This window comes from Pongo pygmaeus, chromosome X (genome assembly GCF_028885625.2).
Source record: "Pongo pygmaeus isolate AG05252 chromosome X, NHGRI_mPonPyg2-v2.0_pri, whole genome shotgun sequence".
Taxonomy (NCBI): Eukaryota; Metazoa; Chordata; class Mammalia; order Primates; family Hominidae; genus Pongo; species Pongo pygmaeus.
In genome coordinates, this window is record NC_072396.2 from 134,151,158 (window position 1) to 134,294,774 (window position 143,617).

The following is a 143,617-nucleotide window of genomic DNA, read 5'->3' on the forward strand; positions in this document are numbered from 1 at the left end:
AAAAAGGAGGAGGAGGAGGAAATGGACAAGGAGGAAAAAAGAAAAGGAGGAGGATGAAGAGGGAAAAGGAGGAAGAAGAAGAGGAAGTGGAGGACCCCAGAAAAGGAGGGGAAGGAGGAAAAAGGAGGAGGAGAAGGAAAACGAGGAGGAAGAAGAGGTGGGGAGAAAGAGGAGCAGCAGCAGGAGGCAAATCTCCATCTCCACAGCAAAAGCAGTGCTGGAGCCAGAGCTCAGAGTGTGGGAGCTAATGGGAATCAGCTTGCTGGAGGGAAGGGGACCGAATCAAGGAATGGCTGGGGCTCTGCCGCTGAGAGGGGGCTGGGAAAAGCAGGCTGATTGAGACCAGCTGTTGTGCCTCTGTCTCTGAGATCTTTGGACTCTGCCCAGGATAGCCTCACACCCTATCCTAGACGACTAGGAACTTGCACAGTCCGCCTCGGGCAGCCCAGAGCTCCTCTGCCCACCCTGGCTCCCAGAGCCCTCCAAAACAAAAGACCAGAGAAGCACTCTCCACCCAGCAGCCAGACGCCTCCTTCTTGACGCCAGCCCCCACCCTCTGTCTGCTCGAGCCCAGGAAAGGCCTGAAGGAAGAGGCCAGGGAAAGAGCCCTCCCTCTCTCCCTTGTCCCTCCATCCACCCAGCGCCGGCATCTGGAGACCCTATGGCCCGGGCTCACTGGGGCTGCTGCCCCTGGCTCGTCCTCATCTGTGGTATGTGCATCCTAGCTTCCACTGGAAGGCATCTCTGACCTCTCCCCTCTGAGCTCAGAAAGGGTTAGAGTGAGGGTTGGGGCCCGAGTCTCTTTTTCTGTTGCTTCCTGTCTCTGACTTGAGGAAGAGACACCTCAGGGCCAGTGTTGGGGACCCTCATGACTTGGATCGAGTCTGGTTTGGCACCTTTCCATTCCCCCCGTTAAAGAAAAAAAAATATTCTGACACTCGTTAAAACAGTAAGGAAAACTTAATTTAAGACTACCACATTGCAATAGAGGAGAGAAATGGGGCTCAACTCTGATTACAGAAAAGACTTCCAGGGATCTGTAGCCAAGGAGCAGAGTGAGGGGGTCAGCGGATGGAAAAGTATTAAGAGGAGATAGCAAGGGTAGGGGGATTCTCGCTAAACCGACTGAACAGGATTCTTGCTGACAGCAGGCCAGAGTGATCAGATATCAAGGGTGTCTAAACTGACTTAGCAAGATTCTTGCCAAGACTGGGTGATGCAGGCCTGGCAAGGGCAGGACAGACACAGAAGGCCAAGGTCAAGGCCAAGTGGAGAAGAGGCTTTGGGGGAGCCTAACTAAACTTTGGTCAGGGAGAGAGTCTTTGTCATTCCTGCGGCACCCTCTCTGTCCTCCACTAGGTGCCCAGCCCAGCGCTCCCACCCTAACCTTCCTTTCTTTGTTGTCTGTCAGCAGGGCCTGATCAGTCACTCAGCGTCCAGTTCCTGAGCACCTACCCAGTGCCAGGCCTTGTGTCAGGGACCACAGAGTCATTCAGCTGCAGAACCTGCTCTTGGGAGCCACAGCCCTGGCCTCAGAGAACAGCATATTCTGGTGTCCAGAGAGACATAAGTTGGCTGTGTCCCGATTCTTATGTTAGCATATCAGTGCCAAAATTTTGCCAGGGATCTGTTTCTACAGAAATGGGTGTTCGTTTTCTTAAATGAACAGTATGGGTCGCATCTGATCCTTGAGCTTATGAGACCAAGACAAAATCACGCAGGATGTTCATGGTGTTGAACCCCAGCCACCCTCCTTGCATCTGTAGCTCAACCCACTCAAAAGTGTGGCTGGGCGTGGTGGCTCATGCCTGTAATCCCAGCTCTTTGGGAGGCCATGGCAGGTGGATCACTTGAGGTCAGGAGCTCGAGACCAGCCTGGCCAACATGGTGAAACACCGTCTCTACTAAAATTGCAAAAATTAGCCAGGCGTGGTGGCGCACGCTTGTAATCCCAGTTCCTCGGGGGGCTGAGGCAGGAGAATCGCTTGAACCCAGGAGGCAGAGATTGCAGTGAGCCAAGATCGTGCCACTGCACTCCAGCCTGGACAAAAGAAGGAGACTCTATCTCAAACAAAAAAAAAAAGAGGGGGGGGCGTTGGGCGCAGTGGCTCACGCCTGTAATCCCAACACTTGGGGAGGCCGAGGCGGGTGGATCACCTGAGGTCAGGAGTTCGAGACCACCCTGGCCAATATAGTGAAACCCCCGTCTCTACTAAAAATACAAAAATTAGCTGGGTGTGGTGGGTGCACGCCTGTAGTCCCAGCTACTTGGGAGGCTGAGGCAGGAGAATCGCTTGAACCCGGGAGGCGGAGGTTGCAGTGAGCTGAGATCACTCCACTGCACTCCAGCCTGGGTGACAGAGAGACTCTGTCTCAAAAAAAAAAAAAAAAAGGAGGAGGGGCGGGGAAGTGTAATGTCTCCCCACACTCAGGGCTCCATTACCATCTAGGGAAATCCCTCCCTAAAAGACAGGGAGGTTAGAGGCAAGGACTATCAGAGACCACTGGGCTTTCAGGGCAGGAAGGGGCTTTGTCTAATTCAAACCCCTCCTTTCCAGAGGTCCAGAGCCTGGAGAACTTAGTCCAGTGCCTGGCACACAGTAGGCGTTTAGGGGATGTTTGCTCAATGAATATTGGGGCGGGGGGTCACTCTCGAGTCACTCTAAATTGGGGGCAGAGCCCAAACTAGAAACTAGATCTCCATATACTCTGTCCTTTCTGTGGCATCACCCTTTCCAGGCCCACCTCTCATACTTGGCAGAGTGGGAGGACTGAAAGGGCACTCACCTCTTTTGTATTAAGATGGCCTGGGTTCAAATCCCTGTTCTACCACTGACTCCTGGTGGCACAAGTTAGACAAGTTACCAAATCTATCTGGGCCTTGACTTCCTCCTCTGCAGAAAGTGAACAATAATTTCCACCTCATAGTGATGTCACAAATATCAAATGAGATACTGTAGATGAATTGCTGCGTTCAGTATCTGGCACATAATAGGGTGTCTTTAAATACTAATTAATCCATCTTTCCCCACCATGGCAGACTAGGATTTCTGTCTAATATATTGAAAATGAGCCTGGAATGATAGGCAAAGATTTGGACTGTAAGAAACAGTGCAAGCAGGCCTTGAATTAAAGTCAACCCAATGTATCATACAATTAGATTTATAAAAGGCTAAAATGAAGGTGGGGTGATTATTTAGCGTGATCTTCTAGAGCATTTCAAAGAAAATTTGATAACAAAAATTTAATTTACACACAACTTTTCCACTTCACTAAACCCTGAAAAGACCCAATTAGATTAGAAGAAAAATTGATTTAATGAGCACTAAAACCCATCCAAAAGTGGCAATCACTTGTCTATGAAACAGATTTCTTTGATTGTGACCCAGGGTGCTATCCAATTCAGCCTGATTTCCTATGAAATGTGATTATTTTTATCCTCAAGTAGAGCTGGCCAGCTTCGTGCGTTTCAAAGGATGGAGGCCCTGCGGGGTGGGCTGAGGGAGGATACTCCTTCCCTCTCTAGGAACTAGCTGGTCCCCAAATGACCCTGGATTTTTCTCCCGGCTTCTAGCTTGTGCCTGGGGCCACCCAAAGCCAGTGGACCTCGGAGGGCAGGATGTGAGAAACTGTTCCACCAACCCCCCTGTGAGTGTCCCCTGCCCCCCCGCGCACAGCACCCCCCCCGCCCTGCGCACCCCCCCACCCCTGCCCCACGCACCTCTGCACCACAGCACCCCCGCCCTGCCCTATCATCTTCTCTATCCCCCATTAGGTCAGTTGGTAGCCCCTCCTCCTACCAGGGTTTCTCCTGATTTCCGGACTCTTTGGCCCCTCCCCCCTCCACTCCCTCCCCTCCACATCAGTGCCCTCCCCTCCCTCCCACTCATTCCCGCAGCAGGTTATCTGCTTCCATCCTGATCTGAACCTGGGAAACCCCGCTAGGAGGAGGGAGGAGGGCAGGAGGCCCCTAGCTGGCCTTTGGCTGAGGCCAGGCAGAGGAAAGAAAAGACAAATTCTACAGTGACAGCAAAAAGAGAAGCACAGAAGGGAAGAGGGAGGAAGACAGAGGTTAGAAGAGCCAACAGAGGCCGAGCACGGTGGCTGACGCCTGTAATCCCTGCACTTTGGGAGACCGAGTCGGGTGGATCACCTGAGGTCAGGAGTTCGATACCAGCCTGGGCAACATGGTGAAACCCCGTCTCTATTAAAAATAAAAAAATTAGCGAGGCATGGTGGCGGGTGCCTGTAATCCCCGCTACTCGGGAGGCTAAGGCAGAAGAATTGCTTGAACCCAGGAAGCAGAGGTTGCAGTGAGCCAAGACTGTGCCACTGCACTCCAGTCTGGGCGACAGAGCAAGACTCTGTCTCAAAAACAAAACGAAACAAAACCAAAACCAAAGAAGAGCCAATGGAAGGGCAAGAGAGGGAGGCCTAGGGTGTGAAGATGAGGAAAAGGCCCGGCAGAAGGGGCTTGGGTAGTCAGCTTCCTAGCTGGAGACCAGAGTGATTCTTTCTACAATCAGAGTAGGGCTAAGGGGTAGGCATGCCAGCAGCACTGTAAGCCATGGGAAAAACGCAGTACATCTGCCAGCAATATCAACTTTATGAGACCCCTGGGGCAGGCAGGTGGGTGGGCGAACCACATTACTTTTATATTAAAACGAACATGGATATATCGTGGAGTAGAAAGCAAAACAGCACAAACGAAAACATGCTTTTCGTTTTAAAGCTAAAACGACCTGTAAGGAAATAGAGAACTGGTCTGGAAAGGGTCTTTCTGGGCAATATCTCAAACTGCTGGGGGCATTCATTCACTCTCCTCTGCCATTTGGGACCAGTGGATAGCAACCTGAAAAAGCCCTGCCAAGGGAAGGTTGCCAGATAAAATATATGACACCCAGTTACATTTGAATTTTAGATAACAAATAAGAATTTAGTGCAAGTATGCCCCAAATTGTGCATGTTTTAATACAATACTTACATTAAAACATTACACATTGTTTATTTGAAATGCAAGCATAACTAGGTGAGTGTCCTGTATTTTTATTTGCTAATCTGGCAACCCTACCCCCAGTTAGCCAAAGAAGGACTGTCTGCACGGCCTGGCCCAATGCCAGAGCTCAGAACCCTGCAGTTCTCACCCACACCCGTATCCCAGACTCAGGTCCCATTACTGTCACAAGGGGTCCCTTTCCAAACTCTCCAACACCTCCATCTCCACCCAGCCCAGGCATCTTAATCTAGACTAAGAAGTAACATCAGTTGCCGCCCCATCCCTTCCCAAGCCAGGCCAGCCTAACTTCCCCAAACCCCTGCTTCAGGAGAGGCTGGGGGCTCTTCTGGAGGCCAGGGGCCCAGATGTCATTTTCTCTAAGCAACGTGTGTATCTGTTTGTTTGTGTCTCGATGTCTTCTTGTCATCTGTCAGTACCTTCCAGTTACTGTGGTCAATACCACAATGTCACTCACAGCCCTCCGCCAGCAGATGCAGACCCAGAATCTCTCAGCCTACATCATCCCAGAAACAGATGCTCACATGGTAAGAGATAGCTTCTCTCCCCCTTGCCCTCTCTGCTACCCTGGGTCAGAGACCACAAACAAGAGCTGTTAAAACTCAGAAGATGAAGACAGAGAAAGGATCTGATGGGCAAAGGGAGGGAAGTAGAGAGCATGGACACGGTAGTTTTAGGGCAACTGAAGGAATGTATCCCTCTACATAGGCGGGCAGACATTGCCATACCTCCTTAACCTCAAGAAATTAAACTATAAACAACTTCAGAATCGATTTTCATCAATTCCTAGAAGGCAGATCCAGAATGAATGTTTAGGGTATCCCTGCCCTAGGAGGTTAGAAGGTGGGCTGGAAATTGGGCTGGAAGAACTCTAAGGTCCTTTCTGGCCCAGGCCTTCCCATGCTCTGTGGAATGGAGTAGCAAAATGCTCCAAAATCCTGGGTTATGGGAGTGCGGGGTTGGTTGTGGAGGGGGGCACCTATCCCACCGTTTCCCCTCACTAGCTCCACCCTCCACACCATCCACTTTTCCAACACCAGCCCATTTGGAAGAGAGGGCATTTTCAGTGTCAATGAGCTTGTTTGATTTAGTTTTCCCACATGCTGGGAAGGGCTAAGAACATTGGGTAAGTATCTGAACTTCCCTGAGCCTCAGTTTCCTCTTCTGCAAAGAGAAATGGGTCTGTAATGAGATCTATCTCCAAGGATTATGAGGATCAAAATATGATAATGTGTAAAGCCCTTTGCAGAAGTTATGATGTTCCCAGTGTACTGTGCTTGACTCAGGAGGGAGAAGGATTAGCTGGAGGGGAAAACCCAAATGAGCCAAAAGACAGGACCCTAGACTGCATAGAATTTGCAGGGCAGGGCAACAAGGCTCCTTTGCAGAACAGTCCAGTGTTACACTGAGTCCAGTGTGGACGGTGGGGGGTGGGGAGTTGAACTGCAAAAGACACAGTTGCTCGAAGGAAGGGAAGATATTGAAGGCTGGGAGAGTTATAGAGTGCTTCCTGGAAGAGGCACTTGGTGTGCTTGGGCTTATAGCTGACAAGGGGTTGGAGCCGACAGATAGAAATAACTGGGATGTGGTGGGGAGCCTTTCATGTGGGATCTGACACCACGAAAAAGGCTAATGACGGTGTTGTTGATTTCCTAGAACGAGTACATCGGCCAACATGACGAGAGGCGTGCATGGATTACAGGCTTTACAGGGTCTGCAGGTGACAATCATTACCCAGCCCCATTGCTTTTGTTGGTAGATCCAGAGGTGGTCACAGAGGACCTAATGTGGCTAGTGTCTCAGCATCTGGGACCCCAGAACCTACTGTAGAGAAAACCCTTCTACTCTCTCTGTCTCCCTCCACCACCCCAAAACCATCAGATTCCCCAGGGCACATATCTCATAGCCCACCAGCCACTTTCTGTGTAGAAATGAGGCAGAGGCTGCCTTCCCGTGCTCAGTACCTCTGCTGCAACCAGGCCCAGTCCAGCACTCCCGGGCTCCGTTTCTAAATAGTTGCTACTTCTACCTCTAACCGCTAAGAACCCGCTGATTCCTTTCACATGAGGGCTCATTTGGGGACAAAGTTTTCCTTTGCCAGTTGTTTTACGGACAACATCACTTCACATGGCCGAATGAGACACAAACATAGAAGCCCTTGATGAGATCACAGTGTCTGAAGGGGCCTCACACCATGATCCTGGCCCATTGAATGAAATCTAAGCTTCCTTTCCTGATCCTCAAACATTCCTCCTTGGGTTTCAAACTACCCTGCCTCGTGCATCATAGGCTCTTTTTCCCTTTGCCAAAGTCTCTGGATTATTCTTCCCCAACAGTTCTCAGCTGAGCCTCTGGCTTAGCCTCCCTATCAGCCACCAAGTCTTTACGCTGAGCCCCATCTTTCCTGAGAGCACCTACATGCAGCCAAAAGTTGATCTCACTTCTGCTGAAAGTCCACAAGCAGCCCTCAACACAAAGCAGAGGTGCCTGATTCAGGACACCTTTCTGCCAGCTCCCCCTACAGCTCTTTTTAACATCTCCTTCCTCACTTCTTTCCAATGGAGGAGAGAATCTCTTTCCAGAGGCCCCTTGTGGTATTCTCAGAGCCAGCACTGCATTGCACATCCATCAGCTAATGCCATGTTCCTCCCCTTCACCCTCACCTGCAAGTTTCTCTGTTCTGCCCCAGGAACTGCAGTGGTGACTATGAAGAAAGCAGCTGTCTGGACCGACAGTCGCTACTGGACTCAGGCTGAGCGGCAGATGGACTGCAACTGGGAGCTCCATAAGGAAGGTAGAAGGGCTGCATGGATTTGTCCCCCAAGTCTTGGGACCTGGACTAGGTTCAGGAAGGTATAGGTGAGAGCATGCATGTAAGACCATGCTGAGCCTCTGTGGGGAGCTTAGGAAATTTGAGGCCATCACTGACTTTCAAGGCTGATCTCAAGGAAGACACACGTGGTAGGACCATCAGACAGGACCCCTGGCTGGAGGGCCTGGGGCTGGCCCTGGAAGTGACCTCTGCATTCCTTCCTATCTTTCTTTCAGTTGGCACCACTCCTATTGTCACCTGGCTCCTCACGGAGATTCCTGCTGGAGGGCGTGTGGGCTTTGACCCCTTCCTCTTGTCCATTGGTATGCTCTTCCCTCAGTCCCTGAATTTGTCCATGCCAACGAGGGTGACTCAGCTTCCCTAGGATATAAAGAAATGGACCTTGGTAGAAGAAGGGGTGGTGGGAGTAAAAAGATAGAGCATTTGAAATTGTAGTTGCAGAATGTTTTGCAATGAGGATGTATTCATGGATTGCGTAATTAAAATATATTTAAAAGAATCAGTACAAATATTTTAAAATTCATAAGCGCAGAGACCCAACCTAGAAGACTCAGTGAATCATTAAAGAGCTAGTGGATGAATAGGCCAGGATGTGCTTGAACCCAGAACCGTCCTCTGTGCCCTGGAACCCTGCCAATGATGATGCTGGAATCACATGGTAACCCTCTTCTGGAAGGTAGCTTAGAAGGGTCAAAAGAGTTGGGAGGGCTTCTGAGTTTTAAAAAAAAGGGCCCCTGAGAATACAACTCCCTGAGTTCTGGGGCCTCAGACAGCTGGCAAGCCCATTCCCCCAAAGGGGAGTCCTCATGAATATGTACTGAAAGGCTTGTGCTTTAGAACTGGCTTCTTTGCCAGCCTGTCCAACGGCCTGAACATCACCATTCATTTTGACTGTGACATTGAAGCTCTGATAAAATAATTAGTGCCCAAGAGAAGGACCACCCACAGCCACTGGCAATGAAAAAGACAAGCTTAGCCAATTTGTGGCGATCAGTGTTAGAGTAGGCTCAGGGCATTAGGCTTGGAAAGCAGAAAGAGGATGAGAAACATACCCCAGCGTGGGCACACATGCCAGGGGTGAGGGGTGGGCAGGCTGCTGGGGCAGGCTCCGGGCAGCTGGGCTGCAAAGGGAGGCAAAGGGAGGCAAAGGGAACCAGGAATAACTTTGCTTGAATCACAATTTTTCCTGAGGTTTAAATGGGCAAGGGACAAGTGACTCCTTCTTGTCTCTGCAGACACCTGGGAGAGTTATGATCTGGCCCTCCAAGGCTCTAACAGACAGCTGGTGTCCATCACAACCAATCTTGTGGACCTGGTATGGGGATCAGAGAGACCACCGGTTCCAAGTCAACCCATTTATGCCCTGCAGGAGGCATTCACAGGTGATTCAGTAAGCCCAGTTTCCTTCCCAACTTGTAGCAACGCAGGTCCCGGCTGCTATTCCGTAGGTGGCGAACTTCATCATCAGAGGTACCAAAGCAGTGGTTTGCAAACCTTAGCATGCACCTGAGTCACCTGGGATGCTTGTTTAAAATGCAGATTTCCGGGCCCCCTCCCCTTGAGGAGTCTGAATCAAAATGTCCTCCAGCCATATTTAGAAAATGTTGGGTTAAAGAATGCTAGGATTTGAAGCAAAATGGAGCAGGAAGGGAGGAAAGAAGGGAAACAGAGAAAGATGAGAGAAAATATCCAACCCCTTTCAAGAGAGAAAAAAACATGATATGATTTGCTTGCCTGGTGGCGGCGACTGATCCATAATGAATCATTCAGACCTTTACTTCTGACCCTCTTGTGATGAAGAATTTAGATTTGTGAGATGGCTGGGGTCAGGTGGGCCAGGAGTGGACAGAAGAAGTAAATAATTAAGTTCAGAGTCATTCTGTAGCACAAATTACAGTTCAGGTTTTGCTGGACCAATCAGGAAAGTTAGAAAAATGTAACATCAATAACCTTGACCCCGTTGACACTATCTAAATACATCACAAAAGAACAGTATGTTGTAAGATTCCTGTAAGTCGTAACTAAAGTCCTGACCAGGACCAGGCTACTGATCATGAATCAGTATCTTGGCCACCAACCACTCCTATCTCCCTGGGAATTCTGAATGAGCCAATGAACTTGGATTCCTAGTAACATTGATCAAGCCAAGAGATCCCTTTCTGCACACAAGTCCACATAATTTCTCATTTAGAAAGAAGCCAGTACAGCAGGAGGTAGATTTCAAAATAGCAGCCATGATGAAACAAGTGAAAATTGTGTCCATTTTTCTTTATCTGTTCTGATGTAACTTCTAGAATCATTCTTTCTGCATCTTGACACCATTTTTAAAGAAATTTGTTATCCAAGACTGTTAAATCATAAATAAAACTCATCTTATTCAGATCAAGAAAGTCAAAGTTATGTCGAGAAGGGGAGGGGAAAAAAGAAAAACCTTCCTGGGGCTGGAAGGGTTTTGTCACTTCCCAAAAGTGAGGGGATGCCGAGTCATCGCCCGCTGCCAGTCTTCAAGAAAAAGGCACCTGGAGCTTGAGTTTGGAAGCCGAAGAACAGAGTTCAGCTTCAATAAGCTTACAAAGACGAGAGAGACTTTCCAGCCACTTGCGGATTTTAAAGGAGAAAGGAGAGTGCAAAGGGCAGAACATGAAAAGTTCGCTACTCAAAGATACCTGTACGCACCAGACCATTGAAATTTGGGTTCATTTGGTTTCTCAGAAAGGTATCATATTCCTGAACCTTGAAAACATAATTGCAAGTGAAAGAAGCCAGTCAGAGAAGGCCACATATTGTACAATTCCATTTGTATGAAATATCCAGCATTGGCAAATCCATAGAGACAGAAAATAGATTAGGGATTTCCTGGGGCTCAGGGGAGGGGGGATAGGGAGTGACTCCTTAGTGAGTACAGGGTTTCCTTTGGGGATGATGAAAATGTTCTAGAATTAGATCGTGGCGATGGTTGCACAACATTGTGAGTGTGCTGAAAGCCACTGAATTGTGCACTTTAAAAAGATTAAAATGATACGTTTTATGTTATGTGTAAAATACACATAACATAAATTATGTGTAAAATATGTAGTAAAATAAACCTACAAAATGTATTGTACCCAAAGCTTTGGTCATTGTTGAATAGTTTTACCTGTTTACATGAAATATTTTTCATGACATTAAGTTATTTATGCTCATATCTGAACCCAACTAGGACCCTTAATGTTTATGGCCTTCGGCCAGCAAACTCCTAGTCCTGCCTAGGGGTAGACTCTTTGAATATCTTGCAGGGGGCAGGGATAGAAGATGAAAACTAAAGTCATAGAACCCAGATATAAGCATCCGAGAAAGGACGGTGCTGTGACACAGAGTTTAAGGACAGATTTGGAGACTGACAATGTTATCAAGACAGTACAGTGTTTGTACAGATTAAGAGTGTGGGCCATGCAGTCAGACAGACCAGAGTTCAAATCCCAGCTCCACCTCTTGCATCCGTGAAACCCTAGACAAGTCACTTTACCTCTCTGAAGCCTCAGTTTCCTTATCTGTAAAATGGGATGGGTAAGAATTAGAACAATGCACATGGAGTGCTTAGCCCAGTACCCGCGGCTTAGTAAATACTGGGGTTACTGCAGAGAAGGTTGAACACGGCCCCAGCCCTACCCCTTTGTCCTTCAACTAGGACTGCTCTCTTGATCTCAGTCTGCATGATTATTTATTAATCAGAAAGATACAAGAGTTACTACATCTCAAGATACCATTCTGTGTGCTTTACAAATATTAATTCATTCCATCCTCATAGCAGCCCTATTGAGGCAGATACTTATTATACTCCATCCCCATTTTACAAATGTGCAAAATGAGATACAGAGGGGTTAGGTAATTTGCCCAAGGTCACCCATCCAGTAATGGCAAAGCCAGGATTTGAGCCCCGTCTGGGTCCAGGGCCCATGTCATTAATGAGTACACAAGTAAGAGTTTGTTTGAGGAAAGGGTTCCGCTGCTTTTTAAGAGGATGCAAAACTGTTACCCTAAGGCTGACCTTCCAGGAACTGAGTGCCAAAGGCAAGGTCTGTCACTAACACTTTTTTTGGGCTCCTTTGCTTCTAGGGAGCACATGGCAGGAGAAAGTATCTGGCGTCCGAAGCCAGATGCAGAAGCATCAAAAGGCCCCGACTGCCGTCCTTCTGTCGGCGCTTGAGGAGACGGCCTGTGAGTGCGGATTTGCAGACATGGATGGGCGCCTGGGTCTCCCCAATGCCCCAAGCCTCCCGGGCCCTGCAGCACAGAGCTAGCTCTTCCCCGAATAACCATTGCCCACCAGTTCTTGAGAACTCCATGGCCACAGCCCGTGGGAACCAAGAAGGGTAAGGGGGCAGGAGCTCATGGCTGCAGAAAAAGGACAAAAGGTAGCCCTGAGCAAGCTGGGACCAGCCCACAGGCCACCAGAGGAACGAACTGACCATGGCAGCAAAGTGCTTCTGTCCCACTAAGGGGAGGAGAAGCAGGAAATGCCTCCCAACAACTTAGCCACTACCCCAGGGCACTCACTCTCCCACCTTTAGCACCCAGTGGGACTCTACTCTTTCCGACATGGCTCAGGACTTCTTGTCTGATCCCTATGGCTGGGCTTCAGATATTCCAGGGACCCACTGGAACTGTGTGCTGACTGCTAAGTATCTGCATTTTTCTGTGGGGAAAAGATCCATAACTCTCAACAGCATCTCGAAGACGCCCACTCCCCCACCCCCCCAAAAAAAGATTGAGTAACATGCAGAGGTAGATGATGCAAGCATGCTGTTGGTAATCTTTGGGGGCCAAAGGAAACAGTGGGGCAAAAGTGTCAGAAATGCTTGCCTCAGGCTGGGTGCGGTGACTCACTCCTATAATCCTAGCACTTTGGGAGGCCAAGGTGGGCGGATCACCTGAAGTCAGGAGTTCAAGACCAGCCTGACCAACATGTTGAAACACCGTCTCTACTAAAAATACAAAAATTAGCTGGGCGTGGTGGCGGGCACCTGCAATCCCAGCTACTTGGGAGGCTGAGGCAGGAGACTTGCTTGAACCTGGGAGGTGGAGACTGCAGTGAGATCTTGCCACTGCAGTTCAGCCTGGGCAACAGAGCAAGATACTGTCAAAAAAGAAAGAAAAGAAGAAAAAAGAAAAGAAAAGAAAGAAAGAAAGAAAGAAAGAAAAAGAAAGAAAGAAAGAAAGAAAGAAAGAAAAAGAAAGAAAGAAAGAAAGAAAGAAAAAGAAAGAAAGAAAAGAAAGAAAGGAAGGAAAGAAGGAAGGAAGGAAGGAAAGGAAAAGAAAGGAAAAGAAAGAGGAAAAGAAAAGCTTGCCTCAGGCAGATCAGCATTAAATAGTCCTTGTCAATTCTCTTCCCAGGGCTCTTCAACCTTCGAGCCAGTGACATCCCCTATAACCCCTTCTTCTATTCCTACACGCTGCTCACGGACTCTTCTATTAGGTATGGCTTTTCCTTAGCTTGCTGTTGTGGACTTTCTCCAACTTCCACCCTCTTGATGCCCCACCACTGATCCCGCCTTAAAATACAGCCCTCTGGCTGCCCATCAGCTCGGTGCCTGCCCCAGCACGACCCTTTAGAAAACCCCCTGTTGGCTTTTCCTGACTCTTTAAACCTCTGTCCCTGTTGAATCCCAAATCTGGCCTGCTTGACTCCCTGGGGCTGGCTTCCTTTGACCTCCAGGAACAAAGGGATTGTGACTGCCTCTGGTCCTTTGCATCCTTAGCAGATGCTCAGGACCCTCCTTGTCTTCCCACCCCACCCAGGTTGTTTGCAAACAAGAGTCGCTTTAGCTCCGAAACCTTGAGCTATCTGAACTCCAGTTGCACAGGCCCCATGTGTGTGCAAATCGAGGATTACAGCCAAGTTCGTGACAGCATCCAGGCCTACGCATTGGGAGATGTGAGGATCTGGATCGGGACCAGCTATACCATGTATGGGATCTATGAAGTGATACCCAAGGTGGGTTTTCCAGGCCCCAGCCCAAGCCAGGCACCAATCCCCACTCTAGGCCTGAGAAGTCTTAACCTAAAGTGGGGTGAAGCCCCTCAGCCATTCAGTCACCTGGTCAGCCAACAACTGTGCAGTGAGTTCCCTTTTTGGCCTAACTGGGAAGAGACAGAAGAGGAAACAGGAATGGCCGTCCAGAGAGCTCATAAAATTGTCAGGAGGCTGGAGAGTATATGGTCTGATCTAGCAGAGACTTTGGAGTCAGCCAAACTTGAAAATGAATTCCAGCTCTGTCCCTAACTAGCTGTGCAGTGACTTTGGACAAGCAACTTAGCCAATCTGGGTCTTTTTCTTCACCTATAAAATGGCAATAAGAGTCCCGACCTCGCAGGAGTCGCTCAGTGGAGATTTAAAGGAGATAGTGTATATGGCTGACACATGGTAGCATCCAATAAATGGTAGCTATCATGATATGTACAGGAAGCTTACACTGTCAGGACAGCCTGTCGATGGACTCAGGCCAGACTCTGATCCATCCCAGAGTGCTGGTGGGATCCGAAGACAGGGAGTTCACTGCCAAGCAAGGCAGTGTCAATCAAGGAAGCCTTCCTGGAAGGAGAGAGGGTTCAGCTGGACGTGGAAAACTAGGAAAGACAGAAAGCACACAGAGTAGAGAGCATTGCCACGAAACGGTGGCAAATCTCACCTCTGCTGGGTCCTCCTGCCAGTCCTGTGCCATGGAGACCTCCTTTACTGTGCCCCCAGACCTCCTTTTCTCCTCCCTGCCCCCAACAGGAGAAACTCGTGACAGACACCTACTCCCCAGTGATGATGACCAAGGCAGTGAAGAACAGCAAGGAGCAGGCCCTCCTCAAGGCCAGCCACGTAAGTCCACATTCAGGCAGACATGGCCTTTTGGGAGTATCCAGCCTAATGAGTTAGAAAGGAAAGGCCTCCAGAAGAGCCTGAAGAAGACCCTCAATGAAACAAAGAAGCAAGCTGGGCGTGATGGCTCACGCCTGTAATCCTAGCACTTTGGGAGGCCAAGGTGAGAGGATTGCTTGAGCTCAGGAGTCTGAGACCAGCCTGGCCAACATGGTGAAGCCCTGTCTCTACTAAAAATACAAAAATTAGCCAGGCGTGGTGGCGGTCACCTGTAGTCCCAGCTACTCAGGAGGCTGAGGCATGAGAATCGCTTGAACCTGGGAAGTAGAGGTTGCAATGAGCTGAGATCATGCCACTGCACTCCAGCCTGGGCGAGACTAGGTAAAAAAAAAAAAAAAAAAAAAAAAGAAAGAAAGAAAGAAAAAGAAGCAGACACCAAATTATTCCTGGGCGCCCACATTCACCACATATCCTTGCCCCCAATATAGTACAGTGGTTTAGAGCACAGGCCCTGGAGCTAGGGTGCCTTGAGTTCAAACCCCAGCTCCACCCAATTCCTAACTGGGTGACCTTGACCAAGTCATTTTACCTCTCTGGGCCTCAGTTACCCCATCTGTAAAATGAGGATCATAACAGTAATCTTACAGCATATGGTTGTTGTGAGAATTCAATGAATATGTATATTGCTCTGAGCACCGCCTAGCACATTCTAAGTGTTAAATAAGTGTTAGCTATAATGATTTCCTCACACTGGCAAGAGGATGGCTCAATTTTTAAAAAAGAATTCTTGTTAAAATTAAGATAAACCATCTCATTTAAAAAAGAAAACTTTGTCTTACAGGAAATTTTAAACACACACAAAGATAGAGAAAATAGCATCATAATCTCCAGTGTCCCTTCATCCAGCTTCAACAATCCTTGACTCATGGCCATTCTTGTTTTGTCTATAACCCCATGTTCATTACCACCACCACCACCCCCTCTGCTGCTGGATTCTTTTAAAAGTAAATCCTAGATAGCGTGTCATTTCTGCCGTCAACACAGAACTCTTTCAAAAACAGGAACACACTATGATCATACATAAACACTAACAAGAATTCTTTGACATCAAATAGCCAGTGTTTTTAAAGCTCCACATCCTGGAGCAGCTATCTGATCTCCATCATCTTGGAGCCTGTGGCTGCAACCAGACCTCACCCGGCTCCTCTGTTTCCCTGCTTCCCCAACTCCAGGTGCGGGACGCTGTGGCTGTGATCCGGTACTTGGTCTGGCTGGAGAAGAACGTGCCCAAAGGCACAGTGGATGAGTTCTCGGGGGCAGAGCTCGTGGACAAGTTCCGAGGGTGAAGAGCCACGGCCGTCCTTTTTGGCTGTCTTTTAGTGTGGCAGTGGGGACAGGGAGGGGGAATTTGTCCCCTTGCTTAGCAGAAAGGAAGATCCTCCTCATATGCGTGCTGGGTGGGGGAGGGCTCTGGAGAACAAGGAGTGACAGGTTCTTGGGTGGTCGGGGAGTTGAGCAGGGGGCGTTGGATGATATTTCCCGCCCCGCTGAAAGCAGGACAACTCAAAGGGCCACAACCCAATAGCGTCCCCTAGTGTCTGCTTCAGGCACAGTCTGAATCTCCCTGAGGGGTGCTGTGGCTCAGACCAGGTCAGCCCCTGGACCACTTGAGAATACCAGGTAGGGAGGAGGATTCCCGAAGGCATGCTTGGCCCAGGTCAGGGCTGGATTGTAGGTTTGAGGTACAGGATGCTCTTCCAGGACTGGGGGAGTTTTCAGATACAGAGAGCTGGGTTTCTTCACTCCTATCCGTAAAATGGAGGTGGAGAGGAAATAACTGGTGTCTACATTGTGTCCTCTGATATTCCTCTATAAATGACAGGTCAGGGCTTGGGGAGATGGAACCAGGAGGTGAGGGCTGGGAGAGCCAAATGGTGTCCAGTTGAGAGGTAGAGGCAGCCGTGAACTTCATTGGATTTGATTAGATATCCCAGGCCCAGCTTAGTCCAGGGGCCCATTCATTGACCATGCCTTGCCTTGTACTTTCCAGAGAAGAACAGTTCTCCTCCGGACCCAGTTTTGAAACCATCTCTGCTAGTGGTCTGAATGCTGCCCTGGCCCACTACAGGTACTTGAGGAAAAAGAATTTTCTAGGGCCCTGTTGGGGGATCCTGTTGTGTGTATACAGGAACAGAGTAGGGGAGGGGAACGTTCTGGGACCCGAGTCCACGTTGAAGGTCCGAGGCCCTTAGCCCTGTGGGGGCTGGGAGAGGAGCTCAGTGTGGAGTAGGGAGTTGCCTTGTAATGAAAAGGCCTGAGCGCTGGAGGCTGGGGGACCTGGAAGGAAGACACCGATGCCATTGGATGCTTTTCCCTGGCTTCCCGTGTGTTGCTTATGTTAGCTAATGCTTAAAGCTCATGAGCTCACATGGAGAGAGGTCTGTTCACTCAGCCTGAACCAACCAAGGTGGGCCTAAGATACAGGCTAGCCAGGTGTTTGGCCCTATGGAAAACAAACCCCTGCAGGCCTGCCTGATGAAAAGCTGACCAGCTGCCTCCGCGTGGCATGGGCACAGCAGGGAAAGGTCAGTGCCCTCCAAGGGAGTGCCTGACATGTCCCAGAATTCCATCCTCTGCTGTCCCCTGGTGTCTCCCACGCCTTTGGCTGCCTTGCCCCAGCCCCTCCTACCCACTTGGGCTAGAGTGGCAGGATGGGTGCTCCTCAGCTTTACCACCTCTTGCTCTGCAGCCCCACCCTGGAGGTATCCTCCCTTCCTGTGCTCTGCTTCTTCTCAGGGCCCTCTGCTCTCGGAGGCAGCAGGAAGTTAGAGACAAAGGGCCGGAGGGAGCATCTGGGTAGAGGCCCAGCTCTTTGTCGCTTTACCGTGCATCCTCGTGCAAGCCCCTTGGCCTCCACAGGCCTGCTTCTCCTTATGGAAAAGGAGACAGCTGATCTGGGGGGTCTCTAGGGCTCTCCCAGCTCTCACATTCTGGGCTTTACCCTCTCTCTCCTCCCTGGAGACCAGGGCCTGGCTCAGCCAGGTGCAGGATTAACAGACGTGTGCCGAGGACAGCAGCAACGGAAGCTGAGTTCTCTTCCAGGGCCCTTTGGGATAGAATGACTTCCTCCAGAGGGACTGGCCTGGAAGCCCAGGCCCCAGAGGTCCTCCCACCAAGGCCTCCCACGTGACCCAGTGCAGGGTTAGGCTGACCCTCTCAGCATTCTCTCCCCTTCTCAGCCCGACCAAGGAGATGAACCGCAAGCTGTCCTCAGATGAGATGTACCTGCTGGACTCTGGGGGGCAGTACTGGTATGTACCCCTCACCTCACCCTAGCCTGGATGTCTCTGCTCAGACCTCCTGAGCCTGCCAAGAGTCAGCCAAAGCTTTCCCTTCCTGGGCCACGGATTCTTTGTCTGAGAAAGGAGAGACCTGGAATGAGCCCCGAACATCCTTCCCATTTTCACACATGGGGGTCCCTGCACAGTGGGAAATACACAGAGGCTGGAATAGTGGCAGGACCCAGGCAGCACCTCTGTGGGAATTAGGAAAAGACTCCCTTTGCTCAAGTTACTGTTTTTTGTGGGTTGTTTGTTTGTTTGTTTGTTTGTTTTTTGACAGAGTCTCACTCTGTCGCCCAGGTTTGGAGTGCAGTGGCGCGATCTTGGCTCACTGCAACCTCTGCATCCCGGGTTCAAGTGATTCTCCTGCCTCAGCCTTCCAAGTAGCTGGGATTACAGGTGTCCACCACCATGCCCAGCTATATATATATGTAGTAGATATATATATAGTAGATATATATATACACATATATATATACATATCCATCTCTACTATATATACTCCATCTCTACTATATATATATATATGAGTAGAGATGGAGTTTCACCATGTTGGCCAGGCTGGTCTCAAACTCCTGACCTCAGGTGATCCACCTGCCCCAGCCTCCCAAAGTGCTGGGATTACAGACATGAGCCACCATGCCCAGCCTCAAGTAAAATGTTTTCTAAGTCCACGTATTATTACACAGTCTGAGCAACTATACTCAATGTCCCTGCCTGGCTACACAAACACATATACCCTACTCTCATCCACTTGTGCACACCCTGGACACCCCCGCACCACCAACGTCATGCAGACTCCTCAGCCTCCTCTTCCCCATGACACTGTTCAGGGTGGAGGTGGGGGCAGATGAGAGAAGCAACCCTTTCGATGGGCTACCTTTGTACAGTGTACAACCTGAATGCTCAGACATGACAGCCGTGCGGAATAGGCTAACCTGGCCAGGCGTAGTGGCTCACACCTGTAATCTCAGCACTTTGGGAGGCTGAGGCAGGCAGATCACCTGAGGTCAGGAGCTTGAGACCAGCCTGGGCAACATGGTGAAACCCCATCTCTACTAAAAATACAAAAATTTTCCGGGTGTGGTGGAGCATGCTTCCCAAGGGAAGCTGAGGCAGGAGAATCGCTTGAATCCGGGAGGCGGAGGTTGCAGTGAGCCGAGATCATGACACTGCACTCCAGTCTGAGCAACACAGCAAGACTGTAAAAAAAAAAAAGAAAGAAAGAAAGAAAGAAAGAAAGAAAGAAAGAAAAGAATAGGCTAACCCTATTCCTTCCAAACGTGTGGCCAATCATTCACACCAGAGTTGAGCTGAGCTGAGCTGACCTGAAAGATTTTCCCTTCTCATTGAGGAAGGAAGTGTGGGAAGCGTGGGGTGGGACAAAAGAAGGGCCATACTGAACCGATGGAGGAGCAACGAGTCCTGTGGAAATGGCGAATGTGCTAACGACAGAGGCTCTTTGCTTGTTCTTAGCACAGCTCTAGGGGATCCAGAGTAGCAGGCGCTCAGCTTAGCAGCCTTTGCTGGTCAGGAGTTCGATGCTGTGTGTACTTGAGATGGCCAATGAGCAAAGGGGAAGTGAATTTGTGGGGGCGTTGCTGGAATGGGGTGTGCTCAGAGTAGGGTGAGGCCGGGGAAATAGTCACCTCACTTCCTCTTCTTTCCTTCTGAAGAAGAAGGTCACCACACCCCATGACCCAAGGAAGAGCCCCAGGGCCCTGGGACCATTTCTCCCCTCTCCCTCACCAAGGCATGATCACAGGGGCCATCCTGTGCCAACTGCTGTAGCTGGGAGTTGGGAATCAGACCTTGGGACTGAGGCTTCACCTAACTGGAACTCAGCAAATCACTGGGTCAGATCCGTGTTTGCCATGAAGAGGACTGTGTGGAGAGGCAGTGCTTGCTCTAGGCCTGGCTTCACTGAGGTTCAAAGAGGGAAACAGCCACATGGCCTCAATGGCCTCATCTGTGAACTGGGGATAATGAAGCCTCCTCTGCCATTCTTCCCAGGGAGCAGCAAAAGTGTCCTATAAATGGTCGATAACTCTCTGAATATGAGAGTGTTATGATAACATAATCTCTCTGGACCTCAGTTTCCCCAGCTGTAAAAAGGGGACAATCCCCTTTCTGCCTCCCAGGAAGCCTGGAAGAAGCCTTGCTTTCATAACCAGCCGGACCCAAGGAAACCCAGACCTACAGAACAGCCAAAATGAGTGGGATGGGGGAGGAGTGTGTAGGGTGGGGAGTCACACTTGTCAGACAACTTAGTAACTTTTAACTTGATAGCTTTGCAGAGGCCTTTCACACATAGGTGCTGAAGAGGGGATTTTGATTATGGTAGCTGTCTTCTTCCTTTCGCTGTCCACCCATCCCATCCCAGCCCTGCCACTTGTGGAAAGCACACAGAAAGCACATGGCCCCAGTCCCTAGCCCCAGGCATTTGGCAGAGCAGGACATGTTGGTTTTCCTTCTCCATAGGGACGGGACCACAGACGTCACCAGAACAGTCCACTGGGGCACCCCCTCTGCCTTCCAGAAGGTAAGCATGGGCCCAGATTTCCCCTCACCACCCTCCCCCAAGGGGGCACCCAAGCAGTCAAGATCCCTTCCATTTCAGAGGCTAAAACTGAAGCTCAGAGAGGTTAAGTAGTTTTCCCAAGGTGACACCATTGGTGCCGGAAAACCCAGTGCTCCCTGCTGCTTCCCCAGGGATATTTCAGGCCATTGACAAGGCCTCAGCCCAAGCTGAGCCTCATCCTATTCTGGTAAATCAGTGCACAAGTATTTTTTTGTTGTTGCCTGTGTGCCTGGCCCTGTACTCAGCAGAAAGGAGAAAGAAAGGCATCCCAAGTGGAGGAAAACGGCACAAGTGAAGCCTCCGCGGTGGAAAGGAGCCAGAGGTGTTCAGGAAACAGGGAGGGCTGGCCAGCTGGGGCAGAGGCGAGGGCATTGTCTCTGTGCACCAGAGGGCCCTGGGGGTGGAGCAGCGAGCTGCCGTCATGCTGCATGCAGCAGGCCGACTATGGGGCAGACATTGTGCTGGAAACCCAGAGAGGGGAGCAAAATGCTGTCCAGGTCTCCAGGAGCTCACAGTTTAGCGGCGGAGTCTGCTGCCTCTGGCTGTCCTCCCCAAAGTGACAAGTCTGTGAGCGTGTGCGGTGACGGAGATTCACCACATCGCCTCTGGAAGTGACCAGAAGAGGCCACGGTCAGCCCACCTCCCTCCCCTGACAGAGGAAGGCTAAGCTGCCAAGTCAGCAAACCTCAACCCTCATGAAAGGCCTTAAGAAAACTCAGCAGCCGTCACAGCCACAGGAATGAGAGCGCTAAACTTCCGTGAAGCATGCGCGCTGTTGGCAGCACCTTGTGTACGTTAGTCTGCCCGTCTCTCCCAACAACCTTAGGAGCTAGGTCCTGTTATCTTCCCATCGCAGATAAGGAAACTGAGGCACACAGCAGTTAAAGTTGCCTGCCCAAGGTCTCAGAGTAAGTGGCTGAGTCAGGATTCAGCCCAGGGAGTCACAGCCTCGGTTCACCGCCACCAAGTGTCTCCTGCAGATATTGTAATGATCCTCATAGACCAGCCAGAGGGAAGCATGTGATGGAGCCCCAGCTTTGGGAAGGCCCTCCTCAGCCTCTGCTGGCCATCTTCCAGAACCCGGGCAGCCACATATGACGATGCAACTCCCCCCACCCTGCCCACACATACCCAGGCCTGGGCCCTGCACCATGTATCCATAGGCCAAGCAGCTGGAAACTCCCCTGGCTCCTCCTCCCGTCCTCCACATCACCTCTTCCTCTCCCCATCAGGAGGCGTATACCCGTGTGCTGATAGGAAATATTGACCTGTCCAGGCTTATCTTTCCCGCTGCTACATCAGGTGGGTTTCAGAAACCAGACTGGACACAGCCTCAGGCCCTGATTTCACAGGACTCAGAATATCACCCTGGGAGGCTGGTGGGGCAAGGATTTTGTCATCATCCCATCCCTTATGTAGATGAGAAAATCCAGCCTAGAGAGAGAAAGTGACTTGCCCAAGGTCACACAGAAGGTTAGCGGGAGACCCAGGCCTTGAACCCAAGTTTCCTGCCTCTTAATCTAACACTGTTGCTCAGAGGTGGGAGAGATCAGTGGGCCACAGCAGTTATGGGAGGATTCTTAGAGGAATTAGGTGTCAAAGTGCAAAGCCCTGACAGATGGGGAGAAATTACAGTAGAGGCATCAATCCAGGTAATGGATACAATGTATGGTAAGCTGGAGATAGTGATGGGCTGGTCTGGCGAGGGAACCACTAACTCCATCCATCAGCCCTTCTCCATCCCAACCCAACATCATTGCATCGGTGCATGCTTAGCGACCTCTCAGTGGCCCCTCTTCTTAGGCACCACTCTGATAGTGGAGCAGGAAGGGGCAAGGTGGACAGTCTTCGGTAAAGCCATCTGACTGGGGTCAATCTCTCTTCCCTTCCAGGGCGAATGGTGGAGGCCTTTGCCCGCAGAGCCTTGTGGGATGCTGGTCTCAATTATGGTCACGGGACAGGCCACGGCATTGGCAACTTCCTGTGTGTGCATGAGTGTAGGTGTCTCCTCAGCACTCCCCAGGCCCCCCCTTTTATTATACCCTCTATGAAGGTAGAGCATTTCACAGGTATGGAAATGACAAAGACCCACAAAGATGCCATGATCTACCCAAGGTTACCCAGCTCCACAGGGTAAGTGAGGAATGCCAGCAGCAGACCAGTCCTGCTGGCTGCTTGGCATTCAAGAGGGCACCAGAAAGAGGGTCAAGGCCTAGTGGGTAACTTGTATAGATCCCAGAGAAATAAAAGCCAGAGCCAGCTGCATGTGGTGACTCACGCCCGTAGTCCCACTGCTTTGGGAGGCCAAGGTGGGAGGATCACTTGAGGCCAGGAGTTTGAGATCAGCCTGGGAAACACAGCAAGACCCCGTCTCTACAAAAGAAATGTTTTAAGTATCCAGGTATGGTGGCATGTGCCTGTAGTCCCGGCTACTCGGGAGGCTGAGGTGGGAGGATCCCAGGAGGTCAAGGCTGCAATTAGCTATGATGGCGCCACTGCGCTCCAGCCTGGGCAACACAGCAAGACCCCTCTCAATACTTAAATAAATAATAAAAGCCAGAGCCAATCTGGTGTGTTCCAGGCCCAGGCAGACAATGATGTAATGGACCTGTGCTCATAGAGATGCTCTGGGATCCTGACTTATCTGCTCTTCCTCGGAAGCTGCTCACTTCCAAGCTGGTGAGTATAGGAGAACTGATACCATGTTTATGTCTTCCTTTCTAGGGCCAGTGGGATTCCAGTCCAACAACATCGCCATGGCCAAGGGCATGTTCACTTCCATTGGTATGGCCCTCAGGCCCCTCTACCTCACCACCCCATCCCAGAGCAGGGCTAGCCCAGGACTGCAGTCTAGAGTGTACCAGCCTTCAGAGGAGCACAGCAGGCACTAGTACAGCTCGGGACTCACCTCCCCATTCCCACCGCTACGCCCAGCCCCAAATGGCTTGTCCCACCCTAATTCCAGCTCCCCTCAGCCCAGACTCTCTTTTTGCTCTTGGGAGTTGGTTCCCAGCTGTATATTCAGATGAGATCAGGCGCGTTCAGGGTGGTATGGCCGTAGACCCAGCTGTATATCCAGACTCTGGAGTTGCCAAATGCTGGAGTAACAGGACAGTGGCATCCAGGGAGATGGGAGTACCTTCAGGACCCAAGTGGGTTTTTAGGGCTTCCCTGCTGGGCTACAGGGAAGAGAGGGTGAGTCAGAGATGCCCCTGTGGGGGATCTGAGGCCTGACAGGGATGAGTTGCCTCTGCTTAGCCAACAAGCATCTAACCAGTTGTGGGGCTGCCAGAGTCAACAGCCAGGGGACAGCCAGGCAGCCAGTCCCTCCAGCCACTCATCAGTAGGTACAGGAAGCCTGGGCTTGGGCCCTCTCCCAGCTTAATGCCACCAGCATCTCTGTGTCTCCCAGAACCTGGTTACTATAAGGATGGAGAATTTGGGATCCGTCTCGAAGACGTGGCTCTCGTGGTAGAAGCAAAGACCAAGGTAAGCTGCCACCAGGATGGGCTGGAGGTGTGGGCAGCATGTCAGAGACTTTGGGCTTCATGGGAGGAAAGGGGGGAGGAAGATCAAAGGAGAAGGGCATTTAGTGTGCAGGCATGAATTTATTTGGAGTCTTCCTTAGGAATTCCATAAGTCAGACTTTTCAAACTCGCTTGCACATTTGAATCACCCAGAGAGTTTTCTGGTGCTTTAAATGCCCATGCCCAGGCCCCATTCCAGACCAAGTGAATCAGTATCCCTGCCCTATATCATTGGTTCTCAATGCACATAATAATTGCCAGGGGAGCTTGTTAGAAATAAAGATTCTGTATAATAGCAGCCAACAAGATAAAATACCTAGATGTAAACTTTAAAAGGCTTACATGGAGAAACTCTCTACTAAGGGACATAAAAAAGATTTAAGTAAATGGTGCTCTCTGGAGAGAAGCCTCAATATTATGAAGATATCATTTCTCTCTAAATTAATCTATAAATTCAAGACAACCTCAATTCCAGTGCTAACTGGATACTTTTGTAACTTCACAAAATGACAGTCAAGTTTATTTGTAAAAATAAACATGCGAAGATAGCTAGGAAAATTCTGAAAAAGAAGAGCAGGGCCAGGTGCAGTGCCTCACGCCTGTAATCCCAGCACTCTGGGAGGCCAAGGCAGAAGGATGGCTTGAGCTCAGGAGTTTGAGACCAGCCTGGGCGACATGGCGAGACCCCATCTCTACAAAAAATACAAAAATAATTAGTTGGGCGTGGTGTCATGCACCTGCAGTCCCAGCTACTCGGGAGGCTGGGGTGGGAGGATGGTCTGAGCCTAGGGAGGTTGAGGCTGCAGTGAGCTGTGATCACGCCACTGCACTCTAGCCTCGGTGACAGAGCAAAACCCAATCTAAAAAAAAGCAATAAGAAAAGTCAGTCCTCTCAAATTTGAACACAAACTACTATAACTAAAACAGTATGACACTGGAGATGAAATAGACAACTGTAACAATGAAACAGAACAATTAGTCCAGAAATAAACCCTCTTATTCCCATAAACAACATGGGAATTTAGTTTACAAGAAAGCTGACTTTTAAAACAGTAAGAAAAAAATGATTATTCAGCAAATGGACAGGGGGAACAAATGGCTAATCATTTGGGGGGATTAAACTGAATAACCTCCAAAATAAAATTCCAAATGGACCAAAGTTGTAAGGTGAGCAATGAGACCACAAAGGATGTAGAGGAAAACCTATATCAATTCATTTATAATCTCAGGGTGGAAAAGAGTCTTTCTGTGCAAGACCAGAAGCCATGAAGGAAAAGATTAATGACTCTGACTAAATAGAAAATGGAAACAATGTTTATGGAAACAATGCCATAAACAAAGCCAAGAGATGTGTGACAAATATATCTTGGCTTTGTTTATGGCATTTTGAGAGGGTGAGCTTTCTTATTTTACCATGAACTTTTACAAATCCATAACACAAAAATAGACAAAACAGGAAAAAATAGGGCAAAGGACATGAAAAGGCAATTCACTAAAATTAACACCAAATGGTCCACATGCATGTGGAACGATGCTGAAGTTCATCCTTAAAGAAATACAAGGCCAGGCGTGGTGGCTTACGCCTGTAATCCCAGCACTTTGGAAGGCCAAGGCGGGTGGATCACCTGAGGTCAGGAGTTCGAGACCAGCCTGACCAACATGGAGAAACCCCATATCTACTAAAAATACAAAATTAGCCGGGTGCGGCGGTGCATGCCTGTAATCCCAGCTACTCAGGGGGCTGAATCAGGAGAGTCACTTCAACCTGGGAGGCGGAGGTTGCGGTGAGCCAAGATCATGCCATTGTACTCCAACCTGGGCAACAAGAGCAAAACTCTGTCTCAAAAAAAAAATACAAATCAGGGCCAGGCGTGGTGGTTCACACCTGTAATCCCAACACTTTGGGAGGCAGAGTTCAGCTGATCACTTGAGGTCAGGAGTTCAAGACCAGCCTGGCCAACATGGTGAAGCCCCATTTCTACTAAAAATACAAAAATTAGCCAGGCGTGGTAGTGTGTGCCTGTAATCTCAGCTACTCAGGAGGCTGAGGCAAGAGAATCGCTTGAACCTGGGAGATGGAGGTTGCAGTGAGCCGAGATCACACCACTGCACTCCAGCCTGGGCGACAGAGCAAGAATCTGTCTCTAAAAAAAGAAGAAGAAAAACAAAGAAAAGAGAAGGGAAAAAAAGTCTCTTTCTTGCTCAGTTTCCTTCCTGAGAACACTTCAGGCACATGTAGCGTATGTATCTATCTATGTATATATTTTGAAAATTCAAACAAAATGGATTCTACCGTACATACTTTTCTGCACCTTCCTTCCCTGCCCCGCTGCCCCTTACTTAATAGTAAACCTAGGAGAGCGCTCTACAATAGCACAGGGAGATCTACCTCATTCTTTTTAAGGGTTGTGGAAGAGCCTATAGTATGTGGATGTCCTATGATTTATTTAACCAACCGTGGATATTGAGGCTGTTTCCAAATTTTTACTATATTTGCCATCAATGCTACAAATCAACTTCACTGTATAAACATCTTGGTGAGCTTTTGGGACTATATCCAGAAGGTACATATCTGGCGTAGGGATTTCCAAGACAAAAAGTACAAGCATTTTTAATAGGTAATTTGATAGATATTGTCAAACTGCCCTCCAGAAAGGTTGCACCGATTGTACTTTCTCCAACAGTGTGTGTGTGAGAGTGCCCATTTCCTCACATACTCACTAGCACTGAGAATCATCAAAGTCACTAATTTTTCCAATCTGATAGGTGAAACATGGTATTCTATTGTTGTTTTGACTTGTATCTCTTTTTTTTTTTTTTTTTTTTTTTTTTGACGGAGTCTCCCTCTTTCTCCCAGGCTGGAGTGCAGTGCGAGATCTTGGCTCACCGCAACCTCCGCCTCCCGGGTTCAAGTGATTCTCTTGCCTCAGCCTCTTGAGTAGCTGGGATTACAGGCGCACACCACCACGACTGGCTAATTTTTGTATTTTTAGTAGAAACAGGGTTTCACCATGTTGGCCAGGCTGGTCTTGAACTCCTGACCTCAGGTGATCCACCTGCCTCGGCCACCCAAAGTTCTGGATTACAGGCGTGAGCCACCACACCCGGCCTTGTATTTCTTTAAGGATGAACTTCAGCATCGTTCCACATGCATGTGGACCATTTGGTGTTAATTTTAGTGAATTGCCTTTTCATGTCCTTTGCCTTATTTTTTCATGTTTTGCCTATTTTTGTCTTATGGATTTGTAAAAGCTCATGGCAAATATGAAAATTCACCCTCTCTCTGTGATATGTGCTATATTTGTCTCACATCTCTTGGCTTTGTTTATGGCACTGTTTCCATAAACATTGTTTCCATTTTCTATTTAGTTCAGTCGGAGTTATTAATCTTTTCCTTCATAGCTTGTGGTCTTACACAGAAAGACTCTTTTCCACCCTGAGATTATAAATGAATTGATATAGGTTTTCCTCTACATCTTTTGTGGTTTCAGCCTCTCGAGTAGCTGGGACTACAGGCGCCCACCACCATGCCCAACTAATTTTTGTATTTTTAGTAGAGAGTAGAGACGGGGTTTCACCATGTTGGTAATGCTGGTCTTGAACTCCTGACCTCAAATGATCCACCCACCTCAGCCTCCCAAAGTGCTGGGATTACAGGCGTGAGCCATCCATTGCACCTGGCCTCTTTTTTTTTTTAGAGACAGGGTCTCACTCTGTTGCCGAGGCTGGAGTGCAGTGGCACGATCACAGCCCACTGTAGCCTCGACCTCCTGGGCTCAGGTGATGCTCCCACCCTTCCACCTCAGCCTCCCAAATAACTAGGACCATAGATGGACACCACCATGCTCAGCTAATTTTTGTATTTTTTTGTAGAGACTGGTGTATTAGTCTGTTCTTACATTGCTGTAAAGATACTACCCAAGACTGGGTAATTTTTAAAGGAAAGAGGTTTAATTGGCTCACAGTTCCACATGCCTGGGGAGGCCTTGGGAAACTTACAATCATGGCAGAAGGCGAAGAGGAAGCAAGGATCTTGACATGGTGGCAGGAAAGAGAGAGCTAACAAGAGCAGGGAAAACTGTCTTATAAAACCATCAGATCAGCTGGGCGTGGTGGGTCATGCCTGTAACCCCAGCACTTTGGGAAGCTGAGGTGGGCGGTTCACCTGAGCTTAGGAGTTCGAGACCAGCCTGGCCAACATGGTGAAACCGCATCTCTACAAAAAATACAAAAATTATCTGGGTGTGGTGGTGCCCATCAATAACCCCAGCTACTTGGGAGGCTGAGGTAGAAGGATCACCTGAGCCCAGGAGGTAGAGGCTGCAGAGGGCCGTGATCGCGTCACTGCTCTCCAGACTGGGTAACAGAGGGAGATCCTATCTCAAAAAAAATAAAATAAAATAATTGAAATTTAGATTTCTGGGCCCTGCCCTGAGGATTCTGCCTCCAGTAGGTTTGGGAGGTGGGCCCTGGAATCTGCATATTTATCATGCTCCCTAAGTGCTGTTGGTGTGCATACTTTGAAAAACACAAACCTAAGTCTAAATTTTCAGAATCAGGAGGGAAGCACCAAAGGTGGAGCACTAAGTGGCAGACAAGGGGGCTGGCCAAGAGAAGGAACTCTGGAAGGCTCAGGCCCAGCCAGGGTGTCCAGGGTTGATGAGGCCCAGCTCCTTGTGTCCTCCAGGTGGAGTGCTCCCTCCTTCCCTTCAGCCCAGCTCCTCCTCCTCCCTCACTGTCCTGCTTACCCGCCTTCTCTTGTGGGCTCCCAGTACCCAGGGAGCTACCTGACCTTTGAAGTGGTATCATTTGTGCCCTATGACCGGAACCTCATCGATGTCAGCCTGCTGTCTCCCGAGCATGTGAGTGCCCCTCAGCATTGCCTTCTCCCTGACCCTGGGCCTTTCCTGCCTCTGCTACCTGCCACCACATCCTCTGTCCCTGCACCTCCTCCAGGAGGGTCCACACTGGTGGCACCTGCAGACACACACTGGGGCATTCCTCCCCAGCTCATCAGAGACCCCAGAGCTTCTAGAACTTTCCAGTCAGACCAGCCTGCCCAACCCCAGGTAGTGAATAACTGGAGGAATCTGAGATTGGGCCTCTGAGCTCGGCCACTACAAGGCCTGGAACTATAAGTGATCCCTTCCATTCTTTTGCCTCAGTCTCCTCTTTTGTAAGCTGAGGATAAGAATGCCTGCCCAGCTTACTCCCATTCCCGGGCCTGAAATCTACCCACCCCACCGCCCATGAACATCACCATGACATCAAACAGCCAGCGACGGGAACTGCCTCTCAAAAGCCCCAGAAAATTCCGGAAGCCTGATGATGGTGGGGGACCTGTGGCCATCTGGACTATGGTGACAGCTGGAGTACCACAGCAGGGGACTGGGCGTCACCAAGACTTCACCTCTTGGCAGCTTGGCTTGGAGAGGCTCTCACCCCTTCTATCCTTCGCAGCTCCAGTACCTGAATCGCTACTACCAGACCATCCGGGAGAAGGTGGGTCCAGAGCTGCAGAGGCGCCAGCTGCTAGAGGAGTTCGAGTGGCTTCAACAGCACACAGAGCCCCTGGCCGCCAGGGCCCCAGACACCGCCTCCTGGGCCTCTGTGTTAGTGGTCTCCACTCTTGCCATCCTCGGCTGGAGTGTCTAGAGGCTCCAGACTCTCCTGTTAACCCTCCATCTAGATGGGGGGCTCCCTTGCTTGGCTCCCTTGCTTAGCTCCCCTCACCCTGCACTGAACACACCCCAAGAGCCCCTGCTGGCCCATTGCCTGGAAACCTTTGCATTCATCCTCCTTCTCCAAGATCAGGCCCCAGGAACACAGAGCTTCTTGGTCCCAGACAGCACCTCCCTGCATCCCAGGGTTGTATACCACACCCTGGGCCCCTAACCTCAGGCCCCGAGATAGGAAAGCCAGCTAGTCTCTTCTCTCCTGTGATCTCAGTAGGCCTAACCTATAACCTAGCACAGACTGCTACAGCTGCTCCCCTCCCGCCAAACAAAACCCCAAGAGAGCAATGCCCCTACCACCCAAGGGTGCTGTGGTCCCAGGAGAGCCCAAACCTATCACCACCTGTTGGGCATAGCCAGAGCTGTTCCCACCCAGCCAGGGCATGAAACATCAACCCCCCACATGTGAACCCATCATTCCTAAACCCTGGGTGGGCTCTATGCCAAGTAACAGCAGAGGGAGTTAAGCCATAGGAATTTGGCTGTGGAGTAAGAGGGAATGCGGTGAGGCACTCTGGAATATGACCCTACCAGAGGTTGGAGAACAAACTTGGGCAGCCAGAACCCGTCACTATTCTAGACTTCCCTGACATTCGAGGAGCCCTTTGAACTTTCCAAAGTGCAGCCACAGCTACAATGCTGTTAAATCCTCCCGCATTCTTGGATGCCCCTTCACCTTGTGTGGACAGTGTCTGGTTTCTCCATTTTACAGACAGGAAAACTGAGCTTCAGACAGGGGGTGGGCTTTGCCTAAGGACACACGCATTTGGTTGGGAGTTGATGGGTCCAGATGAGCCAGCACTCCAGCTCTTTCACCCTTCAGCACCATGCAGAGTCCCTGAGCCCACCTCCCAGCCCTCTCCTCATTCTCTGAGCCCACTGTGGTGAGAAGAATTTGCTCCGGCCAAATTGGCCGTTAGCCACCTGGGTCCACATCCTGCTAAGAGGTTTAAAACAGCCTAACAAAGACACTTGCCTCTGGGTTTTGCATTGTGTCTGCTGTGTTGCCGGAGACTGCTGTCACCTGTGGCTTTTGTGGTGGGGGAGGAAGAAGAGAGGGTGAGGTGGGGGTGGGGAGACATGAGGCTCCTAGAAGCTCAGTGGGGGAGCACGTGGGCTTGAGAGTGTGTGTGTGAGCACGCATGTATGTGTGCGCATGTGCACAGATGCACGTGCACACCACGCCCAACCAGACAACCTCCAGCCTGTCTAAAAAGGTATTGTAACCTTGTGGAAGGGACAGAAAGGAGCCCTACACTGGGGAACTTGTCAAATGTAGTCCAGAAAAGTTGGGGCTGGCACCTTTGCCAAGCAGCGCACAGTTGGTGGAAGGAAAGAACCAAGGTGCAGGGTGCCAGGCAAAGGCACCAGGCAGAGAAGTCTCCTGGCCTGGGACCATCAGGCCTAGTCTGCTGAGTGTGAGGGTGACCTGTGATGGTTACCATCACCAATGCTTGCATCCAGAGGCCCCAGCCCTGACCAAGCCTTACTGAGTATCTAAAGATGGGCCTCTGTTTGCTAAGTAATTTGCTCCCTCACCTGCTCACCCCACAAAGACAGGTACTACTAATAAAATTAAAGTCATCATCACCCTCATCATCACCCTCATCATCATGACCATCATCATCATCATGACTGCCATTTACTGAGTGTTTATGTGCCACCGTGCAAGAAGCTTTACATGCATTTTCTCATTTAATCCTCACAACCTCTGAGAAGGCCCTTTTCTTATTCCCATTTTACAAGCGTGGGAACTCAGTGAGGCCCATAGAGATTTATCAAGTGGCTCAAAGTCACTTTTTTCATTGGGTAAATGAAAAAAAGCCAGATTTAAACCAGTCAGAGGACTCTAGAATCCACTCTCAAGAAAGGGCAAGTCCCGGCCGGGTGTGGTGGCTCACCCCTGTAATCATAGCACTTTGGGAGGCCGAGGTGAGAGGATCACATGAGGCCAGGATTTCGAGAGCAGCCTGGGCAACATGGTGAAACCCCATCTCTACTAAAAATACAAAAATTAGCTGGGTTTGGTGCGCACACCTGTAGTCCCAGCTACTCGGGAGGCTGATGCAGGAGAATTGTTTGAACCCAGGAGGCGGAGGTTGCAGTGAGCTGAGATCGTGCCTCTGCACTCCAGCCTGGGCAACAGAGCGAGACTCCATCTCCAAAAAAAATAATAATAATAATAATAAAATAAAGAAAAATAAAGAGGAGTGGTGTGGCTTTCATCATTTTACTGACGAGAAAACTGAGGCTCAAGCAGGATCACACCACTGGTGAGAAGCAGATCCACATCATAATGCCTCCCCAGACCCTGCCAGACCTTTGCCTTTGCACCCTGACACTTGCTCCTGGGGTTCTGGCAAGTCATGGGTGGCAAGACCAGGCACCTGACCAACACCCTCACACAGGCCTTTTGGACTGAGGCAGCTCATGTGCTTTTTTCCTCAGTAGGAGACCCAGGACTCCACCTCATCTCTGATTCCCCTTAACTGCCCCTTCCAGCCTACCATTCTGGGAGGAAGAACCCAGCCCTGGAACGTGGCTGGAACGAGGGCTCACAGTCACCCCAGCTCTTCCCTCCCCTGGGACCCAGATGGCCAGCCTTGACCATTCCTGCTTTAAGGGATTAACTCTGGGTCAGGCAGGGAAACATTCAGGGCACATACACCAGGGCTGACACACAGGGACTCTTGTGATATCATTAGGAATGAAAAATCATTAGGAACTGTCCCCTTGGGCTCTAGTACTTTGTTTTAACGTAGGAGGATGGGGCTTAGCAAACCTCTCCTTGCCTGCTGATTGCCTGGGGAGCCGGCCATGTGGAAAAGCCCCTTTTCCTAGGAGTTAAGATTCCGGGGTTTGAGTCCCACTTGTGCCAGCTGTGTGGCCTTAGACAAGTCACTTCTCTCTGGTCTTCAGTTATCCTTTCTGGAACCTCCCATACTGCCTTCATGGTGAGGTTACAGCGAGAGGCTCATGAGACCCGGATGTGGCAGCACTCTAAACCAGGAAGCCACACAGACAAGAAATGATATTGCTGTTATTTGCCCAGCACAAGGTCAACTCAGCTTCACCTTTGCAGGTAGGTAAGAAAAAGGTCTGGGACCCAAGTTTTATATATAAATAGCCGAAATTAGAAAGGCTGTAGAGCAAAATCTAATTTACGTCTTTCCAACTATGCTCCCGGGAGCCTGAGATGCCTCAGAAACACCACAGGGGCTGTCGAGGAAACAGAGCTGCTGCACGAAGTAGCCCTGACGGGCTTCCCGTAAAATTGTACTTGAAGTAGTTGCAGAGCCAGCTTCACGGGTGTAGGACCTGTGCAGTCCCTCAAGACTTTGTGCTTAGAAGGGCCCCATGCTTGGTTTAATGTTCGCCTGTCACTGTCTCAAAATTCTTGATAATTTTTAAGCAAGAGGCACCGGGCATTTTCATTTTGCACAAGGCCCGCAAAATTCCAGAGCCAATCCTGAATAGGAGCTCCATGACCAAACACATACACACATTCACACAAACACACACACACACACACACACACATACACACAAACCTGGTGCAGTCCTTTCAGTGTACAGATGGGGAAACTTCAACAGCAACCCAGGAAGAGGAAGGGACTTGTCCAAGGTCACACAGTCCAATGGGGCCAGAGCAAGGACTAAATCCGCAGCATACTGACTCAGCTCCACAATGGCTCCGCTCTCGCTTTCAGTGTGTGCTTCTGTCACTCCCTTACTGCCTCTAATGACCTACTGAGGCCCAAGGAGACCTGTTGGAGGTCACGCAGCTGTGACAACAATGGTGACGACGGTGTTGAGCCACGTTCCTTCAAGCTTCAAATCTGAATAGAAAAGGGCATAGGTAAGATGATAGGTAGATAGGTACATACACAAATCGTCTAAATGGCTCCTTTTGGTTTTTTTTTTTTTTTTTGGAGAGGGTCTTGCTCTGTCACCCAGGCTGGAGAGCAATGGCACCATCATAGCTCACTGTAACCTTGAACTCCTGGGCTCAAGTGCTCCTCCCTCCTCAGCCTCCTGATAAGCTAGGACTACAGGCATGCACCGCCATGCCCTATTAATTTTTTTTTTAATTTTTATTTTATAGAGATGGTGTCTATGTTGCCTAGGCTGGTCTCAAATTTCTGGCCTCAAGCAATCCTCCTGCCTTGGCCTCCCAACGTGCTGGCATTACAGGTGTGAGACATTTAATAGTTCATTTTTTAAAATGATAACTAACTCAGCCTTTGCTCGTTTGCCAGTCAGCTGGTTCCAGCTGTGTGTGAGTTGGGACCTCAGAAGGGGCTGGGCTGGCTACTCTTCAGCCAGCTAAACCACGTCAGCAGTGAATTTTACCAACTCACTGGGTGCTTCCTCAAATGAGTGGCTGGGCACTCTTGGCACCAAAATATATATATATATATATATATATAGAAATGCGAAAGATTCAGTAGCAACCGTTTCCTCCCTGTCCGTCCCTGCCCCTCATGGCTCGTCACAGTCAGGAGGGGGAGGTGCTCCCCAAACCCCTACCCAGCTAGCCTTTGCCCAGAGGCCGGCCCATCTCTTCACTTCCTTGTTTCTTTGTGAAACAGGAACTGAGCAAGCAGCTTAAGTCGGGTAGCATGGGTGGTTGAGAAAGCCCCAGTGGTCCGTGGCAAGTCCACGAAGCTGAAAAGCTGGTTTCTCTCTCAGCAGGTCCCAGGCAGCTTCAGGCCCTCTTGTTTGTCACACCTCTTGTGTTCTAAAACAACTTGGGGTGAGGGATGCACTCTTGACAAGGTGGAGACGTAGGATATGGGCCACAGGGTCATGTAGCAGAGATTCAGATGCGGACCTCAAGAGACATAGAAGCAGGTGCCAGGCCAGGCATGGTGGCTCATGCCTATAATCCCAGCTCTTTAGGAGGCCGAGGTGGGTGGATCACCTGAGGACAGGGGTTCGAGATGAACCTGGTTTGGCAACGTGGTCGGCAACATGGTGAAACCCTGTCTCTACTAAAAATACAAAAAATTAGCCGGGTGTGGTGGCAGGCGCCTGTGATCTCACCTACTCGGGAGGCTGAGACAGGAGAATCTGGGAGGCGGAGGTTGCAGTGAGCCGAGATCTTGCCACTGCACTCCAGCCTGGGCCACAGAGTGAGACTCTGTCTCAAAAAAAAAAAAAAAAAAATAGGAGGAGAAGAAGAAGAAGATTCCAAGGGGACACCAAGGGAGAAAGCAGCAGCTCCTAACAGTCACCAAGGACTTCCTGGATTTAGCAAGGGGAGAAACTCCAGATGGAGTCTGAAGTGACCTGATGTGGAGTCACTCACCAGGTACCCAGCACTTTCCACTAGCTGGGCACTGGGCTGAGAGCACTCCCTCTATGCATGTCACCTGAGTAGTAACCCTAGTCACACACACCCACAAGAAAGTCCCACATTATCACTGTTACCATCTTCACTAAGGCTCATTGCAGGTGAGGTCACTTGCCCAAGGTTATGCAGCCAGTAGGTGACCATACAACAATCTGAATCCAGTCAGGTCAACCTGACTCCATTTCTGAGAGGTGTTCTGCTCCTCCTCTTCCCTGGAGCCCTGGACAATTGTCCCCATGGGGGAGTGGCCCACTGATCAGAGAGGTTTGTCCTTGTAACCTTGGGACAGAGATTTATGCAGAGAAGCCCAGCCCCTACTTGTCCCCCATAGAAAGTGCACCCCCCCACCAGTGAGTCATGAGTGTGTTTTAATCTAAGCACCAAAGTCCAGCCTCCTCTTCTGATGGTAATTGACAGAGCTACCAGCAGGTGTTTTTTGTTTTGTTTTGTTTTAAAACCAAGACCTTATCACGAGTTCAGAGTTCCAAAGATCACTGTCTTTCCCTCCCCTCCCATCAGCCCCTGCCACCAGCTGCCCACTCTGTGTGTGTTGTATGTGGGCGTGAGGAATGGGTGCAAGAGTCACCTGCCCTTGTCTCTTTGCTTTCCTCTGCCCGCCTTCTCCCTCCTGCAATTTTGCTCTTTCTGCCCTCCCTGCCTAAAATGACCACCATTAAATTTGCTAATGGGCCGGGCTGCTAAAGTGGGCTCCACCTTGGAAATGTCCAGGTATTTTCAAGAAACTATGTGGCCTCTGCTTGGATATTTCTTTTTCTTTTCTTTTTTTCTTTCTTTCTTTTTTTTTTTTTTTGTTTGTTTGTTTTGTTTTGTTTTGTTTTGTTTGAGACGGAGTTTCACTCTTATTGCCCATGCTGGAGTGCAGTGGCGTGATCTCGGCTCACAGCAACCTCTACCTCTCAGGTTCAAGCGATTCTCCTGCCTCAGCCTCCCAAGTAGCTGGGATTACAGGCATGTGCCACCATGCCCGCCTAATTTTTGTATTTTTAGTAGAGACGGGTTTCACCATGTTAATCAGGCGGGTCTCAAACTCCTTACCTCTGGTGATCCACTCACCTGGGCTTCCCAAAGTGCTGAGATTACAGGCGTCAGCCACCGTGACCGGCCTGCTTGAATATTTCAAGAGATGGGGAGATCATTACTTACCAGAGCTAAACTAGTGCCATCTGAATAGCCAAAATTTATTCCTTGGAATAAACTAAAACCTTCCATTTATCTGTTCCCCATCATTCATACCACTTGCTTCCCCACCCCAATCACCTAGGCTAAATGTGACAGGAGTTTAGTACTTCACACATTGATGACTTCCCTATACTTCACCCCCGCTTAATCGACCCTAGCTATTGCAGCTTTGCACGTGTGATGCGACTTCCAGATGTCCTCCTCATCCTGTTCACTCCCCTCTGGGCCTGCTTCAAGGTGGCTCTGTGGCACCTAGTGTGGCACACAAACCAGCATCAGGTGCCAAGAGAAGGCTGCAAGCCGAGGGCTCCATAATTCTCTCACCTCCCCATTCAGGAACTCCGCATCAGAGGCACTTCGGCTGAGTGGTTAGTAGTGTGGGCCCTGGCCAAGACCAAACCTGCATTTAACGCTGGGCTCCACTGCTTACTAGCTGTGTGGGCAATTCACTTAACTCCTCTGGGCCTCAGCTTCCTCTCTGGAAAATGGGGATAACAATAGTGCCTGACTTACCAGGTTGTTGTAAAGCCCACTGCCTGCCATGAAGTATAATAATTTTCAGCTAGATGTGGGGATGGGGGGGAATGGTAATAAGAATCTTTGGGGGCCGGGTGCAGTGGCTCACACCTGTAATTGCACCACTTTGGGAGGTAGAGGCAGGAGGATCACTTGAGGCCGGGAGTTAGAGATCAGCCTGGGCAACATAGGCAAAAAAAAAAAAAAAAAAAAAATAGCCAGGAATGGTGGCATGTGCCTGTAGTCCCAACTACCCAGGAGGCTGAGGTGGGAGAATCATGAGCCCCAGGAGTTTGAAGCTGCAGTGAGCTGTGACTACGCCACTGCATTCCAGCCTGGGCAACAGAGGGAGACCCTGTCTCAAATTAATTAATTAATTAATTAAAACTTAAAGAATATTTTGGGAGGTTTTTCCAGATATAAGTATCTCTCACTATCCAAACTCTTACTATCTCAAATCAGAAATCTATCCATTCAGAGAGTGAGAGATGCTTTTGTACATGGTCTGGATCTCACCTGCCCCAAATATCCCACTCATGATCATCTACTAAATAAGAATTTCTTGGCTGAGTGCAGTGGCTCACACCTGTAATCCCAGCACTTTGGGAAGCCAAGGTGGGCAGATCACGAGGTCAGGAGAACAAGACCATCCTGGCTAACATGGTGAAACCCCATCTCTACTAAAAATACAAAAAATTAGCCAGGCATGGTGGCATGCGCCTGTAGTCCCAGCTACCCAGGAGGCTGAGGCAGGAGAATAGCTTGAACCCAGGAGGCGAAGGTTGCAGTGAGCCGAGATCGCGTCACTGCACTCCAGCCTAGGCAACAGAGTAAAACTCTCAAAAAAAAATTAAATTAAATTAAAATTAAAATTAAAAATACTTGGAGTGTGCTGGTGTGGGAGCTGCTTTATCTGAATGTGGCCTACGATGACCTTTGTGTCTTTGGTAGTCCTACATCCACCCTCTGAGGGTTCAGGTTGATTTCACTGTCAGTGGAACCCCAAAACATACACACACACATACACACCCTGCAATCCTGCAGTATTGGTGCTAAATCAAGGTTCTTCTGCCCCAAATCTATACTTCTGGATACATCTTTATATTAAACTACTTGCCTCCGGGGGTTGTGGTGGGATTAAACATCTGTCAAGTGCTTAATGTAGTGCTTGGTAAAGAACAAGTGCTGGGTAAATGTAAGCTTGCCACCCCACCTAGGATGTCAGCTCCCAGGTACGAGGGGCCCTGATGGCTATTTATTTTGTACCTCCTCCCGAGGCCTAGCACAAGGCTGTGCCCACAGCAAGTTCCTAGGTCCTGCCTGCCGGCCCATTATCAAGTTTAAGGTGACCTTGTTCCCTGAACTACTGACTCCTATCACTTCCTTAGCTGAGGGCTCTGCCTACCTCAAACAACATAACCTGTAAAATGCAAATATGTTACCCAGAAGGGAAAATCTATTAAACACATGTTTAAGGGTCATTAGCCAGCAAGGACCTGGCCTATTGGGATTTAGCCAGGGCAATCTGTTGGAAGAGAAAAGCTGGGGAAAGGCAAGTCCCGATGCGGGGTCCTGGACGCCCCGCCTCCACTGGCTCCGGTCCCCAGGTGGCGGGGAGGAGGTGTTGCTGATCAGAGGAGACAGATCTGAAAAGGAGAACGAAGGAAGCCGTTGAAAACACTTGCTCCCTTCTGTCCTGGGAGCTGGTCACCTCTCCATATTTCTCTCCGAGGCACCCTCACCTCCCCCTCGCTGCCTTTTCCCAAGCCTCGCCAGCCCTGTGCCCTGGTTTGCTGGCCGCCTTTGAAGGTTCTGCGGTTAGTGTGTGATCTTCGGTCGCTGCCGGCGCTGAGCAAACAGGAAGCGGGCACATCCTGCGAGGCGGCAAGGGACGCAGCCGCTGCGCAGGCCCGGAAGATTCTGCGACCTGCTTCCTGCCTCACGGCTCTGGCTCCAGGTGCCCCAGGTCACTACAGCGGCGTCCCCAATCCCAGAACCCTCTGGGGCTGCCCTCCTGCCCCTTGTCACGCAGAGCCCCAAAGGCCCGATGGGTCCCCTACACGGCTGCCAGGCTACTGTATATGCCGAAAAGCCCTAACCAGTTACCGCGCTTGCTAGTGCCCCTGGGCCGCCTGGGAGGGACTTACAGGGTGGAAAACACAGGCCAGTGGGAAGGAGATCTGGGGTGTGGAATCTTTTCATGAGTCTGCCTGGCCGACTGAGTAGGCCAAAGAATGTATGGTTTCAGCTTAGGGAAGAAAGATCTTATCTTCCCTGAGCTCACCCTGAAGGTTGGATGGTCAGAGGGCAAAAAGCAGAATCGCGGAGGAAGTCACGAGAACATCTTGGGAACAGGGGTGGACAAGCCTAGTATTTCACAAGTACCACAGAATTGAAAGCCTTAAAAATGTGCATACCTTTGACCCCAGCAATTCCTCTTCTGGATATTTTCCCTACAGAAAGAAACTATGGATGTGAATATTCACCATAAGTATGTTCAATGAATAATTTAAAAATTTAAGCCAACCCAAGTTCATCAGCAAGGGCTTGGTGAAATAAGCATGGCACATCCACACAATGGGATGTTCCGCAGCCGTTATAAATCACGTAGTTGAAGAATATTTCCTAGCATGAGACAATCTTGATACTGTGTTCAGCTGGGTGCAGTGGCTCACGCCTGTAATCCAAGCACTTTGGGAGGATGAGACAAAGAGGTCACTTGAGACCAGGAGTTCAAGACCAGCCTGGGCAACATGGTGAAACCCCGTCTCTACAAAAAATACAAAAATTAGCCAGGGTGGTGGTGCGCACCTATAGTCCCAGCTACTTGGGAGGCAGAGGCACAAGAATCGCTTGAACTCAGGAGGTGGAGGTTGCAGTGAGCCGAGATCACGCCACTGCACTCCAGCCTGGGAGACAGAGTGAGAGACTCCATCTCGAAAAAAAAAAAAAAAAGATACTGTGTTTAGTGTGAAAAGCAGACACCAATAGTGTGAATTATGACCCTTTTTAATTAAAAAATTTTAAACAGCTTTATTGAGGTATAATGGAGCTACAGTAAACTGCACATATTTGAAGTATACAATTTGATACGTTTTGACATGTGTATTCCCCCATGAAATCATCACCACAATCAAGATAGTGAACATATTCATCACTCCTAAAAGCTTCCTGTTACCCTGTGTGATCTCTCCCTTCCCTTCTCTCCCCTCCCCTTCTCCCCAAACCAATTATCTGTTTTCTGAGCAGTATGATTTTTGTAAAAAGAAAAAAAATGTGTATAGACGGAGAGTAGATAGATGCTTAAAACAGTGTAGAGGACAATGATGGGAAATTTTGAAATTTTTTTTTGTTTATGTGTTTGTGAAATTGTATGACAAATACAAATTGCTTTTGTAATAACAATAAGTTATTAAAATTATTAAAATCTGCCACAGACAACCCACAAATTGAATATACTGCATAGGTGTTTGATAAATGCCTGTTGGATACTTGCTAGAGGCATGGAGTTGGCTGCAAGTGCTTTTCAGCTGTGGTGGTGATAAATATATTCATGATGGCTGAGGGGTACTGGCTGGAGGGGTGACTGCTCTAGTGATGATGGCTTTAGGTGTGCTGATGGCTGTAGGAGTGATGGCTGTAGGGCTGATGGCTGCACGGATGTGATGGTGGTTGTACGAGAAATGACTGTAGGGACGATGGTTATAGGGGTGAGAGGGTCACGGGTGTGGTTGGCTGTAATGTCCAGAAGGGTGACAGCTGTAAGGATGATGGCTGGAAGGGTGATAGCAGCAATGGTGATGACTGTAGAGGTGATGGCTGAAGGATGTCAACTGTAGAGGTGATTACCGTAGTGACAATGGCTATAGGTGTGCTGATGGCAGCGGAGATGGCTGCAGACCTGATGGCTGTAGGGGTGATGGCTGTATGGTGATGGCTGTTGATAGGAGTGATGGTAGCAGTGGTGATAGTCACAGGGGTGATGGTAGTGGTAGTGATGGCAGTGACGACCTTGAAGATGTGAGTTGACCGGGAGCATTGATCCAACAGGCAGCCAGATGGTCCAACTTCTGGTTTCTGGATTCTGGTCAGTCAGATAAAGGGCTTGGGTACGCCATATAATGTCGAGCTGATTGTCCATCTCTAGGAAGATGGAGCAGGACTGATGATGATCGACATGAGACAACAAGGTAGGGACTTTCTCTGACTGTTCAACCCAAGAGCCGTCCGCATCAGAATCTCTGGAGACCGAAGCTTGGACTTCCTTCCTCCCTAGGGGCCGGCAGGGGCTGCGATTGCTGTAAGAGTAGGTCACGTGGCAGGGCTTCCTGTATGCTGCTGCCGCCGGGTGTCCATGGCCCGCACTCCCAAGCTGCCACTGCAGCAGTCAGAGTGGCAGCTGAAGGCTCGGTTCATGCAGTGCCCCCGGGCAGTTCTGGCGAGGCTAAGGAAGAGGCCTCTGCATCTTGACACCTAGGAAAGCAGGGACAGAGTCTCCCAGGGTGGAGGACCATGTTGCGCCGCAAGCCCTCCAATGCCAGTGAGAAGGAGCCCACTCAGAAGAAAAAGGTGAGGAGCATTTTGGGAACTCACATCTTCCTTTCCTCTGCTTGCTCGACCCATCCCTTCCAAGACTCTTGGAAGTGGGAAGAGCCAAAGGCCATATGTTGAGTCTGTAGGTGAGGGCCACTCACCTAGAAGGCAACGGGACAGGGACCCAAAGGTTACAAGAGTAACAGAAGTACAGAAGAGATGTTTAAAATTCTGGAGCAACAGAGTTACAGAATAGATCCTTAGAAGTCTAGAGTCATGCAATTCAACCCTAGAAGAATGGGAAAAAAGATCTAAAATTAGGGGCCAGAATCTTAGACTAGAATTTGAGAATAACAAAATACAATGCTTAAGCTGAACCCTAAGCCTGTACTTAATTATCTCTCCTCTACGCTGGTCCTGCCAGCACTTCTGCCCTGGCCACGGCCTCTCAGGAGCCATCTCACTCAAAGGGCCCCGCTGGGCCGCCCAGCTTGGAGCCATGATGCTCACAGGACCGCCACCCCCTCCTCTGCTTTGGCCATGGCCCAGACCCTGCCCACTTGGCTCAGCTCTGTGGTAGCTCCCAGGCCCCACCCAAGATGGAGCCAACCTGGAGAAGGGGGCCTGAGGCCATTCCAGTCTTGGGGGAAAAGGTGACCGGAAGTGCAGTGGGATGAAGGGGGCATACAGGTTCTTCCTGGGTGGGGAATGAGAAATGAAGTTGAGGTGGTGAGTAGGAGTGAAGGCTGAGGAGGGAGGATTTTAAAGGCCAGGAGGAAAAACAGCTGTCATGGATAGCTGAGGTGTTCATCCTCCTGGGGCAGAGACTGGACTGGAAGATTCCTTGAAGGCTCTGCCAGATCTAGGATTTTGTGGTTGAATTTGAGGATTTCCAGATTTCTTTGGTTGGGTTTGAGAATTTCTAGACCTAATTCTTTAATTCGATTGAAGGATTCTCCCAGACAATCAGCAAGTATATCCTACACATCCAGTGGGATGCTAGGACAGTCCCAAAGCAGGCCTGAACTAGGTCCTAGAGGCCCAGGCTATCCCCCGCCAGTTTTCCCTGGAACTCAGCCCAGGTGCCCTATGGTGGATCCCCCTTGTCAGGGGAGCAGCTCAGAGATGGAGGCCAAGGCAGCTGAAAGACTGAGACTCGGGGCACTGGGGTGTGCATCCTGCCCCAGCTCTCAGGTCCTGGGGTGGCTACCACTTCCAGCTGTATTCTCCCCACCCCAGCTGCTTCTCTAAGGTTGCAGTGGTGGTGGGCGGGGGAGGGGGGAGGTTCATGAATCTTCACACGGGCTCTGTCATCCCCGTCCAAACCCTGCATGGCGCTAGGCCCAACAGGCCTGCCATTGGCTGCCACTCATAAGAGAGCAGGGCCACTTCCCCTTGCTCTCTGGCTGGTGGGGGTGGGAAACAGAGATTGCTCTATAGACACTGCTAGGCCTCAAACCACAGGGGCGCTGAGCTGGAGGAAAGTGTGAGAAAGAGCTGACGCTTTGACACTGGGACCCTGTGCCACATCAGGCGGACGTACCTAGGGGCACACAGAAGCCAGAAGTCCCCTTTTTCTTTCCCAGCTTCAATTACCCAGATTCTGTGTTCGGCAGGCAAGTGGGCCCCTGGGATTTTCCCAGGTCTCTCTCAGGAGAAGGGGTCCTTTTGGGGAGAGTAGTCCAGGCAAACCCCACCCCAACCCCTGCCAGAGCCGGTGCCAGCCTCCAGAGCTGGGATGAGCTTGCCTCCACACACTCTGCTAGCCCCAGACTGTGGAAATGTCCCCCAAAAGCCAAACTTCCAGAAGGTACAGAGCATCTTCCCCAGGCCCAGAGGCAGTGGGCTGGCTGAATCACTGCTAGTCCCTTCCTCTCAGAGGCTGAGATGACGTGGTGGAGAGGAAAGCACAAAGGCAAGAGAGGCCTCTTTCTCCTGCCCCTGCTTCTCCTCTTGGGCCTGCCAATGGAGAATGTGCCAGACAGGGGGCAAGAAAGCTGAGCTGGAATCCTACCACGCTCTAGCTGTAGGACCTTGGACAGCTCATTGACTTTCTTTGGGCCTCAGTTTCCTCGCCTCTGAAAAGGGGGATAACTCGTAATCTGCCCCCCTCAAGAGGTTGTACAGATCACCCAAAAGAATAGATGTGCGAGTACCCTGTCACAAGTGTGCACGTGCACACCACACAAGGGGGTGCCTGCTGTAGGCATGGGTGGGGATAGGGAGACACTGCGAAGAAGAATGAGCCATGCCCCCAGTGCTGGCACAGAGAACACAAGACTTAATAGTACTAAGAGCCACCCCAGAGTCAGGGCTCATGGGATGCCAGGCACGGTGCTGTGCATCTCTTACCTTGTTCACTCCCCACGACAACCTGGTGAGGTAGGGGCAGATATTGTCATTATCCCTATTTGACACTTGAGGCTCACAGAGGTGAAGCAACTTGCTGAAGGTCACACAGCTGGGAAGCTGCCGAGCAGGGATCCAAGCCAAGATTTGTCTGACTCCAGAGTCTTGACTCCTTCTCTCTCCACTCTCTTGTCCCCTTGTTGATCTCAAAGGCTCTAGAAGAGTCTGACGAGCATAAAAGATTCAACCCATCAGCAGGAGAGCTCCGTGGGGCAGACCCAGATAGCTGTGGAATGAGTGACCTTCCAGCCAGCAGAGCAGAGGAGGGTGTGGGCCCTCTAGAATGGTAGGGCTAGGACATGGTGCCTCCCATGGATCATGAAGGATTGGAGAGGCCCCAGGGTTGGGAGACAGACCTCTTAGCTGCCCTTTGGAGACTTTGACTTCCTTCAAGTTCTTGTTCTGCGAGCCCTTTGATCTGATTTCACCCAAAGGCCAGTGATGGGGTATAGGAAGTGGAGAGGGATTTTTCCTGGACTTGGTTCCCCTAAGGATGCTCCTGCTCTACCACATCCCCACTTTCTCCATGGCTCCCTTCCTACAGCACACCTCTAGTATGACCCCCACACCCCGCCAGCATGCACTTTGTATTTTCAGTGGCTCCTCACTGCCCACAGGATACATGCCCTTGGCCTGGCTGGCAAGAGCCTTCCATAGCCTTTTCTACTCCCCCACCCACCATCCCATCACCATGCTCTCAACGTCTCTAACTTTCATTCTTGTTCAAACCCTTCCGAGCTCCACCTGGAGAAATCCTGCCTCCCCTGCATGTCCCAGCTCAGATGTACCTCCTCCACGAAGCCCCGCCAGAGCCCTTCCCCCTCTGCACTCCCACCTGCTTTCCTAGGAGCTCTGTTCAAAAACCACCTGCATGCCATCACCACTACACTCAATCCACTGCTAACTTCTACACTGGTGGGGCGGGGCAACAGCATGAGCTCTGAGGTAGCACGAGCACAGCAACATACTTGGGCTTCCAGAGTCATATACCTGGGTTTGGATGCTTGCTCTTCCTAAGACCAGCTGCGCCACCCTGCTTAGGGCACTTCATTTCGCATCTTGGTCTCCTCTGCTTCGAGGTGCGAATATGATGCGGGGCTGCGACGATGCTGGAGTGAGCTGGCACACATGAAGTGCTTGGCAGGATGCTGGGCATGCGGGAGGAGTTTAGCCCCTCATTGCTGGATTCTCACACACACAGAGGTGGGGCCTAGAGCTCACAGGGTGCTCAGTATATGCCTGGTACCCTGAAGGAGCAGAGGGGGTAGCTCAGGAGACCACTGGGGAAAGCCAAGTTTGCTCAGGAAGTAAGGGAAGAGGATGCTGGCTGGGGCAGTGTGGACCTCTGAGAGATTGATCAGGGCATGGTTTCTGCATGGATGCTGCCTTTTAAGCTGGAATTGAAAAATCTTTCTATAGAAGTAGAATATCCATATAGAGAAGTGGATAAATCATAATTGCGCCACCGAATGAGTTTCTATAATGTGAACAACCCCATGTAGACAGCACTTAGATCAAGAAACAACACTCTCAGAAGTCTAGAAGCTTCCCTCATGGCCCTGCCAGTTACTACACGCCCCCTTTCACCCAGGGCAACCGCTATCCTGACTTCCAACAGCACAGGTGAGCTCTGCCAGGCTTTGAACTTACAGGGGGAACCATATCATGTATATATACTCTTTGGTGGCCGGCCCCTTTACTCAACCATATGTTTGTGACACTCATCCATACTGTTGGGAACAGTTGTACTGTCTCCTTCCTGGGTACTATTCTTTTGTGTGACTCCGCCACAATTAATTTATCCATTCTACAGATGATGGGCATTTGCGGGTTTTCCACTTAAATTGGAAGGGGGAGAAACTACAGCTGACAGAGAGAAGGGCAGAGTATTCCAGGTGGGGAAATGCCCAGGGTAAGAGGCTGGAGGTGGGTTGTAGGAAAGAGTAAGCATAAACCTACATTCCACAAGGGACTGCCGTGTCAGACAATGTTCCAAGCACTGTATGCGTACTCGCTCATTTCATCCTCACAACAGCCAGATGAGGTCGGTGCTTTTGTCTTCATTCCACTAATGAGGAAACAGAAACCTAGAGAAGTTAAGAAACATACCCAGTTTACACAATCAGTGGCAGAACCAAGATGGGAACACTTGCCCTGATGTGAAGTGGGCTTCAGAGAGGTTCGATAACTTGCTGGAGGTCACAAATCCAGAGCTGAACTTCTGAGAAAGCTTCCTTCATGCCCCTGCCAGTAACTACATGCCCCCTTTCTCCCACAGTAACCACTATCCTGACTTACAATAGCATAGGTGAGTTCTGCCAGGCTTTGAACTATAATTATACAGGGGGAACCATATGGTGTATATATACTCTTTGGTGGCCCTACATTTCAAATGTAATATATTCAAATGTAATATACAATTGTAATATATATTTCAAATGTAATATTGTTGAGTATACTCAACAATATATATTTCAATATATATTTCAAATGTAATATACAATACATATATACTCAACAATATATATTTCAATATATATTTCAAATGTAATATACAATACAATACATACTCAACAATATATATTTCAATATATATTTCAAATGTAATATACAATACGATACATATATACTCAACAATATATTTAGTATATTTCAAATGTAATATACAATACAATACATATATACTCAACAATATATTTAGTATATTTCAAATGTAATATACAATACAATACATATATACTCAACAATATATATTTCAATATATATTTCAAATGTAATAACAATACAATACATATATACTCAACAATATATATTTCAAATGTAATATACAATACATATATACTCAACAATATATTTAGTATATTTCAAATGTAATATACAATACAATACATATATACTCAACAATATATATTTCAATATATATTTCAAATGTAATATACAATACAATACATATATACTCAACAATATATATTTCAAATGTAATATACAATACAATACATATATACTCAACAATATATTTAGTATATTTCAAATGTAATATACAATACAATACATATATACTCAACAATATATATTTCAATATATATTTCAAATGTAATATACAATACAATACATATATACTCAACAATATATTTCGTATATTTCAAATGTAATATACATTTGAAATGTAGCTCTTTCCAAGAGGCCCACACATTCCCCTGAGCCATGAAGTGAAAAGGGGGCCAACAGTGTATGGTACCACCTCCCCCGTCCGGCATGACTCCCAGGAAGTCCTCACTCCAAAGGGAAGCCAGGAGAAAAGCCAGCCAGGCTCAAGAATTTCAACTCAACCCTGAGTGGGGGTCACCTCTCTCTGAAAGGCAGTCAAGATATTTGGGGCTGTCCCTGAGGTTGGAGGTAGGCTTGGCAAAATGCCACCCTGGCGGGCCCTGAAACTTGATCACCCAAAGAACATGTGTTTGTCCTTTCCATCTCCCTGGGCTGAGAGTAGCCAACTGGGCCCAAGACCAAGCACCATCTCTGTAGTTCTTTGTGATTATCTCCTCCCACTTTGGGCTAAAACTGAGACAGAGGGACCCTCGCACAAGGGTTTGGGAGCCAAAGGCCTTTCCTCCCAGCCCCCAGACTGAAGTTAATGACAGGAAAAGGCCTTGGGAAAGACCTGCAATTAGAGGGCACGCAGGCGGTGAATTTACTCTTCCCCAACAAAGCCGACTTCCGGCCCCATGCCTGCCCTCCTGCTTGCTTTCCAGCCTCACCAGTCCCTAGGGTTTCAGGGGCGACTCTTAGCCTCCTGGTCTGCAGATCAGGCTGAGGGTTGGTGGAGAGAAGGCCACAATAGGCCCCATCAGCCTATAAATAGCAGCCCAGCCTGCCCTCCTTGGGCCCAGGCCAGCCCGATGCCCACCCTCTCTCCGTTCCCTCTTTTCCATGCAATAAGAGGAGGAAGTTATCCAGGCAGCTGCATCCTAGCCATACAAGAGGAGGAAATAAATGGAAGGTGGAGGAGAGAAGGGGAAAGAAAGGGAGAAAAAGAGGAAAGAATAGTGGGAGGGGACAACCAAGAAAGGAAGATGGAGGAGATGCAGGTGAACCAGAGTGGTCACCCCGTGGTCATGCCTCCCCCCCTACACCCACCTATGGCCCCCTTTTCAGCTCCCCAGGGCAACACAGAGGAGGCTTTCTGACAGAGGCTGCAGGCACCCCACCCATCAGGCCCCAAATGTGCTAGCGTCTGCTTGGCCTGACCGCTGACCTAGTTTCTCATTAACTACCTTGCTGTGACTTTTAGGAATGTGTGACCCCTGACCCCCAATTGCTGACTTGGCTTTGGTCAAGACCCATCAAGAGTACTAAACTGCTACACTGCAGTCCCCAGGAGTTGGGGCCAATTATTTGTGTGTGTGTTGGTGGGGGACAGGTGATATTGCCCCTGCCCTGGGAGTTTGTCACTGGACACACACAATCCCTTTAGTAGGAAAGAGGATGTGAAAACTTCAACGTTGTGTGGGTTTGGGGCTTCAGTTCCTCAAGCCCTTATCTCGGATGTCTGCAGTCTATCCTACTCTATCTGTCTGGCCATCTGTGAACCCTGGTTCCTGTGTGTATCTTCTGGTCTCGACTGTTTATCTTGATACACGCTCAGCCTTAACTTCTTGTGTCCGGGGCCTGTCCTCCTTACCTGCCTTGCCCTGGTTTCTGGCTGCTACCTGGCATGTGCATGCATATATATTTAAGAAAGCTCACTAGGCTGGGCGCGGTGGCTCACGCCTGTAATCCCAGCACTTTGGGAGGCTGAGGCAGGCGGATCACGAGGTCAGGAGATCAAGGCCATCCTGGCTAACATGGTGAAACCCCGTCTCTACTGAAAATACAAAAAATTAGCCGGGCCTGGTGGCGGGCACCTGTAGTCCCAGCTACTCGGGAGGCTGAGGCAGAAGAATGGCATAAACCTGGGAGGCAGAGCTTGCAGTGAGCAGAGATCTTGCCACTGCACTCCAGCCTGGGTGACAGAGTGAGACTCCATATCAAAAAAAAAAAAAAAAAAAAAAAAGGCAAGCTCAGCCAGGCGTGGTGGCTCACACCTGTAATCCCAGCACTTTGGGAGGCCAAGGTGGGCAGATCACCTGAGGTCAGGAGTTCGAGACCAGCCTGACCAACATGGTGAAACCCCGTCTCCACTAAAAATACAAAAAAAAAAATAATAAAATAAAGCTCATATCCTGAAAAACATCTCATCAACACAGACCACAAACAATAATAGGTCATGCCTAAAAGTCCAAACACTGGCAAACGTCACGATTGCCAGCTCATCACATTAGTGGCTAAGATTAAAGGCTGAGAAGAAAGAGAAAATGGTGTCTTTCTTCTACCAAATTAGCCCCAATCACGTATATCCTAAATCTGTGGGCCCCTTCTGTGAGTAAGCCTCTACTGTGCTTTTCCAGAAAGTGTCATGCCAGGTCTTGCTGGCTTCTAGTCAGATTGTCTTGCTCTTCTTGGGACACAAATTCATCAGGCTGGAGACCCCAGTGTGTTTGTTCCTATCACTGTGACTGGGGACCTGGCTCAGAGTACACCCAGGACATGGAGGCCAGAGCCACGGGTTTTCGGAGGGATTTGCTCAGTTACACACTGGGCGATGTGCTCGTGGATGCTGAGGTATGTCTCTAGTAGTAGATACACGTTTACTCTGACTCATGTAGTCTTTCACCCCAGTATTCTGGGGACCAAACTTGAGGAACTGGTGGAATTTCAGGCTAAGTCTGAGGCCCGATTGAGGTGTGAAGCTCTTGAGGTCAGGAACTTGGTCTGTGGCCAGGGCTAAGGTGAAGAATGGGATGAAACCAGGTAGCCCCAAGAACATTGAGGTGCTTCACCCATTAGCCTGGGGCTCCCAGGGCAATGTGGTTCTGCCAGCTCTGGGCTGTGGGTATTGTGTGGTGGGGGGAGGTGAGTATGTGGGCCCTCGGGCAGCCATTTAGCCCACTGATTGCAACACCTACACTTTTTCCAGCTCTCCCTTCAGCGCTCCAGCAGCTTCAAGGATTTTGCCAAATCCAAACCCAGCTCCCCCGTGGTGAGCGAGAAGGAGTTTAATCTGGATGATAACGTGAGTTTCAGGGCATCCTTGGGGGATCTGGCTGCAGGCCCTGGGCAGGGGAGTGGGGGTGGGAGGGAGGAGGGTGAAGAGGAGACAGAATTGTTGGGGCAAAGCCCCCTTTAACACAGAGGGTCCACCTCTCCCCACACCAAGCACTCCCCTGCATTCCTTTCAATTCACATTAAATAGCAAACTATTTATAAATTTATAGGGCTAAGGACATGGCTGGGGCTAAGAGGGGAGGAGATGGGGGCCTCTCAGTTCCACCCCCTCCAGCTTCTGCTATGACCCCAAGGCCTCTTTTGCCTCAAGTCCCGGACCCAGGCAGGACCACCAGGGTCCCTGGATCGCCTCTTTTGTTGTCACAGATTCCAGAAGATGACTCAGGTGTCCCCACCCCAGAGGATGCTGGGAAGAGTGGCAAAAAGCTGGGGAAGAAGTGGAGGGCAGTGATTTCCCGAACCATGAACAGGAAGATGGGCAAGATGATGGTTAAGGCTCTGTCAGAAGAGATGGTGAGGCCTGGGGATACAGGGGAGGCGGTGTCCAGGGGGCCTGGGGACCACTCTGGCAGAATGTGAGCATGACCACCTCAATAGCCACTACTCAGGCCCAAAGGCCCTATTTGATGCAAGAAGAAAGGTCACATGGGAGGGGAAACTCACTTGCAGCCACGGAAGGCAGCCAGGCAGTCTTGATGGGGCAGGAGGCTGGCAGGGGAAGGGGTGGAGTTTGAGAAGGGATGAAAGTCTGGGCAACTGGGCTGGACACGGTGGCTCATGCCTATAATCCCAGCACTTTGGGAGGCTGGGGCCGATCACTTGAGGTCAGGAGTTTGAGACCAGCCTGGCCAACATGGCAAAACCCCATCTCTACTAAAAATACAAAAATTAGCCAGGCGTGGTGGCACATGCCTGTAATTCCAGCTACTTGGAGACTGAGGCAGGAGAATCACTTTAACTCAGGAGACAGAGGTTACAGTGTGCCAAGATCGTGCCACTGCACTCCAGCCTGGGCAACAGAGCAAGACAAAGAAAGAAGAAAGAAAGAAAGAAAGAGAGAGAGAGAGAGAAAGAGAGGAGAGAGAGAGAGAGAGAGACAGAAAGAAAGAAAAGAAAGAAAGAGAAAGAAAGAAAGAAAGAAAGAAAGAAAGAAAGAGAGAAAGAAAGAAAAGAAAGAAAGAAAGAGAAAAAAAGAAAAGTGTGGGCAAGGGATGCTTCTTGAGGAGGTGGGCCTGGGACAGGGGCAGCTTGAAGAAAGATGAAATGGCCTGAGGCAATCCATCCAGCTCAAAGCTTTGCTTTGGAACTTCCCTGGGATTGGGAAGGCCTATTTTCTCTCATAGAATCCCTATAAGAGAAAACAGATTGGGCACAGTGGCTCACACCTGTAATCCCAGCACTTTGGGAGGCCAAGGCAGGTGGATCACCTGAGGTCAGGAGTTCGAGACCAGCCTGGCCAACATGGGAAAACCCCGTCTCTACTAAAAATACCAAAAAAAATTAGCCAGGCGTGGTGGCAGGTGCCTGTAATCCCAGATACTCGGGAGGCTAAGGCAGGAGAATTGCTTGAACCCGGGAGGCGGAGGTTTCAGTGAGCCAAGATCACGCCATTGCACTCTGGTCTGGGTGACAAGAGCAAAACTCCGTCTCAAAAAAAAAAGAAAAAAAAGAGAGAAAACAGAGAAGGCTGGCTTCAGCCCAGGGAAGAAAGTTAGCACAGACAGCTGTGGGGCAGGCATGACCCAAGAAGCTTAAATCACACAGTGGGTCTGGGTTGCCATGGCTCTAAAAGGAGCCACGGAGGCAGTGGTGTCCTGGAGTTGGCTCGTACTGGGCTTATACCAGCTTACGAGAGCAGTTGGTCAAACTGTCAAAAATTTTGCAAGCCAGTTGTTAAACACAACCATTATTAAAAATCAAATTAAAGAAACTTACAATTCAGTTAATTATATTTTTTTAAAAAGGTAAACTGGGCTTGGTGGTGTACGCCTATAATCCCAGCTACTCAGGAGGATGAGGCAAGATGATTGCTTGAGCCCAGTAAGAGTCCAGCCTGGGCAACATATGGAGACTCTGTCTCTAAATAAATAAATAAATAAACACCAAATTTTGTAAAAAAGAACAAAGGTAATACAGTAAATCTTCAAAACTCATCACTTCCTAATTCTTGTACTACCTTTTACTCTTATCAATGCTGCTGAGGTTACGTGCATCCATAGCATCTTCATGGTCGCAATAGCCTCGCCCTCATTTCAGACAACATGTCCAGTGATGTCAAAATGGTAACTTGACATTGGCCGTGGGGGGGAGTGTTTACAACACGGGAATTGGCAGCTCATCAGGGCCAGCTGTTAAACAGTTATCATCTCACTGAGATGTGGTGAAGTGGGGGGAGCTCTGGAGTCTGGCGTGGTTGTGGGTTCCCTTGGGACTTGAACCTGAATTCCCTTGGCCTGAGTTTACAAATGAGGAGTAAGTAACCCTTGGGCCTTACTCCTCATTTGTAAACTCAGGCCAACAATACCACTTACCTTCAAGTGTCACTGTAAGGATTCAGTGAAATGGCAGGCTGGCCTGGCACACAGAAGCACAGGCAAAAGTAGTTTCCTCTCCAGCGACATTGTCTGCCCAGTTGTGCGGTAACAATGGTTGAGTCCAGGTTGTGCCACTGTGGTCTTTTCTGTATGTACATCGGCACTTGAGGCTGACAAAAGCACATCCACATGGCGCCCCGGTTGAACCTGTTTCTGTGAGGTAACCAGGGCAAGGACTGTCACTCTCATTTTTACAAAAGGGGAAGAAACTAGGGCTCAGAGAGTGCCATTCAGCCTATAAGTGGTAGAGTTGGGGTTTGAGCCAGCCCCCAGCTCTTCACCAAGCCCAGGCCCATTTCTTCAGCTTCATGCACACCCCAGCAAGGCTCCTTAAAGCTTCCCGCCTACCCTCCCTGCAGGCAGACACTCTAGAGGAGGGCTCTGCCTCCCCGACATCTCCAGACTACAGCCTGGACAGCCCTGGCCCTGAGAAGATGGCGCTGGCCTTTTCTGAGCACGAGGAGCATGAACTTCCGGTGCTCAGCCGCCAGGCATCAACAGGTGAGTAGGGGATGCAGGGGATACCTGCCGAATCTGGAGGAAAGGACTGGGTTACAGCCGTGCTGGTGGCACGCTGTCTGGGAGCGGGGTAAGAGAAATGAATGCTTACTCTTTGCCTACTGGGAACATTCTCAGCCCTCTTCACATTAAATCTTCTCAACAACCTCATGGGGCCAGTACTGTTATCCTTGCTTTATTGATGTGGAAACGGGGTCTTAGGGAGGTTAAATGACTTGCCCAAGGTGACCCAGTCTTGAACTCAGATGTACCATAGAGGAACTTCCACTTGCTATCCCCAGGCCCTGGAGAGGCCCACGGGCAGAGGAAGAGTCTCAGTCACCCTCTTGGACCAGCCTGTCCCCACCCTTCCAAGGGGAGCTAGAGGCTACAGATCCCTGGGCCTCTGATGCCCCAGTTGAGGGTGGGCATATGAGGTCTCCAGCTGTGAAGAGTCAGCCTCTTGACCCTAGACCATAGTTGCTGGGCTCAGGGCATCACTTGGCATCTTCTAGAAGTCCACGGGGCAGGACAAGAGGTGCCAGCAGGGAACTCCTCCAGGCAGGGGCTTTGGGTTCTGTAGCCCCATTCAGCACTGCCTTTCTTGCCCCTCAGGTCCACTCCAAGTTTCTTGCTTTCTCTGGCTCCACAGACACTTCCCTGCCCCCGACTGAAAATCATTCAAAATGCCCACTACTCTGTACTTCCCAGGGAGAAGGAGCCCAACTGAGTTTCTATGTGACATTGTAACTAAACATTGAGTTATTAAGCAGGGGAAGTCAAATATGAATGCAGGGGGTAGCTTCCTGGGTGGAGGGAGCATTGGAGTGGGAATCAAGGAACATGGAGTCTAACGGACTGACTCAGTGCTGCCAATTATAAAATGAGAAGCCTTGAGCAGTTCACTTGGTCTGTGTGACCTCAGATTTCCTCATCTGTTCATTGGAGTGTTGGCCCAGTTGTTCTCTAGAGGCCCTCCTAATTTGCCCATTCTTTGGTCAGTGAGCCATTTCTCCTCCCGTTGCCAACTCTTTTCATGTCCAAGGGCCCAGAGGTGAAGCCGTGCTCCTGGTCGGTAGCCAAGGGGGTGGCTCACAATCCCTTCTGCAGTGTAAAGCTTGCCAGAGCCCAGCTGCCTTCCCAGTGTATACCCTTGGGATTTCTAGGCAGGTCCCCTGGAAGGCACCTGCTAGGCACTGTCTCAGCTGTCCTAGGACAAAGGTGAGTCTCCTCCTTGCCCCATCTCCTGCAGGCAGTGAGCTCTGCAGCCCCAGCCCAGGTTCTGGCAGCTTCGGGGAGGAACCACCTGCGCCCCAGTACACAGGGCCTTTCTGTGGCCGGGCACGAGTCCACACCGACTTCACTCCCAGCCCCTATGACCACGACTCGCTGAAACTGCAGGTAAGATCAGCATCCGGGCTTCTCTGGAGCCTGGCAGGCTGCGCCCAAAAAGGAAGCTGGACTGAACCAGGCTATGACAGTGTCAGTGGAGGCCAAGGCCCCCCATCTCCTCTCTCCCTTGCTCCCTTCTCCTCTTCTCTCCCCCAACAGAAAGGAGATGTGATCCAGATCATTGAAAAGCCACCTGTGGGCACGTGGCTGGGCCTACTCAATGGCAAGGTGGGCTCTTTCAAATTCATCTATGTGGATGTGCTGCCCGAGGAGGCCGTGGGGCATGCCCGCCCCAGCCGCCGACAGAGCAAGGGCAAGAGGCCCAAGCCTAAGACCCTGCATGAGCTGCTGGAGCGCATCGGCCTGGAGGTTTGAGCTTGGACCTCACTAGTATCTAGTATCAGGGAGGCACAACTGCCCCAGGGATGGGGACCAGGAAATGACAGCTATGCGTAGTTGGGGAGGACCTAGGCTGGGGTGGCTGGTAAGCAGCTGTGCCGGTGGCCTGCCTCTGCCTACAGGAGCACACGTCCACCCTCCTGCTCAATGGCTACCAGACACTGGAGGACTTCAAAGAGCTGCGAGAAACACACCTCAATGAGCTGAACATCATGGACCCACAGCACCGGGCCAAGCTGCTCACGGCCGCCGAGCTGCTGCTGGACTATGACAGTGAGTGGCTTTAGGAGCGGCCTGGTGAGGGTGTGTACCCACCGGCATTCCAGGGAGGGGAGGCTTGCCCTGGCCTTGCCTTCTGTCCACACTCTGCCCTAGGACTGCTCTGCAGTGGAAAGGTACTTTCCACTTGAATTAGAATTTCAGGGAAAGTATATGGGAGAAAGGAGTTGTAGGGATGATTGGGCCCAACCCCCTTTGGATCAAAGGGGACCCTTAAGGCCAAAGAAGGCAAAGGCTTACTTAAGTCCTCAAAGCTGAGTAATAACAGAGCCAGGTTTCAAGCCCACTGCCTGGCTCCAGCTTAGTGCTAAAGAAGTGTGAGCTCCTGGACTACAGAGCTGGCCTGGAAACAACTCCTACCAGCTTCTAAGCTGGAAGCATTGAGGAGAGGGGCAGGGGGGTGGCAGGTGCCCAGAGGGAGAGACTGCCTATGGTGTATTTCCCAAGGTCCCTACCTCCACCCCCATATACTGTCTCCCTCTCTCGTCCCTGGCAGCTGGCAGTGAGGAGGCTGAAGAGGGCGCCGAGAGCAGCCAGGAGCCAGTGGCACACACAGTGTCGGAACCCAAGGTGGACATCCCGCGCGACTCAGGCTGCTTTGAGGGCTCGGAGAGCGGGCGCGATGAGGCAGAGCTGGCAGGCACTGAGGAGCAGCTGCAAGGCCTCTCCCTGGCCGGGGCACCTTGAGGTGGCGGTGGCAATAGGCCAAGGCTGGGACCCAGCTGCAAAGGCTGTAGGAGTGGGCCCAGCCTCCCGTGGTGGCCCAGGCCCTGAGGACTGGCACTGAGCCTGGCCCTGCTTCCCCAGGGACACTTAGGGCCGCAGAGGCCAGGCCAGGGCCCTACAGGTTCCAGGCTCAGCTGGAGTGGTTGGGGAGTCGCCCAAGGGCACATCCCACCTGCCTGAGCCCCGCCCTCCACCAGCGACTGACAGTGCAGCCCCTCCTGGCACCAACTGCTCCCCCGCCATGGCCACGGCCACAGCAAGTGGGGCACTGGGAGACCCTGCCCATGTCCCTCACCAACAAGGCCTCCAAATCCTCCTCATCCCCACACCACCTACCCCTGTCGCACTGCTCCTGAAAAGCGGGCCAAGTCAATGTTTCAGGTCAGTCTAAAAACCCTAGGGAAGCTGGCCATTTAAAAGAACCCAAACTGACCATGGGTAAATCCAGTTCCCCTAAATAAGGCCTGAAGAAATCCACAGGTACCATTCCCACTTTCCTTCTCCTTAGCTTTCTTAGAGGTTTGGCCACTAAATCTTATGAGACTTGAACCAAGTGGCTTCCTCTTTCTAGGCTTAGGACTGGTTGGGGTTAGAATGGGTGATCACTGAAGGCCTTGCCTGCTCTGACATTCTGTGACATTAAATGTCTATTCTCCTGTTACCTGTGGCCTGGGACACCAGTGGGGTTTATCGAGGGGATCAAAGGGGCCTCAGGCTTTCAGATGAAATGGCTCCTCCTACTCACCCACTTTATTCCTCCCCATGTAATTCAGGACAAGCTGCAACTTCCCCCAGCTTAACACAATGCCCACACCTCATACGATATGTGCCCTCCCGTTCCATCCCTGGCCCCCTCAAACGAGACTTCTCACAAGGCTGATTGCAGATGCTCAAACCTGGCTTCCAAGGACAGAATTGCCTCTCGGAAGCCAGCTGCGGATCTGAGTCCAGAGTTGGCCACTTGTGTGAGTCCTCACAAGCAAAGAGAGCACTAAACTTGACATTGGGAGTCCACCACTCCAACTTTGCTTTCTGAAGGTTTTGGTGCACATTGAGCCCCAGAAGGAAAGGAGAGTATCTGTGAGTGGGGGCCTCCCTTGACCCCAGTACCAAGTCTATGCCCTGAATCCCCAGAGTAGCCCTTCCCTGGTGCCCAACTGGCCTGGGGACAAACAGCGTCCACTACATCTAGGACTGCCGGCTAAGTGGACACACTTCTTGACCTCCTACCAGGAACTTTGGTAAAAGCTAGCTTTGGGGAAGGGGTTGGGTGTAAATATGAGAGGGTGGAGGGAGACCAGCTGGTAGCAATAAACATGGGTAGAACTAAATTACCGTCTCCAGTTATCTTTTCTATGGAGAGAGTGTTGTGGGGAGGGGCAGACCGGTCTCCTTCAAAGCTGGCCTCAGCAAAGTGTCCCTCACTGTCCTTTCAGGTCCATCTTTCCCTTCCCTTAAATGTTCAGTGCCCTTGACTCTGCTGACCTAAAGCTCCAGTCTGAAGCCCTAGCTGGCTCTGCCCTTCCCTCTAACCAGCCCTCCTCAGAACAAGGCTCAAGCTCCCATGACCACAGGCTTTGCTGGGGTCCAAGAGTTGTAGGGGGGAATGGCTATTTCCCTCATCCAATAACTGTTCATTTTAACAGGACCCTTAAAGACCTTCACCCGTGTGAAGAAAGGTCTGCACTGAGGAGCTGTCCAGGATCTAAGAGGGGGAGATTTGGGGTCAGCATGGCCTTTCCTCTGAAGTCACCTTTTCCTGGCCCCCACCCTGTACCCACTAAAGCAGTGCCATCTCCTGGGAGGTAGGATGGAGATGAAGACCCCTAGCTTCCTTTCTGTTTCTGCCAGAATTAACTGCATTGGGCATTGGGAAGGGGGTTACTGGAGAGAGAGCTGCCACCAGAGTGAGGACAAGGCCACTTGACTTCCAGGCCTTATTCTCAGCTGCGTTCATCCCACTGCCCTCAGTGACTGGGGGTGCCAGGAAACTGCAAGCATGATCCTCACCAAAGATACAAGAGCCCTAACAGCCTCAAAGCCCCAAGGGTACTGAATAATTGCAGTCATTTAAGGAGCACCTCCACTTGTGCCAGGCACTGAGCACTTTACATATAGCATCTCCTGTAATCCTCACAGTGTCCCCCTGAGGTGGGTGCCCTCATCATCCCAGTTTACAGAGGAGGAAACTGAGAGTTGGGGAGGTTGAAGAAGTTGACTAGAAAGTAACAGAGCAGGAGTCTGCCTGACTGCAGAGCCCATGTTCTTAACTCCTGTGCTACAATGCTTCTCCAAAGGCCTCATCCAACAAGCATTCAAAAGTCCTGGGCACTTTGGAGGGCAAGCTGACTCTCTGACCCAGTCATTTCTCTTCTAGAATTTAATCAGCCACATAAGTGCAGAAACAGCCACATAAGTGCACAAATACCTATGGACAAAGATATCTACAACAGCTCTGTCTGTAATAGTAAAAAATTGAAAACAACGCAAATGGGGAATTAAATGCTTTATGGTTTGTTCATATACCACGCAGCCATGACACATGATGTTGTAGAAAAATATTTAATAACATGAGGAAAATCTTTGTGCTTTTTTATTCTTTGATTCTATTTATTTTTCTAGAGACAGGGTTTCGCTCTGTTGCCCAGGCTGGAGTGCTGTGGCACAATCATGGCTCACTGCAGCCTCGAATTCCTGGGTCCAAGTGAACCTTCCACCTCAGCTTCCTGAGTTAGCTGGGACTAGAGGCATGCACCACCACATCCAGCTAATTTTTGTTTAGTTTTTGTAGAGATGAAGTGTGGTTATGTTGCCCAGTTGCCCAGGCTGGTCTCAAACTCCTGGGCTCAAGTGATCTTGCTACCTCAGCCTCCCAAAGTGCTGCGATTACAGGCATGAGCTACCACACCCAGCCTTCTTTAATTTCAAATTTGAAAATTACACAAATAATGTGTAAACATTTTAGTTGTAAAATAAATTTGTGTTATAGCAAGGGGAAAAGCAAATCCTAAAACATTAATAGGATGATTCCATTTTTATTTTAGAAAAGGAGAACATATACATAGAATAAAGACTATGAAGATCTGCACCAAATGACTACTACTGGTGATCTTGTGAGGCATGTGGGGTGGGACTAGGGGAGTGAGGGAGAAAAATGCTCACTTTCTACATTCTTCTTTTATTTGCACTTCAAAAGTATTATTTTTATATCTATGAAGAAAAGGAAACTGCATTTCAACTTTTGAAAAAAAAAAAAAACTAAAACAAATAAATAGGGCCCACGCCTCTGGCCTCCAATATGGGACAGTAGCAGCAAAATCATTATCCTGCTGCCTTTTGGCACACGGTTCTGGAAAGATGAGAGGTAAATAATGGCCAAAGTGCTTAAAATCCATGCATACCAGGGTGCACCTATCAGAGGAGATTCCTAAACCTTTTAAAACCCCTGTGTAATAGGTATTGCTCTAAGCTGGGGAAAGGAAAAGACCAGAAAGAGAGGAATGCCTGGGAACATGATGTTTGGAAATTCTCTCCTACCCTGGGGAGTCAGTTCAGGGGTGGGAGTGTGTCTCAGATATCAGGCCCAGTTTGGCATATAGGATGATTACAGGCTGGAGGTAGGTAGCTGTGCAAGGACCCCAAGGATCACAGGAGTTTGGGAGGGGCAGGTGAGGTGGGGCATCAAGGGAAAGTAGAACAGGCCAGGGCCGGAGGGGCAAGAAAGGCAGTGCTGAGCAGGGCCACAGGGCCCAAAGCTCCTCCTCCAGGCAGGGCTGCTGACACCTATTGTCCTGCCCCATGCACTTCTAGAAGATGCCAAGTGGTGCCCTGAATCCAGCAACCAAGGTCTAGGGTGCAAAGAGCTGATTATTCACAGCTGGAGACCTTACACGCCCACCCCAGCCTGGGACGTCAGCAGCCCAGAGAGCTGTAGCCTCTAGCTGACTCCCCTTGGAAGGGTGGGGACAGGCTGGTCTAAAAGGGTGATGAGGCAAGCTCTTCTTCTGGCCGTGGGCCTCTCCAGGGCCTGGGGAGAGCAAGCAGAAGCTTCTCTAGGGTAGTTGAGGCCTAGCACTTAGGAGCTCAGGCCTACCTGAGTTCAAGTCTTGGCTGTGTCACTTCCTAGCTGGGTCACCTTAGACAAGCCATTTAACCTCCTTGAGCCTCCGTTTCCACAACAATAATGTAGGAATACAAGCACTAGCCCCATGGGGCTGTTATGAAGATTTAATGTACTAGCATAAAGTCCTTTGCACAGTGTCCAGCACAAAATAAATGCTCAAGGAGTGATAGTGTGTCTGGCTGCCTCGATTTGCTCCATCCTGCTACCTCCATTTCACTCCTTTCAAGGCCCATCTGACCTTTGACTCCCAGTTAGTATAGTGAAGTGACCAAAAGCAAAAGGCCTTGGAGTTCAAATAAAGTGTTTTCAAACTCTTGCTACACCACTTACTAGTTATATGACATTGGGTAAAGTACATAGATATACATTTCTTTTCTGTGGAACAGGAATAATGATCTAATAATACCTACCTCTTGGGGGTCATGAGAGAAATCAATCAGATAACTCGTACAAAGTTCCTGGCACATAGTGACATTAAATGGCGGCTATTCGACTTTTTTGTAACCTCCAAGGTACTGAGCTCAAGACTGGGCACAAAGGCCATGTCGGTACATGCTTGTCTGAGGACTGACTGATGTTCAGACCTGTCATATCCCAGACACCACTGATGTCCAGGTCCCCAGGAGGTGTTGGGATTCAGGGGTAGAGGGTGCCAGCTCTGGTACCCAGAGAGGATGGTGATGAAAGAAAACCCACTTGAGGAGCCTGGGGCAGCCCTGGTTCTGCCCAGTCCACAGCAAGTTGATCAGCCCTGGGCATTAAACTTACTTTAGGCAACTCTCTTGGACTTCTAGGGGCTGCTAGAAAGAAGAGAATAAAGACCAGATTTCAGAAGAAAGAGTTGAGTCTAGCCAGCTCCTCACCAGTTCAGAGTTAGAGCCACCTTCTGCATCTCCTTCCTATCAGGAGAAGCAGCTGGAGGCACCAGCACAGCCCAACTGAACCATGTCCTCTCTCACTTGCTTCCTCTGTATCTCACAACCTGACCTTAGACTACCCCAGCAGGTTCTGATCGGCCCCCCAAAGGCCTCTGCAAATTCCCTCTCCTAAACCCCAAACCCTATGGCACTGTGATCTGATACATGGCACTGAGGCCCCAGCCCCTATGAGTCAGTTTCTAATTTCCTACTCACAGAGCTCCCCGCCCACAGTTGGGACATGAGAGACCTAGGCATTAAAACAAAGGCTAAACGAGGTTTTTTACGGGAAAAATAGGCACTGATCACCGTCGTCTCAACAAGGCCCAACAAGGCCCTTCCCCCCTCCCAAGTCAGGAAATTCAGGATGAGGTATGAGGTTTCCCACTGGGGAAAAGAAGTGGCTCTCCCACCTCTCCTTCACAATAGAGGCTACCATAGCTTCTCACACAACATTGGCCATATTACATACTATTCAGCCAACAACACAATCAAGTGGGAAGGAACTGCCTCCCCTCTAGACTCAGCCAAGACTCCTCCTCCAGGAAGGACCTAAATAAATGGAATTCTATAGCACTTGATATGTAGGCTTCACCTTTTCCTATAACTTCACAGTGACCAATATAGCATTTGTATACCATTGCCTCTGGGACCTGCCAGGGATAGCGTCAGAAAGAGCCCAGAGCAATGGCCCTCACAAAGGGACAGCCAACTTGACTGTGGGAACTTAGCAAGGCAATTTCCTGACTTTCTGTGCTAAAGAAACCACATCATCAGTTCAACCTAAATGCAGGGGTCTGGAGAGAGACTTAAGAGAGTTAAGTTTAAAACAAAAATCCAACAACCAGCCTCATATCAGCCTGACTATATATAGTCAGTCCTCTGTATGCCTAAATGGAGAGCTTATCAGTAATATTCATCTCAAATGGCAAATAATCCTAAAAATCATTGCTGTTTCTCAGCTTACGAGGGTTGGTACTGCAATTTCTCCTAAAGTTAGCCCTAGCATGCAGTCAATCTTCAATGAGTATTTATTGAATGTTAAATAAAAGAAAACTCCATTTCATTCAAGTGTCATTTGCAGTTATTCCAACTCTTTTATCTGTCTACACCTGCTTGACAGAGGACCAATCGGTTATGCCAGAAAGCTCTCTAGACTGGGAGCCAGTACATCTGGGTTCTGGTCTTGGCTCTAACAGTAACTCTCTATGTGACCCTAAGTTACAGTATTTAATTTGAGGGAGAAAGAGAGAGAGAGAGAGAGAGAGAGAGAAGCATAGACTACATGATCAATATGTTCCTTTAAGCTACGTCGTTAAACAGAATCTGTGTTTTATGACAAATAATCATCATGTCTCCTATTTGGGCAGAAAACCCCAACCCTTTTAACCAAGTTGGAACAGCTAAACAGCTGAAGATGGGCAGGGGCTGGCAGAAAAGGCAGTGAGAAGGCAGGAGGGGGAGCGTGAAGAAAGTGAAGGGCTTGGAATGTCAGGGAGGTAATTCTACTCTAGATTCTAGAGTTGTAAAGCCACTTCTAAATCAAGGGCCCCTTCATTTCCTGGCCCATGGTGAAGTGTGAGCTCTAAGTTCTAATTTATTAATCAATCAGAAAACCCCTTAATGCCTGAAGAAAAATAGACAAAAGATTAGGACAGACAATTTACAGAAGAAATACAAATGGTAATAAGCATAAGGCAGAGGAGAGGTGCAGAAAGTGTTTAACTTCACTATTAATCAAATAAATATAAACTAAATAACACTGAGATATAAGTTTACAACTATCAAATTACCATAGGTTTAGGCCGGGCACGGTGGCTCACGCCTGTAATCCCAGCACTTTGGGAGGCCGAGGCGGGCAGATCACTTGAAGTCAGGAGTTGGAGACCAGCCTGGCTGACATGGCAAAACCCCATCTCCACTAAAAATATAAAAATTAGTCAGGTGTGGCGGCGCATACCTGTAGTGCCAGCTAATCAGCAGGCTGAGGCAGGAGAATCGCTTGAACCCGGGAGGCAGAGAATGCAGTGAGCCAAGATCGTGCCACTGCACTCTAGCCTGGGTGACAAAGTGAGACTCTGTCTCAAAAAAGCTAAAATAAAAATTCGAAAGGTTTAAATGACATGGGTTGATTAGAGTCTTCTCTGATACACTGCTGGCAAAACAAACGGGGACAGCCTTTCAGTAAAGCAATTTGGCCACATTTATCAAGAGCCTTTAAAACAGCATTCCCTTTGACTCAATAATTCCACTTCTAGGAATCTGTCCTAAAGAAATACTCAGACACACCCATATTTAAGGAAGTTCATCACAGCATTATTTGTAATAACGAAAAATTAGAAACTCTTAAATGCCTGACATGTACACATTACAAAGTCATTAAGAAGTATTTTCGGCTGGGAGTAGTGGCTCACGCCTGTAATCCCAACACTTTGGGATGCCGAGGCAAGCGGATTGCTTGAAGTGAGGAGTTTGAGACCAGCCTGGCAAAATGGCGAAACCCCATCTCTACAAAAAAATAGAAAAAATTAGCCAACTTTGGTGGCATGTGCCTGTAGACCCAGCTACTTGGGAGGCTGAGGCAGGAGGACTGCTTGAGCCTGGGAGGCGGATGTTGCAGTGGGCCGAAATCACACCACTGTACTTCGGCATGGGTGACAGAGTGAAACCCTGTCTCAAAAAAAAAAAAAAAAAAAAGTATTTTCAAATAATTTCTAATGATATAGAAAATACTAAGTTAAAAAAGCAGGTTTACAAAACTACATTTATAGTCTAATTCCAGTTATGTTTAAAAAAACATGTGCACAGAAAAAAAGACTACCAAGAAATGCACCAAAACATTAATGGTGATTATTACATCTTGGTGATGAGGTTATGGGTGATTTTTTCAAATCTTACTATTCTGTACTTCTCCAATTTTCAAAAATGAGCTTTAAATTTTTAAAAAGCACATTAAGGGTGTGAGGGGAGAAGGATGTTTATTTTCTCTCCAAGCTTTCCAAATATTAAGGGTTAGAAAGGGACCCTTGAGATAATCTAGTCCAGTGGTTCTCAAAAGTAGCAGCCCTAGCACTCCCTTGGTATATGTCATATTTTGAATGCATCCTTTGCCACCCTGAAATGAACTTTATAGTTAATATGACCTGCTTATGCACATAATTTCAAGAATAGTAATATAATATACTAATTAGACTATAAAGAAGAAAAAAGTAATTTATAATAGGATATGTATTTCAATATACAGATACCTAAGGCAAGACTATACTAAAGCATATAATAGAGTATGAGGTGCTTCTACCTATATGTAAAATCACTGTGAAAGCAATCTCTATAAATGAAGACTCATACAGGTATGTTATATTGGCAACTTAAATACCCATGAATGGCACTGTCGTCAGTGACATGATTTTCAAAAGTTGTGAGCAACTCTTAGTAAAGTTTTGAACAAAATAAAATATCCTCTTCCCCCAATGTACACAGTTGTTGCATTCCTAGAAATTCAGTGTATATATTAAAACCGTAAAAACATTTTGTCTTCATTTGTAAAATAATTAGGTCTAGCTAATTACACCAGGTTTTTCCACCTACATTAACATATAGAACATTGAAAGTTTTACTGATGTAGATTTGCAGTTCCCATTGCCCTTTCATATTAATCCCAAACATAAAGTTTATAATGATTCTTTTTTCTGTGAGCTGGGCTTGCATCCTTTAAAACAAATGATATTCAGAGTTGTAGCCTTTGACACTGTTTCTAAAGCCTATCACCAAGAACAGCAAGAGATTCCTAGAATGTATTCTCCAAACTGACACAAATGCTTTTTGAATTACTGGGAACATGACTCTTCTTTAGTAGCACCAAGGCATGAGAACGAATTATCATTTTTTTAAAACCATTTACTGTGCTCCCTTGGTGATTTTCCCTGGCCTGGCCCCAGCTCAGGAGTATAAAATGAACTGAGCTGGAAGAAAAGGACTAACAGGGGCCAGGCCATGGTGGTGGGGGGGGGGGGGTGCTGGGTTGCTAGGTTACTACTAGAGCCAATCCAAGTGGTCCCAGAGGGGTACCAGATACAGGACAGGTCCTTCTCTCTGCCCCACTAAGTTGAGGGCCCTCTCAGAGGAAGGGGGTCAAAAGGTGGGGGAGGGAGGCCAATCACTCACACTAGGCACAAGTAAAGAAATGAGGCAGAAGCACAAAGAAACAGACAGCCCTGTATTTCTAAAACCATTCAAGGCTCCTTCATTAATTGGCTTCCCCCCAAAAGAAAGATTTCTTTATTAAGAAATACCAGAGAGTGAAAAACCCCCAACACATATACATTTGTAGGCTCACACAAAAGTGCAGAGATTTACATATTAAATTGCATTTAAGTTAGAAAATAGATTTAAAAACAAAATACTTTTTTTCTCCAACAAAGTAAAGAGATTTGGTCAGTAGGAATGGGTGCTTTATGGGTAAAGGCAGGATGGTCAGGACAGGGAGAATGGAATTTAGCTGCTATGGAATCAGAATCCACCTCTAACCCAACCTCACTCCTGGGGTAAAAGCAAAGGAGGAGATGATGATCTCAGCTAGGGCCAGGAAGGCCTCAGAGCTGAATGGACATGAAGAAATGGCTCACTACAGCCAATTTCCACCTGCCCCCAGAGGTTTGGGATCAGTGCCAACCATCCTGGCCTGGGAAAGTAGGGTGCATAGGAAGCTTGAGGAAGAAAGAGGAAGGGGAGAGTTGGAGACAGTGTCAGCCATTGAAAAGACCAAACAATTTAAGGCCCTTTTCCCCTGGGAAGATTGATTCTTTAATCTCCCCTCTGATCAGATAGGGACAGTCCCGGCTGGTGCATGGTATGAATGGGACAGATCTTCAGGCCAACATCTTAAACACAGAAGATTTATTAAGGAAAAGAAAGAGGGCAGGGAGTATGAAAAAGCAGAAACTTAAAAAAAAAATCATTTCACACTAGAGATAAGAGATTTCCACTTTGACCCTTCCCATCAGAAAGAGAAAGCTTCTCTGTCTGACCTAAGGGTCCTCAGGAGAACACTTGAGGTAAGGTGAGGGAGGAGAGAGAGCCATCTGAGCCCAGGAAAGGAGATGGGCTGAGTACTTATTAAAATGGGGTTCATATGAGTGCCAAGTTACCTGGGAAAACCTAACAACTTACAAATTCTCCAGGTTTGGCTTTATAACTTCAAGAAAAAAAACTGAGAGAACCAGAAAAAGAAGCAGACAGGAGAGGGATCTGAGTCAGTCTCTCCCCATCTCTCTTCCAATCTCTCTCCCTCTCTCTTTATCTCTCTCTCTCTCTCTCAAGAATGCTCAACTTAAATCCTGTTACAAGGAAAATAGGAAGACATGGAAAAAAGTCTGGGAGCAGCCAAATTTCATTAATTCCAATTAACTGGGAAGTATGAGATGGGAATTGATAGGGAGTCTTGATTATACACCACCTAGAAAGAAATATATACCATCACTTGTAAAAGACCACTGATCAAATATTTCCAGGGGGGGGCCCTGATGAGCCTGCGTTAATAACTAAGACTTATTAGCAATTAACGGCATCCATCTGCTTCAAAACAATATCCTAATATAGAGCTTGTTCTCTTAAGTAAATATAATCCCTCTACCTTCCCGATCCTGTTCACACTATATCTCCTTGAAAGTCCTTTCTTCATAGTCCAGAATAAGAAAAACTTCAGCCCAGAATGTAGTATAGATCAATGGAGAGTTTGGAACTACCTCTCCAACCCAAGGGTGCCCTGGTTAATGGAAGTTTGGGGAGTAACAAGCAACCCTTTCCAACCCCCACCCCCACCCTACACACAAACATATTCTTGAAATGGAAGGGGGAAGGAGGAGGCAGGAAGTTTGCATTAGACACAGTTTAATCGCCTTCGAATAGATGAAAAGTTCTGGTTTACACTCCCCCACCGCGTAAGTCATCCAGACAGGACCCTGGCTTAGAAAGAGGAAAACACAGGTGCTCTAGGAAATATAGCCACATATAATACATAAATCTTCTTCCCTGAAATAGAGCAGGTCCTAAGCAGAGCTGACTGGGGGCCACAGCCCACCCCCAGGGTGAAGTGGCTCTGGGACTCTGCCGGTGGAAGTGCTGGAAGAGTGGGGCTTGGAGGAAGCCCTCAGTGTGGTTACCATAGCCAGAGGTGGGCCGAGGCCTTAGAGTGAGTTACCCGAGAGGGCAGCAGTACTGGGCTTTCCCTCACTCAGCCGAGGCTTAATGGAAGAACTGGTTAGCATTTTTTTTTTTTGAGGGTACATCGGGGGAGAGGAGAGGAGAGGAGAGCCTCTCTGTGCCTTGGTTTCCCATTTGTGCATTCAGGGCCTCTGCAGGCCTCACACAGGGAGTCTGAGGGGATAGTGTTTAAGTGAGCACTCGGGCTTCCTCTGAGGAAAAGAAATGACCAAAGTGCAGACTTTTATTACTGCCATTCCTGCTCCTAATGGGAGCAGGAGTCAAAAGGAAAAACAAATTAAAAGGGGCTAATGAGAAAGGAGGAGAGATGAGACAGAGAGTGTGAAGGGCTATGCCGTTGGCATCTCATAAATTCTTATTGAGAATGGCACAGGTATTAAAAAAGTTTCTGGGTAGTCTACAAGAAATGTCAATTATTATCTCTACTACAACTACTTACATATATCTAATGGGAAAAGAGTGGGGTTTAGGTGTCAGAGTGGATGGGAGACAAAGGAGAAGCTACACTAATAAATACAACGAGTGGAAGGTACCTGTCCCATTCCCAAAAGGATTTGTGGGCAATGCTGGCACCCGGTGGCCAGGAGAATCCTCTGACCCCACTCTCCCTCCTCTTCAATCCTGAAGACTCCAAGAACCCAGTTAGGATCCCCTGGCCAGAGGTCTCTGTGACCGCCTCTGGACTCGGGACGTGCAGCAGCTTGGGAGGATTTGAGCCAGTCTCAAAAACTTTTAGCCCCAGAATGAGACCAGTGACCCCAAGCAGGAGGGCTGGGATCTGGAGGGAAGAGAGGAGGTCCAAGGGGACCCTGTGGCTGAGGCCATGGAGAACCAGTGCCAGGGCCCAAGAGACCCATTTGTCCAGTTATCAGAGGTGACCGACATCTTCTGCCACTGCCTTGAGTTCAGAAATTTAAAAAAGCTTGCAGCAAGAAAATGCCAGTGTGCAACTGGGTGACTAAAGACCAAAGAAAAACAGTTAAAAGGGACAGCTTACTTGCTCTCTGTCTCAGGTTTATCTTCTCACCTGAAATCTCTCATAGCCCTAATTAAACACAAACAAAAGTCTCTTCCATAGATAGGCTACTTCTCAGCTTCAGCTGCCTCCTGTGGTGGCTCTGGGGGCTCTGGAGGTGGCATCTCTTCGGGAGTGCTGCTGTCGTCTGGCATCTCATTTGAGTTCAGGTGTTCTGTGGGGGCCTGAGAAGGAAAAGATATGAGATTCAACACAAAGCTGTCCCTCAAAATCCAAATGCAGATAAACGTTAGACACTGAACCCTTCCTCTCAGCCCCCTGACCACACTGATGCTACAGATATGCAGCCACCGACACCAAACTCAGAACCAACATCAGGCTATCGTCTTCTCGGCAGAACACAACTGAAGTTTATTTGAGTTTGATCCTTAACCGTCTGTTGGGGACAGATTTTTCTATTATTATTAATAGTCATAATAATAGGGATCAAATAATTACACAGGTCCTCCCCACTTCAGAACAAGTGTCATAACATACTTATGTAACGAGGCCCGACCCAATGGTCCTCAATCGTGTTTCTGCCCAAACACATAGCTCACTAGAATAGTGATTCTGAACCAAAGAAGGCCAAGTGTCCAAATTTTCAGCTGGTCATATGTGGTTTGAAAATGTCCCCAAGTGATTCTAAAATACCACCGTTCTCCACTTTGAATCAAGAATAACTAACCTAGATTGTTACAATTTGAGTCCAGACTCATTTAAAAAATAATATTAAAAATGACAACAATAATATACAAACATGGGTTGCTGTACTTTAAAAGGAAATTCAAAATTTAGGAAAGGCAAAGTAGAGAACAATTATCTACCTTATAAAAAGCATTCACTTAAACGTATGATTCTATTTTAAAACAAAGTTCAAACTACTAAAAATCTATTAGAACTAATGAACAAGGGCCAAGCACGGTGGCTCATGCCTATAATCCCAGCACTTTGGGAGGCCGAGGAGGGCAGATCACTTGAGGTCAGGAGTTTGAGACCAGCCTGGCCAACATGGTGAAACGCGGTCTCTACTAAAAACACAAAAATTAGCCAGCGTGGTGGTGGGCACCTGTAATCCCAGCTACTTGGGAGGCTGAGGCAGGAGAATCACTTGAACCTAGGAGGTGGAGGTTGCAGTGAGCCAAGATGGTGCCGCCACACTCCAGCCTGGGCAACAGAGTGAAACTCCATCTCATAAAATAAAAACAAAAACGAACTAATGAACAAGCTTGGCAAGGTTTTAGGATATAAGATCCATATATAAAAATCAATTGTATTTCTACACACACCAAGTGAAAAATCCAAAAATGAAATTAGTAAAACAATTTCACTTACAATAACATGAAAAATAATCAAATATTTATGAATAAATGTAACAAAAGTGTAAAACTTATACTCTGAAAACTACAAAATGTTGTTGAAAGAAATCAAATCATACTTAAATATGTGAAAATATAGTCCATGTAAATGGCTCAGAATATTTAATCTTGTTAGGATGGCAATATTTCCCCAAATTGATCTATAGATTCAATGAAATCCCCATCAAAATTCCCGCTGGCTTCTTTTCATAAACGACAAGTTGATCCTAAGATTCATATGGAAATTTAAGGCACTCAGAAGAGCCAAAACAATCATGAAAAAGAAGTATAAAGTTGGAGGACTCACATTTCCTGATTTCAAAACTTACTACAATGCTAAAGTAATCAAGACAGCGTGGTACTAGCATAAGAACAGACATATTGAGCAATACAATAGAACTGAAAGTCCAGAAACGAACACTCACATTTATAGATTTTCAACAAAGGTGCCAAGACAAGTCTATGGGAAAAGAATAGTCTTTTCAACAAATGGTGCAGAGACAATTGGATAGCTACAGGCAAAAGAAAGAATGTGGACCCTCTACCTCACACCATATATAAAAATTAACTCAAAATGGATCAAAAACCTAAATGTGAGAGCTAAAACTATACAACTCTTACAAGAAAACAAGGTCATAAATCTTCGTGACTTTGGATTAGGCAACAGTTTCTCAGATATAACACCAAAAAGTACAAACAACAAAAGAAAAACATAGACAAACAGGACTACCTCAAAATTTAAAAATTTTGTGCTCCAAAAGACACTATCAAGAAAATTAAAAGATAACCCACAGAATAGGAGAAAATATTTGCAAATTGTATATCTGGTAAGGGACTTGCATACAGATTACATAAAGAACTCTTACAACTCAATAATAAAAAAGACAAACAATCCAATTAAAAAATAGACAAAAGCTCTGAACAGACACTTCTCCAATGAGCATATAAAAATGGCCAATAAGCACATGAAAAGATATTTGACATCATTAGTCATCAGGGAAATGCAAATCAAAACCACAATGAGATACCACTTCACATTCACTAAGATGGCTAGAATCAAAATGTCAGATAATAAGTGTGGCCGAGGATGTAGAGAAACTGGAACCCTCAGGCACTGTTAGTGGGGGTATAAAATGGTGCAGCCACTTTGGAAAACAGTTCAGCAGTACCTTAAAGGTTAAACATAGAGCTACCATATGACCTAGCTATTTTACTCCCAGGTATATAGCCAAGAGAAATGAAAATATATGGCCATGCAAAAATTGGTACACAAATGTTCATAGCAGCATCACTCATAATAATCAAAGGTGGAAACAATCCAAATGTCCATCAACTGATGAATGGATAAATGAAATGTGGTATATCCATATAATGGAATATCATTTGGCCATATAAAGGAACGAAGTACTGCTACGTAGTACAACATGGACAAACCTCAAAAACATGCTAAGTAAAAGAAGCCAGTCACAAAAGACCACATATTGTATGATTTCATTTACATGAAATACCCAGAAGAGAGAAATCTATACTAAAAGGAAGTAGATTAGTGGTTGCCTAGGGGTGTGGCTGGGGAAGTTGAGAGGAAAGGGAGAGAGACTGCTAATGGGTACAGGGTTTCTTAGGGTAGAAGGGTAACGAAAATGCTCTAAAACTGATTGTTATAAGATTGTACGACTCTGTGAATATTCTAGACCAGTGAATCATACATTTTAAATAGGGATCAGCTGGGCGCAGTGGCTCACGCCTATAATCCTCCACTTTGGGAGGCCGAGGTGGGCAGATCACCTGAGGTCAGAAGTTCGAGACCAGCCTGACCAACATGGAGAAACCCCGTCTCTACTAAAAAATACAAAATTAGCTGGGCGTGGTGGTACATGCCTGTAATCCCAGCTACTCAGGAGGCCGAGGCAGGAGAATCGCTTGAACCCGGGAGGCGGAGGTTGCAGTGAGCTGAGATTGCACTGCTGCACTCCAGCCTGGGTGACAGAGCAAGACTCTGTCTCAAAAAAAAAAACAAAACAGGGATCTATGGTATGTGAATCATATCTCAATAAAGTTCTTATTAAAAAAAGAAAGCTCAGCTGGGCACGGTGGCTCACGCCTGTAATCCCAACACTTTGGGAGACTGAGGCGGGAGGATCACGAGGTCAGGGGATGGAGACCATCCTGGCCAGGATGGTGAAACCCTGTCTCTACTGAAAATACAAAAATTAGCCAGGCATGGTGGTGGGCACCTGTAATCCCAGCTACTCTGAGGCTGAGGCAGAGAATTGCTTGAACCTGGGAGGTGGAGTTGCAGTGAGCCGAGATCACACCACTGCGCTCCAGCCTAGGCGACAGAGCAAAACTCCATCTCAAAAAAAAAAAAGCTCAAATAATGTTTATTTTTAGGAAAGTACTTTATATACTTTAAAGATATACTTTATATATCTTAAATAGGACAGCTGGGAGAGTTTCCACAACTTTTGAGTATTCCAGTTAGGAAGCCCCCTTCTACCAAGGTAACCACATCACTAACTCTAATACAATCCCCTGACCTCTGTCTTTGCCCCTATAGCATTTTATGTTTTCCTCATCAAGGCACTTTTTACAATGTTGAGCAATGGCCTGTTTACTTGTCTCTTGCCCCCACTAGACAATGAGCTCCTTGAGAGCAGGGACGTCGTTTGCCTCATTCATTGGTATATCCCTGGCAGCTAGTACAGTGGCTGGCACAGAGTCACTCAATATACACCAAAGAAATGACTAAATCTTAATCTACATCAAGGACACAAAGATCTGAAGGCAACGTCAGGGCAGGTGTAGAGGCAGGGAAGCTGGGGTGATTAGAATACAATATTGCCTAATTATATTTCCAAGGTGTAAATTAGCCTCCGCCCTCTCTATCATCGACCCAGCCTTAAGTCAGGAACACTTACTGGGCTCTGTGGCAAGAGGCTGCTACTGGTCTCTTGAGTACTGGGAGGTCGACTTCCACTTTCCTCCAGTGGCAAAATACCCCTTCGATCCAGCACGCTGAAGGAGATAAGAGAGTTAACAAAGAACTGGGCATTCACCCTTCCACCCACCCGGCCTACTGAATTTTGCTGCATAGACTGGAAAATATAAACCTGTCCTTTGGCAATCCAGCCTGAACATAGCACATGCCTCTTATCTCCCATTCACTTTTTCTTCCACAAACCAGGAAATGTCACGTTAACCAGGGAACAAACAAATGAAATAAGAATGAAAGATCATCCCTCCAAAACAACCAGCCCATGGTCTATGGTCCATGTAGACATGGTACCAAGTGGCAAGCCCTGGGAAGACCTATTTGACACCAAGAGGCCACACTCAGAAAAACACATCAGACCAGGTAACAGGATCAGGTTGAGCTGCTCATCCCAAGAGTCCCAGGACTTTTGAGTGCCCTGAGCACCTGGGGGGCAAGGGGCCACACAGCACTTCACAGCAGTTCTTCACAATATTGCCATGGCTATAGGGATTCTGGACGCGATTCTTCCCTGTCCATGATCCTTTGATCTGCAAGATAAAAGCCAAGGCTGACATTAAAAATAATGTTAAAATGAACAAATAATAAAATTAAAAACACACACAAAAAAGAAAAATAATAATAATGTTGAAGAAACACATGCAGCATAGGATAATAAAAAAGTTCTGGAAATGGATGGTGGCAATGGTTGCACAACAATGTGACACCACTGAACTGTACATTTAGGATGTGAGGGCGATCTGGCTGCAACATCTGTCACCCCATTGATCGCCAGGGTTGAAAGACATTTAATATAGCACACTTTATATTATGTATATTTTATCACAATAAAAAAGAAATACACAGCCATGAAAAATACTCACAATAGAGTGAAAAAAGCAGATAACTGAATGATATATATTATTTTTATTTAAAAATACATAATATAAACACATAAATAAACATGGGAAAAAGTCTAGACAAGTCTAGAATATATAAATCATACTACTAACAAAGGTGATGTCTAAGAAGTAAAGTAAGACGAACTTACCTTTTCTTTTTGCTCATCTGTACTTTCTGATTTTCTACAGTGAATGTAGATTAACTGCTAACTTTTTTTTTTTTTTTTGAGACAGAGTCTCATTCTGTTCTCCAGGCTGGAGTGCAGTGGCATGATCTTTGCTCGCTGCAAACTCCACCTCCCGGGTTCAAGTGATTCTCCTGCTTCAGCCTCCCGAGTAGCTGGGACTACAGGTGCACCCTACCACACCCGGCTAATTTTTGCATTTTTAGTAGAGACAGGGTTTTGCCATGTCGGCCAGGCTGGTCTTGAACTCCTGACTTCAGGTGATCCACCCGCCTCAGCCTCCCAAAGTGCTGGGATTACAGGCGTGAGCCACCACACCCAGCCTAATTGGTAACTTTTTATGTAGCAAGGATTCATCCAGTGCAACTGTCCCTCTCCATGCCAAACAGAGGCACCAGCTAGCCTTTAAGGACCTGTGAACAGTTAAAGGCTGTATACCCACCCAACCTTTCAACCTCTTCTTCCTAATGCTCCACAAGCATTCAACTCCAAACAAAGCCCTCTCCTTTCTCTTCCACACATCTGACTTAACAATCTCACACACCACGTTTCTGCCTGCCTCAACCTCCCAGGCCCTGGAGACTCGGTAGTTCTCTAGCAGGTAGCAAGAGGATAGGCTTTGGGAAGAAGAATATGTGGTGAGGAGAAGAGAAAGTTGACTCACGTCTTCATTGGTTGTCTGGTTGAGAGCCACGAGGAAAGTGTGAAATCCAGTCAGTCCCACGACGGACCAGAGTGTAAAGAAGCAAATGAGGACTTCTAGAACAGTGAGGTGTGGTTAAGGAATATTGAAGAACTCAATATCAGGAGACTTGATGCCTCCGCCCATACTCAAGGCACAAGTCACACCATCTTTACCTCCTAGAACGTATATCACAAAAAGCCATGTTTCCATATATAAGAATAGATGAATTCTGAACTTACTGGATAGATCCCTTATGAAAGAATTTCTAGTGTATCTAGGGTATTTAAGAGTGTGCCTATTTACTCATCATTGGCTCTTGGAAGGGGATGTGTTGGAGGGGCCAAAGCTAAACAATGTTGGCCATCATTGCCAATGGAAATTCTGTCAAAAAACAAAATTCATGTAATCCCGGCACTTTGGGAGGCCAAGGTGGGCAGATCACGAGGTCAGCAGTTCAAGAACAGCCTGGCCAACATGGTGAAACCCCCGTCTGTACTAAAAATACAAAAAATTAGCTGGGCGTGGTGGCGGGCACCTGTAGTCCCAGCTACTCGGGAGGCTGAGGCAGGAGAATCCTTTGAACCCGGGAGGCGAGCTGGGGCGACAGTGCAAGACTCTGTCTCAAAAAAAGAAAATTCATAAATGAAGAACTGGTGGGGGGAAAAAAAGAGGATGTGATTTATAGAAATCTCATCTGAACCCCCTTTGCAGAAATGCAGTCACTGTCCTGAGCAGGGGGTGAAGGAAAGACCTCCCTTTTAGTCCCGGTCATCTTCCATTCTGGTTGCTACCACTAAGACTATGTTTTTTTTTAATTATTTTAGACCTTGGCACTCTCTGATGTCTGAAAAACCAGATAGTGGGAGAACTGTGGGGAAAAAGCATGCTGGAAAGTAGCTTAAGAAGCCTTCACAGGGACATACTGCCAGGGGAGGATATGTTCCAGGAGTTTCTTTCAACGTCTCCAAGAAGCCAATTTTCAAAGATTCTGTGAAATTGGATGGAGGAGTAGAGAGAAAAATTAGTGACTTCAGTCAAAACTACACACTATCCTAGTGCCTACTCACTTCCTTCCCTCCGTCTCCCGTGTTACACACTGGCAAGAGCTAAGCTCTCACTCGGGCAAGGGTGAAGAGCCTCATCTCCTAGCTGGTAGTCTCATGACTAAAGAGTTCACATTTCCAGTGCAGGACCAGGCCCTGGACTAGACAGGTGGGCAGAAAAGCAGCAGGCTCCCTTCCCTTTTCCCTAGCCCCCAACTATGGACATGTTAGGGGGATATTAACAGATAAAAGAAATCAGAAATACCCAAGAAAAATCCTCTCTCCTCGCCAATACGTGTCCCTCCCTTGTTCAAAATTCAGCTCAGAACTCTTCTCTTTCCACAAAGCTGTCTTAAGACCACTCCCTTAACTCCACATCACATCTGCTCTTAGACTGGTGTGTGTGTGTGTGTGTGCGTGTGGGTGTGTTTGTATGTGCACTTGCATACATGTGGGTGTGCTTTCTATCTCTCAAACTAGACCACAAGCTACCAAAAGACATTTCTCAGGCAAAACCCTTTTCTACCCCTTAGCACAAGGCAAGTTTTACAAGGCAGAAGAAGAGAGGATGCTCCGAGACAAAATACATCCCCAACCTTTGGGATTACCTCAGAAATGCCCCAGTACTCTGGATACAGACCAGTAATTATGGTCCCAGTCCCCAGCAGTTGGCCAAAGAGAAGGCCAACACACTGATTAATACTCATTGATGTGCACTGAGGTTTGCAACCCTGCTCAAGAGCAGATAACTGTGCTCATTTCTAACCTGTCCTAAAGTACCTTTCACAATGGTACCACCAGGAAACCCAACCACCCTCTAAGCTGCCCTTAACTCTTCCCCCACCCCGCCCCACTCCAACAACGGACACTGCCCTGTGTACTCACTGAGGGCCACATAGACGATGTTGAAGGCGAAGACATAGATTGTGAGGAGGGAGAGAGAAAGGATGAAGAGGTAGAAGTAGCGGTAGTTCCTCTTTCCAACACAATTCCCCACCCAGGGGCAGTGATGGTCGAAGCGCTCTGTGGGAGAAAGAGAGAGTCCAAAGCCAAAAGCCTCCAGAACAAAAATCAACCCCGCCATCCCCATAATACCTAATTCAAAGACCTCCAGGATCATTGTCTATTTCAGTTGTAAAAAATACAGGGTTGTTTTTTTTTTTTACTTTTTCAAAATGTTTTCATAACCATCTCATTTGATCCTCACAATTTCCCTGGAATTTGGGCAAAAGGAGATCTTTTCCCCACTTTACAGATGAAAAAACAAAGGCATGGAGAGGTTAAGTGATCTGCCTCACTCTGCTCATTAAAAGCAGAGACACTGCTTTTCCAAATAAAATCTTAATCGGTGGGCCTACTAAGTTCAAGAAGAATAAACAGGTCAAAATAGCCAAGGAAAAATGTAAAACTACAATATTTAAAATGGTATGGCATAGCTCAATGGAATGGAAAGAGCCCAGAAACAGATCTTAGAATATATAAGATTTTGTTGTCTAATAAACTCAGCATTACAAAATCAGAGGTAAAAGGAAGTATTATTCCATAAACAATTATGTGACAATTGGCTATTTGGTGCAAAATAAGGATCGATTTTTTTATCTTCATACTACTTGTCATAGTAAATTCCAGATGAATTAAAGAACTAAATGTAAAAACAAAGTGAATCCATAAAATAACTATAAAGAATAAATGTTTATTTGTCCTCTATATGCAGAAGGACTTTCTAAGCATAAAAGTACTGGAAGAAAACAGATGACAAGGAAAAATAGATTTGACTCCATAAACTTTAAAAAAGTATTTTGTGGTTTTGATTTGCATTTCCTTGGTGATCAGTGATGTGATTATTACACATTGCATGCCTGTATCAAAACTTCTCATGTACACCATAAATATATATACCTACTATATACCAACAAAAAGTTAAAAATTTAAAAAATATTTTGTGTATGTTAAAATTACCATAAAGAAGACTAAAGAAAAAAAAAACCAGTGGCAATCTGTGTAAAGTTGTACCTGACTATATGAAAAGTTCTTAGAAATCAATAGGAAAATACAAATACTTCATCAAGAAAATAATACTCAAAGGTTACTTGAAATTTGCTAAGAGAGTAATCTTAAGTGTCCTCACCACACACACACATGCACACACAATGGTAACTATGGGTGTTGATGAAATTTCATTTGATCGTGGTAAGCATTACAGGCAGATACCAAAATCCACCCATACTCAAGTCATTCAGCAGCCCTGCAGAACCCACGGATAAGAAAAGTTGCCCCTCATGTACACAGGTTTTGCATCTTGTGAATACTGTACATTTGAACCTTGAACAACTCAGGTTAGAACTGCGTGCGTCCACTTGTACATGGATTTGTTTCAATAAATACAGTTGGCCCTCCGTATCAACAGGTTCTGCATCCACAACTAAACCCAGATCAAAAATATGGTATTCACAAAATATGAAACTCCCGGATACGGATACAGAGGGCTGACTTTTCATATCCATGGGTTCCACAGGGCCACTGCAGGACTTGAGAATACATGGGGTTTGGTATTCAAGGGCAATCCCTGAAACCAATCCCCCAAGGATACTTAGGGACGACTGTATTTTGGATCCACACTTGGTTGCAGATGAGGAACACACTGATACTGTATTTACTGGAAAAAAAAAAAAAAACCCTCATTATTAAGTGGGCCCATGCAGTTCAAAACTGCATTGTTCAAGAGTCAACTGTACATAAAACAAAAACAAAAAACAAACAAATGGTATTTCTAGTTCTAGATCCCTGAGGAATCGCCACACTGACTTCCACAATGGTTGATTGAACTAGTTTATAGTCCCACCAACAGTGTAAAAGTGTTCCTATTTCTCCACATCCTCTCCAGCACCTGTTGTTTCCTGACTTTTTAATGATTGCCATTCTAACTGGTGTGAGATGGTATCTCATTGTGTGTCCTTTGTAGGGACATGGATGAAATTGGAAATCATCATTCTCAGTAAACTATCGCAAGAACAAAAAACCAAACACCACATATTCTCACTCATAGGTGGGAACTGAACAATGAGAACACATGGACACAGGAAGGGGAACATCACACTCTGGGGACTGTTGTGGGGTGGGGGGAGGGGGGAGGGATAGCATTGGGAGATATACCTAATGCTAGATGACGAGTTAGTGGGTGCGGCGCACCAGCATGGCACATGTATACATATGTAACTAACCTGCACATTGTGCACATGTACCCTAAAACCTAAAGTATAATAATAATAATTAATTAATTAATTAATTTAAAAAAACAAAAAGGAAATAGGGCAAAAACTAATAAATACCATAAAACCTATATTTAATATTTTTCCTAGCCACCAATAATTCAGTGTAATACTAGTAAAATAATAGCATATTTTATGCCTATCAAAATAAGAATATAAATAATAAAATCCAGTGCTAGTGAGAATAGGGTAAAATGGACACTCTAACATACTGCTTGTGGGAGCATAAAATGAAAGAACCTTTCCAGAAAGCAATTTGGCAGTACGTATCAAGAGCCTTCATAAAGCTTGTACCCCTTTGGCAGAATAAGTCCATTTTCAGCAATTTCTCATAAGAAAATAGAAATGTACACAGAAATTTTAAGTTCAAATTTTTATTTTTATTTATTTATTTATTTTTGAGACACGGTTTCATGCTTGTCACCCAGGCTGGAGTGCAATGGTGCGATCTCGGCTCACTGCAACCTCCGCCTCCCAGGTTCAAGCCTCATCAGCCACCCGAGTAGCTGGGATTACAGGCGTCCGCCACCACGCCCAGCTAATTTTTGTATTTTTAGTAGAGACGGGGTTTTGCCATGTTAGCCAGGCTGGTCTCGAACTCCTGACCTCAGGTGAAATGCCCGGCTCAGCCTCCCAAGGTACTGGGATTACAGGCATGAGCCACTGTGCCCAGCCGAACTTCAAACTTTTTTTTTTTTTTTTTTTATACTTTAAGTTTTAGGGTACATGTGCACAATGTGCAGGTTAGTTACATATGTATACATGTGCCACGCTGGTGTGCTGCACCCAGTAACTCGTCATTTAGCATTAGGTATATCTCCTAATGCTATCCCTCCCCCCTCCCCCCACCCCACAACAGTCCCCAGAGTGTGATGTTCCCCTTCCTGTGTCCATGTGTTCTCATTGTTCAATTCCCATCTATGAGTGAGAACATGCAGTGTTTGGTTTTTTGTTCTTGCGATAGTTTACTGAGAATGATGATTTCCAATTTCATCCATGTCCCTACAAAGGACATGAACTCATCCTTTTTTATGGCTGCATAGTATTCCATGGTGTATATGTGCCACATTTTCTTAATCCAGTCTATCATTGTTGGATATTTGGGTTGGTTCCAAGTCTTTGCTATTGTGAATAGTGCCACAGAGGATGTGGAGAAATAGGAACACTTTTACACTGTTGGTGGGACTGTAAACTAGTTCAACCATTGTGGAAGTCAGTGTGGCGATTCCTCAGGGATCTAGAACTAGAAATACCATTTGACCCAGCCATCCCATTACTGGGTATACACCCAAAGGACTATAAATCATGCTGCTATAAAGACACATGCACATGTATGTTTATTGCGGCATTATTCAAACTTTTAAATTAAATTTTGTATTGTTTGGAAGGCCCAGGCAGGGGAATCACGAGGTCAGGAGTTTGAGACCAGCCTGGCCAACATGGTGAAACCCCATCTCTACCAAAAAATGCAAAAATTCATGGGTCGTGGTGGTGCATGCCTGTAATCCCAGCCAATCAGGAGGCTGAGGTGGGGGGATCACTTGAGCTCGGGAGGCGGAGGTTGCAGTGAGCTGAGATCATGCCACTGCACTCCAGCCTGGGTGACAGAGTGAGACCATGTCTTAAAAAAAAAAATCTATTATGGTAAAATATACATAACATACAATTTGCCATTTTAACCATTTTAAGTGTGCAATTCAGTGGCATTAATTACATTCATAATGTTGTGGAACCATCACCATTATCTATTTCCAAAACCCTTTCATTACTCCAAACAGAAACTCTGCACCCATTAAGCAGTAACTCTCCATTTTCCCCTTCCCCTATCCCCTAGCAATCTCTAATCTTCTGTCTCTATGAATTTGCCCATTCTAGATATCTCATATAAGTGGAATCACACAATATTTGTCTTTTGTGTCTTTTTTTTTTTTTCACATAGCATGTTTTCAAGGTTCATCCACGTTGTATCAGTACTGTATTCCTTTTTATGACTGGATAATATTCCACCGTATGTACATACCACATTTTGTTTAGCCATTCATCTGTTGATAGACACTTGGGTTGGTTACACCTTTTGGCTACTGTGAATAATGATGCTACGAACACTGGCGTACAAGTAGGTTTTGAGTCCTTGTTGTCAATTCTTGTGGCTATTGTTATGGAATGAACCGTACCCTCACTCCCCAGTTCCATATGTTGAAGCCCTAACCCCCAATGTGGCTGCACTTGGAGGCAGAACCTTTAAGGAGGTAACTAAAGTTAAATGAGGTCATCTGGGTGGGGCCCTAATCCAATGGGACTGGTGTCCTTGTAAGGAGAGGATGAGACACCAGTAGTGTGTGAGCACGGAGAAAAGATCACGTGAGGACACAGCAAGAAGGCAGCCATCTGCAAGCCAGGGGGAGAGGCCTCACCAGAAACCATCCCTTCTCGCACCTCTATCTTGGACTTCCAGCCTCCAGAATTGTGAGAGAAAAATTCCCATTGTTTGAGCCAGCCAGACTGAGGTATTTTGTTATGGTAACCCAAGCAGATTAATATAGGTATACACCCAGGAGTGGAATTGCTGGGTCATGTGGTAATTCTATGTTTAACTTTTTGAGGAACCACCAAACTTTTCCACAGCAGCTGCATGATTTTACATTCTCACCAGAAATGTATGAAGGTTCCAATTGTTCCATATCCTTAAGTTTAATAATTATGATTGCAGTGTTACAACAATGAATAAAATAGAAGAATGAATAATGTCTAACGACAGAAGACTGCCTGAATAAACTTGAATAGAACCATATGATGGATTATGCAGTCATTAAAATAATATATTAAAGAAACATTTATTAAAGATGCAGAAAAATGCTCAGGATAGAATGTTAAATGACAAAAGCAGGATTAAAAACCCTATAATGTTACAGTCCAATTTTGCAGAAACACTAGTAGGAAATATAGCAAAATGGAGAGTGAATTTAGGATTAAGTTTTATTTATACTTTTTGCACTTCCCATATTTTCCACAATGAACATGTGTTATTTTAATGAATAAAAGACTACAAAAGAATAAAATACATCAATTTGGGCCAGGCGCGGTGGCTCATGCCAGTAATCCCAGCACTTTGGGAGGCCGACACGGGTGGATCACAAGGTCAGGAGATAGAGACCATTCTGGCTAACACGGTGAAACCCCGTCTCTACTAAAAATACAAAAAAGTTAGCTGGGCGTGGTGGCGGAAGCCTGTAGTCCCAGCTACTCGGGAGGCTGAGGCAGAAGAATGGCGTGAACCTGGGAGGTGGAGCTTGCAGTGAACCGAGATCACGCCACTGCACTCCAGACTGGAAGAGAGAGACAGCCTCCGTCTCAAAAAACAAAAAAAGAAGAAGAAAATATATCAATTTGAAAGAAAAGTGAGCTGTGTACTGGTCAAAAAATAAGGCTGTAAAAATGGTCTATCTCCTACTGAGGAGGCTACATCTTTTCAGGAAAGGGAAGAAAGGTATAGAGAAGAATGGTTATACAGATATATATTTTTTACAATATTTTAAATCACATCTTTTCTGATAATACAAGTAATACATGCTCATTGTAGAAAACTTGAAAAAAATAAAAACAAAAATGAAGAAATCACAGTAGTGGAGGATGGCATATGAAAAAATGAAGGAAACAAAATCACTCATAATCCCACAACCTATAGATAATAAACTATAAAAATCGTGGCATATTTCCTGTATTTCCTTGCATATTTCTTTACACATCATTAGATTTTTTTTAAATAGGTAACTGACTTCACACTATAAATGTAGCCTATCTCCTGTTTTGTCATTTAGCTTTCTGGTATGAACTCTTTCCATCAGTCTAATGTACGAATGTCCTATTATTTATTTATTTATTTATTTAAAGACAGAGTCTTACTCTGTCGCCCAGGCTGGAGTGCAGTGGCACAATCTCGGTTCAATGCAGCCTCCACCTCATGGGTTTTTGATTCTCATGCCTCAGCCGGGGTCTCAGCTGGGATTACAGGCACATGTCACCACGTCCAGCGAATTTTTGCATGTTTTAGTAGAGACGAGGTTTCACCATGTTGCTCAGGCCGGTCTCAAACTTCTGGCCTCAAGTGATCTGCCCACCTCGGCCTCCCAAAGTGCTGGGATTACAGGAGTGAGCCACTACGCCCGGCTCTATAATTTCTTTGGCTACTCATCTATTGGTAGACAATTAGGTTCTTTTCAACTTTTAACTGTCATAATAATCCTGAGTTAAACATTTCCACCCCGAAATATTTTCCCACATCTCTGATTTCATTGGACAGACTCCCTAGAAAGGGAACCACTGGCATCAAAAGGTATAGATGTTTTAAGGCTTTCAATTAATCTTACTAGGTTGCCTTCCAAAAAGTTTGTTCCAATTTACACTCTTGCTAGTGGAAGAGTAAACATCAGGTTTTCCTTGCTAATTTTCTAGATTTAAAAAAGCATATTGGGCTGGGGGTATTGGCTCACACCTGCAATCACAACACTTTGGGAGGCTGCAGCAGGTGGGTTGATTGAGCCCAGGAGTTTGAGACCAGCCTGGGCAACATGGGCAAAACCCATCTCTACAAAAAATACAAAAAAAAAAAAAAAATGGCCAGGCATGGTAGTGCATGCCTGTAGTCTCAGCAACTTGGGAGGCTGAGGTGGGAGGATCACCTGAGCCCAGGAGGTTGAGTCTGCAGTGAGCTGTGATCGTGCCACTGCCCTCCAGCCTGGGAAAAAGAGTGAGATCCTATCTCAAAACAAAAGCATCCTGAAATCATTTCTTTGACTATTAGTCATGATAACTAGCCAATTATATTGTTATGAACTGTTTCTATTTCTCCTGGAATGTCAGTGCTTTTTAAAAAAATTGATTTGTATGAGTTCCTTATAGTTAAGAATGCTAATAAGGAAAGGGAATACTACCTCACATCAGACCTTTTTATTTTACTTAAGTTCTGGGGTACATGTGCAGGACGTGCAGGTTTGTTACATAGGTAAATGTGTGCCATGGTGGTTTGCTGTACCTATCAAGCCATCACCTAGGTATTAAGCCCAGCATGCGTTAGCTATTTTTCCTAATGCTCTCCCTCCCTTCCCCATCCCTCAACATGCCCCGGTGTGTGTTGTTCCCCTCCCTGTGTCCATGTGTTCTCATTGTTCTCAAAAGAAGACATTCATGCAGCCAACAAATATATGAAAAAATGCTCAACATCACTGATCATTAGAGAAATGCAAATCAAAAACCACACTGAGATACCATCTCATGCCAGTCAGAATGGCGATTATTAAAAAGTCAAAAAACAACAGATGCTGGCGAGGTTGCGGAGAAACAGGAACGCTATTGTTGTTGGGATTGTAAATTCGTTCAACCATTGTGGAAGATGTGGCGATTCCTCAAAGATCTAGAACCAGAAATACCATTTTTTTTTTTTTTTTTTGAGATGGAGTCTTGCTCTGTCACCCAGGCTGGAGTGCAGTGGCGCGATCTTGGCTCACTGCAACCTCCGCCTCCCGGGTTCACGCCATTCTCCTGCCTTAGCCTCCCGAGTAGCTGGGACTACAGGCGCCCACCACCATGCCCGGCTAATTTTTTGTATTTTTAGTAGAGACGGGGTTTCACCGTGTTAGCCAGAATGGTCTCGATCTCCTGACCTCGTGATCCGCCCGCCTCGGTCCCCCAAAGTGCTGGGATTAGAGGCGTGAGCCACCGCGCCCAGCCAGACCTTCTTTAAATATCAAGTTTCCTGCTTCATTTAAAATGGGTTTCGACAGCCGGGTGCGGTGGCTCATGCCTGTAATCTCAGCACTTTGGGAGGCCTAGGTGGGTGGATCACAAGGTCAGGAGTTCCAGACCAGCCTGACCAACATGGTGAAACTCCATCTCTACTAAAAATACAAAAATTAGCCGGGCGTGGTGGTGTGCGCCTGTAATACCAGCTACTCAGGAGGATGAGGCAGGAGAATCGCTTGAACCCGGGAGGTGGAGGTTGCAGTGAGCCGAGATCATGCCACTGCACTCCAGCCTGGGCGACACAGTGAGACTCCATCTCAAAAAAATAAATAAATAAAATGGGCTTTGACAATAGATGCTGATGAGGCTGTGGAGAAATAGGAACACTTTTACACTGTTGATGGGACTGTAAATTAGTTCAACCATTGTGGAAGACAGTGTGGCGATTCCTCAAGGATCCAGTACCAGAAATACCATTTGACCCAGCAATCCCATTACTGGGTATATACCCAAAGCATTATAAATCATTCTACCATAAAGACACATGCACACATATGTTTATTGCAGCACTATTTATAATACCAAAGACTTGGAACCAACCCAAATGCTCATCAATGATAGACCGGATAAAGAAAATGTGGCACATATACACCATGGAATACTATGCAGCCATAAAAAAGGATGAGTTCATGTCCTTTGTAGGGACATGGATGAAGCTGGAAGCCATCATTCTCAGCAAACTAACACAGGAACAGAAAACCAAACACCGCATGTTCTCACTCATAAGTGGGAGTCGAACAATGAGAACACATGGACACAGGGAGGGGAACAACACATACTGGGGTCTGTCGGGGGGTGGGGTGAGGAGGGAGGGCATTAGGACAAATACCTAATGCATGCAGGGCTTAAAACCTAGATGACAGGTTGATAGGTGCAGCAAACCACCATGGCACATGTATACCTATGTAACAAACCTGCACATTCTGCACATGTATCCCAGAACTTAAAGTAAAATAAATAATAATAATAATAATAAAATGGGTTTTGATTTATAAAAATCTTATCTACATATAGTAGTTTTTTAGTATACATGCTGCCGAAGAGAGCACCATATAGCTTTTACCATATAAAGCAATATATATCTCCCAACCTTTGCCTAAAGAAATGGCTAGTAAGAGGAAAGCAACGCCCTCAGGATGCCACATGGTATACAGAAAAAAACATTATCCAATGATGGGAACTCAAGAAAAAGTAATTTTAAAAAGAACGTTAGAAGTATGCCTAGTGATTATATAAGCAATTTCACATATAGGCCTATCAACAGGAATCTTTATGGCCCATTTCTTGTTTTGGCCAGGGTTTAGCACACAGTAGGCAGTGATTACAACAAAGCCACATATATGTGGATGGAAGCACAGACCACTGTATTAGACACACATATACCTGACCCTCTTGCAGCAGCAGCAGAGAGAAGAAATAAGCAGTTTGGAATCAGACCTGCTCTAGCTTAATCTCATACTAATTATGTGAACTTACATACTGGTGCTTCACCTATTTCCTCATCCGTAAAATGGGGATTATACCAATCTCATGGGGCTGTTACAAGTCTTAAATGAGAGAAAGGTAAATCACTTAGCACAGTGCCCAATATGTAGTAGAAACTCAATAAATGCTAGCAACTTTCCTCTTCTTGGGTTGCGTCTTAGACAGAACTTCCTTCCTCAATGCTGCCCTCCAGTGGACTAGGTGTCTCCTCCCACTACGTAAGGTGGGTCCCACATGAAAATCCAGTACAGGAAAATCTAAATTTCAAAAATAGGTAAAGTTTATTTTTCCCATTTACTAAAGAGGTTTTTGTAAAGTTTAGGCTAGAGGATATTTAAATTTTGATTCGATCTACACAAGTACAGCTGATTTGCAGTTTTTCAGGAGCTTGTTGCCTATCTAAATTTCCTATCTAAATCTAGCTCATTTCTCATCTAAATCTATCTTCCCTCCTCCCAAAATTGGTGACCACCCTGACTTTCTTGTTCAACTCAGCCTTTTCCCTAGGCAATGTCCCCGCAGTTTTACTCACCCACACAGTTGTCACAGATGCTGCAATGGGAGGCCCGGGGAGGCCGGAAGATCTTGCATGTGTAACAGTATTTCAGTTTCACAATCTGGTTGTTTATCTGGAAATTCTTGATACGAGGGGGTGGTCGCTGGCCCTGGGGCACCGCACCATTGGTAGCTTCTGTAAATCAATAAAGACAGTTAATATCACAGCTAGCCATTATTTGAGCCCAAAAGTCTCACCACCTCTCCAAAACCAATGGGGGCATTCAAAGGTTCCCTAAGCCCCCTGTCTTTTATAGACTAGACACTCAACATCACAGAATATGCCCATAAAACTCCACTAAGTGCATGCAGTTCTGTTGTATACATACGAAAAAGTGTTTCTTCGAGGCTTTTTTTTCTGATTACGAAGAAAAACATTCATTTAAAAAAATAGCTAAAAATACATTAAATGAAAACATCCAATTTCACTAGTAATCAGAGAAATAAAAATTAAAGCACAAAGATACCATTTTTACCTATCATATTAAAAAACATTACAAAGAATAAAAATATATCCCATGTTAGCAAGGGTGGGGAAAGGTCATTCTTAGATCTTATCAGTGAGCAATATGGCAGCTGCTACTAAACTTTTTTTTTCTTCTAAGATGAAGTCTCGCTCTGTTGCCTAGGCTGGAGTGGAGTGGTGGGATCTCAGTCTTGGCTCACTGCAACTTCTGCCTCCTGGGTTCAAGTGATTCTCCTGTCTCAGCCTCCTGAATAGCTGGGATTACAGGGGCCCACCACCATGCCTGGCTGATTTTTGTATTTTTAATAGAGATGGGGTTTTATCATGTTTGTCAGGCTGGTCTCAAACTCCCTGCCTCAGCCTCCCAAAGTGCTGGGATTACAGGTGTGAGCCACCGTGCCCAGCCAGCTACCAAAGTTTTAAACGTGTATATTCATTTACTGATCAAGTCTACTTATAGAAACTTATCAAAATTATGAGATATATGAAAGATGTTTATATAAGGATATTTATATATCCTTATATATAAAAATATATATATTTATATATTAAAAGGAACAGAGTTCCTTTTAATAGTGAAAAACTAAAAATAGCTTCAATGTCACAATAGGAGGTTGGTTAAGTAAATTATGTTATGTGCATAGAATGGAATATTATGCAGCCATTAAAAATGATATAGACAAAAGAATGGTGAAAACAGGAAAATACAATATATGGCAAAATGAAAATGTATGTTAAAAAGCAATATGCATAAAACAATACTATCTTGCAAACATAAAATATATGCATGTGAAAAGAAAAGACTGGTAATACAAAAACAGTTATTGAAATAGAAGTAATGCTTGCTTATTGTAAAAATTTTGGAAAAAAACAGAATAGGGCCAGGCATGGTGGCTCACGCCTGTAATCCCAGCACTTTGGGAGGCTGAGGCAGGCGGAGCACCTGAGATCAGGAGTTCGAGACCAGTCTGGCCAACATGGCAAAACCCCGTGTCTACTAAAAATACAAAAATTAGCCAAGCATGGTGGCACGCATCTGTAATCCCAGCTACTCTGGAGGCTGAGGCAGGAGAATCGCTTGAACCTGGGAGGCAGCCTGGGTGACAGAGCGAGCGAGACTCCATCTCAAAAAAAAATTTTTTTTTGGAAAAAAACAGAAAGTATAAACAAGAAAACATAAAAATCACTGACAGTCTCTCAGCTCAGAGATATTTATATTTTTTGGTGTATTTCCTTCTAATCTTCTATTAACAGGTAAACATTCATAATTTTTAAAAAATTGAGATCATATTATAAATGCAGCTTTCTACCATGAAGTATTTACTTAATATTATATGCTGTGAACATGTTCTCATGGTTAATTTTTTTCTAAAACATAACTACTGGTAATATTCCATCATATACGTGTACTATGATTTATTTAAATATTCCATATTGTTGGGATTTTTTACTATTTAGGTGATGTTACATGTAAAAATTTAAAACATTACAGATAAAAGCTTAAATCCCCTTCAATCACCACCTCAATCCTAGTCCCCTCTTCCCTTCCAAGAACATACTCATGTGTTAAAATTAATTTCTAAAACACAAAGAATAAAGAAAAGAATGGTGAAGTCTAAGCAGTAATACATGAAGTTGCCGGCATTAAAATAGCTACTCATATTTAAAAGAAAAGAAAAAACGATGCACCAAAAATCCTTCTACAGTAATTTGTAAAAATCTGTTTATCTCCTTTAGCTAAACCCTCAGAGAAGTAGAACTACTAGGTCAAAGGGTATGACCCTTTAAAGTACATATTACTTGTTGCCAAACTGCTTCCCAGACAGACCGTATGAATTTGCATGCCTGCCCATCCGCAGCATATGAGAGTGCCTGTCTCATTGCACTCTCACCATGCAGTATAATTCTAAAAACAGAATATTTTTCAATTCACTTTGATTTTAAAAATATCTGCCATATGGAACATTTTTCCTTTTTTTGTGGAGTGGGGTAGATGCTGTGAAATCAAACAATAACAATGTGTCACAAGTCTTAAAAGGATGAGGACAGCTATTCATTAGAGGATAAGCACCAGCATGCCACCTTAATATTCTATGCATATGCTTTCCATGAGGGCACCTGGGAGACAGGGTTCATAGTTCACCTTTCTCAGGAGGCCGTATCAGGCAAGGGTATCACATGACTTCCTCTCTCCCCATCCCCCACCCACAGCATACCCAGTACAGGACTGAATATAAGATGATAAAAACTTGCTAACATAAACATACATACGAACGGAAAAATGTACTCTTCTAGTGAGAGAAACATGCTAAATGCAGAGGCCGCAATGTGACTGCTTGAGTCTGAGCCCCAGGCCCAGTGATCAGGCAGAAAAGAGCTAACTTTGTTAACAACCTGCTATGAGAGGCAGGAGACAAGTCAAGGTACTGCCTTGACTCTCAGTTTCTCCATATGTGAATGGGAAGGGAACTGGAAAAGAATAATCCAGATGGAGAAAAAACAGCACTCACAACTCTTCCTCATCATCTTGCTCCTAACTACTCCTAGTTCTATCGGGTCTCCCCAGGACTCCAGCTGTGCCAGCACACGTCGCCTCTGCTCTCTTCCCACTATCCCCACCCTCACCCCATCCCCAAATAGTTATAGCTCACATGTGCACAAACCCATTTCTCCTTAGCTCAACTAAAACAGGCTGGAATTTTTCAAAATGAAATCCATTAAGAAGCCTAATGGAAAACACAGCTAAAATAAACAAAAGAAATACATGGGCCGGGCGCGGTGGCTCACCCCTGTAATCCCAGAACTTTAGAAGGCCAAGGCGAGAGGATAACTTGAGGTCGGGAGTTCAAGACTAGCCTGGTCAATATGGTGAAACACCGTCTCTACTAAAAATACAAAAATTAGCTGGGAGTGGTGGTGGGCGCCCGTAATCCCAGCTACTCTGGAGGCTGAGGCACGAGAATCACTTGAACCTGGGAGGTGGTGGTTGCAGTGAGCTGAGATCACGCCACTGCACTCCAGCGTGGGGGACAGAGTGAAACTGTGAAAAATAAAAAAGAAGAAAGGAAGGAAAAATAAAAAAGAAGAAAGGAAGGAAGAAGAAAGGAAGGAAAGGAAGGAAGAAGGAAGGAACGAAGGAACGAAGGAAGGGAGGGAGGGAGGAAGGGAGGGAAAGAAAAAGAAAAAAGAAATACATGGAAGCCTTCAAAGCACCCTCAAAGAACTAAAGGCTAGCCACAGATTGGTGCTCTACTGGCACAGCTTCTTAGTCTTACAAGTCCTGGGACCCTTTTTCTTACTCTGTCTAGCTTGGATGCTGACTCAAGCTACCTGGGTACCAAACCAGAGAACCATTTAGGTAGGCACTGCTGTTGATCTGGTGGGCTCCCACTCCCTCCTAGTACTCACATCATAGTCTTCTTTCTCACTGTGAGATCCCAGGATAACTCCTCCTCTGGCCCTGGGATGGTTCTGCTTCAATTTGTGAAGCCACCCTGGCTCCTAGATAATGTAGCACTTCATCTCTGTACCAAAGATCCTTATCCTGAGCTGCAATCTGCACTCTACTGAGCCTGCAATTGCTTCTTTTACCCCTCCTAGAATTCTCAGTGGTTCCTGGCACCACAGCTGCCCCCTTTCACGTTGCATGTTCCCCTAAAGCAGGGTTTTTTGTTTGTTTGTTTTGGTTTGGTTTTTTGAGACGGAGTCTCACTCTGTTGCCCAGGCTGGAGTGCAGTGGCACAATCTAGACTCACTGCAACCTCTGCCTCCCAGGTTCAAGCGATTCTCGTGCCTCAGCCTCCCGAGTAGCTGGGATTACAGGCACATGCCACCACGCCCAGCTAATTTTTGTATTTTAAGTAGAGACAGGGTTTCACCATGTTGGCCAGGCTAGTCTTGAACTCCTGACCTCAATGATCTGCCCGCCTCAGCCTCCCCAAGTGCTGGGATTACAGGCGTGAGCCACAGCGCCCGGCCTAAAGCAGGAATTCTTGGTTGGGGGGGACATGAATGTGCTTCAGAAGATCTATGAATCCCTGAAATTACATACAAAACTGTGTACATGTACATGCATATAAGCATTTTTATGAGGAGAAGGTTTACAGCTTTCATCAAAAAACCAAAAAGTGGCTCTTGAGCCACTTGCTCGAGCCCCCTCCCACTCTGTGGAGTGTACTTTTGTTTCAATAAATTTGTGCTGGCCGGGTGTGGTGGCTCACACTTGTAATCCCAGCAATTTGGGAGACCAAGGCGGGCGGATCACAAGGTCAGGAGATCGAGACCATCCTGGCCAACATGGTGAAATCCCCATCTCTACTAAAAATACAAAAATTAGCTAGGTGTGGTGGCGTGTGCCTGTAATCCCAGCTACTCGGGAGGCTGAGGCAGGAGAATCACTTAAACCTGGGAGTCAGAGGTTGCAGTGAGCCAAGATCACGCCACTGCACTTCAGCCTGGTAACAGAGCCAGACTCTGTCTCTAAATAAATAAATAAATAAATAAATAAATAAATAAATAAATAATCTGTGCTTTCGTTGCTTCAGAAAAAATGTGTTGGTGACCACCTCTCCCAAAAAAGTAAAAAACCATCCTCCTGGGAACAATACAGCAGGACCTTGGTAACAAATCCTTGCTGAAATGTGACCAAATGCAGTGAAGGACGAAGTCTACGACTTTAGACTGTTGCTAGACCTGCATTACTAAATTCACAGGGTAGTCATGATCTCAGATTCAGGATCTCAGAGAGAAAAGGCTAGAAGTGATTATTAATCTGCAACTACTATTATGATTCCATTCTCTTACTGATTAGGGCCACCCACTACACAGCAGCTTGCCAGCTGGTTGGGAGACTCACCTATCTCCATTTCTATGAAAGCTGCTTCATCTGGTAGCGCCCGAGGAATCACTCCAGGGTCACTGAAGCTGGTCCTCAACAGTGTAGCCATGGAGAAAAGGAAGAGCATGGCAGCAAACACAGGGATGGCAGGAGACAGCTGAACAGCCAGGTAGCGGCACCTGAAGAAAGCAGGCAATTCAGCATTTAATGATACCTACCCTACATTGATCTCCAATTGTTACCAGTATGTCAATCTGGCCCCCACAACAGAATCAGCAGCACCTCAAGGGCAGGGACCATGTTTCTTCTCTTGAATTACCCAAAACTCCTAACATATGGCTTTACCCATAGCAGGAGCTCAACAAATAATTGACTGCTGCCACCTGTAACATACAGAAGACACTCTCGAGGACACTCTCTTACCCCCAAGTCCAGTCTATCCTATCAACCCACTGGGAGCTACATTTCCTCTACCTCAGGAAAGGTTCACACCTGCTAAGAATAGGGAAGCAACTGAATTTGGATTTCTAAGCAACACAGGTTGATCTCACTCTGGGAATCTCCAGGGCTTTTCATATCCACTGATCTGGCATTCAAGCTGAGCTTGATGAAGAGGGAGAAAAGATGAGGACCAACCAGAAAGCAGGTTCACAGTGTCAGACAGAGAGTATCTCAGCATGCTTCAAGACCAGTGAAAACCTTCAGGGCTGTTGACTGACTCTGCAACATCCATTCCTCTGGTCTCCTCAATTAGCTCAGCTAATAAGTGACTAATGACCAACAGCAAGAAAATAAGAAAATCGTTTATCCTTAGTACCCCTTCCCAACAACATGTTCACTCCCCTCTTTCCTCATAATGCATCTGGCAAGCTATTTCTCTTCCTCTCTGAATATCCCAACTCTACTCATCTTTCAGGTGCCAGAGACATCAATATCATTGTCATCATTGCAACTATAATTTATTGAGGGCTCTCCATAAGACAAGCACTGCACTAAGCTCTTCATCTACATTATCCCATCCAATTCTCACACTAAATCTATGAAATAGATTCTACTATACCCATTTGATAGACGAAGAATCTGAGACTTAGAGAATTCTTACCTCCTCCAAAAGGCTTATGCTAAGCTGCACCAATCTCTCTCTTCTCTACTCCCTGTGGTCCTCACTTCCAGAGCCTTGCATTATTTCCTAGCTATTTCTCAGTATGTTGATGGCATCTCCCTCAACTGGACTTCCTAAGAACAAGGACCTAGTCTTATTGGACTGGGAATGCTCGGGTTTGAATTCTGGCTCTACCAGCTCCTAGCTGGGTGACTTAGTTAACTTCAGTCTCCTTATCCATAAAATGAGGATAATAACAGTGCTTGATGAGGTCACTGTGTGGATCAAACACACTAGTATAAATAAAGTGCTTAGAACTGCACTTCACACACAGTAAATACTAAACACTAAGTAAAATGTTAGCTATTAACATTATCACCATGATTCTGTATCTCCCAGAGCTTTAATACAAGGGAACAAAGAAGCTATCAATAAATACTTGTTGATCTGAACTGAATTTCAAACAAAATAAATAGGAATATGTGAGGAGAGTTATCGCTGACCTATTTTTATCCTCCTCCTCCTGAGGCACATTTCTCCTTGAAAACAGAGTTTTCACTTGGAGGCAGACTATAAGTGGATGAGCAAGGAACAGAGAGAGAGCAGAGAAAGTAAGCTAAGAAAAACGCTTACCTCATCAGCATGGGGAGTAAGCAAGCTGCTGGCCATTCAAAGCAAACGTTTAACCTCCAGTTATATATTCTCTGCAGTTTTGGAACAACCCCCATGAGGTCTTCCCCTAGCTCCCTGCCACACACACAACTTCATGGGGGGACACAAGCCAAGTTTTATATTAGACTAAGCAGTTTTTGATGAAGGTGAACATATGTACTGAACCTGGAGGATGATTTTAGTGACTTTTGTGTTTGCTTGCTTGCTTATTTTTAACAAAATCCTTCATCTTAAGTTGCTTTTTTAATGATTTACTTCCTTCTCCTAAAAGCCAAGGGTTGGGGGAAAACTGGAGAACTGAAGGATCTGGCAGCTGAGTTCAGGGTAATTAAGGTTCTTACATATCACTAGCTTGTGGATTACCCTATTTTCCACTACTCCTTTTCACTGGTACAGATTAACCAAAAAGGGAATTCAGAAGCGAAAATCACCCCCACTTATCAGGAACCCAAAGGATGCAGGAGAAGCATGAGGCTTCATTTCATGAACAAGCCAAGTGAAATTACCACACTAACAGCAAATAGGAATCTTCCTGGCCACTGCCCATCACTAAGATCATTCTTGAAAACAAAGAAGTAATGTCTCCAGGACGCAAACTGCCCTGGATGTATAGTCTCCAATCAAAAGCCTTAAAAAATCAGATGTATCTGATTGGCCACCAAAGAGAGTTTAATTTTTTTATTAAAGGGAAAACATACAGAGTGAGTAGAGCAACAGCAAAAAATTCTAAATTAATGCTGCCCCGCTGCACAGAAGGACCCGAGCTTAACTAAGTCCAGTTCCAACACCTGCTTGTAGGCCAGACAAAGGACAACTTAGATTTGAATTACGCTATGCCATCAAGGATAAAGGTCTCTGTAATCTCCACACAGAGCATCTTCTGCACCTGCTAAAACAATCCACTCTGTATGTCAACAAGTACACAACAGGCCTATTGTATTGTTCTCCTCCAGAGATGAGGTTATTGGCAGCCAGTCGTCTCTAGTGAGTGGGTGTGGCTGGGAAGCCAGATGTGGGACTAGCAGGCCTTTCTACTCTGAGTAAGGGGAAACTTCGAGCGCCAGCCACTAAGACTTTTGTGAACTACAACCCATAGTGCTTGTCTTCAAAAGTTATGATAAAAAATACCCCCACCGGGCGTATTGGGAAGGGAGGATTGGGAAGATATTTGTCAAAGGACATAAAATTTCAGTAAGGAAGAATAAGTTCATGAGATCTATTGCCCAACATGGGGACTATGGTTAATAACACTATATTGTATACCAGAAAATTGCTAGGAGAGTAGATTTTAAGTGTTCTCACCATTAAAAAAATAAGTATGTAAGGTAATACATATGTTAATTAGCTTGATTTAACTATTCCAAATGTATACATGTATCAAAACATCATATTGTATACCAGATATATATATATATCTTTGTATATATATCTTTATATATATATATTAAATATTTGTCAATTTAAAAAATACTTCAAAAATATCACCCTAGGCTAATCCCATAATTGCTATAAGCTGGAAGTCTGTCTCTGACAAGAATAAGCTACGTGAAAGTTTGGTGGTAATTCCCAACACAGACCTCCAAAGTCAGGAGTATCCTCAAACATCACTAATTTGTCTTAGATAAAGACTAGATCAGCCAGGCGCAGTGGCTCACACCTGTAATCCTAGCACTTTGGGAGGCCAAGACAGGTGGATCATCTGAGGTCAGGAGTTCAAGACCATCCTGGCCAACATGGCAAAACCCCGTCTCTACTAAAAATACAAAAATAAGGCCGGGTGCAGTGGCTCATGCCTGTAATCCCAGTACTTTGGGAGGCTGAGGTGGGCGGATCACAAGGTCAGGAGATCAAGACCATCCTGGCTAACATAGTGAAACCCCGTCTCTACTAAAAATACAAAAAATTAGCCAGGCGTGGTGGCGGGCGCCTGTAGTCCCAGCTACTTGGGAGGCTGAGGCAGGAGAATGGCGTGAACCCGGGAGGTGGAGCTTACAGTGAGCGGAGATCGTGCCACTGCACTCCAGCCTGGGCGACAGTGCAAGACTCCGTCTCAAAAATAAATAAATAAATAAATAAATAAGCCAGACGTGGTGGCATGCACCTGTAATCCCAGCTTACTCAGGAAGCTGAGACAGGAGAATCACTTGAACCCATGAAGTGGAGGTTGCAGTGAGCTGAGATTGCACCACTGCACTCCAGCCTGGTGACAGAGCAAGACTCCACCTCAAAAAAAAAAAAAAAAAAGACTAGATCAGATCTGTCATCCACGAATATAAGCTAATTGTTTTTGAAACTCCCTATATCACTCCTTGGAATAATAATATCCATATACTTCTTAAAACAGAACTCTCCCGTATTCAAAGTACCAAGAGGCCTTTCTCCTTCCTGGGGATTAGAGTTCCTTTTCTCCCTTGTGAATTTTATAAATGCAACCATGTCCCAACTAAGTCTTCATTTCTGCCACCTGAAGGGACATCATCATTTTAAACCATCCTCTACTGACTTCTTGACTGTCCTCAGGCTACCATAGCTGGACTAGACAACTGGACTCCCACATGTCCCCTCAGGCGGCACGGTGGTACTGACCAGCAGTAACCATCAGTGCCAGGCTGGGCTCATGTGTTGTGTCCCATCCCCCATCCCTAGCATGCTAATTCACTGGAGGGATGATGATAATGACACAGACTTCAATTCACATGAAAACACTCAGAAGAGATTCATGAGTAGAATGGGTAAGAATCTAGACAGAGAGCTATGCCTTACAGATTGGCAGCTTGGATTGGTGTTCTGTACAATACACTGCTTCTATGCCTCCCTAACAGCTTTCTTGCTATGTTTTTTGGTTTGTTTGTTCTTTTATCAATGTAATCAGTCAGCCAACAAGTACTTGTTGGTCTAACAAATGAAGAACAAGGGAAATAGGAGTTAATTTTGTTGGGGAAAACATAACTGAAATATGAAACAGCTAAAGAATAAGATGACCGATAATCAAGTGTTAGAATGGTGACTCAGCCTCTAAGGGCTGTAAGTGGTCAGGGAAGAGTTCTGTAGGGGAGCTGCTGGCTGCTTGAAACTGCTCCAGTAGCAGCTGGTAAGTATGACTTTAAGGAAGAAGGCCCAAGGATCAGAGCCCCATGATACTCTTTGGTCACACATGAGAGAAATAAGCCTTTGCTATAATACCTCCCTGATATGGATGGCCATCTGTCCTCTTACTACCTACCTGCTACTGACTGAATGTCTGTATCCCTGCAAAATTCAGATGTTGAAATCTTAACATCCAATGTGATGGATTTTGGAGGTGGGGCCTTTGGGGGGTGATTAGGTCACCTAAGGCTCCACCGTCATGAATGGGATTAGTATCCTTATAAAAGAAATCCTAGCAAGCTCCCTCACCCCTTTGGCCATGTGAACACACAGAGAGAAGACAGCCATCTATGAACCAGAAAGCAGGCCTTCATCAGTCACCAAACCTGCAGGCATCTTGATCTTGTACTTGCCAGCCTCCAGAACTATGAGACACAAATTTCTGTTGTTTATAAGCCACCCAGTTGATGGTAGTTTCTTACAGCAGCCAGAACAGACTAAGACACTACCTCTAGAACACAATAAACATGTAGAACCACCCATAAGACTGTTTCAAGATTCTTCTGATGACCCTCAGAGTCTGCTGAGAGGGGAAGTTTCCCTTAACACTAAAACATAATTTACAATCAGCCTCCAGATTTACTTCTATGTGAAGGTCAGAGAAAAATGTACAACCCTTTTTTGCTCCAGTAGCAATAAAGAAAATTAACCAAACAGGGACACTTTCAATTCTGAAGTGAGAAGCCATCCTCTCATCAAAATCTCTATCCAGGCAAACCCGCTCAGTAGTTTCCAAATTTCAGTTATAATAACAAAGTTCAAATTTCAGTTACAATATACCCCTGCTCGAGAACTTAGAACCATTCACTGCTGCCTATTATATTATGCCCCAAACTCCACAGGTCAGTATTCCAAGGCTCTCCATTAACTGGCCTTATCTAATCATCATCATAAGGGCCCTGTCTTCCCCACTCCATTCCAGAAACATCCCACTAATTAATTAGTCTGAATTAGCTAGCTTCTTGCTACTGCAAATAGCCTAAGGTACCTCCTTTGTTCTTAAGCACAATACCAGCTCCAACATCTCTGAGGAGAAAGATTTAGGAGTCTCTTCTTTCCCTCAATAACATCTCAACTGATGTCAGCATGTTGGGGAACATCTCTGTTCTCTGGGCTTGCTTTTCCCAAAACAGAGGATCACTGTATTTAATTAAGACTCATCCTCAAAAGATGGGAGAGGCATTCAGTGGAGACTGACAATGTGAAACTCATTACCACAAATAGAGGCTGAAATAGAGGCTGAAAATGTAGAGAAATTCTGAATGACAGAACCATAAAGAATTATTAAAAGAGCCAGGCATGGTGGCTCACACCTGTAATCCCAGCACTTTGGGAGGCCAAGGCTGTTGGATCACTTGAGCTCAGGAGTTCAAGACCAGCCTGGGCAAGATGGTGAGATCCTGTCTCTACAAAAAATACAAAACTTAGTCAGGCATAGTGGCTCACTCCTATAGTCCCAGATACTTGGGAGGCTGAGGTGGGAGGACTGTTTAAGCCCAGGAGGCAGAGGATGTAGTGAGCCAAGATCACACCACTGCACTCCAGCTTGGGCAAGAGAGGGAGACCCTATCTCAAAAAAAAAAAAAAAAAAAGAGGAAAAAAAAGAATTATTAAAAGAAAGCAAACTGCCGCCAGGTGCAGTGGCTCACGCCTGTAATCCCAGCACTTTGGGAGGCAGAGGTGGGCGGATTACCTGAGGTCAGGAGTTCGAGACCAGCCTGGCCAACATGGAAAACTCTGTCTCTACTAAAAAATACAAAATTAGCAAGGCGTGGTGGCGCATGCCTGTAATCCCAGCTACTCAGGAGGCTGAGGCAGGAGAATCGCTTGAACCCGGGAGGCGGAGGTTGCAGTGAGCCGAGATCGCGCCATTGCACTCCAGCCTGGGCAACAAGAATGAAACTCCGTCTCAAAGAAAAAGAAAGCAAACTGTTCAGGAGATACAACCCAAGGAACTCTTGGGAAGAACCCTCTCAAGGAACATACTTCATCAGGAAGTTAAGTTTAGCTAAGTACTGTAACAGATTGTTATCAAAGAGGCAACTATGTCTTTCTAAAACTCATTTGGTTAGCCAAGTCACAGACAGAATCCGAAGCTAGATAAAGCCAAGACTGACCTCCATAGAGTCATTCCCCAGAGAATGCACTCTTGGTTACAGAGCACAATATAGTCACTTTTTCCTCTTCCCAATCTCACATAAGGATGCTCTTCAGGAACCTGGACCTTGTCACTGTGGGCACTAACATTCTGGCATGTCAAAGTTTGGCTTTGGTCTACATAGTCTTGTGTCTCCTCAAACCTAGTAAGTTCATATTATCAGGTCTGCTTTTTCTACTTCACCTGTCTGCCAGACATGCCTCCTCTTTCTTTATTTTATTTTATTTATGTATTTATTTACTTAGATGGAGTTTTGTTCTTGTTTTGTTGCCCAGGCTGGAGTGTAATGGCACAATTTCGGCTCACTGCAACCTCCACCTCCCAGGTTCAAGTGATTCTCCTGCCTCAGCCTCCCAAGTAGCTGGGAATACAGGTGTGCACCACCAAGCCCAGCTGACTTTTCGTACTTTTAGTAGAGACAGAGTTTCACCATGTTGGCCCGGCTGCTCTCAAACTCCTGACCTCAAGTGATCCACCTGCCTCAGCATCCCAAAGTGCTAGGATTACAGGCATGAGCCACTGCGCCCAGCCCACGCTGCCCCTTTCATCAGGATAACTCACTAAGTAACAATGTACAGAGCACACATTGCTCGATTTTTCTCCAAGCCATCCTCATCTTGGCAGCAGGGACCAGGAGTGACCACAGCAGTGATGATCCCTCGTTAACTCACAAAGCTCCTGATAGGCTTCCCTGTTCCTGCAAGGCTACCAGAAATGCCATGCTGCAATACCATCAGTTCTCTACAAAGATGCCTTCATTTTGTAGGAGCATAAGCTTGGGAGACCCAAAGAGCCTAGACGCCATTGGGCAACACACACACTAGCTCGCAAGAATCCAGAATACGCTGGCCTAGTATTTGGTACTATGTACACTTTACTAAAGCATGTGTGTTTGAATGTCTTCAGGATTCCATAGCCAAAGGGTAACAACGAACAATGAGATGAAATGTCGAAATTAGAAGAAAAAGCCCTGAGTCAGTATAGAGACGTTGGCTGGCCAACTCATCTTGATGAAGGAACCTCACTTCTGTGGGCCTGGTTTCCTCACCCACACAAGGATGGAGATAGTCTCCAAAGCCCTTTCCAGATCTACCATCCTATGATTCTGTGGGTCAAGATTGTTAAATTTTAAGTACATCCAGAATGTTTTAATTCAGCAACACTTATTGGCCATCTACTCTATGTAAGGCATGGTAGAGAGCACTGTGGGGGCTACACAGCCATTGAACATAGTCTCTGACCTTGAAAGAGACTAGCTGTGGGGGACAACAACAGTTAGAAGTGTAATCACCATATAGCTCCAAACTATAAGAAATGTCATGTGATTATCTGTTGAATAAGCGGTGTGTACAATTAGCCCAATGAATGCAGAAATTACTGGAAAGTTTTCATGAAGAAAGACTCAAGAAAGAATTTGAAAGAGGGGTAGAATTTGGATAGGCTAGAAAAGTATTTTTTGTATTGATTACTATTGATTACTAAGCAGTGTTACAAAGCTGTTTTCAGTTCATCCAATTCAATGACTCTTCTGCCAATATATACATCAAAAGCTCTAATGGGGACCAATCTGACAGAACCTGGTCTGACAGTGCCTTGATAAGATTTCCTTCATATACAGAGGCCACAATGAGACCATAAGCACTGATTATAGCAGCAAACTGCTTCTGCTTCAGGGGTCAAGAGTCTCATAGTCATTCTTGCCACAAGAGAAGTCTGAGGACCTTGACCCCACTAGTGGCCAGGTCAGAAAGCTAAAAGAGAAAGCTGGAAGCCAATTCCAGGAGACAGTGCACTTGTTCCTTTCTCCAGGATCACACTTTATCAGGAAGTTGAATTTGACTGAATACCACGATAGCCTTTCAGTAGCTGGATGGCTCCTAGGTTGTCAGTGGCATTCTGCTACAGTGTCCTGACACTTCAGGCCAAGCTGGTAGCTATGTGTTCATCGCGCAAGATGGATAGAGCTTGAGCGGAAAGAACTGAAAATTGTTCATGTGCTCAAAGCTGAAACTGGCAATACACACTCACATTTCTTAAATACCTCACCCTAAGAATTAATTAGAAAATCCTTTTTCTTTAAGCATTATACCATTTTTCACTCTGCTTTTAAACTTAAATACGTTTACCATGAATACAATTATATTTAAATATAGCAACCTACTGGTAATCTATAATCTCCTTTTGTGTGTATTTGAGTCTTCCAGACAGACACAGAGTTATACAGAATTTCAGGTTCTTGGAGTTGCAACAGGCTTAGTGAATATTCGGCCAAATTTCTACTCTGTGACAGCGGCCCTGAGAGAGACCCCCCGGCTTCTTCAGAAACACCTCTAACAGGCCGGGCGCAGTGGCTCATGCCTGTAATCCCAGCACTTGGTGAGGCTGAGGCGGGTGGATCACTTGAGGTCAGGAGTTCGAGACAAGCCTGGCCAACATGGTGAAACCCTGTCTCTACTGAAAATACAAAAATTATTTGTATGCGGCAGGTGTCTGTAATCCCAGCTACTCGGGAGGCTGAGGCAGGAGAAGTGCTTGAACCCGGAAGGCAGAGGTTGCAAAAGCAGAGATCATGCCACTGCACTCCAGCCTGGGTGATGGGGCAAGGCCCTGTCTCAAAAAATAAATAAAAAATAAAAAATAATTAAAAAAAAAAAAAGAAACACTCTAACAATACAGAGCTAACTGGCCCCAGGATGGACAACTTTTTTTTGTTTTATGTATTCAATCTACTATCTGTCCACTGAAAATTACAGGTCACTCATTTGAAAAGTCTTCTAGAAGATATGTAAAGGCATAATCCAAAAATAAAAGGACATCTGCCAGCACTGCTAACATTATGCGTCTTTCATTAAGGGGCACCCACATGCCTGACCAGACTTCTCAAGCCATCTGGCTGGCCCAGAGCTGTGCTGTAGGCAGCTATAAATCAACTCACACTTGTTCCTAAGCACCTGCTACAAGCAGGACCCTGCTACTAAAATGCAGCTCCAGATGTGCCTCAAGATTTGGACTATCTTCCCACAAGGCAAAAATGCAGCAGCCAGAGGATGTGGATTCTCTACTCCTAGACAATGTAAGAATGAAAATAGATCACCATTTGTCTATTCAGACACCCTCACCTGCCTGAAGGCAGGGGGCTAGATCAACTGATTTCCTGAGGCCTCACTAAGTTCTTTTTTTTTTTTAAGACAGAGTCTCACTCTGTCATCCACGCTAAGATCTCAGCTCACTGCAACCTTCGCCTCCCAGGTGCAAGGGATTCTCCTGCCTCAGCCTTCCGAGTAACTGGGACTACAGGCAGGCAACATCCACACGGGGCTAATTTTTGTATTTTCAGTAGAGACGGGGGTTTCACCATGTTGGCCAGGCTGGTCTCAAACTCCTGACCTCAAGTGATCTGCCTGCCTCGGCCTCCCCAAGTGCTGGGATTACAGGCATGAGCCACTGCGCTAAGTCCTAATACTAACAAAGCAGCCCACATTTTGCTCCCCAAACCCTGCCCCCACTATGTGGTGGACAGGAAATTATAGACGCCAAAGAAAAAGGCCGACCAGAAGGAGATTTCATTCCTCAGAGGCATGCTGGTGTACCTTGTACAACCTGTCACTGGCTAGGCACAAGGCAGCCACCACCTAAAGTGTCTATGTGTCTGTATATGACACACACACACACAAGCACGCACATTCACAAACACAAATTCCGCCATTCTCAGTACAAAGTATTCATCACCAGGGTCCTCTCCTCTGTGGTCACATTTCCACCTCCCCACTCCACTCCTCTGCTAACACATTTACTTCCTTCTCCCCTCTTCTTCCCACTACTCCCTCCGCCAGCCCTATCTTCAAAAATATTTAGTCTTTCACACAGACAGCTGGTACTCAATTAAGTTTTACAAATAACCTCACCCTTCAAAATGCAAGAAATAACCTCGGGGGGGAAGTCATCATGGTAGAAAACTCAACCTGCCTCTGTCAAACAGTAACTTGGCTAATTAGAAGCTTCATCCCACCAGCGGTTTTCTTCAGAGGCCTGCAGGGGCCTCAGTGGAACAGATTCCAATCAGATTCTTCTGCTGGCTCCCAGATACAAAAGGGGACAAATGGCAATAGCTCCAAATTTCAAGTACCCCTGGCCAGTCAAACCAGAGGTTTCCTGGGCCCAGAACTACCAACTAACTCAAAGCCTGGGAACAAGGCTCATCTCTGTTTGGAATAGTTGCAATAATAAAAATTTAACCTGGGGGTGGGGGTGGGGACAAAAAGAGAAAAAGAGAGGAAGAATGATAAAGAACAGAGGTCAGCTTTGCACTTCCAAGAAGAAGCAGGGCAGGAATGAGGCAAGGAAGACTTGGAGAGAAGGGTGAGGAGAAGGAAAAACAATTTTTAACGCTAGGGGCTTATGCCTGCCTGACTACACATGCTCACTGGTACCACACACAAGCACGTGCGTGCACACATGCACACATACACACTCATTCAGGGAACTCAAACTGGAAAGCAAATAAGAAGCCTTCAGCAACCTGCCTGACTTCGCTAAACACTTCACAAAGTCAGCAGTAGCGGCAGCAGCAGCAAAAGGACCTTTAACAAAGAGTTCCTCTGACCTTACTTTCCCAGCCCCATTATAAACTGGGTCCCCCTCCTCTGCTGTTACTCAAGCCAGCTGCAACCACCCAAAAGTCTGGCAAAGCAGCCCAAAAATCACTCTGGGTGCACTGGGAAAGCCTGAAGCCCTCACAGAAGGACAAAAATGAGCCCCAAGGGACCAGAGCTCATTTTACTTCCCCACTAGGCTGGCCAAGGTGCCCCCTCCTACCTCCCATGGCCACACCCCAGCATGAGCCCTCCATTTCCAGGTCACCCATGTACATACACCATAGCACACTCACCTCAGGTGTGGCTTACAGTCCACACACACACCTCTTGGCTCTCAAAGGCCTCCTCACAGTAATCCCAAAACAATTAGCAATGCTCCCATCCCTAGAGTGTAGAGCATTCTCAGCACACCCAGGAGACACGCCACAGTGCCCTAGAATCCAGCCGGCCACCTCCCCTAGAGACGAGACCTACACAGACTTCAAACAGTGGCTCGAGTACGAGGTATTACACCACAGAAAAAAAATCACTCCAAGGCTGGTACCAGGCATACACAGAATATAGAGTTGTTTACGTTGAGTGATTTTGAGGGAAAGAGCAACTCACTTCTAATAAGCACGTATGTGCCACGCACACAACTAGTACGTGGTCCAGCTGAGGCTGGAACTAATCCGTAGGTTCCCAACTCAGTTGGCTTTTCACTGTAACAGCTAGCTGAGAGCTCAGCCTTAAGGAAACAGGACCCAGAATAACAAAATAGGTGAGGAGTGCTGAGTGACGTAACAATGAGGGGTGCCCTTAGGTTTGTGTGCAGGGGAGGCCATCTGTCATTTAGCTTCTAAGGAGACCACTAAAAGGGAGAGGTGAGTAATTAAGACAAACTTCCTTTTTCCCAAGTCTATCAAGGATAGCTCCAAATCAGTACTACAAAATTGGTATCAAAGGTATTGGTCTTTTTAGGAAGCACATACTCTGTGATGACCACGAAGCAATGAATTCAGCTGGCATCTCTACAGACATTGCTCAAGAGGACGTTAAAGTCATCCAAGGACCAGCCCCAAACTCCCCAGAAAGCAGGTTCTTCCCCTGGACCCAAAGTAACCATAATCAGGCAACTCTACTCAACCGAAACTCACTCAAAGGCGAAGAAGAGTGTACATGTCCCCAGGATGAGGAAAAGGGTCAGGTAGAAAATGCCCTTTTGCCGGGCCATCATGACACGGCCATCACAGCAAAAGGTGTTCCTGCCTGGGAGTTTCTCCCATTTCCGTGTCACCTTCTTTCTCACCACCATCACAGACATGATTGGAATTCCTGCTCCAAAATGCGTTTTGCGATTACACGAGAGAAGAAACAGAGGCTGAGCCCAGCTTTAAAATCACGTTGCCTGCTATTCCTGCCGCTGGGTCAAACATCATCAAAAGTCCAATTGCTAGCCCTAAGAAAAAGCAGAAAAAGAAAAAAAAAAATGAGGCAATAATAAGAAAATACAGTTCAACCCTCCTTTCCCAGAGACAGAAAGTTGAAAACTGACTGAAGGGGTGGGGACGGGGAAGTGGGAAAAGTTTATTTCCAATTCGTGTTTGTTCTCTAAAAGAAGGTATGATTAAAGGTTCTCAAAAAAGGAAAGGGGCTAGTATTTCTTCTTAAATAAGCCTCTATGCTTCCAATCTAATGCTGATGATCTGATCATCACAGAACCTTGGAACTAGAGAGGATTTTATAGGTGATCGTGCCAACTATTAATACTCTGTTTTGTAAATGAGTAAACTGAGGACCAGAGAGAGGAAATAACTTATCCAGGGCCACACAGCAGCAATGCTGATACTGCTAACTTCCAGTCAAGGGCATGTTCCACTATGCCACAATGTTCTTTCAATATCATTAAAAGGACTCTAAAAATAATAGTAGAGTTTCTGTCCTTATAAAGCCTCCCTCCCTTCCTCCACTTCACCTTCTTTCTTCAATTAGCCACTCGAATATGAATCACAGTGGGGAACAAGTCACCCTCTGGCAGGGCCAGGAGGTTCTGGACGCTCTGTGCACATACATGCATTGTATTTACACAAAACAGATTTCCCCTCATCAAACCCTCTGCAGCTTCCTGAGTCCGGGAAATGAAACAATCTGGCTGGTCTAGCCTAACATTTGTGGGAATCTTAATGAAACCACATCAGAGACCTGTAGGTGAAAGGCTGACTTAAGCAGGAGAGATTCTGGAATGGTTGGTGACTGCTGATGGCTGGTTGGGGGGTGGGGAATGGCAGCAGCTAAGAAAAGTCACAAGGGCGCTTTCTGGGGCATGTCCTAAGTACCATCTCTACTCAGCATCCTGAATTCCCAGGCCCAGACTTTCTCAGCCTCTGCCACCCTTCTCCTCCACTCAGGTGTGGTGCTGTGGCCTCTATTTACCGACACCACATGCCCCACGCTGGCAGGACTGAGGCGGAAGCCTGCAGCCCGACGGAAGGAGGGAGAAACGGCCAACTCGAGATCATTCCCGGGCTGGAGAGGGCAAAGGTCCAAAAACAGCCTAGGAGCGGAGCAGGGAAACGAGAAGGTAGAAGGCTCGGGGAAGGGGAGGGGGACCCAGAGGTGCAGAGAACCCGTTCTTTGTGTAAAACTAACCTGGAAGACAATCTCCTCCCGATAAACCGGCCCAGCGGGAGAAGGGAGACCAGGAAGGGGGAGCCGGCCTGGAAGAACAAAGATCAAAATCCGTCGGGAAGCAGCGACCGGCTCCCCAGCGGGGGGCCGGAGGCCGGAGGCCGGAGTCCGGGGCCGAGCCGCGGGCGCGGCCTCTCGAGGCCCGCCCTGACTCCGCCACGCCGCGGACCACCGCCCCAGGCGGGTTGGGACGCGCGCCTCATCCACACGCACACGCAGCCACACGCTCGTACACACTCACACACGCCCCGCCACGTGTAGTCACCCCGGGCCAGGGGCTCGGCGGCTGCCGAGTTGAGAAGGGCGGTGCCGACGTCCCCGCGTCCAGGCGCCGCGTAAGGGGAGGCAGCCCACCCTGCAGCCGAGCCCGGGAGACCCCCGCCCCCACCCCTCGTTACCTGAACCACGGAGACCCAACTCGGCCGGCAGCTGACGGCAGGAAACGGACCGTCCCAGGGAATCGCGTCGGCAGCCAAAGGTGGCAGCGACTTCTCCTCCCCGGGCCGGGAGGCTGTCTCCTCCTGACAAGGGGCCCCAGTGGTCGGGGCCCTAAACCAGCTGTGGCAACCGCCCACCACTGGCCAAATGGAACGCTCCTCACGTCACCAGGTCGCTCCAGTAGTTGCTCGCCCTCTATTGGCCGATCGGCCTCGGCGCCTCCGCCCCGGCCGCCCCTATCCCGAACTGCCATTGGTTTTGCCGAACGCCACTCGACGATGCCTCCGCCCACCCCTCCACCCATCTCCCTGCTGCATGCCCACCTGCCAAGCCACTGCCAGCCTCTCTTTGGGGTCTGAGCGCCAGTATGTGAAGTGTTGCCTTCTATTAATATAGTTACGCAGAGACGGAGGTTAAGGGTAGTGCCGATGGGACAGCGAAGGGTGGAACCAGCCTACACACAGACGCGCGCGCGCGCGCGCGCGCACACACACACACACACAGTGAGATGCTGAAGCAACACTAGCTCACAGATCCGGGTGCTCACCCCAAACTAGGTCTGCCGTGGGCCTCTCCAGCCCTACTTGCATTTTAAAATCAACCGCAACTTGAGATTTTACTCTTTATCAGCATAAAAACAAGTCCTCTGCCTCCCAAGTCTCATTCAGTAGCCAGGGACCCCATATCTGTCCCAGTCACCCTAGCCTGCATCTCTAAGGCTTTCAAATCAAAACACACAAACAAGCATAAAAAGCATGTTGTAAAGGATAAATGTCCCCAAGAACATATTATCATTTTGCAGCACCTAAAACAACTAATTGATATTAATGGAGTTAAAGAAACTCCTCTGAGGACATAAATTCTTCCAGGTAGGTAATGAAGTAAAGATTGCCAAGAGGTTGTAAATTTTTATTCGGTTTGGAAAGCTTATGATAATTAAGGGGAGAATCCAAGGCAGAATTCCCACCCACCAACCAGATTGATTCTTTCCTTCTGCCACCCAGCTCTGCATTACTGCCACCATGAGCCACTGCTACTGATCCGAGTGAGTTGCATGCATGAAAAGTTTGAGATTGGGCTGGGCATGGTGGCTCACACCTGTAATCCCAGCACTTTGGGAGGCCGAGGTGGGTGGATCACCTGAGGTCAGGAGTTCAAGACCAGCCTGGCCAACATGGCAAAACCTGTCTCTACTAGAAATACAAAAGTTAGTGGGGAGCGGTGGGACTCGCCTGTAGTCCCAGCTACCAGGGAAGCTGAGGCAGGAGGATCGCTTGAACCCAGGAGGTGAAGGTTGCAGTGAGCCAAGATCATGCCACTGCACTCCAGCCTGGGCGACAGAGAGCGACCCTGTCTTAAAAAAAAAAAAAAGTTTGAGATTGAAGTGGGGAAACAATTGAGAACCACAGTATTATACTATAGGGTGACTTTAAAAGACACTAGGTCTGTTTTCACCAGTATGGCTCCTGCCTTCCAAATATAAGAGGAAATAAGAGAAAAGGTTGAAGATTGGAGGAGAATGCCTACATTACCAGCCTAGGTTTTCCTAAGCGTGATAAAAATTTCAAAGTTTTAGAAATTTGGTATTTGGAATTAGTACAGAAGAGACTGCCAAAGCTCTTCCTAAGGCAGTTGTATGTTAGTTGAAGGACCACATACATGGTCAAAAACTATTTTTCCTTTACAGCATATGTGTCCCACACGATATGAAACAAAAAGCTACATAATAATTACATTTGACACTTTCATGGCACCCTTCAAAATTTTTAAAGGATTTTAAAAACACTAGGTAATTCTGAGATGTGTTGTAATTAATTTGCAAAGGAAGGTTTGTCTTTATAAAGCTTCCATTGTTCCTTAGCACTCATGCTGATTATAATCATCAGTTTATTCATCATTAAGTGTACGATCAGTATCATTGCCTCCAATTCTCCTGCTTTGAATTCTGGAGGGTGCTGGTATTGCACACACTTGGTATGGGAGGGAGAAGAACTTCCCTAAACCTCATCAGCTCTCTGGATTTCCAAGCCTATGTATATCAGATGCCCTTAGGAATAGTATGGTCACCCCAGCTGCCATCCTTCTGACTATGGAGCAGTGAAAAATAAGCCTCTGTAGCACTCAAACATATTTTGTCCATAGCTCAAGTGCAGGTGAAGCCTGAGGAGTCCTGGAATCGATGTGTCATGGTGACACGTTCCTGAGCTCTGCCCCTCCCTGCTCTGGGTCACATTCCCTCTGGGATTAAGTGGCTATGTGAGTCAGGCTTGTTTTATTACAATCTGTTATTATTTATGCTCAACACTCAAAGAAAAATAAGGAAAATTTACTTGGACAAACATCCCATAGTACTTCCTTCTATGTAGTTACATCATTTTATATAATCCTTAAAGTCTTAATACACACACACAACTAAATTGTGACTATAAACTGAGACTGTTTTTTCCTATTCTTTTCTCTTCTCTTTTCAACAGACTTCCCACTATTTACATCCAGGTCAGTGTTGGCTCTTTCGAAAAGAGGTTATAGGCCGGGCGGAGTGGCTCACATCTGTAATGCCAGCACTATGGGAGGCCAAGGCGGACAGATCACTTGAGGACAGGAGTTTGAGACCAGCCTGGCCAACATGGTGAAACCCTGTCTCTAGCCAGGCGTGGTGGCAGGCGCCTGTAATTGCAGCTACTCAGGAGGCTGAGCATGAGAATCACTTGAACCTGGGAGGCGGAGGTTGCAATGAGCCCAGATCGCTCCGCTGCACTCCAGCCTGGACGACAGAGCGAGATTCCGTCTGAGAGAGAGAGAGAGAGAAAGAAAGAAAGAAAGAGAGAGAAGAAAAGGGGTTATAGTCATGTGATGAGCACTAGAAACACCACAAAAATCAAGGTATAGCCTTCCAATTTATAAGACAGCTCCTTGTGTTATCATGTATGTTCTGGAGTATTTGTTTAAAAATACCTGTCTCCACATTTATGCTTCGTGTGTGTGTGTGTTTGTGTGTGTGTGTGTGTGTGTGTGTGTGTAGGCATGTGTAGGTGTAGGTGTAATATGCTGTTTGATCCTGAGTGCCACCACTGGGTTGAAGCTTTCCTGTTAGTGTTGCTTCAAAGACTCTCTTCTGTAACCACCCAGAGACCCATTCAGTACTACATCCAGGAGCAGACATAAAGCATCAGCCCCCATCCTGCTTTTGAGCTCATGATAGCTCCTTTATTCTCTGTTTTCTGTAGCCTCAAACTTGTCATGTCACTTTGCCCTCCTCCCCACACACACGGCCCTTTCCACCCCACCTCTCTGACTTGCACATCTCTTTCTGCTTTCTGGCTATAAATACATGTGTGTGTAGAACAAATTGATGAACAAAAGAATGAACCACGGAATGCCCTACCCACGCATGATGAGCTAGTATTCTTAAGCAACATCTGTTTCTCTGAGGCCTGGGCTGCTATCACTGACATAGAAGAGCCAAGATGGTAGGTAGCTCAGAAAGCACATAAGCCTTATGGCCAGACAGGCCTAGGTTCAAATCCTGGCTCTGCTACATAATAGCTTGTATAACCTGTGGCAAGTAATTTATTCTTTCTGAGACTATTTCTTCGTCTGTAAAATAAAGCTAATACCTATTTCATGGAGTTATAAGGGGAATTGTGTGCTAACTGTCTGGCATGGAAGAGAGACACAGTCAATGCTGTATGTTATAATGACGTCTCCATTACTGCCCCCTCCCACCTCCCTCCCTTAGCCACCCTGCTGACTGGGGTAGAGAGATAGAAAAAATGAGACCCATTCTTCACTGTATAGAGTCCTTGTCATCCATGTACCACCACGTTTTCCTAACCTCTAAATTCATCACTGAATTGAATCCTTATCTGACTGGGTTTCCCAGTCCCCTACCCCACCCGGGACTGGGGAAAGCCTGGATAGTAATCTTGTTCTAGTAGAATGGCTGATCCTTAGCCTCATCTTCTCAAGTAAATCATTGACATTCCTTCCACATTATCTGTTTCAACAGGCAAAAGGTAAATGGGATTGCTTTCACTGAGCACCTCCTATGTTCACAGCCCTGTGCTGAGATTGTTGGCTTCTCTTGGGAACTGAGCAGGACCTTAAAGATGTCCTCACATGGCCAGGTGCGGTGGCTCACGCTTGTAATCCCAGAACTTTGGGGGGCTGAGGCGGGTGGATCACCTGAGGTCAGCAGTTCAAGACCAGCCTGACCAACATGGCGAAACCCTGACTCTAATAAAAACACAAAAATTGGCTGGGCTTGGTGGCAGGTGCCTATAATCCCAGCTACTTGGGAGGCTGAGGCACAAGAATCGCTTCAGCCTGGGAGACAAAGGTTGCAGTGGGCTGAGATTGCGCCACTGCACTCCAACCTGGGCAACAGAGCAAGACTCCGTCTCAAAAACAAACAAACAAAAAAGATACTTTTGCATGAAAGCCAAACATGTAGAAAGCCCCCCCAAAAAAACAGCCTGAGATGGCCAGGAAAGTGTTCATCACAATGCAGCTGAACTGCCCAAACCCAGGTCTCTGTTTCTGCCTCAGATGCCTGGCTGCTCCCACTGGTTCCCAATTTGACTTCATCTCTAGACTATGGATTTCTGACTCTGCCTGGGATGGCTTTAGGTCCTATGCTTGAACCCTCAACAGTAGCCCTAAGACAATCCTCTCATTAAAAGAGAATCATAACAGCAATAGAAATCATTTATTGGGGACCTCCTCTGAGCCAGGGGTTGTAGTAGGTGCTTTATACATTTAGATTCTCAGATTACGGTCTAAACTTGATGTGCAAGTGACAGCATCTGATACTGACCCTGCACAGCCCTAGTCTCTGACTCTGCCCAGCTCTCTCATTCCAAGAGCTGACCTCAATCACTGTGCAGCCCAAAAATAGAACCAGTTTATCAGTCAATCATGAAGTATGTATTAAGCAGCAGCCATAGTTTGTTCCGCCTGTACTAGGCAATATGGCAAATACTAAGGAAGTATATGACATGATCCCAGCCTCCAAGGAACTTAAAATATTCTAGGGGCAAAAAGACTAGCACCTATGAAGTCATTAAAGATAAATACAAAACAGTGCAGAGCCAAATTCTCAACTATGCATAGCAGAGTCTCCAACTTCTTAAGGAGATCTTGCCTCAAAGGGTTGTAGCTTCTCAAATACTATTGGTAGAGGAGTAAACTGGTAAAAATCTTTCAGCAGGGCTATTTGGCGGTATCTTTTAACATTTTTGCATTACACAACCACTGACCCAACAATCCTACTTCTATCTAGAAGTACTCACACAAATGTTCAAAGATACACGTTCAAAGATGTTCACTACACACATTGCAATTGTTTGTGAATGTGCATAATTGTGTATGTGTAATTGCAAAAATTAGCAAACAAAAAAGGCCATTAACTATTGGAAATCTAAATAGTGCAGTACTATGCAACTATTAAAAATAATGGTATATAACATTCATACAGAAAAGAGCAGACCACTGCCTTCCTATATGTGGGAATATTTCAATGGAAATTTTACATTAAAATACTTTCTTGAGGCCGGGCACACTAGCTCACGCCTGTAATCCCAGCACTTTGGGAGGCTAAGGCGGGTGGATTGCTTGGGGCCAGGAGTTTGAGACCAGCCTGGCCAACATGGTGAAACCCCGTCTCTACTAAAAATACAAAAATTAGCCAGGTGTGGTGGTGCACACCTGTAGTCCCAGGTACTCAGGAGGCTGAGGCAGGGGAATCATTTGAACCCAGGAGGCGGAGGTTGCAGTGAGCCGAGATTGCGCCACTGCACTCCAGCCTGGTGACAGAGTGAGACTCCGTCTCAGAAAAAATAAAAAATAAAAACATTTTTTTCAAAAAGAAGCTCTGGAAGCATATAGGCAAGAGCAGAAAGGCAAGAAGGGGGCCTCAGAGCAAAAGAAGAAGGACAAAGACAAAAAAAAAAAAACAGACTTGGAAGAGCAAGACAAGAGCAGAGATGAGAACAATGATGAAGATGAAGAAAGGCTGGAAGAAGAACAGAACGAAGAGGAAGAAGTAGACAACTGAATAGGGCAGGAGACTGTGGCACCTTGGAAGGTACCACTTGAGCTGAGATGTGCTACATGTTTCTGTGAAGCTTTTTCATGCTGGGCAGAGTAGTCTCAGGCAGAAGTGCCTGAAAAGATCAGAATAAAAACTGACTAGAAATACCATCAAAACCAGTACTTCTAAACTCAAAGCATCTGAGTAGCAGAATCCTGTTTTACTTCATCAACCTCAAGGTTATGACTTTTTGGCAAGAGGGATTCTGAACGGCTAAATTAGTCAGTTTGATCACTTTTGGTTACTTATTTGTATGGTTAGGTGGTTTTTGATCCGCAGTCTTTCCTATTCCCCCAAATAAGTAATAATAACTTCCATGCTGCCTGCTGTGTTCCAGATCACAGAGGCAGCCAAGGCTCAGGAAAATTGGGGCTTTGCTTATGGTCAGCCTATGTTTGATTGCACAGTCTTTGACAATAGTAGCTTGCTAAGACTGGTCAGAATGAGTAAGCTTTAGGAAACTACTAAAATGCTGTGAGAGAATAACAAAATCTGTTCTGTCTCTTCAATTGACAGAAGCATTAACTGAATTTTGTTTTTCATAGACCCACTTGGCTCAAAACCTTTCTAAATTGCCTGTAGATATTCGACCTGCTGGGGTGGGGGTAATCTAGTCACAGATGTTCTTAAATCAGCAGTTTAAAATGGTATTCATCAAGCAAGGGTGCCAGTGTCTTACTTTTACAAAAACAGATGGCATAGTGTCACATGTACCTTACTCTCTGCTACTGTACAGCTTTAGGATTTGTCATCACCTGCTGGAAGGGGTAAAACCCCAGGCTTCCTCTTTTTGAAGTCCATCTCCCAGACTTGTGACTATGGCTTTTCATTCTTCAGTTCATGATGAGTTCCAAACTTTATTTCCTCTAGGCACAGCTTCCTCCCTCTGCGCCTCTTACTTCCTTTCTCTCTTCTGCCTCTCCTCTGCTCCCCATCCTACTTTCTGCTCTCCCTCCTTTTCTCACTTCTGTCAGTCTAGGAGCTTTTATTACCTGCTTAGTACTCCAAAGTGTGAGTTCCTCTGATCTCTTGATTCCTTAGTTCTAATCTCATCATGTTTTTTGTTGTCGTTGTGGCTGTTTGTTTGTTTGTTTGTTTTTGAGATGGAGTCTTGCTCTGTCGCCAGGCTGGAGTGCAGTGGCATGATCTCGGCTCACTGTAACCTCCACCTCCTGGGTTCCAGTGATTCCCCTACCTCAGCCTTTCAAGTAGCTGGGACTACAGGTGCGCACCACCATGTCCAGGTAATTTTTTTGCATTTTTGTAGAGAAAGGGTTTCACCATGTTGGCCAGGATGGTCTCGATCTCCTGACCTCATGATCCACCCACCTCGGCCTCCCAAAGTGCTGGGATTACAGGCGTGAACCACCATGCCCGGCCTTGTTTATTTATTTATTTATTTAATTATACTTTAAGTTCTAGGGTACATGTGCACAACGAGCAAGTTTGCTACAAATGTACACATGTGCCATGTTGGTGTGCTGCACCCATTAACTTGTCATTTATATTAGGTATATCTCCTAATGCTATCCCTCCCCCCTCCCCCCACCCCATGACAGGCCCCGGTGTGTGATGTTCCCTTTCCTGTGTCCAAGTGTTCTCATTGGTCAATTCCAACCTATGAGGGAGAACATGCGGTGTTTCGTTTTCTGTCCTTGCGATAGTTTGCTGAGAATGATGGTTTCCAGCTTCATCCATGTCCCTACAAAGGACATGAACTCATCCTTTTTTATGGCTGCATAGTATTCCATGGTGTATATGTGCCACATTTTCTTAATCCAGTCTATCATTGATGGACATTTGGGTTGGTTCCAAGTCTTTGATATTGTGAATAGTGCCACAATAAACATACGTGTGCATGGGTCTTTATAGCAGCATGATTTATAATCCTTCGGGTATATACCCAGTAATGGGATGGCTGGGTCAAATGGTATTTCCAGTTCTAGATCCTTGAGGAATCACCACACTGTCTTCCACAATGGTTGAACTAGTTTACAGTCCCAGCAACAGTGTAAAAGTGTTCCTGTTTCTCCACATCCTCTCCAGCACCTGTTGTTTCCTGACTTTTTAATGATCGCCATTCTAACTGGTGTGAGATGGTATCTCATTGTGGTTTTGATTTGCATTCCTCTGATGGCCAGTGATGATGAGCATTTTTTCATGTGTCTTTTGGCTGCATAAATGTCTTCTTTTGAGAAGAGTCTGTTCATGTCCTTTGCCCATTTTTTGATGGTGTTGTTTGATTTTTTTCTTGTAAATTTGTTTAAGTTCTTTGTAGATTCTGGATATTAGCCCTTTGTCAGATGGGTAGACTGCAAAAATTTTCTCCCGTTCTGTAGGTTGCCTGTTCACTCTGATGGTAGTTTCTTTTGCTGTGCAGAAGCTCTTTACTTTAATTAGATCCCATTTGTCAATTTTGGCTTTTGTTGCCATTGCTTTTGGTGTTTTAGACATGAAGTCCTTGCCCATGCCTATGTCCTGAATGGTATTGCCTAGGTTTTCTTCTAGGGTTTTTATGGTTTTAGGTCTAACATTTAAGTCTTTAATACATCTTGAATTAATTTTTGTACAAGGTGTAAGGAAGGGATCCAGTTTCAGCTTTCTACATATGGCTAGCTAGTTTTCCCAGCACCATTTATTAAACAGGGAATGCTTTCCCCATTTCTTGTGTTTTTCAGGTTTGTCAAAGATCAGATGGTTGTAGATGTGTGGTGTTATTTCTGAGGCCTCTGTTCGGTTCCATTGGTCTATATCTCTGTTTTGGAACCAGTACCATGCTGTTTTGGTTACTGTAGCCTTGTAGTATAGTTTGAAGTCAGGTAGCATGACGCCTCTAGCTATGTTCTTTTTGCTTAGGATTGTCTTGGCAATGCGGGCTCTTTTTTGGTTCCATATGAACTTTAAAGTACTTTTTTCCAATTCTGTGAAGAAAGTCATTGGTATCTTGATGGGGATGGCATTGAATCTATAAATTACCTTGGGCAGTATGGCCATTTTCATGATATTGATTCTTCCTACCCATGAGCATGGAATGTTCTTCCATTTGTTTGTGTCCTCTCTTATTTCATTGAGAAACGGTTTGTAGTTCTCCTTGAAGAGGTCCTTCACATCCCTTGTAAGTTGGATTCCTAGGTATTTTATTCTCTTTGAAGCAATTGTGAGTGGGAGTTCACTCATGATTTGGCTCTCTGTTTGTCTGTTATTGGTGTATAGGAATGCTTGTGATTTTTGCACATTGATTTTGTATCCTGTGACTTTGCTGAACTTGCTTATCAGCTTAAGGAGATTTTGGGCTGAGACGATGGGGTTTTCTAAATACACAATCATGTCATCTGCAAACAGGGACAATTTGACTTCCTCCTTTCCTAATTGAATACCCTTTATTTATTTCTCCTGCCTGATTGCCCTGGCCAGAACTTCCAACACTATGTTGAATAGGAGTGGTGAGAGGGCATCCCTGTCTTGTGCCAGTTTTCAAAGGGAATGCTTCCAGTTTTTGCCCATTCAGTATGATATTGGCTGTGAGTTTGCCATAAATAGCTCTAATTATTTTGAGATATGTCCCATCAATACCTAATTTATTGAGAGTTTTTAGCATGAAGGGCTGTTGAATTTTGTTGAAGGCCTTTTCTGCATCTGTTGAGATAATCATGTGGTTTTTGTCTTTGGTTCTCTTTATATGATGGATTATGTTTATTGATTTGTATATGTTGAACCAGCCTTGCATCCCAGGGATGAAGCCCACTTGATCATGGTGGATAAGCTTTTTGATGTGCTGCTGGATTCGGTTTGCCAGTATTTTATTGAGGATTTTTGCATCGATATTCATCAGGGATATTGGTCTAAAATTCCCTTTTTTTGTTGTGTCTCTGTCAGGCTTTGGTATCAGGATGATGCTGGCCTCATAAAATGAGTTAGGGAGTATTCCCTCTTTTTCTATTGATTAGAATAGTTTCAGAAGGAATGGTACCAGCTCCTCCTTGTACTTCTGGTAGAATTTGGCTGTGAATCCGTCTGGTTCTGGACTTTTTTTGGTTGCTAGGCTATTAATTACTGCCTAAATTTCAGAGCCTGTTATTGGTCTATTCAGGGATTCAATTTCTTCCTGGTTTAGTCTTGGGAGGGTATATGTGTTGAGGAATTTATCCATTTCTTCTAGATTTTCTAGTTTATTTGCATAGAGGTGTTTATAGTATTCTCTGATGGTAGTTTGTATTTCTGTGGGATTGGTGGTGATAACCCCTTTATCATTTTTTATTGCATCTATTTGATTCTTCTCTCTTTTCTTCTTTATTAGTCTTGCTAGCAGTCTATCAATTTTGTTGATCTTTTCAAAAAACCAGCTCCTGGATTCATTGATTTTTTGAAGGGTTTTTTTGTGTCTCTATTTCCTTTAGTTCTGCTCTGATCTTAGTTATTTCTTGCCTTCTGCTAGCTTTTGAATGTGTTTGCTCTTGCTTCTCTAGTTCCTTTAATTGTGATGTTAGGGTGTCAGTTTTAGATCTTTCCTGCTTTCTCTTGTGGGCGTTGAGTGCCATAAATTTCCCTCTACACACTGCTTTAAATGTGTCCCAGAGATTCTGGTATGTTGTGTCTTTGTTCTCATTGGTTTCAAAGAACATCTTTATTTCTGCCTTCATTTCGTTATGTACCCAGTAGTCATTCAGGAGCAGGTTGTTCAGTTTCCATGTAGTTGAGTGATTTTGAGTGAGTTTCTTAATCCTGAGTTCTAGTTTGATTGCACTGTGGTCTGAGAGACAGTTTGTTATAATTTCTATTCTTTTACATTTGCTGACGAGTGCTTTACTTCCAACTATGTGGTCAATTTTGGAATAAATGCGATGTGGTGCTGAGAAGAATGTATATTCTGTTGATTTGGGGTGGAGAGTTCGGTAGATGTCTATTAGGTCCACTTGGTGCAGAGCTGAGTTCAATTCCTGGATATCCTTGTTAACTTTCTGTCTAGTTGATCTGTCTAATGTTGACAGTGGGGTGTTAAAGTCTCCCATTATTATTGTGTGGGAGTCTAAGTCTCTTTGTAGGTCTCTAAGGACTTGCTTTATGAATCTGGGTGCTCCTGTATTGGGTGCATATATATTTAGGATAGTTAGCTCTTCTTGTTGAATTGATCCCTTTACCATTATGTAATGGCCTTCTTTGTGTCTTCTGATCTTTGTTGGTTTAAAGTCTGTTTTATCAGCGACTAGGATTGCAACCCTTGCTTTTTTTTTTTTTTGTTTTCCATTTGCTTAGTAGATCTTCCTCCATCCCTTTATTTTAAGCCTATGTGTGTCTCTGCATGTGAGATGGGTTTCCTGAATACAGCACACTGATGGGTCTTGACTCTTTATCCAATTTGCGAGTCTGTGTCTTTTAACTGGAGCATTTAGCCCATTTACATTTAAGGTTAATACTGTTATGTGTGATTTTGATCCTGTCATTATGATGTTAGCTGGTTATTTTGCTCGTTAGTTGATGCAGTTTCTTCCTAGTATTGATGGTCTTTACAATTTGGCATGTTTTTGCAGTGGCTGGTACCGGTTGATCCTTTCCATGTTTATTGCTTCCTTCGGGAGCTCTTGTAAGGCAGGCCTGGTGGTGACAAAATCTCTCAGTATTTGCTTGTCTATAAAGGATTTTATTTCTCCTTCACTTATGAAGCTTACTTTGGCTGGATATGAAATTCTGGGTTGAAAACTCTTTTCTTTAAGAATGTTGAATATTGGCCCCCACTCTCTTCTGGCTTGTAGAGTTTCTGCCGAGAGATCCGCTGTTAGTCTGATGGGCTTCCCTTTGTGGGTAACCCGACCTTTCTCTCTGGCTGCCCTTAACATTTTTTCCTTCATTTCAACTTTGGTGAATCTGACAATTACATGTCTTGGAGTTGCTCTTCTCAAGGAGTATCTTTGTGGCATTCTCTGTATTTCCTGAATTTGAATGTTGGCATGCCTTGCTAGTTTGTGGAACTTCTCCTGGATAATATCCTGCAGAGTGTTTTCCAACTTGGTTCCATTCTCCCCGTCACTTTCAGGTACACCAATCAGATGTAGATTTGGTCTTTTCACATAGTCCCATATTTCTTGGAGGCTTTGTTCATTTCTTTTTACTCTTTTTTCTCTAAACTTCTCTTCTTGCTTCATTTCATTCATTTGATCTTCTATCACTGATACCCTTTCTTCCAGTTGATTGAATCAGCTACTGAAGCTTGTGCATGCATCACGTAGTTCTCATGCCATGGTTTTCAGCTCCATCAGGTCATTTAAGGACTTCTCTACACTGGTTACTCTAGTTAGCCATTCATCTAATCTTTTTTCAAGGTTTTTAGCTTCTTTGAGATGGGTTCGAACATCCTCCTTTAGCTTAGAGATGTTTGATCGTCTGAAGCCTTCTTCTCTCAACTTGTCAAAGTTATTCTCCATCCAGCTTTGTTCCATTGCTGGCAAGGAGCTGCATTCCTTTGGAGGAGAAGAGGCACTCTGATTTTTAGAATTTTCAGCTTTTCTGCTCTGGTTTCTCCCCATCTTTGTGGTTTTATCTACCTTTGGTCTTTGATGATGGTGACGTACAGATGGGGTTTTGGTGTGGATGTCCTTTCTGCTTGTTAGTTTTCCTTCTAACAGTCAGGACCCTTAGCTGCAGGTCTGTTGGAGTTTGCTGGAGGTCCACTCCAGACCCTGTTTGCCTGGGTATCACCAGTGGAGGCTGCAGAACAGCAAATATTGCAGAACAGCAAATGTTGCTGCCTGATCATCCCTCTGGAAGCTTCATCTCAGAGGGGCACCCGGCCATGTGAGGTGTCAGTAGGCACCTACTGGGAGGTGCCTCCCAGTTAGGCTACTTGTGGCTCAGGGACCCACTTGAGGAGGCAGTGTGTCTGTTCTCAGATCTCAAACTCCATGCTGGGAGAACCACTACCCTCTTCAAAGCTGTCAGACAGGGACATTTAAGTCTGCAGAAGTTTCTGCTGCCTTTTGTTCAGCTATGCCCTGCCCCCAGAGGTGGAGTCTGCAGAGGCAGGCAGGCCTCCTTGAGCTGCGGTGGGCTCCACCCAGTTCGAGCTTCCTGGCTGCTTTGTTTACCTACTCAAGCCTCAGCAATGGCTGGCACCCCTCCCCCATATTTATTTATTTTTTTAAGAGATGGGATCTCTCACTCTGGCCCAGGGTGGAGTGCAGTGGCATGATCGTAGCTCACTGCATGCTTGAACTCCTGGGCTCAAGTCATCCTCCTGCCTGAGCCTTCTGAGTATCTGGGACTACAGATGCATGACACCAAGCCCAGCTAATTTTGTCTCATGTCTTCTAAAAATTATTTTGTGAAGCCCCTCTGAACCTTAAGGGAAATCTGATGTTGCTCAGGAATCTAACTCTCCCCAAACCATTCTCTTTGACTGCTTCTAAAATATCTCTGTTGGCCTTTCTTAGCGTTTTTCTGTTTCCATTCAGTGCTCCAAGCACTTTTTGTTTGTGTCTAAGTTGAGCGCTTGGGGCTTGAAAGGTAGTAACATGTAGTTTGACACTGTTAACTTGTTAAATAAATATAGTGAAAAGTTTGTGAATAAAGAATGCTGAGAAGATTGTAATGCTTCGTACAAATAAAGAACACTCTTGTTAAAAATATATATATATTTTCTCAATAATTAAGTATCTATGTGCTGACAGGCAAGTGTCCCCTAAATATTAACTCTAAACATTTATATTAATAAAATACAACTTTTAGGCCAGGTGCAGTGGCTTGCACCTGTAATCCCAGTACTTTGGAAGGCTGAGGTGAGCAGATCACCTGAGGACAGGAGTTTGGGACCACCCTGGCCAACATGGTGAAACCCCTTCTCTACTAGAAATACAAAAATTAGCCGGGCGTGGTGGTGCATGCCTGTAATCCCAGCTACTCGGGAGGCTGAGGCAGGAGAATCACTTGAACCCAAGAGGTGGAGGCTGCAATGGGCCCAGATCATGCCACTGCACTCCAGCCTGGGTGACAGAGCAAGATTCCGTCTTCATAAAAAAAAAAAAAAAAAAAAAAAAAAAAAAAACCGACAACAACAAAAGAACTAACACAGGAAGTGGGCTTTAAGAAGCATGGACTTTATTCTAAGCAATAGACAAAATAAGGAAAAAGCTGGAAGATAGCAGAGATGTGGTAAAGAAGGCATATATCTAGCTTAACTACAAAAAAAGGCAATCAAGAATGCCATTTTCTAATAATAAAGGCAGCTAGAACATGGAATGATATAGAGTAATTGATGGAGATTGTGACATTGGAACTATAAAGAAGAAAATGCAATCAAGGCACATCCCTTGACTTTACACTGAAAAATATTTATATAATTATAACAATGTAAACACTATCTTTATTGGTTTTCAACTTTTGGAATCTAACCTAGAGACAAATCACAGGAAATTTAACTTTGATTACAAAGTATAAAGGAAATGTTAACAAACTTAATGTAAAAGCATAGCTTATAGAAGTTGGAAAGTAGACAGAATGAGGGGAGGTGGAAGGATGTGTAGCAGCACTAATACTCTAATTTTAGAAAATGTACAATTAAGAGATATTATCTATAGATGAACAAGAAGTAGAGGCTTATGTACCTTATATAAAGGCACAAAGAGGCCAGGCACAGTGGCTCGTGCCTGTAATCATAGGGCTTTTGGAGCCTGAGGTGGTGGATTGCTGGAGCCCAGGAGTTCAAGACTAGCCTGGGCAACATGGCAACACTTGTCTCTACAAAAAAATCAAAAAATTAGCTGGGCATGGTGGTGTAAGTCTGTCACTCCAGCTACTCAGAAGGCTGAGATGGGAGGATCACTTGAGCCCAGGAAGTTGAGGCTGCAGTGAGCAGTGATCACATAACTGCACTCCAGTCTGGGCAACAGAGCGAGACTTTGTCTCAAAAAAAAAAAAAAAAAAAAAAAAAAAGGCACAAAGATAACCGAAAAGGCATACAAACGAAAAGATACCACTAGAATGATTGCCTCTGGAGGAAGGACCTAAACAGAGAAACTAAAACTAGTGATGTATTAGCAGGAAGAAAAAGGTGGTGCTGCAGCAGAAGTGAGCTAAATCCCCACCTATCAGAGCAGGTCAATAGAGGATGTCTAGAGCTGGTAAACCAAGGAAGGATTCAGAAAAAATGGATTATTGCAACATTCCCCTTACTGGTCTCCCTGCTTCCTCCCTAACCCCTTTTTAGTCTGTTATTCACAGAGCAGCTAGAGAAATTCTTTTGAAACCTACCTCCACCCATGACTTGCCCAACGGCTTGCTATCTCACTCAGAACAAAAGCCAAAGCCATGACAATGGTTTACTAGGCCTTATGCCATCATCTGCTTCACCATCCCCCTACCCCTGCAGCTCCTGCTACTCCCCCTTGCTCATTCCGCACCAGCCCCAGGAGCCTCCTTGCTGTTCCTTGAGCAAACTGGACATGTTCCCACCTCAGGACCTTGGCACCAGCTGTTCCTTCTGCCTAGAATTATCCTTCCCCAGACATTTGCATGACTTTATCACCTTCTTCAGGTCCTTACTCAAATGTCCACTTCTCAGAGAGGTTTTCCCTGGCTACTCTATTTGTTTTTGTTTTTGAGACAGAGTCTCACTCTGTCACCCAGGCTGGAGTGCAGTGCTGCAATCTTGGCTCACTGCAACCTCCACCTCCCAGGTTCAAGTGATTCTCCTGCCTCAGCCTCCCAAGTAACTGGGATTACAGGCACCTGCCACCATGCCCGGTTATTTTTTGTACTTTTAGTAGAGACGGGGTTTCGCCATGTTGGCCAGGCTGGTCTCAAACTCCCGACCTCAGGTGATCCACCTGCCTCAGCCTCCCAAAGTGCTGGGATTACAGGCTTGAGCCACTGCGCCAGCCAAGAGCAGAGATTTTCATCCGTTTTGTTGGCTGTTCCATGCCCAGTGTTTAGAACGGTGACTGGCACACAGTAGGTACTTGTTATGGGTTGAATAGTGTCCCCCAAAATTCATGTACTGAAATGCCAGTACCTCAGTATGAAACTATGTTTGGAGATAAGGTCTTCACTAAGGTGATTAAATTAAACTGAGGCCACTGGGGTATGGCCCTGCTCCAATATGACTAGTGTCCTTAGAAGAGGAAAAGACACCAGGGACACACATGTACAGAGGGACAACCAGGTCTGGAGGCAGCAAGACAGCAACCATCTCCAAGCCAAGGAGAGAGGCCTGGAACAGATCCTTCCCTGGTGGCCCTCAAAGGAAACCAGCCCTGCCAGCACCTTGATCTTGAACTTGCAGCCTCCAGAACAGTGAGAAAATTAATTTCTATTGTTAAAGCCACCCAGTGGTATTTTGTGATGGCAGCCCGAGCAAACAAACACAGTGCTCAACTAATATATTGTTTAAATAAATGGATAAACAGGTGAATGTATATGGCAGAAATCATTAGAAAAACCCAAACCAGAAACAGTTAAGTGGCAGTTCTTAGGGAATGGGACTACAGGTAGGCAGGAGCAAGGCAGGAGATAGTTGCTTTCTATTATGAGTGATTTTTATTTACATAAATGCATTATTATCATTATTATTATTATTATTATTATTATTATTATTTTCGAGATGGGTCTTGCTGTGTCACCCAGGCTGGAATGCAGTGGTGCAATCATGGCTCACTGCAACCTCAACCTCCCAGGCTCAAGCCATCGTCCCACCTCAGCTTCCTGAGTAACTGGGACTACAGGTGCACACCACCACGCCCAGCTAATTTTTCAAAATTTTTTTGTAGAGATGGGGGTCTTGCTATGTTGCCCAAGCTGGTATTGAACTCCTGGGCTCAAGCAATCCACCCTCCTCAGCCTCCGAAAGGGCTAGGATTATAGGCGGGAGCCACCTTACCCAGCCCAATGCATTATTTTGATGAAGATTTTTAAATGTTAATTTTTTGAGACAGGGTCTTGCTATGTTCCCAAGGCTGGAGTGCAGTGACTATTCACAGGCTCAATCATGGCACACTACAGCCTTTAATTCCTGGGCTCAAGAGATCCTCCCACCCCAGCCTCTGGAGTACCCAGGACTACAGATGAGCACCACCACATCCAGTTTAGATGTTAATTTTTTTAAAGGGGTTTTTTGGGAGGCCGAGGCAGGCGGATCACCTGAGTTCGGGAGTTAGAGACCAGCCTGACCAACATGGAGAAACCCCATCTCTACTAAAAATACAAAAATATCTGGGCAAGAGCAGAACTCTGTCTCAAAAAAAAAAAGGTGGGGGGAATTTACAGAACAAAACATACGTCTGTGAGGTTTTATATTAGTGGTTCCCCATGAGGGTGATTTTGCCCCCTTCCCAAGGGATATTTGCCAATGTCTAGAGACATTTTTGGGAGAGTGTTACTGGCATCAAAGATGCTGCTAAGCATCTTACAATGCACAGGACAGATTGCCGCAACAAGGAATTATTCAAACCAGAATGCCAATGGGGCAAAGCTAAGGAACCCTGCTTTACATAAATGTGTGGATCATAGATGCATAACAAGTTATTAGGGAGCGTTATGACTGTTTAGTAAATAGAGTCAACCTGTGAGAAGAACATGATGTAGGAAACCCACCATACTATCCCACAATCCATTCTTTTTTTTCTTTTTCTTTTTTTTTGAGACAGAGTCTTACTCTGTCGCCCAGGCTGGAGTGCAATGGCGCGATCTCGGCTCACTGCAACCTCCGCCTCCTGGGTTCAAGTGATTCTCCTGCCTCAGCCTCCTGAGTAGCTGGAATTACAGCCACATGCCACCATGCCCGGCTAATTTTTGTATTTTTAGTAGAGACAGGGTTTTACCATGTTGGCCAGGCTGGTCTCGAACTCCTGGCCTCAAGTGATCCACCCACCTCGACTTCCCAAAGTGCTGGGATTATAGGCGTGAGCCACCGCGCCCAGACCCACAATTCATTCTTTAGTGCCTCAGAGAAAAATTCTAGACCAAGTGATAGTTCCGACGGCAGTGCTAGGAATATAGGAAGCATAGTAAATACAGAGTTCTTTACTGACTTCTGTCCACAGGTCGTATACAAGCCTTCATTATCTACAAATGCAAATCCCATATTACCTCACTCTCCCTTCACTGCCTCCTCCTGCCAATCTAATGCCTCCCCTTGCTCTTCACGAGTCAACACTCAACACTACCGTCTTTCTTTTATCCCAAACCTCAATTCCAACATTTCTCCCAGACCACAACTTATGCTGTAATGCCTTCTCTGTATCTCCTTTCTGTCATTTACACAGCACCTCTTTGATGAAATCCTCTCCAACTTCTTGGAAAAGAGTGAATAATTTCTCCCTGATTCTGTCTTGCATAAAACCGCAACCCCCTCCTTGCTCAACAACCTACCAAAAGCATCTACCTTTTTACACATATGCACTAAATAAATAATAAACTTCTGGATGTGTTAGGTGTTTGGGTTCTTGTACACTCATGATAAAGGTGTCTGTGTTCATGTTATGTCCAGCTAGAAGTGGTTTAGACAAATGTCTGCTGATCCGGTCTGGGAATATGGTTTCTAGGGAGGAGTTTGAGAAGGAACAAGGGTGGTCACTGTTCCATGGTACTACTCGGAACATTAGTTTTTCACCTTGAAGAGCAACATTTTTTGCTGCCAGATACTGAGAGCTTGCTAAGGAGGGGGAAATGTCCTGTTCCAGAATCAGTGCACTGTGGAATATTTGTAAAAGGAAACGTAAGAAACTTGTAATAGTGGTTACCTTCAGGGGAAGGAACTGGAGAACTTGGAGATAAGGGAGAAAGAGAGACCTAATTTTCAGTGTATGCCCTTTGATAACTTTGGAACTTTGCTCCATGTGCATATATTAGCTATACAAAAATATTAATTTTTGTATCTGTATATTGTACAAAACTATACTTTTTTTTTTTTTGAGACAGAGTCTTGCTCTTGTTGCCCAGGCTGGGGTGCAGTGGCACGATCACAGCTCACTGCAACCTCTGCCTGCTGGATTCAAGCAATTCTCCTGCCTCAGCCTCCCAAGTAGCTGGGATTACAGGCATGTCCCAACACACCCGGCTAATTTTTGTATTTTTAGTAAAGACAGGATTTCACTATGTTGGCCAGGCTGGTCTTGAACTTCTGACCTCAGGTGATGAGCTCATCTTGGCCTCCCAAAGTGCTGGGATTACAGGCATGAGCCACTGTGCCCGGCTGAGCTATACTATTTGGATCTTAAGCCAAACCTCTGCACAGCTACAATTGGATGTAGTATTATCATATTTCTTATATTTAAAACTGAGGTATTAAATATGTATTTCAGCAATCTATTAGACTCTGAGTCCCACACTGTGAAAAAACTAAAAAGAAATTAGGTCAGGTGTGGTGTTTCACAACTGTAATCCCAGCATTTTGAAAGGCCAAGGGAGGTGGATCACTTGAGCCAAGGAGTTCGATATCAGTCTGGGCAACGTGGCGAGATCCCCATCTCTACAAAAAAAGTCAAGAAATTAGCTGGGCATGGTGGTGCACACCTGTAGTCTCAGCTACTTGGGAGGCTGAACTGGGAGGATTGCTTGAGCCTGGGAGGATCGTTTGAGCCCAGGAGGTCAAGGCTGCAGTCAGCTATAATCACACCATTGTACTCCCACCCAGGAAACAGAGGGAGATTCTGTCTCAAAAAAATAAATAAATGAGGATAAATGGAGGTCTGAAAAAGTTGCAGTGACAAAATTTTAATTACATTTCAATGTACGATATATAATTGATTGATCAAGAGTTTTAAGTACTCTAATACAGATTACAAGTGAAGACCATTTTATCAAGGAATACATAGTTCCCTGTCTTGTTTTAATTTGGATGTAATAATGATAAGAGACCAAATACCTTAGGGTAAAAGAATGCTTTATTGAGGACTCCTTTTCCTCAAAATTTCTGCCTTTTCCCAGTGACTGTTAAGATCAAATGTCACAAATTCACAAATTTTAAACACACACACACACACACACCAAAATTTCCCTTGTCCAAACTGAGCCTCTAATATGAAGATACACTCCTTTTTCATCTGAACTCTAAGGCCTGTCTAAACTTGAGGATGTCTACCAAACCTCTGGCCATCCAAGATAAATGGTCCCCATTCTTTTTTTCTTTTCTTTTCTTTTTTCTTTATTTCTTCTAAAAAATATGGGATACATGTGCAGAATGTGCAGGTTTGTGGAACCAACCCGAATGCCCATCAGTGATAGACTGGATAAAGAAAATGTGGTACATATACACCATGGAATACTATGCAGCCATAAAAAGGAATGAGATCATGTCCTTGGCCGGGATATGAATGAAGCTGGAAGCCATCATCCTCAGCAAACTAACACAGGAACAGAAAACCAAACACCGCATGTTCTCACTGATAAGTGGGAGTTGAACATTAAGAACAAATGGCCCCTGTTCTAATATACCTTCCCCAGGCAAGTCTAGGAAATTGGCTTTCATTCTCACTGATGAGCCTCACCCTACCTCCCAACACATCTTGCTTCTAAACTCTGAATTCATTGCACAAAAGCTAAACTGAAGACTAATTTTCAAAAGGTGATATGAGTATGAAAAAAAAAAAAAGACAAAGAAGAAGAATGTGCTTTTTAACCTTTCTCTTCTAAATGGGGAAGGTATCAGGTTAAGCGGAATCCCAGCCATGCTATCTACCTTACCTGGAGCTGTTCAGTATACTTTCTGTCCCTCTACTTTCTGTGTTTCTGTTCCGGGTTAGATAGATACCCCACCAGTTATTACACTTATCTGTGGAAATTTAATCTCTCTAATTTTTTTTTTTTTTTGAGACAGAGTCTCACTCTGTCATCCAGGCTGGAATGCAATAGTGTGATCTCGGCTCACTGCAACCTCCACCTCCCGGGTTCAAGCAATTCTCCTGCCTCAGCCTCCTGAGTAACTGGGATTACAGGCACGTACCACCATACCCGGCTAATTTTTGTATTTTTAGTAGAGACAGGGTTTCACCATGTTGGTCAGGCTGATCTTGAACTCCTGACCTCAAGTGATCCACCCACCTCGGCCTCTCAAAGTACTGGGATTACAGGCGTGAGCCAATGCGCCTGGCCTAATCTCTCTAATTCTAAAATAAAAATATTAGGCCAGGCATGGTGGCTCACACCTATAATCCCAAGACTTTAGGAGGTCAAGGCAAGAGGGAGTTCAAGACCAGCCTGGGCAACATGGTGAAACCCCATCTCTACAAAGAATACAAAAATTTGCCAGGCATGGTGGCACATGCCTGTGGTCCCAGCTACTCGGGAGACCGAGGTGGGAGGATCACTTGAGCCTGGAAGGTCAAGGCTGATGTGAGCCATGATCACACCACTGCACTCCATCCTGGATGACAGAGAGACTCTGTCTCAAATAAATACATAAAATAAAAAGTCTTCTCTTCACCCTTACTAAATCTATTCCTATCTAACAATAGCTTAATCGGTTGTGCATGTACACTGACTGGTGTATAGGCTGCTCAGGCTGCCATAACAAAATACCACAGACTCACTGGCTTAAACAACACAAATGTATTTTCTCAGAGTTCTGGAGACTGGAAGTCCCAGATCAAGGTGCCAGCCAGTTTGATTACTTGAGAGTGCCCTCTTCCTGGCTTACAGAAAGCCTCCTTTTTATGAAATAGGAAAGAAGAAACAGCAGCACCCTATTCTCGCGCCCTTTAACCAAGGAAGTGCTGAGATGCTAGTAAAGTCTTGTATCAAAGCAAACAAATACCACAACGTTGATTTGTCTTCTTTGAATCCCCATTCCTCCTAATATCCACTAGGTCAAAACTCTGCCTGGGAGACTGGAATACAGACATTGGCCTACCCTGTCCTATTCTGATTGCAGGTTCACAGGAAAGTGGCAACTATGTCCATTTAACTCACTCTCTATGGTATTGTTGGGCAGAGAAGCATTTAAATGCTTTTGATGACAATGATTATAGAGAAAAATGAAATATAAATGGCTACTGACAAGTCTCATTGTAGCAACTTTTATAACCCCATTATTAAGGAGATGAATATTTTCATATTCCTAAACAAGAGGTAATAACATGTCTAAAGCCTCTTTGCCCCTCACTTATTTTGTTAAAATGCTATTCTCATTTATTCTCCATCTTTTCCCCCTTGGTGTGCATTAGTTACTATGGAAACATCAGGATACCATAGTTTGAGCTTATCAACATTCTCAAGTTCTATTAGAGTTTGAAGGCAATTTATATCAAGGTGTTGGAGAGGGGGGTTGTTGCTGAGGCTTACAAATGAATGAAAGAGAAAATAAAATGTATGGCACAGCCAGACAAACACAGGCCTTATTCAGAAAGCACCAGAGAAGGGTTAGGAGTTCATCTCATCTGCCCAATCAATTTATCTACCAGAATCCTGACTGTAATCAATGAGGTCTATCAAGTAAAGATATTTATGTATAACAACACCACCATGGGTTCTTTCAACTCAGAGCTTTAGCGGAACAGTTTTAAAAATTAGTCGAGTGACTGAACCACACACACTACGGAATTTATTATATGCACATTACTGAGTAATTGACTTCATTATAAACAAAGACACACACACACCAAGTACATTGAATACGAAGTCCACATTCCAACCATCAGATTAACCAACCTACATGTATCTGTATCTATTCTTTCTGCCGTTCATCCTATTACAATATATGAGAGTCCCAGAAGAGTTCAACCACTTTTATGATTTCAACTATCACCCATATGCTGAAGATTCCCAAATAGATATTTTTATCCCAGACCTTTGCCCACTTGCGTGTGGGTATCTAGTATAAGTCTCCACCACAATGCCTCACATACAATTAAAACTGAATTTATCTTGTGTATTAGTCAAGGTTCCTGAGGGTTCTCCAGGATATATATAACGAGAGAGACAGAGATTTATTATAAGGAATTGGCTCATGCAGTGATGGAGACTGAGAAGTCCCATGATGTGCCATCTGCAAGCCGGAGATCCGAGACAGCTGGTGGTATAGTTCCAGTCCAAGGCTCCTGAGAACAGGAGAAGCAAGGTGTAAGTTCCAGTTCAACTGCAAGAGAAGACCAATGTCCCAGCTCAGAAACAGTCAGGCAGAGAAAATGAATTCTCCCTTACCCTGCCTTTTGTTCTATAAAGGCCTCCAACAGATTGGAAGAGACTCACCCACACTGAGGAAGGCAATCAGTTTTACTTGCTCTATCAATGTAAGTGTTAATCTCATCTAGAACCACTCTCACAGACACCCCCAGAATAATGTTTAGCCAAATATCTGGACACCCTTTGTTCCACTCAAGTTGACACATAAAATTAACCACCACATCATCTCCCCACTTGAACTAGATAGTACCCCATATTCTTTACTCCAGTCATCATATCACATCCACCCAATCACTCAATCTAGAACCCTTCAAATCACCTTTGCCTCCTCCCTCTCCCTTTTTCACTGTATTAGGTTAATCACTAAGTCCTACAATTTTTTTTTTTTTTTTTTTTGAGATGGAGTCTCACTCTGTTACCCAGGCTGGAGTGCAATGGTGCAATTTCGGCTCACTGCAACCTCCGCCTCCTGGATTCAAGAGATTCTCCTGCCTCAGCCTCCCAAGTAGCTGGAAGTACAGGCACCCGCCATCATGCCTGGCTAATTTTTGTAGTTTTGTAGAGATGGGGTTTCACCATGTTGGCTAGGCTGGTCTTGAACTACTGACCTCAGGTGACCTGCCTACCTTGGCCTCCCAAGTGCTGGGATTACAGGTGTGAGCCATTGCGCCCAGCCAAGTCCTGCAAATTTTACCTTCTAAAAAATTCCTCAAATTTGTCCCTGCCTTGGCTGGGCGTTGTGGTTCATGCCTGTAATCCCAGAACTTTGGGACGCCGGGGCAGGTGGATCACGAGGTCAGGAGTTTGAGACCAGCCCGGCCAACATAGTGAAACCCCCGTCTCTACTAAAGATACAAAAAAATTAGCTGGGCGTTGTGGCATGCACCTGTAATCCCAGCTACATAGGAGGCTGAGGCAGGAGAATCGCTTGAACCTGGAAGGCAGAGGTTGCAGTGAGCCGAGATCTCGCCATCACCCTCCAGCCTGGGCGACAGGGCAAGACTCCATCTCAAAAAATAAATAAATAAATAAATAAAAATATTTGTCCCTGCCTGTATATTTCTGTCACCCATGCCGGAGTACAGTGGCGCGATCACAGTTCACTGCAGCCTCAACCTCCCGGACTCAAGCTATCCTCACACCTCAATTTCACTAGTAGCTAGGAACACATGTGCACTCCACTGCCACCACACCCGACGAATTTTTTAATTTTCATAGAGATGGGATCTCCCATGTTGCCCAGGGTGGTCTTGAACTTCTGAGCTCAAGCGATCCTCCCACCTTGGCCCCCCAAAGTGCTGGAATTACAGACATAAGCCACTGCACCTGGCTTATATTTCTTTTTTGACATTATCTATTAATGCTATGAGAGACGAGGAATTTTTTTTGAGACAGTCTCACTCTGTCACCCAGGCTGGAGTGCAGTGGCATCATCATGGCTCACTGCCACCTTGACCTCCCCAGGCTCAGGTGATCTTCCTGCCTCAATCTCCTGAGTAGCTGGGACCACAGTCGTGCACCATCACATCTGACTGATTTTTGTATATTTTTTGTTGTTGTTGTAGAGATGGGGTTTCATCAGTTGCCCAGGCTGATCTCAAACTCCTGGGCTCAAGGGATCTGCCCACCTCAGCCTCCCAAAGTGCTGGGATTACAGGTGTGAGCCACCATGCCCAGCCAGAGATGAGGATTAAGCTCAATTCCACCATTCCTACCTTCCATCCACCCCTTCCAATAAAGTTGTAGCATTATTTTTATTTCCTCTAATAGATATCTTTTTCACTTTAAATAACATACATCCACTTATATTTTCTGTTTAATCAACCATAGAGAGTATCTCCTTAACGGCTTACTTTGCAAGATGAAGACATATTAGTGTTCTATATTTCTCTCTAGCCTTCCTTACCCCTACCTCCCAACCTATATCCATTTCTCCACATCTCTATGTTCACCCTTTTCCAAGCGATCATCTTAACAAGCCAGGTGCTCCAATGAACCACCCAGGGAATGGTGATGAAGTGAATGAGGACAAAGTGATGGTAAAGCAGCTTCATGGGTAGGAAACTCACATCTCTAAGAAATGTTGTGCAGAACTCGTTAGCATCTCTGAGTTCTTGGAACATAAGAAAAAATCGCACTAAAAATCCACCTGTCCTCACCATGAATGACAACGAGGAGTCAGTGCCTTCAGAAGACTTTTGTGCAGCTGTACCAAGCCACCAGCCACCCAGTTCAAGCAGCGACAGTCCCAAGGAAAATGGTGGCAGCTAAGGGGACATAAAGGAGAAGCTGGGCGCAGAGTCTGTCTTGCACTTAAAGACAGAGACTGCCCTACCATCCACACTCCAGAACATAAGCTATTTACCCAAAGGCAAAGTGGCCAATATTAATTTGACTCTTCAGGCATTACAAGGAGACAAGGGAGTGGTAAATCAGTGGAGCTCATATGTGCTGCTGGCCCCTCTGCCCAGCGCCAACAGCATTTTTTCAACGACAGCAGATCTAGCTCACTGAGCAGATTTGCATTCAAGTGAACTCGTGGGCCTCCCACACTCTCCACTCAGGCTAATACCCTGAAGACCTTAGATAGCCACATGTCCAAGCAAGTTTCTGCAGCTGTGGCTTTGCTCAGCCAGAAAGCTGGAAGCCAAGGTCTGTCTCTGGACACCTTAAACAAGCCAAGCTATCTCATCAGCATCCCTTCTGCTGCCAGCTCTGTGACCCCATGGCTGACACCCTTCACCCTGAAGCTGGATAGGACACGGGTGCTCCTGAATATTGTGTCTCAGCTCCCAAGTGCTTTGCTACCTCAGGCTTGGGTTCTGTGCTCTTCCAGAGTCCTTTCTCTACTGTGGCATTATACCCATCCAAGAAAGAGAAAGATAAGCCACCAAACATCTGAGATGTATGTCGAACGCAAAGACGAGGCCATCCTCTACAAGCACAACTGTAAGAACTGTAGCAAGGTTTGGGAGACTGGTAGCTCCTTGCAGATCTATCCCCACATGCATACTGGAGAGAGACCCTTCATGTTCTCTGTGTGTGGTCATGGCTTCACCACCAAGGGTAACCTCAAGGTATACTTTCATCAATATCCCCAGGTGAAGGCAAACCCCCAGCTGTTTGCCAAGTTCCAGAACAAAATGGTGGTAGGCAATGGCACCCCATGCACTCTCTGTACCCATCCCCATAGATGAATCCAGTCTCTCTTTAGACAGCAAACTTGTCCTTGTAACAAGGACCCCCTCCATAGAGCTATCACAAAATCTTTCTTCAGGGGTTAACCCCAATGACCACAAGGGTGGCTCATTGTTGGGCCTTCTCCAGAAAGTAAGGGTGGACCCACACTCCCTGGGGTGGTGCCAAACCGTAATTCCCCAAGGGTTGGTGGCTTTCAAGGGAGTGGGACCACCAAGCCAGGGTCAGAGACCATGAAATTGCAGCAGCTGGTAGAAAACAGCAACAAGGCCACTTCTGACCCCAGTGAATGTCTCATTTGCCACCGAGTCTTAAGCTGCCAAAGTTCCTTCACAATGCATTACCTCCCTTGGGAAAACTGGCCTCCATACCTTGTCTACACAGTCCCTCTACAGGGTTCCTGATCGGTAAGTAAAAAATGTTGCTTTCTAACAGGCCCAGGAGCCCCAAGTTATCTTGGGACCTCAAGAGAAGAGGAAATTTAGGTATTTGATGGTACAAACCCATGGCTGGGTTCGGCTTTAAAAAAGTCTTATCTGGCCAGGCACGGTGGCTCACGCCTGTAATCCCAGCACTTTGGGAGGCCGAGGCGGGCAGATAACGAGGTCAGGAGATTGAGACCATCCTGGCTAACACTGTGAAACCCCATCTCTACTTAAAAAATACAAAAAATTAGCCGGGCATGGTGGCACATGCCTGTAGTCCCAGCTACTCAGGAGGCTGAGGCGGGAGAATTGCTTGAACCCGGGGGCAGAGGTTGCAGTGAGCTGAGATTGCGCCACTGCACTCCAGCCTGGGCAACAGAGCAAGACTCTACCTCAAAAAAAAAAAAAGTGTTATCGAAGATTTCTTAAGGAACAGAGTTCCATCAAAGACAATTTTAAAAGCCTATGTTAAAAATAATTATTCTTGAAGTCAAGGCAGGAGGATCACTTGAGGTCAGGAGTTCAAGACCAGCCAGGCTGATATGGTGAGACCCTGTCTCTACTAAAAATAGAAAAATTAGCTGGGCGTGGCAGCATGTGCCTGTAATCCCAGCTACTTGGAAGGTTGAGACATAAGAATCGCTTGAACTCAGGAGGCGAAGGTTGCAGTGAGCCAAGATCGTGCCACTGCACTCCAGCCTAGGCGATACAGTGAGACTCTATCTCAAAAAAAAAAAAAAAAACTAACAATTATTATTATTATTGCTACACTTCATACAAATAATCAGGCCAAGTATAATAAAGCAAATCAGTCTTACCATGATTTGTCTTTAGTAAAAATGGGAGACTGGAGAGAGAAAAATTGTTTCAAGAACAATGGTACACCTGTTATTAAATTATAGTCTCATTCATTGTTTTTAAGGGTTTTTTTTCCTGCAATTTACACTAACCATGCTTATTCCTGTGAACCAACCAGTGATCTCTGGCTGCTGCTCAGAAGAAACAAGAGGGGTGGGTAATGTAAAAATCTGGGTCAGTATTCTAATTCTGGGCACATATTAGAATCAGCTAGCGACACCATATCAGCTTGGTTTCAACAATTGCCCAGTTCGTGGAAAGCTTTCTTATTCAGTTCACTTGGAATAATTTTACTTACCTTGTTTTACTGTTGTGGAAAATATTGCTGTTGTACTCTTTGTGTAGGAATGCAGGATAAGCTTACTCAACATTTTCTTAAATTGAATACTTACTTCAGATATCACCTTTTGTCAGAACTCAAGAGTTATGGATGGCCCTCACCATACTTACACTTTCTGACTGAGCTCTTCTCTACCCTAAATACAAGAGACCCTAATAGGTAGGCAGGAATATCATTGCCCAATTCAGCCTGAAGAAGTTACAGAAGATGGATCTTTGTCCCTCTATAACCCTTAAGATTAAGGGTTCCTGGCCAGACACGGAGGCTCACAGCTGTAATCCCAGCACTTTGGGAGGCCAAGGAGGGTGAATCACCTGAGCTCACGAGTTTGACACCAGCCTGGCCAACATGGCAAAACCCCATCTCTACTAAAAATACAAAAATTAGCCGGGCATGGTGGCACGCACATGTGGTCCCAGATACCTGGCAGGCTGAGGCAGGAGAATCACTTGAACTCGGGAGGCGAAGGTTGCAGAGGGCTGAGATTATGCCACTGCACTCCAGCCTGGGTGACAGAGCAAGCCTCCGTCTCAAAAAAAAAATTAATAAATAATAATAATAATAATAATAAAAGATTAAGGATCCCTTTGTAAAAGGCAGGGGAGAAATATGTCAGAGGTGTTCAAACCAGAGTGCCTCCATCCTGAATAGGGGCTGGGTAAAATGAGGCTGAGATCTACTGGGCTGCATTCCCAGGAGGTTAAGCATTCTAAGTCACAGGATGAGATAGGATGTTGGCACAAGATACAGGTCACAAAGACCTTGCTGATAAAACAACGTGTGGTAAAGAAGCAGACCAAATCCCACCCAAACCAAGATGGTGAGGAAAGTAACCTCTGGTCATCCTCACTGCTCATTATATGCTAATTATAATACATTAGCATGCTAAAAGACATTCCCACCAGCACCATGACAGTTTACAAATGCCAAGGCAATGTCAGGAAGTTACCATGTATGGTCTAAAAGGGGGAGGAACCCTCAGTTCCAAGAGTTGCCCACCACTTTCCCGGAAAACTCGTGAAAAACCCGCCACTTGTTTAGCATGTAGTCAAGAAATAACAACAAAAATAGCCAACCAGCAGCCCTCAGGGCTGCTCTGCCTATGGAGTAGCCATTCTTTTATTCCTTTACTTTAATAAATTTGCTCTCACTTGGAAAAAAAACATACATTACCACACCCACACTGGGGAGAGACCCATCCAATGTGAAATCTGTGGACAAGCTTTTTGTACCAAAGGCAACGTAAGGACACTTCTCAGGGTTCACGGAACCAACTCATCCATAAGTACATACCCTATTAGTCAAAAGAAATTTACCAACGTGGTCATGTTGCAACAACATATTTGGATGAACATGGGCACTCAGATTCCCAGCATGTCCCCGCCAGAGAATCCCTGTGATTTTAGGGGTCCTGAGCCAATGATGGTCAGTGAGAACGGTAATACAAGTGCCATCTGCCATGATGATGTTGAAAGAAGATGCCACTGTGGACAAAGTCAGCTCCCAGGATGCCCCCAGTAGCTACTCAAAGGTCCTCACACCTCTTCTTAGCATCCACTTAATATAACCCACTCTAGGGTTTGCCCTGAAGGCTTCCCTAGCAGTCACCAGGAAAGTGGGTCCTGTTCCTTCTAGCCTGCAGAGGCAGAGCAGCTGAAAAAACGATTCAGTGGAGAGCAACAGTTTAACGACTCATTCTCACTGATGGGACACCAGGACTATTAGCCAAACTCCAGATGCTGTGGAAACCACATCCTTCCGGGCACGCTCCCTGGCAAGTAGCCAAGCAGAAAGCATTTTGTCAAAGTCTCCAGATGCTGGGGGCAAAGCTGAGCACCCCAAGAACAGCCACACTGAGATGGGCTGTCTCCCATCAACGTTTTTCTGAGCCCAGTCAACCTATGTCAAAGTTCAAGTTTTAACATTCTTGGTGGCTAGTGCTTGTAATCTCAGCTACTAATGAGGCTGGGGCAGAAGGATCACTTGAGCCCAGAAGTTCAAGGTTGTGGTAAACTATGATTGTGCCACTGCACTCCAGCCTGTGCAAAAAGGAGAGACCCTGTCTCTAAAAAATAAAAATGAAAAGTTGAAGTTCCTGGCGATACAGATAGGAGACAGGGAAATACTGGATAGAAGAGGGCAGTTCCCCAGCAAAGGCCCCACCCTCAAGCCTGGATACCCACAGCCCTAAGTGAGAACAGGCATTCCTGTTTTTGTGCCGAAAATGTTGCCTTTTGGCCCATCACACCCCCTATCCTGTACCCATATAAACCCCAAACCCGAGGCTCCAGAAGCAGGAGATGAGGAGATGAGCAGACAAATGGCAGAATGGCACAGCACAGGAGAGAAGAGAAGAAACGTCAGGAGGAGTTTGGCTGGAGGTGGTCGGAGAATCAGCCACTGGATGGCCAAACTCCAGGGGAAGATCATCTTCCCACTCCATCCCCTGTCCAGCTCCTCATCTATCCCACTGAGAGCCACCTCCACCACCCAATAAAACCCTGCATTCTCCATCCTTCAAGTCCATGTGTGACCTGATTCTTCCAGGATTCTGGACAACAGCTCAGGATACAGAAAGCTGTCACACTGGCCCTCTGCCTTTGCAGAAAGGCAGAGGGTCCATTGAGCTGATTAACACTTAAGCCATCTGCAGATGGCAAGGCTAAAAGAGCGCACTGTAACACACACCCACTTGGGCTCCTGCACCTGTCTGTCTGTGTACTCCCCCTCCTGTAAGAGGTTTGAGCAGCAGTGGCGACCAAACAGACAAGCCACACCCATCACATGTCCTGTGAGGGGGGTCAGGGAACTCTCCCGTTTCACTGGCACATTTGTTGGATCCTCAATCATGTCCCTGGTATTAGCGGCCCAGCCACACTGACAGGCCAAGCAACACAGCTGCACACAGTGTGAGAAGAACTTCTCATCCACTAGTGCTCTTCAGATTCACAAGTGGACTCACACTAGAGAATAGCCTTTTGTGTGTAGCATACACGGGCAAGCTTTTACCACCAAAGGCAACTTGAAGGTCCACTGTATGACTCATGGACAAACAATAACTCAGCACACCAGAGAAGGAAGCTAGCCACTGAGAACACTATGGCTCAATTAGGTATGAATGGAAAGAATCTCAGAAATGTTTACCGGAAATCCTGGCCCCTTCAGTGAAGGTGGTGGAACCAATACACCAACATGATCAACAGTGGTCTTGCCATGAAGACTAGCAAGATCTCTATGACCCAGAGTGGTGGTGTTCCCACCCTCCCAGTTTCTGTGGGGGCCAACTCTGCTGTGAATAACACTGCTGAGTCCAAGATGGGTGGCTCCCAGTCAGGTATCAGTGCCAATGTAGAAAAACCAGGTGCTACTGAGACTGTTCCCCCACACCGGTTCCCTCACTTCCTGGAAGAAAACAAGATTGTGGTCAGCTAAGCTAAAGGGGAACTTGCCTGGAAGAAGAAATGTAGACAGAGTGAAATGTCTAGACCATGCTTGTTCAACCCTCAGCCCACAGGCCACATGCAGCCCAGGGCAGCTTTGAATGTGGCCCAACACAAATTCGTGAAGTTTCTCAAAACATTCTGAGATTTTTTTGCGATTTTTTTTTTAAGCTCATCGGCTATTGTTAGTGTTCGTGTATTTTATGTGTGGCCCAAGACAATTCTTCTTCCAAGGTGGCCCAGGGAAGCCAAAAGATTGGACACCCCTAGTCTAGACTGTGCTTTTTATTCTTTTATTATTTTTTATTTGTATAAATTTATGGGGTACAAGTGTAATTTTGTTACCTGCATAGATTGTGTAGTGGTGAAGTCAGGACTTTTAGGGTATTGATCACCCAAATAACCTACATTGTACCCCTTAAGTAATCACTCATTATCCACCCCTTGCCTTACCCTTCCAAGTCTCTGTTGTCTATCATTCCACACATTACCTCCATGTGTACACTTTATTTAGCTCCCACTTATAAGTGAGAACATGTGATATTTGTCTTTCTGTGCCTGGCTTGTTTCACCAAAGTTAATGGCCTCCAGTTCCATCCATGTTGCTGCAAAAGACATGATTGCATTCTTTTTATGGCTGCATAGTATTCCATGATGTATACATACCACAGTTTCTTTATCTAATCCTCCGTTGATGGACACTTAGGTTGATTCCTTATCTTTGCTATTGTGAATAGTGCTGTGATAAACATACTATCGCAGGTGTCTTTTTGATATAATGATTTATTTTTCTTTGGGTAGATACCCGGTAGTGGGATTGCTGGATGGAAAGTAGTTGCCTTTTTAGTTCTTTGAGAAATCTCCATACAGTTTTCCATAGAGGTTACACTAATTTACATTCCCACCAACAGTATATAAGAGTTCATTCCTTTTTCTCCCTATCCTCACTAACATCTGTTAGTTTTTCTCTTTTTAATAATAGCCATCTGACTATTGTAAGATGGTTTATCATTGTGGTTTTAATTTGCACATCTCTGATGATTAGCGATGTTGAGCATTTTTTCATGTTGGTTGGCCATTTGTCTTCTTTTGAGAAATGTCTATTCATGTCCTTTGCCCACTTTTTAATGGGATTATTTGTTTTGGTTTTTTTTTTTAAAAAAACCCATCTCCTCCTCCCATTTTCCTTATTCTTACTGATATGCAAATGATGTTTACAGATGGCAACCTCAGGCAGTTCTACAATCACAATTGTTATGCTGCTTTGCAAAACATAAAAACAAAAAAAAAATCAAAAAAAGAAAATATCTATACCAAAACAGATACAGACTATAATTATTTTTTAATTTTGGAAAGAAGCAAGTCTTGAAAGTAGCTTTGTTACTTCCAACAAACTATATACATAGAAATTCTGTATAGCCTACAGTAACTATTTCCCAAGACTGTCGCCTATTTCAAGGTGGAACAGTTTGAACTTGTTGAACCACAGTGGAAAAGACAACTACTTAGCTTAATGGGGTGGGGAGGAGTACTGTATACTTTCATGATAACTGTCTGCAAGTAAATGGACAAGGTTATCATCTATTTAGGGACCTGTTTTGTATGTCTCCTAACCCTGTACCCATCTTTTGTTTTGTTTTTTGAAAGTACTTTCAAAAATAAAGCAAAAAAAAAAAAAAGATTATAGAATTACAAATTTTTTTTTTTTTTTTTAAGACAGAGTCTCGCTCTTTCGCCCAGGCCGGAGTGCAGTGGCGCTATCTCGGCTCACTGCAAGCTCCGCTTCCCAGGTTCACACCATTCTCCTGCCTCAGCCTCCTGAGTAGCTGGCACTACAGGCGCCCGCCACTGTGCCCGGCTAATTTTTTTGTATTTTTTTTAGTAGAGACGGGGTTTCACCGTGTTAGCCAGGATGGTCTCGATCTCCTGACCTCGTGATCCACCTGCCTCGGCCTCCCAAAGTGCTGGGATTACAGGAGTGAGCCACCGCACCTGGCCTAATTCCTCCAACTTTTTTTGTTTTCTAGATGGAGTCTCGCTGTCACCCAGGAAGCTGGAGTGCAACGGCGCAATCTCGGCTCACTGCAACTTCCACCTCTGGGGGTCAAGGGATTCTCCTGCCTCAGCCTCCCAAGTAGCTGGGATTACAGGTACCCGCCACCACACCCAGCTAATTTTTGTATTTTTAGTAGAGACGGGGTTTCAGTTTCACCATGTTGGCCAGGCTGGTCTCAAACTCCTGGACTCAAGTGATCTGCCCACCTCGGCCTCCCAAAGTGCTGGATTACAGGGGTGAGCCACTGTGTCCGGACTCCTTTAACTTTAGAACTTTAAATAGGATGTCCTCAAATGGACTTATTTTAGTTGTTAGGGAGTCAATGTCTGCTTATTTAAATACAGCTCAGTTGGAGCCACAAGAGTTCGAATGTATTCCACACACTTCCCTTTGCCCTCCTAAACACCAGAAGAGCAAGGAATCTCAGGTGACTTAATTTAGTTCACCAGTGCCCACTCTGTTGAAGAACTGGATTTTCATTCCAGAGGAGAAACTCATGGGAAGGAGTGTTTCCTTTCACAGGGTCACATACTAATTTTTAAAAAATATAGTTGGTGCAACTTATGCCAAGTAATTATGCAGATTTTTTGCCCTGAGTATTGCATGAAGGCTACAAAGTTGGAACAGGCAAATCCTGGGTATGAAAGCTTTAGTTTAAATATTTCACTTTTTTTGTAGCCATAGTGTCTATTTTCCTATTTTATGACCACTGAAGTATTCCCAGGCCCTGTCTTTTTGTTTGTTTGTTTGTTTTTGAGACAAAGTTTCACTCTGTCACCTAGGCTGGAGTACAGTGGCACAATCTCAGCTCACTGCAACCTCCGCTTCCCAGGTTCAAGGGATTCTCCTGCCTCAGCCTCCCAAGTAGCTGAGACTACAGGCGTGTGCCACCATGCCCGGCTAATTTTTTGTATTTTTAGTAGAGATGGGGTTTCACTATGTTGGCCAGGCTGATTTCAAACTCCTGACCTCAGGTGATCCACTGGCCTTGTCCTCCCAAAGTGCTGGGTTTACAGGTGTAAGCCACCATGCCTGGCCGCTGTCTTAAACCTAAGTATTACTGGTGGAGGGTGTCCAGGTTCTTGTCGTATTGGACAAAACAGACAAAGCAAGGAAAGAATGAAGCAACAAAAGCAGATTTATTGAAAATGAAAGTATACTCCACAGTGTGGGAGCGGACCTGAGCAGCGGCTCAGGGGCCCAGATACAGAATCTTCTTGGGTCCAAATACCCCCTAGAGGTTTCCCATTGGCCACTTGGTATTCACCTCATGTAAATGAAGTGGTGGCCCGCAATCACTCTGATTTGTTGGTGTCTGCAACCAATTTCGAAGTTACAAAATTACACTCTTATGCAAACCTGTGATTGGTTTTTGCAACCAGTCAGAGGTACTTTCAATTTCCCATCTGCCGGGCAGAAAAGGTGGAGGTTTGCAGAGGGAATAGTCTCTGGTCCTTTTGTTATTTAGGTGTGGAAAGTTGGGATTTCCCTTTCAATTTAGTTCTAGGAAGTCAGCATGAACCGGCCTTGGGTTCCCTGCCTCCAGACCCTATTCTCCTGCTTCATAAGAGTTGATGTATTGGTGGGAACAGCTGGACATGTAAGATGTTTTCGTGATTCCTTTTTTCAAACCCCCTTTTGTATATGTAATAATACTGAGCAAACAATGAAATGTTGCTCTAACAATTAAACCTAACTTGTGGGTGGAGAAATCATTCCCCTCTAAGTAGAAAGCTCTTACTGAAATGTGCATCAAGACTGTTACCCAAAGTTTTGTCTCTTAGTTACTGCACCTGACTTTAGGATACAAAATGCTTTTAGTCCAGTTGTGCCTTTCCTTCTGGAATTGTAAGTGAACACAATAATAGTACCTCTTTACGCTGTTAAGTGGATATATTACACAGAACACAGCAGTGGTTTTTCCACTGTTGAACTAATGATGCTTTGTGAGTGTACGATCTATGGAGAATCCCCTGTAGTTGCACCTGCTGATGCTGTCTTGTCTGTTGGGAAAACAATTTTGCATGTTTTTCTCTCCAAAATAATAATTATATTATTTATATTACAATCAGTATTATAGTAAATGTGAATGAAATAAGTACTACACTCAAAAGTAAAGGATAGACTGAGTGTGGTGGCATGGTGGCTTATGCCTGTAATCCCAGCACTTTGGGAAACCAAGGCAGATTGCTTGAACTCAGGAGTTCGAGACTAGGCTGGGCAACATAGCAAAACCCTGTCTCTACAAAAAAAAAAAAAAATTAACCATGCGTGGTGGCGCATGCCTTTAGTTCCAGCTACTTGTGTGGCTGAGGCAGGAGGATCGCTTGAGCCTGGGAGGTCGAGGCTGCAGTGAGCCATGTTCACGCCACTGCACTCCAGTCTGGGTGACAAAGTGAGATCCTGTCTCAAAAAAAAGTAAGGGATTATCAGACTGAATTTAAAAACAGGATCTAACTATATGCTGTCTAGAGCAGAAACTTTAGGTTCAATATATACTACAAATAGGGTGAAAGGATGGAAAATAATATACCATGCAATAACCATGAGTGAGCCTGCTATACCAATGTATTAGTTTTCTATTGCTGTGTAACAAATTATCACAAATTTAGTAGCTTAAAACAATACCCATTTATTATCTCACAGTTCTCTAGGTGATAAGACCAGGCAGGTTCTCTACTTAAGGTTTCAAAAAGCCAAAATCAAGATGTTGGCCATGCTGGGCTCTCATCTGGAAGTTCAAGGGAAAAATCTACCTGCAAACATAAAACAGAATCTGCTTCCAAGTTCATTCAAGTTATTGACAGAAATGCAGTTCCATGAAGCTGTAAAACTGAACTCTCCATTTCCTTGATACAGTGATCCCCACTACCATCAAATAAACAATAGAGCATCAAATCCTTTTTGTGCTTTGAATCTCTGATGACTTCTTCTGGTACTAGCCAGAGAAAATTCTCTGCATTTAAAGGGTTCACCTGACTAGGTCAGTCCTATAATCTCCATATACTAAGGTTAACTGACTCATGACTTAAATTATATCTGGAAAATTAATTCCTTCAGAGCAGCACTCAGATTAACATTTTAATTAATTTAAAATTGATTATATTATAATTGACAAATAAAAATGGTATATATTCATGGTATACAACATGATGCTTTGATAGATGTATACATTGTGAAATGATTAAATCAAGGTAACTAACATATCTGTTACCTCACATACTTATCACTTACTTATCACTGGTGGGAACACAGTTATCCTAGCACCATTTGTTGAAAAGAGTGTCATTTGCACATTGAATTATCTTGGCACCTTTGTCAGCCATCAGCTGACCATAATATAAGGATTAATTTATGGACTCTCCATTATATTTCTATCCTCACGTCAGCATCTCACTGTCTTGATTACTGTGACTTATACATATAGTAAGTTTGAAAGATGGAAATGAAAATTCTCCCATTGGCTCCTTTTCAAAATTGGTTACTCTGGGTCCTTTGTATGTCCATATCCTGTACATATTTTAGGAGCAGTTTGCCAATTTCTACAAGAAAAAAAAAAGAATGCTTGCTAGAATCTTTACAGGGATTTTGCTTAATTTTGATTTTTTTAT

At 46.0% G+C, this 143,617-nt stretch overlaps 3 protein-coding genes and 1 pseudogene across 5 annotated transcripts; 3 read left to right on the plus strand and 1 right to left on the minus strand.

The window, feature by feature from the left end:
- Positions 1 to 385: 385 nt before the first annotated feature.
- Positions 386 to 30,845, plus strand: XPNPEP2 (X-prolyl aminopeptidase 2). The gene is made up of 21 exons (XM_054472938.2): positions 386 to 710; positions 3,575 to 3,648; positions 5,431 to 5,541; positions 6,671 to 6,734; positions 7,704 to 7,808; positions 8,063 to 8,149; positions 9,083 to 9,229; positions 11,943 to 12,044; positions 13,221 to 13,302; positions 13,626 to 13,821; positions 14,605 to 14,694; positions 15,927 to 16,036; positions 16,745 to 16,822; positions 17,934 to 18,005; positions 20,517 to 20,577; positions 21,849 to 21,918; positions 22,509 to 22,613; positions 23,341 to 23,400; positions 24,029 to 24,105; positions 28,916 to 29,005; positions 29,604 to 30,845. The coding sequence occupies exons 1-21, from the start codon at positions 662 to 664 to the stop codon at positions 29,796 to 29,798; spliced, it is 2,025 nt and encodes a 674-aa protein (XP_054328913.1). The 5' UTR covers positions 386 to 661; the 3' UTR covers positions 29,799 to 30,845.
- A 10,417-nt stretch (positions 30,846 to 41,262) lies between these two features.
- SASH3 (SAM and SH3 domain containing 3) lies at positions 41,263 to 57,453 on the plus strand. Of its 2 annotated transcripts, XM_054472745.2 has the most exons (8): positions 41,263 to 41,518; positions 49,908 to 50,003; positions 50,363 to 50,509; positions 52,950 to 53,091; positions 54,341 to 54,489; positions 54,640 to 54,849; positions 55,002 to 55,152; positions 55,655 to 57,449. In XM_054472745.2, exons 1-8 carry the CDS (start codon positions 41,462 to 41,464, stop codon positions 55,843 to 55,845), a joined length of 1,143 nt encoding a protein of 380 aa, XP_054328720.1. In that variant the 5' UTR covers positions 41,263 to 41,461; the 3' UTR covers positions 55,846 to 57,449. The 2 variants fall into 2 exon arrangements, with proteins under 2 accessions (XP_054328720.1, XP_054328719.1); XM_054472744.2 differs by having other exon boundaries at positions 41,269 to 41,518; positions 54,341 to 54,849; positions 55,655 to 57,453.
- Positions 57,454 to 66,796: 9,343 nt separating this feature from the next.
- ZDHHC9 (zinc finger DHHC-type palmitoyltransferase 9) lies at positions 66,797 to 106,696 on the minus strand. 2 transcript variants are annotated; one of them, XM_054471763.2, is made up of 11 exons: positions 106,456 to 106,696; positions 106,019 to 106,086; positions 104,527 to 104,828; positions 91,735 to 91,895; positions 86,391 to 86,549; positions 76,191 to 76,328; positions 75,202 to 75,250; positions 74,242 to 74,344; positions 72,938 to 73,041; positions 72,438 to 72,534; positions 66,797 to 68,346 (listed from the first exon to the last, which is right to left on the minus strand). In XM_054471763.2, the coding sequence occupies exons 3-11, from the start codon at positions 104,691 to 104,693 to the stop codon at positions 68,230 to 68,232; spliced, it is 1,095 nt and encodes a 364-aa protein (XP_054327738.1). In that variant the 5' UTR covers positions 104,694 to 104,828; positions 106,019 to 106,086; positions 106,456 to 106,696; the 3' UTR covers positions 66,797 to 68,229. The 2 variants fall into 2 exon arrangements, with proteins under 2 accessions (XP_054327738.1, XP_063516379.1); XM_063660309.1 differs by lacking the exon at positions 74,242 to 74,344 and having other exon boundaries at positions 75,186 to 75,250; positions 106,456 to 106,677.
- Positions 106,697 to 130,760: 24,064 nt separating this feature from the next.
- On the plus strand, positions 130,761 to 137,942 carry LOC129024197 (sal-like protein 4; annotated as a pseudogene).
- The last annotated feature ends 5,675 nt before the right edge of the window (positions 137,943 to 143,617 follow it).

Coding starts and splice junctions, on each gene's coding strand:
- XPNPEP2 (XM_054472938.2), top strand. CDS start 662: ATGGCCCGGGCTCACTGGGGCTGCTGCCCCTGGCTCGTCCTCATCTGT. Junction 3,649..5,430: donor ACTGTTCCACCAACCCCCCT/GTGAGTGTCCCC, acceptor GTCATCTGTCAG/TACCTTCCAGTTACTGTGGT. Junction 24,106..28,915: donor TGGTAGAAGCAAAGACCAAG/GTAAGCTGCCAC, acceptor GTGGGCTCCCAG/TACCCAGGGAGCTACCTGAC.
- SASH3 (XM_054472744.2), top strand. CDS start 41,462: ATGTTGCGCCGCAAGCCCTCCAATGCCAGTGAGAAGGAGCCCACTCAG. Junction 50,004..50,362: donor AGTTTAATCTGGATGATAAC/GTGAGTTTCAGG, acceptor TTGTTGTCACAG/ATTCCAGAAGATGACTCAGG. Junction 55,153..55,654: donor GCTGCTGCTGGACTATGACA/GTGAGTGGCTTT, acceptor CGTCCCTGGCAG/CTGGCAGTGAGGAGGCTGAA.
- ZDHHC9 (XM_054471763.2), bottom strand. CDS start 104,693: ATGTCTGTGATGGTGGTGAGAAAGAAGGTGACACGGAAATGGGAGAAA. Junction 76,329..86,390: donor CATCTGTGACAACTGTGTGG/GTGAGTAAAACT, acceptor TTTCTCCCACAG/AGCGCTTCGACCATCACTGC. Junction 72,535..72,937: donor TGTGGCCCCTTGCCCCCCAG/GTGCTCAGGGCA, acceptor TATCTCCTTCAG/CGTGCTGGATCGAAGGGGTA.